Source organism: Dysidea avara, chromosome 8 (genome assembly GCF_963678975.1).
Source record: "Dysidea avara chromosome 8, odDysAvar1.4, whole genome shotgun sequence".
In the NCBI taxonomy this organism is placed as follows: domain Eukaryota; kingdom Metazoa; phylum Porifera; class Demospongiae; order Dictyoceratida; family Dysideidae; genus Dysidea; species Dysidea avara.
Window position 1 is genome coordinate 3146298 of NC_089279.1, and position 144179 is coordinate 3290476.

The window sequence follows — 144179 nt, forward strand, 5'->3', positions numbered from 1 at the left end:
AAAAAACACAAAATAAAAGCATAATGCATTTCTGAAAAGCATAAAAACAAGCATATTAGGCAGAAAATTGGGGAAATGCCAAAAAGCATAATAGGCAAATTTTGGAGCATAATAGACTCAAGCCTAGTACTTGAATGAAAGACTTTTCAATATTAAGTTTTGTAGCTACATAGTTTGTTTCATAGTTTGGCTATATGGCTTATTAATAATTCAATTGAGACTGTGGCACAGAATATTTATAATATTCTTTTGGGATATGCAGTGTGCGAGCTTTACAAGGAGAAGTTTGTTTATTTTTACATTGGAGAAACTGCACAGTAAAATACATGCATAGCATGGTATGTTGCTGATAGTACTGCCATCATGGAAAGATCCTACGTCTGATACCTCTTTAGAGAGGTGTTTTAATTCTAAAGGTCTGTAGATACGCATACCAAGAGTTAAATGAGAGTCTAACTAGACAGATTCAGCAAAATCGCTGTGTATAAAATATAGCATCACTACCTCAGTATTCAATACCCATCAACAGTTCTCCATCAGCAGAAAAGGTGTTAATATGATTAATCCATTCAACCATACCCGGTGATTCTGTACAGGCTACATTGCAGCAGTTGGACAGTTCAGCTTCAACTCATGATCAAGTGGTTGCAATTGTCTGTTGTATTGTAGTGCGTTTCTGCTAGAAGAGCAGTACCCTTCAGCTATCAGTTTTGAAGAGAGTGCTCATCCATTGTAGACAGAAATTGATAGAGTTTTGCAAGAAACACTGTACATTTGTCGCAGTTAGTAAGCCAGTTATATGATGTCCTTTTCATTAGCTCTGTAGAACATGTGATATCATTTCAAACAAACCACCAAACTGAAGGAACTGTATAGTTCCCACTCCTGAAGAAGAAGGTGTTTACTATCATTTGGTAGAACAGTTATTATTATTATTTATTATTATTACTGTGTCAACTTTGCAAGCAAAGACTTTACACGGGGGTGGGGGGGGACATTTATGCAATTACAATTGATTAATTTGATTCTTAAATTGTTCAATAGAGATAATTTCTTTGATGTGATTAGGTAAGTTATTCCAGATATTACAAGCATTAGGTCCGAACGAGTGCTGATAAGTGTCTGTTCTTGCAAATGAAGATAAAATATTATTCGCATGAGATCTTCTTGTGATGGTGGATTCTGCTGTTGTTGTGGTATTAGATGAAATGATGTCACTGTGTGGGACACATGTCAAGTTATGAATGATCTTAAAAAGGAAGCACAAACGGAAGTTAATTATGTCTATGAGTTTCTAGCTGATGCCACCCAAGTTGATATGAATCATACTTGATACACTGCTAGTACGATAAAAACTGTTTGTAACAAACCTTGCAGCTCTTCGATTAATCTTCTCTAATTTCTCTATATCTCTTCTTTGCCATGGCGACCAAATGATACTTGCATATTCTAATTGTGGTTGGACTAAGGAAAAATAGGCAGTTTCTTTAAGGTGTTGATTATTTAAGTTAAGATTTCTTCTTAGGAAGGACAAGGTACAGCTGGCTTTAACAGTGATATTGTTTTACTGCTCTAGCTACTTTATTTTTGCTGGAGAGAACTCTGAAATCATTTGCAAACTTTATCATATGTACAAATTCCTATACACTGTTGATCGCATACCTTGATCAAATTATTGCCATGTTTATTATATTTACAAACTTCTTTAAATCTGTATCTAATTTTTGTAGAAATGGCATAATTATATTATCTTGTGTAGAAAATATCATGAAATCACAGTCTTGGTATTGCAAATACCTGACTTGTCCTTTGTGTTTATGGCTTGTAACACACTATTCCATGCAAAAACAGCCAAGCTGTATAAATGGGTGCAGCCTTTAAAAATCTGGGTTGGACATCAAGTTTTTTTTTGTTTGCAGTACGTATTTGTTTGTAACGACAACATCAGAGTCATTCCTTTTACCGCATCATAGGAATACTCCCTGGGGAAATTATTGTAAGTTAGATCATCTGAGGTTATAATAGTAACTTCAGCAGTTTATGAAAACTATTTGTAATGTGCTTCATTTCACTGTTATATTAAGGTGACTGCTCTATTAGGATATCTTGATCTTGTTTGACCAGTTTCACTACTGAACACACTAGCTACACATTTTTACTGCAATTCTTATCTGTAGCATTTGCATTCTTGACCGACAGTTTGAACTATGATCAAGATACTCTAATAGAGCAGTCAGGAATAGTATTAAAACAGTCAACACTTAATCATAAAAATTATTATAATTTTGATTTTTAAAGTATAATTTTGAGTTCTGCCCATTACACAGATTTTGTAAAATTGTGGAGCTGGCATAGTTGTATCAGATTGCAAATGAACTTAAAACCTTGCAGTATCGCTGTCATTCATATGCAGAACAATTTTTTATATTCATTTATTAAGGCTTTGCAGTGCAAGTACATATACTGAAGGTCTGCAGGACTTGTGGTCCTGCAACCTGTTTTAAGATGTTTAGTATTATACTGTGTCACTACGTTTGAAAAGATGACAAGTGAAAATAATCCATGACTGCAGTCATGGATTTTTTTCTTCTTCTGTACCTGGGCAGTCTCGAACCTGCAACCATATGCATATGCATCCCTACAGGAGTCTGCCATGCGGTCAGGATACATAGAGATGATGCACAATAATAATAATAGATTTATTACATGACTCAATATCTAGTTAATGCACCAAGCCATTGATGTGCTATCCATGTATGAACATTTATGTACAATAGTTAGAGGAAAAAAAATGAGAGAAAGAAGAGTAAGATAGAAGTCTGTGATGCATGTTAAAGTAGAAGCTGTTTCACATATTTTGGACTCTGCCAATACTGCCTAGTCGTAATCTGGGAGGCTAGTTTCTAGTCAGTATCTTTACAAAAAAAAGGCAAACCTTAATTATGGCCATTACTAAGCAGTACTGTACTACCATACAAGATGATTCCTCTACACATGATTCCTACAGTGCTGAGTTCTGAGAGATGCCCCTAGTATACCCCTCTTGTGAATCATTCCATTATGAACATTTTAAATTAACAATTATACAGTGTTCTAGTCTCTTTTCCATTTCGTTTGCTGTATTAGTCTAGTTGGTGATCTGAAAATAAAGAACAGTCTTCCAACTAATATTTCTTCATCTTGGTGGTTCCCATCTTCCCTGACATAAAAGATATCATCACAAAGTTCTAATAAGCTGTCTGGGTTAGGGATCTCATCAAATGTGATCCTACTGGGTAGTCCAGCAATATAAGAACGTAAACTTCTACCAATCAACAGAACCACACCAGCATAAAGTCCAATAATTCTACACAGAAGAAATAACTGTTAAAGCAACTCAAAATAAAGCATGACTTAGTAACTCACCCTTGGCTTGCTATGAAACTGAAGATTGGCCGGTTAATACTCTCACTGTAAAATATTATCTCTACATCAGGTGAGTCATTAGGAGATGAGTCATTAGGAGACAAGGTCCACCACTCCTGAGTAATATTAACACTGTTGTCAGTGATGGTCCTGCTCTCTAAGATGATACTTACTGCCAGTCTACCACCGTCTAATAGTAGCCACACTCATGCAATATTGTATGTAGTCACACTGAGACACTTACTAAGATTAACAAAGTCAACAGAAGGTCCATTAGCAGGAGCATAGATGTACTTGGGGTAGAGGTCAGGCAAGGTCCTGTGGAGAAATGAAACCATGCAAAAACAGCCAAGCTGTTTTAAAAGGGTGTTCTTAAATGTAAGCATGTAATCTTGAAATCATGCACTGAATCATTATAAAAATCTAATAATATTTCTGAGTTGCAAACCACTTGGTGGCCATTTACAATAGGAAAGTCTCATCCATCCTATAACATCTAGCAATAAGCTGTTTTGAGATTGTCACATCTACTAGTGCAAATAGTAATATTACAGTGGCAACAATTCATAATATTCATATGGGACCCTAGTTTTTAATATATAAACTCTTGATGGAAAAGTTTTTGGGATGAGCCATATGATTACTCACAGTCACTGCTTTTATTGAATTACCTTCGAATGTCATCCAGCCAAAATCAATTTAATCACTCGCAATCTTGCGAGACGACAGTGTATTTGAGCAGTACTGCATATAGCTGTTGGTGGCCTAGCAATTACTTAAACTACTTTACCAGTACCTACATAGTACTTAAGTGTCTCTAAACTAGTTGCCGGTGCTGAAATTTGTATAATTATTTTTGTAGTTGCATTTAAAACACCTCAAATCCTTATAAAAGTCTACATACGTGGTAAGATTCAACTGTGCCTTGGTAAGAAGTTATTCCAGACACCAGTTATTGCTAGCACTTCCCACCTCCAGTCCTATTCCTACCTATATCTTAATGTAATAACTAGACGGACATAAGCAGCACGCTGGGAATCCTTACAACATGTTGTTGTAATTGGTGATACACGTATGTTTTATCCCAGACAAAAGTTGCCATACACATAATCTGTATGGTATGTGGAAGTAACATGACTGTAGTTAAATGAAATGTACATGTCCTACTAAAAGTTATGTCATTACCCACTAAACTTACACCACTCCAGAGCTCTCTGCAAGTACAGTACTAAATTGTTCTGCATCAGACAATGTCAAATTCCGTTCCAAGCGACCTGATACAGTTTCGGATGCTAAACTAGTTTTTGGTTTTAGCTCCCTAGACACATACACAGTAGTTATCTGGTCATCAACTGAGCAGTTACCTTGATACTTGCCACGAAAAGATCACTGGTATAGAATTGTTAGATGTGTTTAGTGCTGTAGCTAACACATTTCTGGAGTAAGGGCTGATGTCCCATAATGCTGTTGAGTTCCTTTGAAATGTGACTGTTGTGAAATCTATTTGTCTGAGGGCTCGTTTCTGTAATTATGCATAACCAAACATTTTTAGTGACTACACTGATGTAGTATACTGTAAAAACCAGATACTACAGTGAGACATAAGAACCAAAAGCTAATTTTTTTAATAATGAAATGGTCTTATATGGCTAATATCTCTTTAGCCCCAAAGTTAGTATTCATTAAATGCAAACACCACTATAGTGTTTACTACAACATGCATGCATTCAAAGGCATATATCACATAAGTGGAATAAATGGTTTGGACCACGTTAGTCTGTGGTTAATGGCCATCTTCTTAAGCTTCATCCAAACATTGTAGCATGACATAAAGCGAATCTATAATTATGATGATACTACCTGATAGAAGAAATAAAGAAGTGTTAGTATATGATATTGTAGATCTGTTCATTGTGAGTAGTTTAGTGCTAACCACAGAAGAATAGGTGGTCCATACACTGATTAACAGGAGCCCAACTGTTGTATGTTAAAACACGTATTTTACGTTTTGTTTTTAAGAATCAAAGCCACTATAGTGGCATTTGGGGCCAAAGGGCTATATAAGACTTCTTTTACAGCAACAGATGAAAATACTCTTGACAGATACAACTACAGTATAATCTCACATCGCTTGCACTTAAATTCAAGTTGTTATATTCTGATTGGGAGGTCAGATGCATGGAGTCATTTTCAGCACTCTTTGTCAGTAATGGCTGCATCACACATACAGATCAGTCTACAATTTATATTACACATACAACTCTATTACCTCAAAAGAACCAATCCTTAGCTGGATGGATACCTCTACTGGTGGGTTTCTGAGATTAGTAGCATTCTGTATAGCTATCGCTAGCAGTGGCCCCCAAATTAATACGATGAATAAGGCTAATAGCCCTCCTCCAAGTAATAATTTACTAGCAAGCCCTTCTAGTTGTCCTAGAACACGGGGATTATTCTATGCCCAAAAATATAAACACAGTATGGAGTAAGACATACTTCCATACCTTCTCCCGTTTACGCAAGTTCTTGATGATATACAGCTGTGCCCATATCTCCTGTACCTTTAGCCAGTGGAAGAGTTTTAGTGATGTGTCTGTAAATACCCAATCCATAACCTCCTTCAGATCTGGCAATATTGGAATGAGTCTGTAGCTGTGGACGTGATTAAAGATCAGAAATGACATGAAAACAACTCTTGGTTATACCTTAAACACACACACACACACACACGTACTATACACATCAACACACACGCACACTACATACACACACTACATTAAACATGTGTACACATACAGACATTACATACCCTTGAAAAGTTAAACTAGCAAACAAATTATAACGTTTACTGATGAAGTAGCCAAGTACTCTCTTGGGAAAACCAGACACACACTGCTGAGCTGACAAGATGAAGTACTGGCACTTGAAAAAGTAGAGTGCTTGAGCAAATCTATTATCCACGAAGGCACTAATAAAACAATATATGACAAGCAATTGTGACTACAGTTTCCAAAAGGTGTCCTTTTATACAAGAATCAATGTACATATCACAAACAGTTATGTATGCTAATGATTTTCATCTGCCATACTATAGCTCTGCTTTCTGTAGTTCCATTTCTGGGGTTTTGTAAATCCACAGATGACAATCTGCTGCCCTGAGACCACTCTACCTCCCTGGAACAGTACTTATGGACTCAACCAAAGAGCAAAGGCTGGTGTTGAATGTCACAAAAGCTTCCACCAGGTGTGGCATCTTCACCAGTCTTTTCCCTCTAGTTCTGTAGCCAACCCACCACCTTTATACATTGTCATTTAAGCCTAGACTGATATAACAACTAATCTGCCTATGTATCCAAGTTTCAGGTTTATATATGCAATACAATAGAAGTCAATGTCTGTATTTTATGTTATGGGCACAGCTTTAGCCAATGGCAGGCTACATATCAGTGATTCAGTACTGCCGTATATTGTACAATGTGCAAAAGAGTGCCTTTTACACAAAGTTTACAATTATTGTTGGTTACAGCATAATTTTATTATTGTACTCACTTATTTGTGACAGAAGGCAAAGGAAGGATGAAGAACAGCCAGAGATGCAACACCACAAGTTGGAACAAAAAGAATATCAACTTTGCTATTACAGATTTTCGCAGGTATATAGCCCTACAGAAAACCCTAGGATTAAAACTTGGAACTACAATATACATACAACTAACCTATCAATCACCATTAACATGAAGTGAGCAAATAACATGACCACAAAAGGCCAGGGAATGTTATTGTCTTCAATGTAAGTAGCAACTGTATTAATCCCCTTAACACCTTCAGCGCTGCCCAACTATGAAGGATGGATACAGAATACTAACAATACACACACTACACACATACACACTACACTACACATACAGTCCACTCAAATGCAACGTCATCTCGAACGAGTGTGAGTGGTTAAAACAGGACGCGACACCTATTTTTCTTGCAAGTATTCATCCCATTTCATTTGGGATGAATACTCGTGAGTGAAACAGGTGACACAACCTTCAATTAGCGACATTTTTAATTGTTGCATTTGAGTGATACGTATGTACGTTCATACGTACTACACGCACACCACACTACACTATACATAGCAAAGCCTACGTACGGCAGCTGTGGCTATTGTTACCCAGCGAACCAGCACTTGGATGTCTGTGCACCACTGAGGCACTTGAGTCTTGTGTAGGCAAATCCTTCTGGGAAAGGACTGGTAACCCACAGCCTCATGGAGGGAGGTTGCAGAACCTGAAGTTCCACAATGGCCCCAGCACTGTTAAACAAGATGAGGACAGTTGGGAATTTGCTTCCCTAGGTCAGGGCCGTAGCCAGACTTTTATTTGGGTAGATTCTTTTAGAAGAAAAGTGTACCTTTTTATATGACATGATTCAGATTATATTATGGTATGCGCGAAACTAGGGGGGGGTCTGGGGGCATGCCCCCCAGGAAATTTTTTGAAAATAGATGCTAAAAGGTTGAATTTAGTGGCATTCCAGTCAATAAAAACAACATTTTTTTTAGGTAAGCTGAAGACCAGCTGTATGGATGATATCTGGAAAAATATCTCTACTGTTACTGTAATTATACTATCCACACAAAAACAGCCAAGCTATGAAAAAATGGTGCGGCCTTAAAAAGCCTGGGTGAAAAAAGTTGTGAAATCAAAGGTGGCGGCCAAGAAATGGCTGCAATGATGTTAATGCTAATAAATTTTAACAATGCACACAGCCATTATTTAAAAATTTTTAGCATTAACATCATTGCAGCCATTTCTTGGCCGCCACCTTTGATTTCACAACTTTTTTCACCCAGGCTTTTTAAGGCCGCACCATTTTTTCACAGCTTGGCTGTTTTTGCGTGGATTTCACTCCTTTTTGTACTTTATAAGGCCCCAAAACCAGCCTATGGCTGACTTTGAGGTTTGTTTTTACTCACATTTCTTCTTTTCTATGTAGATACAATGATGATTATTGAAGACAGACTTATAAATGTATTTCATTGCATGATCTAATTCAATATTTGATAATATTGTAATACTCTAATAGAGTGCACATTTTTTTGAGGACTTCTAATAGAACATACACAGAATGTTCTAGAACAATCTAGTACTTCTATTGGTAGATCTATGAAATTACAAACGTTTGATTATAAGCAGATTTCAACTAGAAATTTCATTTATAAAGCAGAAATTAAGTGAGGTGATCAGTCAAGGTAGCAGTGGTTCAGTGGTTAAAGATGCAGGTGTTAGGTATGGAGGTCCCTGGTTCAAACTCTGGTAAGTTTTTTTTTGACATTTTTTACACACCTTTTTTACCCCGTGGTGACTACTCTATTAGAGTATCTCGATCCCGCAATTTTACACTTGCTTAGTTTTTGCTTTATAACTCTATTGCCATTCAAACTATCAAAAGGCACTGCTACGATGATCAGCCTATCTACACACCAATTTTCAAGTTATTTCTATACTTGGTTTACCCTGTAGCCGTGACAGAAGTTTGGTCTATTTTTACATGAATAAACGTCCATAAGTCCTTGAATATTACTCAGATTTAAAACAAACTTGGTACGTGAATCCATCGTTACACGTTCTTCATTTGTGCCAAAGATCAAGGCAATTGAGTTACACATTTGCATTTTATAGCAATTTTTGCAAAGTGTGCGAAAATAAATTGAATCTCGATCTTGCATTGCATTTAATACAAGCACTGAATTAGTTACTCGGGGCACTTAATTTAGCTTCTTATTAGTGGTATCTAGTAAACTTTAGCTAATGGACTTTTGCTCCTGAAGATTTGGACTCGTATACTAAAATTGTGGACCTTTTTGGTTAAATTATGCATGGACCTTTTTGCTAAAATTGTGGACCTTTTTACTGAAATTGTGGACATTTTTTCCAAGAGGGCGGTTCTTCAGAACCCCCCGAACCCCCCCTGGCTACGGGCCTGTAGGTACCCATCAATGTTACAGCTGGGTGGGTTGCTTTCCTATACACCAGGCCGCCAGGTCCCCATTGTACAGCTGGGTAGACTGGAGTAAAGTTTCTTGCTCAAGGAATCAATCCTGGAACCTTTCAATCACCAGGCCAATGCTCTAGCCCCTGGGCTATGCTGCTCACACTATATACACTATACACATACACACAAACTTACACACACACGATTAAACTTTACCCACACACACATACACACACACACACACAAACTTACCCCAAAGGATGAGAAACCTACAACAATAATGATAAAAGCCACAACGTCCATCAAAAAGGAGATGGTATAGTAGTCATGAGTTCCCAGGCTGATATCCTGATTGATAATTTGACGATAGAAGAACTTCACATTAACCAACATCATATTTCTATAATAATATTGATGTTATTATTGTGACATCACATTTCTCACATGATATAGGATAATACACCAGGCTCATCATCCTTCATGTCACTTTCACTGTCTGATCTTGAGTAGGAATGAGAAGTACTGAAAAAAGTCCATCACAATGTATCATGGACAATTACAATGAGAGAAGCCGTTTAATGTATACTACATGCATGCATAAGTATTGCTTTGATGTGTGTTATATCCATTTCATTAAAACCTTCCAAGTTATCAGAATCACAACAATACTAATTTGCTACGTATTTGGGGTATATTGTTTGTAAACAGATTTTATTGATATAAAAACGATAAGTTAAAACAGTTTCTGTTGTTGCCTTGTATTTTGTTGGGATTATGTAATATTTATTATTAATGCATCTTGTGATAACTGCTTACACATTTTAAAATAATATCAGAATATGAACTATAAAATGATTTAACTATAAAACCACAATACTTTGGGTTGACCTACTATGGCAAGCCATATACCTTCTGCATTTTACAGTACAGTAGTATTCAAAAGTTTACTGTTTCACGATAATACAAAATGAATTTGACATGACAACCATGATGTAATCATAATTGCCTAGATTTATAGTGATACAAATGGTATATTGTCCAACTCTCACTTTGAAGCTTCAGTCTCTGAGTTCTGCAATACACTGTTGTTATTGTCATCTAGCTTCTTGTTATCTTCTGTGTTGCTTTTTTTTAGTGATGAAGATAATATCTGATTCTTTGGCCTGAATATCAACCGAACTAAATGGTTACAATGTGTTATACTTAAAGCTTGTATGATTTTGTGCATGTGCATCCTCCATTTGAAGGGAGATATAATTAACATCAGTAGACAGCTGTACAGGTAGGTACACATCACGACACACAGTTGTGTGTTGTGTGACCAAGTACAGCTAGTGTGGACAAGTGACGGACAAGTGTGTATTTTACAGGAAAGCTGTTTTCACTTATCCATAGCTCGACAGTGTCCAAACAAAAATACCTCAGTTTGCTATGGAAACTCCCATGGGGTAGGGCTTTCTATTCCAAATTTGCTGCCAGAGATATTCACTTTTAAAGTTTGCATTTTCTTTGTATTCTTTATCTTCTTTATTCTTTTTGCACACTTTTGAAAAATCGCAATAACTCACATGTGGTTTAGTTAATTGATTTCAAATGTGGAGGGCAGCAAGAACATAATGCAGCACAGTTACAGTTATACAGATCTACAGTACCGCCCAGAGGTAATGTAACACTCGCAAGCAGTTGACACTCGTGTAGTCAATTTTCAACCCGCAATTTCTTTGGCATGTGTGTGCTAACTAACTCACCACATGTAGCCACGATACGCCAGCTCAGTTCGGTGGCTGCTCCAATAACTGCGTGCCTTCACACGTGATGTATTCCAGTCATGCGTCATGTCAAGTCGTGGCCTGGATTTGAGCACTCACGAGGGATTGTAATGTTACCTCTGGGCAGTACTGTAATAAGAACAAGGGAGTTATGCGTGATTCTGAAAACTGCAAAAGTCATTTGTTGTCACACTTACAGGGTGATCCACTTGACAGAATAACTTGAAAATCAGTCTGTACAAAGTAACTGTCATAGTGCGAACCTTTTATGGTTTGAAAGTATTGAGAGCATTAGCTGAGGAGATATAAAGCAAAAACCAAACATGTAGGATCAAGATACTTTAATAGAACAGCCACTGAGAAGTAAAAATGTGTGCAAAAATGTCGATTTTTTTCTCCAGGGTTCAAACAAGGGACCTCCAACCTACATGCCCAAACCTACATGCCCAAACCTACATGCCCAAACCTACATGCCCAAACCTACATGCCCAAACCTACATGTCCAAACCTACATGTCCAAACCTACATGCCCAAACCTATATGCCCAAACCCTTTACCACTCCACCACTGCTATTAATTGATTATTTAATCTATATATATAAAGCTGAAAAGCTGTCTGTCTGCATTCTTTCCTCGTAACGCTGCTAACTCAGCAACCAAAGCACATATCGACACGGGACTTTAATGAAATTAAGCGTTCATTATCTAGCAACTCCAAGTTGGTTGTTGCAAATCGCTACCTGCTTTCATTCACTCTCTACAGAGCATTGAATGTATTGGTGCAGAGGAAAACTTGAGCTACATTCCTGCCAAAACCATGAACAATACATTCCTGCCAAAACCATGAACAAACAGCCAAAGCATTAGTGCATGGAACTGTTAACCAAAGGTCCAGGGTTCGATTCCAGCCCATGACAACTTTTTTCTTCTCAGTGCCACCTTTTCATGACCCACTTTTTCATATGTCAGCTATTGACGGCAATCTGTGCACATATTGATACGATTCACACGCGAAATGAAACGCTCACCATTTGGCTACGCCGTAAAGTTTATTGCAAGCTTCCACATGCGTTTCTTTGTCCGCTACAGCACATTGAAGGTCATGTTGTAGAGAAAACCTCAGCTGCATTCCATTGCTAACCAGACAATAAACAGCTCAGCTGGTAAAGCACCTCCCTGAAGTTGTTGTGGCTACTGCTGTGTAGGGTGTGGGTTCGAATCCCGCCAGTGACAAAAAAAAAAATTTTTTCGTCTTATATACCTTTTTAGTGCATACTTTTTCTAACTCATTTTTTTCCCTCATATAAGTTCATAGCATACAGGTATTGCTACACTGCATATGGACTGTTGGTAAAGTATATAGTAGCACATTTGATAGGCATAGAGCAGGCATGGGCAGGCCAGTTAGGTGCATGTACGAGTGCCTTCTCTTTGTAACTCTAATTCTTTGTGATGTGATGAAGTGTGTACCTGTGTATTAAGTTAATTTTACTGCTTGCAGTATAGCTACAACTGCTGTAAATAATGTTGACCACGTTATTACAGTGCCTGCATGATAGGATAGCACCACATAAGTTGTACATGTCTTGATAATTATTGGTTTAGCTTACATGCAATTCTGTTGTTCAGTTAACTCCATGTTGGTGAAAATGTGAAATGGTCCTGCACATAGGGCAAGTACCAATGCTAGTTCTACCTTATAAATGGAAGTTCTAGTTAATACACTAGAATGATTAAGTTATATGATCTTGTATATCTATTAGTGGAAATTCTAGAACATTGTATTAGAGTGCTATAAAAAGTATTAAAATAGGCTATAATCAAGACTCACAGTAGTGTATTGTGCAGCAAGTAGAGCCACATGAAAGATTTGTTTCACGGAACCAAGCTTATGTATCCATAGCCTAATAGTGCTTGAATGGTACCTTTAAATTCATCTTATTTTCTTTATATTTTTCTAATTCTTCTACTTTTTCAATCCATGTAGAGAGTCAATTTAGCTACAAACAAATCAGCATTCAGCGTTGTAAAATCACCCTGTAGATCTTGCTGTAGATAATTCAGCTATACATAACACCCTGTACAGGGTATTTCCTGACTGCCACCTTTATCCTAACCTTTTCACCCTGGTCTTTGTGGAGGGCCACACCCTTTTTTTTACAGCTTGACTGTTTTGGTATAGATATCATTTCATTTGTAACTACAAGTCGCAAAACCAGTCTATGGTTGGCTTTGAGGCTTCCTGTTAATTTGTTTTTCTTTCTTTCTTTAGCTATTGGTGTAAATCTATGTATTTATTATAAATTTGAAACTGAATAAAAAGATTATCATATAGCCATTAGGGTGACTTGTCACACACCTGTAGCTGCAATGATGCTAATACAGATCATTTCAATGATTACTGTCATCAAATTAAAAATGATTGGTATTAGCAACATCGTGGCCACTAGGAGGGTCACACCCTTTTTTTACAGCTTGGCTGTTTTAGTTTAGATACAATACACTAAACAGTGATCAGGCATAAATACACAAAGAATGCAAACTTATAGCATACAATACATCAGAAACAGATTTAGGACTCCTCCACAAGGGTAATAACTTTCAGTAGCATATCCACACAAATAGTAGTGATAAGTTTTTGTCATGTAGTAGCTTTGTGAAGATGACAGCAAATTTCATAACTAATGGCATGCCACCTAGAAACAGTGTAGTTTGTAATACTAACAGCAGCAGTGGCAGCAGTGGCAGCAGTAGACTTTTACTTTTACAAGCATTATTGGGAGTTAGTAAAACATGGAATAACGGAATAACGGAATAAGCAAAACCCATCTTTTGCAGATTGTACAGATACTTATATACTCTATAGTAATCGTACTCTATAGTAATCGTACTTTATTTACCTTGTAACAGCTCTGCATGGCACGCCACGGCAATGGATAAACAGCAGCTGGGCAAACATTAAATAGGACGAGCACACAACCAATCATCCTAGAACGATCTACATTTGCTAAACTTACTATATATATACTTCTTAATTGATATTGCTACAAAGCACTAAAACCTAGGTCAAACTAGCTGGCCTTCACATGCATCCAACCGAATTTATTAGAGTCACACTATCGAGTTAGTGGAGTGCAGTGGTTGTGTGTTGTCTTTAAATGGATTTAAAAACTCTTCAGGTTTGAGTCAACAGTATATATAAGCAAGTTTAGCAAAGGTAGATTTTTCTACCTTCGCTAAACATTAGTTGATCATTTTGCTTATTCTGTTATTGCACAATTCCATTATTCACGTTTCAATAACTCCCATTAATATTTGTATCGTATCTTTATTTTTGTAAGGCCTCTCCAACATAATTTGATTAGTTGTTTCACAGGCAAAAAACTTAAGAGTATATAGTCAATGTTGGATTGGTCAAAATAGGTCAATAAATAATAGGTCAGTATAAATAGTAAATTAAAACAAACCCCAAAGTCAGCCATAGGCTGATTCTGGGTCCTTATAAAGTACAAAAAGAAGTGAAATCCATACAAAACAGCCAAGCTGTGAAATAATGGTGCGGCCTTAAAAAGCCTTAGTAAAAAAAGTTGTGAAATCAAAGGTGGCAACCAAGAAATGGCTGCAATAATGTTAGTGCTAATAAATTTTAATTATGCCCTTTAAGGCCATTTTAATTATTCCCTTTAAGGCCGCATCATCTTCTCACAACTTGGCTGTTTTTGTGCGGAAACAATAAACATGCTCAACTAATGGTCTTGTTAAAACTATCTCAGCTCACACATGCAGTACACACAACTTACTAGAACTAGTCCCATCAGCTTCAGTGAATGGATTGATATCAAGGTAACCTCCACTTGCAACCTTCCACCGTCCAGTGTCCTGTCAAGTTATACAAACAGTTAGTCAGTTAAAAACAGTAATAATGGGGTATATGAACCCTTACAATCAGCATGTTGCGGTGGTAGAAGATCGAGATTAACAGCAGTATGTCCCACACAATTACACCAAAAGAGAAATCATCATAAATCCAGTTTACAACATAAAATTGAACCCCATACTTCACTAGTATTACAAACATTGTATAGAACATCAAGGTGAGCCAGAATCTTCTGGTTGGCCATGGGACAGACAGTAATCCCCACAAGAACATAAGAGCAGCATAGACCAGTGATACTAGACTACCATTGTTTATTACATTCAATATAATGAAGAAATAGCAGATATATTCAGTATTAGCCACTGTAGCATAGTATAAAGCTATTAGAAACTGTATAGGACGATAAACAACTCTTCTCCAGACCCTAGCAACATCCTCACGTGTACAAAGAACACCATCTTCCTCTGTTTGTATCTCATTAACATCATTAATACCTGTAGGACTAGACAACGTTCTTTCCTTGTCTGTGTTACTAGGACTGTTACAGGGGTTGATCCTCAGTTCATTAGTGGCTTCAAGTGTAATCTCTGCTGTTGTGACTGGTCCTGTTACTCCTTGATGAATTTGAGGAATAGGGGATAGCCCTGCTTGTTTCCTTCTTGCATTTCTTTTCTTTGACAAATAACGGTAGTACAAGCTTCTGTTTCTCAGCCAGTTTATCACCAACACTAAGCCACTATCGATAAAGGAGAGACCATTTCCAACCAGTTTCCAAATACCTTGAAAGAGTGATTTCTTCTCTTCATCATTAATACCCTCAGAGTCTTCATTTGGGCTGAGCTTGGATCTTACAACATTGATATCACTGTGTTTGCTTACATCCTTAAGTGTGACCACGTCACTGTGTCTATCTAAATCTTTGTGTTCATCTGTGTCACCCAGAGGAGAAGCCCTGTCATGTCCAATAGTCGGCAGATCTTGTGTTGTTGTAGGGTGTAGTTCAATAGGGTCTTCATCATTGAACTCAATGTGATCGGGTAGCTTTACCCCAGCTCTCAGGTAGTGCTCCACTACTGAGGTATTGTATTTGGTACGTACTTCTAGCAGCCTTGTCTTGATGTTTTCCTTTATAATCTTCTCTCTTATTCTCATCTTCTCAACTTCTTCATTGATTTTTTCCAACAAGTCACTGGTAGCATGTTCCGCTTCTTTCAATCTTTCTTCAGACAAGAGATAAGCTCTCACACTCTCAAATCGATGTGTTGATAATATTACAATTTGTACAGTGACAATGACAAAGGCAAATGAGTCCAGCCATATACCAACATGATGAGGTAGTTTGTTACACAACTTAGTGGCATAGTATGACCCTGCATCACACTGAGCATTAAACAGCCGCACTACAATACAGTCATTATCAATGTTGTCCTTAAAGTACACACAAGTATAGAGCTGTAGTGATATCTTGACTAGCAGCACAAACCAGACTACAGTTAGTAGGAGAAACCACCACCTTCTCAACTTGGTTATGGGATAGTGCAGCATCCGTCCCCGCCATAACAAGGTAAACGAGGCAAACAGGTACAACAAACCTAATAAGCTAACTTGAATTGTAGCAGCTAGAAGTACAACAAACAAGGCAACCCAAAAGAAGTGCTTGTACATAATTCTCTTAATATTATCAGCTAGTTTCTTTGAAGTAGCAAAAGCAACAAAGTCAGTGAAGAGTCCAGGTGGAACATCAACCTCTTCCACTTGAGTTTTCTTAAAGTTACGCAGTTGGGCACTAACCACAACATAAATTAACATATCAGCCCACAGCCAGTTCTTGTTTAGTATAAAGTATTCATTGTTAGCAATAGGTGGTAGCCATAGCCACTTATGAAGTCCTTCAGGATTTATATTGTTCCAAAGAAGAGTATTGTTGTCACGGACATGGTCATCAATACAGGCCCCACGTGGAACATTCACCAACATGGCGTATTGCAACAGTAGTAGACAACCATGTACAATCACATAAAGTACCCACACTATTTTTAGCTTGGTCTGTGGTATCAGTAAAAACACACCTAGTGCTATGGCATACAACACACCATATACATCAGTTCTGATGGATACTGCTATAGCTATCATACACCAGCAAATTTCCAATCCGTAAAAGTCAAACATATGACTGATCAAGTAGCCAATACCCTTAATCATAGATTTGTCAGCCTCTTCAGAAGTTATACCCCAAAACAATGCTCTCTTGTCTTTCACAGGGATCTCAATGTCTTTTAAACATCTTCTCTGTCTCCTAGCAACAGTGTAATAGAATGCTAACAGCAGTAACACAATGATGTCATATTTGATGTAGTCACTAAAACCCTTGCAGTGCTGGCACTCTACCTTCTGAAAACCCAGCCACCCGGGGTCATCTCTGTCATAGTTGTAGGAGTAAATCTTGCCACTTGGTTTACTGGCATTCACAGTGTTGTTCTATAACAGACAACATGGCATAAACTACAAACCACAAAAGAAAGAAAAATTTTGTGAAGGAGAACCATTTTGTCAACCCATACCTTCAAAATCTCTCTTCCTTGACCATATTACATTAACCAGTACTAAAATACCAATCCTTTTTAAACAGTTACACAAAAACCTATAGAATATTTTTTTTTTAAATTTTTGTGTAGAACCTTTACCCAAGGAGATGGTCTAGTACAAACTACACAGTGCATGAGCTTGCACTTTACAATACAACTACTGAAAACAGAAAATGCAAAGCAGTTGTACTTCAGAGTTTTAATTCTAAATTCTGCAGTAGCTATTAGGTCAAGACATACACTTACCAAACAATTAGAAAATTTTAAATGATCTTTCTCTACTAATGGTACTTGGTAAAGCATCTTCAATAGAGCAAGGCTACTGATTAACATGGTCAATACGAGATACATGTATGAGTTTACTTCAATTGGTATGGCAACAACCAAGATGGCCAAGATCAGGAAATGTGTGGCACTAATCTCATCAAGAATTGCTGCAAATACCACAAATATTATGGCTTTTGGCAGATAGATCTCCAGCAGTCGCCAGAATACCTCAATAACAACAATGACTGTCTTTTGGGCCAAGTTCCAGTACGTTTCTATCACCTCTTGAATATGCTGACGTCTTTCCTCTTTGGGAGAATATTTTGGCTGGTCAGTGGTACCTTCATCAGTGTTGAAATCATCCTTCTCTGGTTCCATTCTTTCCCCCTTGCTGACTTCTAGAGGTGAATCAGGTGGTTGATTTACTGCTTTACTGGAAGATTGATAAAGTGGTAAATCTCCTGTGTGCAAAAAACTCAGCTGTCTATGCAGAGCAGCTCCTGTTTGTTCTCTTATTCGCTCTTCAGTACTGATGTGGGGACTGAAGTATTTCAGCTGTAACGCCATCACTGCCACAAACACTGCTGAAGGAACAATGATTGCAAACAAGTCTCTAACACTTTTCAAATTGTCTATGGATACTTCACGTTCAAATAATCCGATACTCTCAAGGCTATAATGAGAAGAAAGAGGAGCAAATTAATGCATCTGTACATAATCCAAACACAAACCTCTTATTTGAATGATTGTTCTATTAAAGTTCTATTAGAGTGTCTTAACTAGAAAGCCTCTCATTGATAGCTCCAAGGGGATGATGTGTGTAATGGTGAAATCCAAAAGTACTACTGTAGCAGCCTTGTTACTGTGAAGACCATAAATATTTTTTGTTGTGTATCTCCATAAGGTAACAAGTTGATGTTGTGCTACTTCTAAAAACCAGGTGCCATGCAGAGCTAGCTAACTCATCTGGATTTAACCAACTATGTATTACTATTTTATTATGTTGTGCAATAATGCATAATTAATTTATTGTAATTCTCGGATTTTGTAATCCATTAAATTTTCGTAATTCTTCAATTATGTTGCTGTGCACTGCTAAGGAAATGTTTGTTAAACAAACCACTTTTAAAAATATATTACGCACAGAAGTATCTTCTAAACTGTTTTATAGTTTGACTATAGTGTTTTTTCCCACAAATTCTCTCGACAAAGCCTCAAAGCTGATCTTCATTTTCATTTGCATATATTGGGGATACATAGTATCGCATGGCCAGACCACTTTTTCTCGGCATGGCACTTATCGATTGCATTATAAGCGCCTCTCGAAAAAGGGTCTGGTGACTATCAAATTTACAGCTCGTTCTGGCCTTATTTGCCTGCGCCACCTGGACTTACGTAAATCGGCATCAATGCCACCTGTGAGCTGCACAGGTGTTACAACTTTTGGAGCGGGCACACCATACAGCTGCTGTTCACAAATCGTTGTCTACAAAAACATGCAGGTAACAAGAACGAGATGCCAATTTGGTTGTCACCAGGCCCTTTATTGAGCAGGCGTTTATAATGCAATCAATAAGTGCTGTGCCGAGAAAAAGTGGTCTGGCCATGCAAGACTACGGGATACGCCCCCTTTCCAACTAAAGGGATAGGCTATTTCTGGTGGTCTACAAGGCCTGCACTGTTGTTTCTCAATTGCTAAACGCCATTAAAACCCAAAGGGAAGGTAATTCACAAAGTCTGAGGAGAGTTGCCACACTCGTATTTCAGACTACCACAAAGAAACCACCTCAGAGCAAAGTTTAGACTCTACCAGTGTGCAAGTTAATACAGACTTCATTTCGCTTTTACGTCTTCCACGTAAAAGCTGCTTTTACCCTTTAATGATTTTGCTCATGTAGTTGCGTGCGGACAAACATATATAGGTAGATAGATATGTAGATAGGTACACACACACACACACACACACACACACACACACACACACACACACACACACACACACACACACACACACACACACACACACACACACACACACACACACACACACACACACACACACACAAATTAAGTAAACCAGGCACATGCCTGGTTTTAAAATGTGTTAGGAATGTAAATTTTGTCTTTATTTGCATAGATGTGGCATGCATCTCTATGTGGAGGTGTTTCAGGTTCTTAATATGAAGGTGTCTGTGTCCTTAATATGGAGGTATCTGTAGTGCACTCGCTGCACTTGAGAACTATATACTAAGGGCCTGAGGGTTTCTAAATCCTACAGAACCCACCGGTTCTTGACGTCCAACTTATTTAGACTACAACTCATTATTGCACCCTGAGTTGATAGCTAGGCTTGAGCCAATTATGCTTTGAAAATAGCCTATTATGCTTTTGAGCAGTGTTCAAAAATCAAGCCTATTATGCTCAAATTTATGGTTTTAAAATCAAGATTATGCTCTAGAGTTGGCTGTTTTATTAGAGTATAACAGCCTTTCCTGACTGATGTATTACAGTAAGTGACTGCTCTATTAGAGTATCTCAACCTAATTCCCACAAAATGTGAATAATTAGCCAAGAAACAATGTTACACATTTTCTTGGTATGAACCACAGGGCTAACATGTAATGTGTTCATGTTTTGCAGTATTTTGGCGTACACATTACAGTTTAATTAAAATCATCCTATTTAATATGCTGACAATGTTTGATGTTTTTGCTAACCTACTATGTTCAAAATTATGCCAGCATAGTTGGCACAAGTCTATTGACAACTGCTTGTAAAAGAGAAAAGTATTGTTAATTAGTAGAAATAAGCCTTCTACACCTCCCTCTAGTTCAGCGTGGCTGTTACTGCCCATTTAAATGCCCATGCATTGCCAATGTTACAGGCTTGTGCTGTGTTTCAAAGTACAACTACAACTCATTGTTGTGCCTTGACAGCTGCTTGCATGTAAACAAGAAATGTAGTACAAACATGCCCATTACACTTCCCTCTAATTCAGTATGGATGTTGTTACTATCCATTTGAACACCCATGCATTACCAATGTTACAGGTTTGTAATTACCATGTTTTGTATCGCGTCAGAGTGTGGTCTCCATAGGACATAAGTGGCACTACGGGATTTAGAGACCACATTTTCAACCAACCAAATTTCAGTACCAAACTTGTTGTAATCTAAGTTAAGATATGACATCATTCACTGCTTCAAAATAAAATTCTCTTTCTCTATACTATGATACAGTACCAACAACAACGTACATTTCATCAGCAGACAGATGATTGTGTGACGAGTTAACAGCAGCCATCCAAGCATCTCTCACATAGCTGAACTGATAGGTGTAGATGGCAGTCAACTCAAGGAAGGCATAGAAGACAAGGATGGTCCATAACGGCTCCATAATCTTGTACCAATAGTAGGGGAAGAACTGTAATACAATGTGACAAGTAAAACTGATACACAAGGGTAGTTACCATTATACAAATACGTATGGGTACAATTGATGTGATGGAGTTTTATCCAGTCAAAGTTTGAGATTCATTAAGCAAGTGGTTACGTTAAAAATAAGTAGATTTGTATGTAACTTTATTACACAGTGATCTGGTCATATTCCTATTATCCACATCCTGAGTACAATAGTCCCACATCCTCTATGTAGTTATCACTGTGATCTATTTATTTGTAAAGCAAAAAAAGACTTGAGGGGAAATTTTTTGTAGTTTCCATGAATTGACAGCTATTGATGAAAACATTTTCTCTCGAAACATTTGCTCAATGCATCACTCAATTAAAATGGTACTGCTTAAATATTTTATAAACATGTGAAAGAAGAATTGCCACCAAACCCTAGCAATTTGTTGGCTGAAACTTGGAACAGTACCAATTTCTAGAATCATGCTAATAATGCTAATGGATACTGCATGAGGGATAACACGGTGATGAAAAAAATCAAGAGAAAACTAGGATAGTAAAGGGGAGGATTATTTTGACCATCTAACTGCCACCATGTCTTCTTTCAACATCACCAGCCACAGTATAACTATAAATGTTTTTTTTGCTGACAACCCAATCACAGCATCCCAATGGTACCCTACCCCCATAGTACAAACATATCCACTTCATATAATTATAGCCAATACACAAAAACTTTCATCTTAAAAAGCTGATAAAAATTGTGATAATTTTCCCCCAAAAATAACCTACAAATTCTTTCACCCCAAATAAAATCACTAGCATAAACTGACATCCCCAAACCCATACCCAACGTTTCATACAAGTAATTATTACTGCACAAAAGCAGCCAAGCTGTGAAAAAGGTACGGCCTTAAAAGCCTGGGTGAAAAAGTTGTGAAATCAAAAGGCTGGCGGCCAACAAATGGCTGCAGTGATGTTAATACTAATAAATTGTAACAATGCACATAGCCATTGTTAAAATCTATTAGTAGCAGTAATTTTGTGCGGATATCACTTCTGTTTGTATTTGCAAGTTCCAAAGCCAGCCTATGGTTGGCTTTGGTAATTCTTTTAAACTTTTTTTCCTTTTACTACAGAAACTGTCGGAAGACTGTGTGGCTATATGAAGAACTGAAATAAGACAAATTATGAAGAACTGAAATAAGACAAATTATGAAGGCATGTATATCCCATTGACAGCTGGGCAGATTCAACTCGAATTAGGAATGGGAGATGCTCTACCCTGAACAGAAACATAGACACTGACCTCATAAGCAAATATAAACAGCAGGAAGAAGATCATGAAGACAACTTTGAATAGAGTCACTTCTCCCACAAGGATCACTAACAAGAAGGCACCAACTGTCACAACAATCCAGTACTGCTTCAGGTACTTGTAGAAGTCAATTGGTACAGCAACATTATGTAATTCTTTAGTTAAGACACTGGTTTCCTGAGTGTCCGGCTGGTCTGAAAATAAAAGAATACAATCTTGTAGTTGAAGTCAATAGTATAATCTATAGGTAGCTGACACTGCTATTATATGCAGGCATTTTTAAGGACTTCATTATCATAACAGTTTACATCTGTGATACATCATACAATGTATGTCCAAAATTCAAGTGTATTCCAAGAGCTGGTGGAAAACTTGCAGGTGACTAGGACATTTTTGAAAATAAATGTTGTAAAGTTGCTATAGAAAAAAATATGTTTATTGGCAACAAAAAAACTACACAACCAGTAGTTAACAGGTATTAACCAGCCAGAAGTTTCCAATGTAAAAGCTTGATCTTCCATTAGCTGTATATACCTAGTGATGTGCATATGCAAGACAGAGCATATTACAGTGTAACAACTGTGTATCATCAACACGATAATACATGATACAGCACACTTTTACACAAGAACCCTAAGTGCATTTAAGTGATGCACAGGCAGTTGATTACCATGCAGCAATAACTCCATTGCACAGTCAAACTATAAGGTCTAGAAAACTGGTAAACAACCTAGCTACTTTGCTACACTGTACAAAGCCAACCATCATACTAAATGCATTAATTGCACAAAACTAGACCTTCATAACCAACAATTATATAAATGTGACCTGATTTTGGAAAATCAGTCTTAGCATCACATTTGACAACTTAAATATTTATGACCAAAATTAACCATTCCAATCAATTAATCAGCTTTACAATTGTTAATCAGCACCTTGAATTATTACAAATTCTGATAAATAATTTAACAGGTGTGAAACTATCTTAATGGTAACACAGTGATTTGTAAATTTTTAATTATTTCACACATTCTGATAATATGTATTGACACGTATCACATATCACTAGTGTACACAAAATACTCTAATAAAAGAGTCAGTTATGTTTAATTGATGTTATTAGACACGTGCCACTATTCTTGACATTATAAACTGACCAGACTGATCAAGAGAGGTCCCATCATCTGGCAGCCTAGTCATTCCAGTCTCCAAAGTGACGCCATTGCTAGACCTGCAATGGCGTTGCAGGAAGGCATACCATCGACTCTTGTGCAATGAGATGAGCTCAAACAATGAGCACAAGAACAATCCAGTACATAGTGACTACATAACAAAATCAAGAGATGTCTGTACACTAGTGACCAGAGGAAGGTGGTTAAACAACAGCACCCAAATCAAAAGCTCTACATATTATATCAACACCAGAATTAATAACCTATACGTAGGAGACATAGTAGGACCTCATATTAATTTGCTTCCTACCTCCTTCATGCACACAAAATACAACTATATCAATAATGCAAGCAATCACACATTGCCACATTTTGTACGCCCATCTCCTCTGGAGAGTAACCCATGATGAAGTAAGGTCTGGTTACTTTGAATTATTACAATGATGTACTCACAGGGAAGATACAACTGGATGCCATTATATTCACAGTCTGACTTACACAGAACACAAGTATGAAATTCAGTGTTTTATTACAACAAATCATGATCAAGTAAAATTATTCCCATATATGGTTAAAAATAAATGTATCGACTAGTATCCATAGTAGCACATTTCACATCCCATAATGTAGTGTGACCAGCTACATCTTAGATAGGTATAGTGCTATCCCACAAGGGACTAAAGTCTGTAAACATACAGGTAGTCAGGATCTTATACACTGTCGGGTGCAAAAATTCCCTGACCCAGTGGTGACTTGACCAGTTGTGCCTTGACCAGTTGTGCCAAAGGAATCACAACAACTGAGATAGATCTGACACTCCCTTTGAATCCTAAATGTAAACACATTGACTTTACAAAGGTTTTATTAAATTACATCCATCTAGGGACCTGTAAGAAGACTATATCTTCTACAAGTGATAGCCAAAGCCATCATGCAAACAGCACCTGTGTTTACAACATTGTTATACAACTTTAGTAATAGTGGGTGCATGTTTTACTTATGACAGATGGAATATCGAAAATATGCAATATCATCAATTTTTTTATAAGCAAACTTGTAATGAAAGGTATGTGAGATATTAAAACACTTGTTAGGAGGTTTAGAAACAATCAAAAATATATGATAATTATTCTAAGTGCAGGCCGTTACTATTAGTATTACATTTGTAGCCAATGCTTGGCTGCCAAGTAGAATTTTCAGGAGACAAAAACTGGCAGTGGCTGAGCATTTGGGTGTTTAGAAGTCTTTCATTTGAATTTTGGACAACTTTTTCAATTTCTGCTGCACTACTGATTGACTGTTCTATTAGAGTATTTCGCCCAAGGTAACACATCAGTTGGTTTTTGCTTTGCAACTCTATACCTATTACTTCAATTTTTTGAAAACTACTAAAGACACTTTAATGATGATTGCTCTAGCTGCAGTTCCCATCTTCTGAATTATTATTTATTCATTACAATAATCACACACCTTAACACAATTATGCAACTACCTTAACAATCACACATTATACATGTTGCATACTATTTGTGTCAAGTTGTTACACCAGACAGGAATGATGATGCCTGCAAGGGGCCTGGCAAAGTGCATTTTTGATGCACTGAAGAGGTTTTCACTCAAACACACCAAGCTACCTAAATAACTCCATTTCTTCCATTTTTCATAGACTTGAACTGGAGAAGGATCGTGCACATGAGTATGATGATTACTTAGCTATTAAGTTTGCCTTGCTCATTTCCTTGGTATTTTCTACATTTGGTGGCCTGGGCAGAAAAGCTATCATTTTCTACGGTCATCTTGCTGATTTACTTTCAGCAAAGCATACCAAGATGCTACCCTAGATGTGTTGTTCTCTGTTTCAAAAAAAATTGGGAGGAGGTTCCCTTTTTTCTACAGGGATCTAGTTACTTAAGGACATCCCACCACCTCCATTAAGTTGTGCTTGAGGTATACAGAGCAAATTTCAACCTATTCTCATTACCCTGTAACACTGAATACTGTAATTTATTGGAATTTTACAAACTTGGCATATACATTTACATCCATACGTTATGTGTACCACAGTTAAATGCATGTTTGTGACCAGATATTACAAACCAATCAAAATTACACATCAGGCAAAATCAAACTAACATCACCAGTGGATAGCTATGCTATCATACTATTGGTTTTGACCGTCAAACTACTCGAGGCTGATTTTAACAGACATCTTTTCTGGGTGGTGTGGCAAACTCAAATGGCACTTTGTGGCTTTGTGGAGGATCTGGCTTGGCAAGATCAGTGGTGTACTAGCAGATGGCCTGATATGGTTGGCCAGACATTCTCTATGTTGATTTTGCTGCATATCAGCCACTAAGAAGCCAGTACAAACTCTGTAATCACGTGTCTAATCCCCATAATGTGTATCAAAGTAATGGCTCGAACAAATTTTGGTGTGCGCCTTGCATAAAAGAACTGACATACTGTAATTTGCTTTATTTTTGTGCAAAATTTTTCGTAATAAAAATTTTCGTGTAAATATTTTTGTACGATTTACATAAATGACTGCTCTATTAGAATAGTTAGATTTGTATAAAAAATTTCATGCAAGAAATTTTCGTACAAATTTTGCATATGAATTTTTTTTTACAACGAAAAAAAGCTAATTATGGTAGAATCCTTTAATTACTGCAATTTTGCTGAAAGCAGAGCTGTATTTCCAGAAAAGATTGTCGACAAAACCCCAGAAAGTCTAAGCAAAATAGACAGCAGGCAGCATAGTATATCTGGCTGTAATCCGTACAATATCAAAGTGAACTAATGAATAACTATACATCAGCTTTCAGCATCATTGAATTTTATACCAATCGTCAACATAGCTAAAGCCTAGTGTACACATCCAGACTGCTTATCATATAACATAACACAGTACCTTTATAACAATGGCCCACACACGTGTTACATCAAGATGTGATGAATATCTAATCAGACCAGCATCAACACTACTCTCTAGTTCATCTTCAGTGAGGTCCAAGTTGTAGAGGTATTGTATGATCAACAAGGTGATGGCATAGAGTACTAACAATGGAGTAGTGCAGTACACTGTATCCTTAGCATTGAACCTCGGAGTGACCCAAACTATACAGGACCACATGAGGAGAACAAATGATGTCCAGGATGGGAATGCAATTGACCAAACCTATAACAACAAAAAAAAAAACACTAAATAGTTTGTAGTGTGCCAATTTATGATGTAATCTCAGCCCCGGGAAGTTACTCTGGTGCTGCCCACCCCTTCACTTTTAGAGTAAGGGTCTGGTGACAGTACGTTTGCAACCAAAACTGTTGTGATTGCACACGTATATGAGGTTAGTAACAAACATCATGTTGGCTTATTAATTGATCTTTGCTGGCCATCTTTCAACATTTTAAACCCAACAATCCAACTATTCTTCTAGGAAATGCACAAAATTTTGTCTTCTGACATCAACAAGTTTATTTGTGCACCCATTTTTATCTCAATAAAACATCACAGAGAGTCAAGGCGCCATAGATACATAACTCTTAAACAATACTGTAATTTGATTGGCTCTACCACTATTATGGCAGTAGCACAAGTATCATATACTATCATCACCAGACCCTTCCTCTAAAAATGAAGGGGTGGAAGGTTCCAGACTTCCTGGGAAGTAAGGAGAAATGAGCTTGACAGGTCTATTGGGTAAATTCTGAAAGAGGGTAACCATTATATAATATTGAAAATATATGCACAGATAGCATTTTGATTCTTGATGTACTGAATTCTGCAACAGAGCACGGAACATACATACATGTATCTCAGAACAGATTAACTATGCTTACATCCCCAAATAATTCTCACCATCATGGCCACAAGGGTGAAAACAAAGTTCACTCTCATAAAGGACCTTGCTAGCCATCTCAGTCCAGCATTAATTATACCAGACTTCTGTGGGTCATTGACCATCCAGAGTGTTTCCCCAACAATCATCTGATCACCATCTTCATCAGCAGATGCCACAATTTGGAGTTCCTTTGGCTAATAATAAGTGCAAAAAGGCTAGTCACATGCTAATAGTATTGCTAGCCAGCATTGTAAGTGGGCCAGGTAATCCGGATTATCCGGGTCATTTGGGTCACATTTTGTCCGGGTTAAGTGGGTCTTATCCACTTCACTGAATATCTGGGTCTGACCCGGATGAGATCACGTGTGACTATAAGTTAACTAGCTCGATTGTATTGATGGAAATGCAGTTGTAAACACTTAAGAAACTTATGTGGAGCCACACCCACCATTCAGGTATATGCTTAGCTGTCTGTGCAGGGTATGTAGAGCCACGCCCACTTATCAGAATTGTACCAGCTGTGCTTTGTGGGTATGCATGCATCACCAGATCCATGTTGCTACTTGAAATGTAGATAACTGACTTCTGGAACTTCTGTAGCTGCATGTAAACTTATGTGGAGCCACCCCCACTTGATAATATGTACGTGGAGCCACACTCACTTGATAATATGTAGCTACTCACTTTTTGCAGACAATTTTTTATAGTGTAAAAAAATGTAGGGCTGATTAGTGGAACTTGTGGACTTAATCTAGCTCTTGGGGCACGCCTCTATTTTAATTAAACTGGGTCACATGCAGGTCAGATCCGGGTCCCATCCGGATTACTATTTGGGTCAGTGGGTCAAACGGGTCAACAGCACTGACCCACATACAATGCTGTTGCTAGCAATACTGTAAGAAATACATAGTGTAATTGAGTAAATACATGCATACAGGAGCCCATAAGTGCCACAAGGTAGAAGCGCCATAAGTACCTTGTGGCACTTATAATTATGGGGTTCTGCATGAATGTGTTTTGAAATAAATGGCAGTTGCCACAAGCTACCACCCTAACAGGAAAAGTCTCTTGAACAGCAAAAACTCAATACAAATGAAATGCTGGACATAATAAGACTTAACCACACAACATATTAATTTTATATAGTTAGTTAAAAAAATAAGAGTGCTGCATGAAGGACAGGGGAAACTTCAGGAATTTTGGTGACAAGTTTCCAAAACTTTCTGGGGCATACTCCCCCTCAGGGAAAATTATGTATTCTGAAACTGAATTCAGGTAACAATTTTCACCAAAAATTTATTAAAGCTGAACATATATTAGGAATTGATTGATATAGGTTTTACTTGCTTGCTCTGCTAGTATCAGTTAAGAGGTGGGGCTATGTGAAATGTGAAGCATACAACAGGCATGATCACATGGATGTCTTTTTGGGGCCACCAGGAATAATTTCAGGTCTTAAACACTCTGAGATATTATCTTAAACTATTTTTACTATGTTGGTATAGGTAGACTATTATAATACAAAATGTGACTGCTCTATTAGAGTATTTTGATTTGAACTTTTGATACCTTTGCAAAATTGTCTGAAACCTCAGAAACACCCTTAGATCAGCCTCTGAAGGACTCTGGGAGACACTCCTGTATTCCTTATAAATCTTCCTAAATCAAAAATACAGCTTCCTACATATGTTTATTTAGTAACATGCATAACACACTGTAACTTGAGAGTGACAAAGAAGAGGAGGGCTTGCACATTTGGTCAAAATACAGATCTACTATTGGAATATTTATTGAGTGATTTAGTGCAGGTACCGGTATGGAATTCAGTAGTGGAGTCAGTGGACTACTTACAGGTAACAGTTTGTATCTTGTCTGACGATCCGATGTTTTATTCTGGCTGTGACGACTTCGTTGTGACTGTAAGCAAACCACAAACACAAAGTATGGTAATATCTAACATTGTACTGTCTTGCCTACCTTGACCCCATAGAATAGTTGATGTCGCACTGCACTTGCAGACAACCAAAACAGGATCAACAAGGATATTGGGTTGACATATATTGGCCATTTCAAGTCGTGATGAGTAAGAAGCTTGTCTGTCTGGTTCACACTACAGTTCGTCCTCACAATCCCAGCTAGCCCAAAAATCCTGTTAGACAAGACATACATCTCAGGGGGAGGTTGGTCACAAGTCATCCCTCTGTATGACATATTGGCTGTTGCATGTAAGATTGTACAACTAAACCTAGTGCATAGTGTTGGGCAAGTTACTTTCTTAAAGTAACTAGTTACATATTACATATTACTTGCAACTGAACTATTTAGTTACAGTTACATATTACCCATAAAATAAAGTAACTATAATAATATTACGTATTATATTACTTTGTGTCCACAGCCTTAAGCTGTCACGTGTGAAACTACCACCTTATCACGTGACATGATTGCGTTGTTGGACAACGTGCAAATCTTGGTTATAAGTAAGAAGCTGGTGAATAAACTTCATTCAGTAGGCTTCGTTACTTCGTTGTGGCTAGGCGTTACTCAGAGGATAACTAACGAAATTAGTAACTTTGTTACTTGTAGTAATAATATTATGTAATATTAGATTTGTTACAGTAACTATATTACTTAGGTAACGCGTTACATTTGTAAGTAAAGTAACTTGCGTTATATTACCTGTTTTTATAGCGTATTTTGTTATATTACTTAGGTACCACAAAAGTAATAATATTACGTAACGCGTTACTCCCAACACTGCTAGTGCATAGTGTAAACCCTTTTGTCAGATATCAGGTGTCCTACAGACAAAGCCTTAATAAGTACAGAATAAAATTCACAGTTGTATACATACCACACGCATTTTACCTAACAAAGCCACGAGGTGTATTGGATTGGTTGGATGTACGGATACACATACAGTCATTGCAGAGCAACACACATGAACAGACAACTATGGGACAAGCAACATACAGACACACGTACTGACAATGCAGGACAAACGCTCACACACAGACATACCTCGCTGTCAAATTTGACCTGGGAACTAGTTCCTGAGCTGACTGGAATTGATACAAGTAGAGAATGATGAGATGTATAGCTGAATATAGAGAAACTAGGACAACAATGACTCTCTGGGTGACCATAAATACCCTGATCTGGTTAAAATGTAGAGCCCAACAGAGACACAGGAAGATTGAGAAGATGAAGTAGACAGAGTTAAGTGCAGATGCTACACAAACTCCACTAAACCACAAAAATACAATGTACAATAATTTCCACACAATTGATAGCAGTAATGTAATTGGTATCTTAGGAAAGAGGTTAAGTTTTTGTTTCTGTTGTCTTTGTTGTGTTGTTTCACCAATTCTACTCCCAAACTCTGTAACAAGGTCAGGTGTACCGACAAGAGATAACTCCGTGGAGTGGAGTTGATGTAAAACATTAGTGTTTGAAGTGGTTAGGGCTTCAGATGCATTCAAAAGGGCTTTTGTGTCTGCTTCAGGGCTAACACTAGTCTCACGAGAGATGCTGCTACTTTGAAGAGATTGTTCTGAAAGTTTTTCTTCTGTCTTCTTTATTAGTTTTGCTTTCTTCTCCAAATTTACAATTATGGCCAAAAGAAGTCCAGAAATAAAGCTGAGCACAAGGACAACAACATCTGGGATGTAGTGACGAACCACATCACCTGCCCCAACGTTTTTGAACCTGATGAAAAGACACAAAAAGATTGCTAGCAAATAAATTAATACCACTAACATTATAAATCCACATTGCCGCCAAATCCTCTCTTCACGAGAACCTAAAAAAATTAATTATGTCACAGTTATAATTATATATGACTAAACAATAAAGTTATATACTAAGTTTTATTTTCAATATCAACACTATTCAGTTTTTACACTATTGTTCTCACATGAGCTGAGGTTATCATCATATCCAGTGATCAGGCTGATCTGGAACAATGGTTGTGCCAGTGTCATAAACAATGATGTCAAACCCAGAAATACTGTCAGTACTATACTAGGAACTGGTATAAATAATAGCACACAAAGATGAGTAAAATCTGTAAGAGAATTTCTGTTTATATACACTACAACCTGTGTAATATGTACACCTTAAGACTGACCAAAGTGGGCTTGAGCCTATTATGCTAGCATAATATTATAGGTCATCAATTATGTGAGAATAATTCCAAAATATTATGGATGATTACAGATATAATTTTAGAATTATCAGGCATCCACGGGAATAATTGGGGGGATTAAGGGATGTATCTCTGCTAAAAGGAAGACTTAATATGCTGCTGAAATTATTTAACTTTTAGTGTCAGCTGAAAATCCTCAATAATATAGATAGATAGATACTCTAACAGAATTGTTCAAATACTCTAATAGAGCAGTCAAATCATTTCATGTTGGTAATCATCAGGGATCACAATTACCTCTGATTCTGTAACTTCTTTATCATGTATATATTCCAATTCTCTAAATACATTAATATCACTGCATATCTATATAGCTTTTAAAGGCCCTAGCCAACTATTTGTTACACTATAGCTAACAGTATAACTAGTGTCCACAAAAACATGTTCCAATTGTGCACGCAACAATACTGTATTATGTCAGACACTGATCAGATTTTGGGAAACAGATAGACTGATTTTTAAATAAAATATATTTGAAAATTTAATGATTATAGCTAAGGAATTAAAAATCACAAGGTCTTAAAGACAGAATGAGATGATAGAAGCTCTGAGATGGGATTTTAGTTATTCATTTAAGTTGTGAAATAACAGCAGGGCATAAGGTTTCCTAAACTCTTGCAATGATTGCCCTATTAGAATATCTCTATCATTTTAGACAAGAGTTTACTTTAATGTGTGGAGGTCTCTTAAAGAAAACTGATAGCACTCATCACTAACTTGATGGTGTGTTATTGGTAAGACACCTTGTTTACAATCACAGTAGTCTCTTTTGGGCAATTAGTATTTTAACACATCAGTAAACACCAACATTTAGAAAGTGCAGCAAGATATATAATCCCTTGTGTTAGTTTCCTGAAGCTAATTAAACCATCATCGTGGCTGGTTAATTATACCAGGAGCTCATAAGCACCACAAGGCACTGGCTCTCATATATACCAGGAGCTGGCTGGCTAATACCTGCTCGCAAGTGCCACAAGGCACATCTTTGGTACTTATAAGCTCCTGCTAATACTTAAAGAAACAGAGCAGTTTGTAATTTCATCATATCATTATTATAAATTTAGGCAACCATGCTGGCATTTGTTCTTCACATTTGCTGCTATTCTTAGACATCTGTCAAGCCTCAAACACATATTCATAGAATTTACAAACATTTATTGCATGCACAGCTTGCTTTGGCCTCTCTAATCTAACATGCAGTGAAATATCCCTTGCCATATTTGCAGTATGAAGTCTCTATAACAATACTAACCCACTGGCTACTGCTTGTTTGCAAACACTTGGACACCAGTAATACATCTTCAAGGATTTAAAAACCATCGGTAACATCAATATAACTTACACTATACCTCAGAGGATATATCACCACAGGATTTTATAATAATCCTTAAAGAGAGTGTCTAACTATTACTAATGAAATTAGAGATTAAAGTACAGTGTTGCTGAGGTGTATCTATTTTATATTATATAATGAGTGTTATAGTTAAGGGCAACTGGCGTTCATACTGTAGTGGTACATAAGGTTGTTCACTAAGGTAAATTGTCAATGTACGTTGCATTAGACTTCAAACAATAACTATGCTAGCATTTTAATAAATTAGATTCCATGTAAATATACCAGTAAACATTAGGAACATACAAATAATATCTGTATTTACTGTATTTAATAGGAGTTGGGTCTCCTATACATTCATACTATAGAATGCCATGCACCTTTCTTTTTAAGGTAAATAAGCCTTGTGGGTCTTCAAAGGTAACCTGATAATATTTTAGAATGAGTTATTTATGTTGACAAATGACAATGGCTCAGTGATTAATGAAAGCAAGAATAACAAAACTAGCTTTTGAATATGGAGTCAAAAAATGGTCATGTCAACAAGTATTTTGATTGGCCTTTGTCATCAACCAATTAACTCTGTCTAAAAACATTATACCTCAACCCTGCACAAAGAACACAAACACACACTGGTGCAAACTTTTCTGTATGGACTGAAATTTGGACTGGACTCTGGACTATAGAATGGTTTGACAGGTTCTGGAACAGACCCTCTAATAAAGCAGTCGTTCTACCTTAAGTCCTTTAAACCTTGATGATGATGTATACAATCATAATTATGGTAGTGTTGAGTTTATTCTAAGAAACGGAATGAGTGTGTGCTATATCTCCAACTACTCAAACCTAAAAAGTTACGAACTCAACTTCAGTTATACATGTAACGTAAGTCGCCTAAAATCGAACGGTATGTATTATCAAACTTAACACACTAGGCGAGCTACTCAACATACCAAAACCAACAAATGTTAACTAAAGACTTTTTGAGCTGTATGGATCACCAATACAACATTTACAACAGTTTTCTTCAGTGGATTGTTTTGGTAAAGGGCTCCAGAGGCTCTAGTGGATATGCGGTGGCACGAAGCAAGCAAAATTACAATTATTTTAACAAACATCTATAACTTCTCACCACAACAACGCATGCACTTTCAGTTTGGATCACTCAATAGAGAAGTCCTTGTTCTCCATGAATACCAAATTATAAGTAAATCGATCCAGCAGGCCTCAAGTTATGAGCAAAACAGTAGCACCTATAACAACTATGGTTTCAGTGTAAGTTGAATAACTCATGAACAGCGTATTCAATCTCCGTAAAATTTCTGTCACAGATTGCTATCCGGTAGTTGGATATCCCATAGAAACCTCAAAGTAACAGGGTAATTCCCTAGTATGTTATTTTGGAATGTGCGAACTGTTCGAAAATTGGTCATTGAGTGAAGTATGGTTGATCGATAATACATACCAGTGTTTGAGGAGCGGTAAATGATATGCTCTACTGTTTCGCGCATAACTCGTAGTGTGTTGGTGTGATTTGCTTACAACTTGGTATCCAGAGAGACCAAAGGCTGCTCTGTTAAATAGTCCAAACTAAAAGTCTGTGTGTTATTGTGGTGAGGAATTATAAGTGATTACTGAAATGTGTTCGATAAATGGTGACTTACGCTATATAGATCTTCACAGGCTTTATTTAGCCTTCTCACCGGTCCCTAGTGGGATAGCATTCACAGATCATCTCAACAATATCACAATGGAGATAATGTAAAATGCATTTTCCTTTTGCCACATTTCCACCACCATTACTTACCGTTAGCGTAAACTCCAGTTATTATGCACATATGGTTATTAAGCGCATAATTATTGCTTGCTAAGCGCATATGGAAAAATTGCGCTTAACACTTCCTGTTAAGCGCATATACTTGAAATCACTCCTGCAAGCTAGTACTACGTAGAATGGTAGCAAAATACCAATAGAACAAGCCAGAAACGTCACAGTGCACTCGATACTTTGCCAGGCACACGTCTAGCAGATACCACCACCTGTATTAACGATAGCTGCACCTGACTTTTTAGGACTGTTAGTGTGTACATGGCTTGAATTTTAAAGGAAGAATACGTTTATGACGAAAGTTGATTAAACACCCCAAGCTCTATCTCAGGGTGTGAAAATGAGTTGACATATTGATTCTGGACCAGACCCTTTTTCAAGCAGACACTTCGATAAGCACCATGCCTAGAAAAAGTGGTCTGGCCATAGGATCACTGGTTATTGGTATACAGACGTCACTGCATGCACTTACATGTAGAAAGGACATCATTCTAGATGGCAAATCATATAAACATTTAAGCAAGAAAAATGGCATTTTTGCAAGCCTCTTGCGATCATGACTTTTCCTGGTTTATTAATTATTATTATTAATTCAAGGGGTAGTCACCTCCATACCACCAATTGATGCACTTGCGACTGGGATCAAGATTTAATCAAGTGATCCATAGACAGTGTTGGGTAAGTTACTTTGTAAAAGTAACTAGTTACATATTACTTGCAACTGAACTATTTAGTTACAGTTACATATTACTCATAAAATAAAGTAACTATAATAATATTACATATTATATTACTTTGTGTCCACAGCCTTAGGCTGTCACGTGTGAAACTACCCCTTTATCACGTGACATGATTAGGTTGTTGGAAAATGTGTAAATCTTGGTTTTAAGTAAGAAGCTGGTGAATAAGCATCATTCATTAAGCTTCGTTACTTCGTTGTGGCTAGGCGTTACTCAGAGGATAACTAATGAGATTAGTAACTTTGTTACTTGTAGTAATGATATTATGTAATATTAGACTCATTACAGTAACAATATTACTTAGGTAACACGTTGCATTTGTAAGCAAAGTAACTTGACTTATATTACTCGTTTTTATAGCATATTTCGTTATATTACTTAGTTACCACAAAAGTAATATTACGTAACACTGTCCATAGATAATAGAGTACATAAAAGGGATAGGAAAGGCAATAACGTGACGTCACAAAATATGTACATTTCTATTGGAATTCCGTTTATTACGTCACGAACATACCCGTTACGAAGAGAAACAAATTGTCAGTGTTGGGAGTAACGCGTTACTTATGTAACGCATTACATAATATTATTACTTTTGTGGTAACAAAGTAATATAACGAAATACGCTATAAAAACAGGTAATATAACGCAAGCTACTTTACTTACAAATGTAACGCGTTACCTAAGTAATATAGTTACTGTAACAAGTCTAATATTACGTAATATTATTACTACAAGTAACGAAGTTACTAATCTCGTTAGTTATCCACTGAGTAACGGCTAGCCACAACAAAGTAACGAGGCCTACTGAATGAAGCTTATTCACCAGCTTCTTACTTATAACCAAAATTTGCATATTGTCCAACAACGCAATCATGTCACGTGATAAGGTGGTAGTTTCATACTTAAGGCTGTGGACACAAAGTAATATAATATGTAATTTTATTACAGTTACTTTATTTTATGGGTAATATGTAACTGTAACTAAATAGTTCAGTTGCAAGTAATATGTAATATGTAACTAGTTACTTTTACAAAGTAACTTGCCCAACACTGCAAATTGTTGTAACGGCAGAATTTTGTAACCAACGACTGTGAAACTTCACTACAATGAACTCAAGTAAATAATCGAGGAAACTAGGATGGTACCAACCCTCAAAGAAGTTACATGCAAAATTGAAGGAGATTGAAAGTGAAACAAAATGGCCCAAAAATTACTTTAAACTACTTAACTTTCTTCGTAAATATATTCTATCCTTTTAACTGTAATAAACCTATTCCTTACCATTTAACAAAGAGAATCAGAGGAGATACCAGAGCAAAACAGGAACTGTTGCTTGAAGAAACGACTAAGTATCTTCCATTTTTAACCAAAAGTTTAAACCACCTTGCAACACAACGCAACATTAAAAGACTGTGTTGGTGACACGCCTAGCTTACCACAAGATTCGAAAGTGGAACCGGCTATACAAAAAGCGGTATGGACGAGGCATGAAGGTACTATGAGCAAAATTATGACGGCGTGTAACAATCACAGTTAATGTGATACACTTTGTTATAGTGTAGGAAGTCATAAACCCCATATAAATTTTCATCCATAACTTTCAAATAATTGCTCATATCAAAAAACTAAAAACAGATTTGAATTCAGCACCTAAAAATGCACAAGATGGCATGAAATAAAAGGTCATCAGGTCACAATCATAAATTACATGTATCTTAGAACATTTTCAGAAGGCAGTTAGCCTTATTGATAATGACTCCATTCTACTGTACTTGTGTTAAGAAGTCCAAAACAGACATGCTATAATTTGTTTTTGCATATGAATTGAAATAGAATATGCTATTCTATTTAGTGCTTTGCATACACTTGACAGAAGATTGAAACATAATATTTTAGGACTATGGGCTAAACATGTAGTATAATAGAAGATTCAGTGATAATGAAACAATTAAACATGGAATAATAAGCAAAGCAAATAGAATTACTGATAGCAGTTAATAACACATAGCTAGCTACTGTTAATGACGTTACCAGCTCTATTTCTGACGTTGCCAGTAGATGGTGCATATAACTAATTACCTCTAATCTCTTGATCTGATTGTTGACACAGAAGGCACATATCTTGAGTGATGCAAATATGATTTCCAAGTGGATTAACTTGGCTGCCCATATAAGGCCAAAAAGTAATAATGACTTTTCCGATACTTAAATTTCTGCCTTTTAATGACACATTTTAACATCACATAGTTGAAACTTAAACACTCTGTGATAGTCTACAGTTTCAGATAATCATCCTAAAAGATCAGAAATGTTACAAACCTTATTGGGGTAACATTTAGGTGCTAAAATACAGAAGCAGATAATAAAGATGGACTGTGTCATTTACACGCAGTTGTCCATAACAACCTAAATCCATCATTTTAATAGTATTAAAAAACTGTCTTAGGGAAGTTTTATATATTATCTAATCTCCATGTATACCAATTTGTAGAGTTATTGAAGTATCCACTGGTGAAAAGTTTAATTTTGAAGAAAACGACTCGATTTTACCAAAAATTTGAATAAATCACCAGAACAACCATAAATCAAAATTCTGTCTTAGCATTTTGTTGGGAGTATCAATACCAATGACCAGCATAATAGCTAGCAAGATCTCAGTACTCTTACATCAGAAATTTTTAAAATTGTTAAAACATGACATTGTTATTGATTTACCAGCAATAGTCTTCGATCACTTCAGAAATAAAAGCTTTTTATGTCCAAAAATGATCAATATACAATGATCAATATACAGGGATATACAGGGATTCTGCAGTCCAAATTTCAAGAGCATACTATATAGCATCAAAAGGTTATTAATCAATGAAGTCAAGATGTATTCGTGGGGGTTTATGACTTCCCGCACCGTACAAAATCTATGATCTGAATTCTCTCGCCAAAATCTCTCACAAAGGTCTAAATACTTGCTGTAGTCTATTGGATTACTATTTACGATGCTTAGAACACTAATTCCTATGCTTGAGCACAAACTGTCTTGTCCTTTCAAGTCACGCATAACGGAAATCAAACCGGAAATCGCTTGCATTTCCTATCCTTTTTACTCTATAATCTATGAGTGATCAAGGGGTATTTTTGCAGTGAATCAAGCGATAAAGGTATCTGCAAAAGTGGTGATCAAGCACCTTTGAAAGTCAAAATGAGAATTTACTAAGCTTTTACGGTTGACAATCAAGAATCAAGGCTCTTGGAAAGATAAAATCAAGTGATCAAGGCAATGTTTTGGCAATCAGACTTCTTGATCCTGGTTGCGGGCACATCAATTGGTGGTATGGAAGTGACTACCCCTTGTTAATTATTATTATTATTGTTCAACTATCCCTATAGGGTCCTGCAGGGAGGCAACATATTAGCCTGTAGTACAGGTTGTGCAAGTTAGCCCCAGGTAGCTACCAGTAGCTGGAACATTAGACAATGCATGGTAGGTCATATCCACTAGTAGAAATAGTTCCATTTTGCAGTCAAATCGTTGCAATCTGTATTAATTTTAGTAGTATTTACCACAAACTAACTATTTTTGAAGGGGCAAGACCTTTCCTGGCTGAGAGTCAAAGTCCAGTCCATGGTTCAGAGTACAGAGCAAGGGGTAGTCACTTCCATACCGCCAGTTGCTGCGCTCGCGACCGGGATCAAAAAGTTTGATCGCCAAAATATTGCCTTGATCACTTGATTTCATCTTTCCAAAAGCCTTGATTCTTGATCATCAACCGTAAAAGCTTAGTAAATTCTCGTGTTGCTCAAAGTTAGCTTTCCAAAGGTGCTTGATCGCCACTTTTCGGACGCCTTGATTGCTTGATTCACTGCAAATATACCCCTTGATCACTTGATTAAATCTTGATCCCGGTTGTAAGCGAATCAATTGGTGGTATGGAGGTGACTACCCCTTGCAGAGGGAGGTTCAGTGTTTGCTCTGGTTTGTGTAAGCATAGCTATACGCTACATTACGAAACAAAAGCTCACTTCTGTCCTTCTTCCTCACTGTGCTGGGCAGGAACACACTGGCGAGCATGCACGTGAAGTAGAGTAGCGAGACGACATTGTAACGGAACAGCGAGGCTACGAATACATCCATATTTAAGTAACTTGACTGCAAGCGAAACAGTCACGTGTCACTTACCTGCTAGCAGAACGAGCGGTAGGACGACCTTCCTAAACCCGGTGTCGATACTTAGAATAGCTACTAGTGACACAGACTTGATCATCTTCGGGTTTTGAACACCCGAGACGTTCGCATAAATTGATCACGAGGACGCGTGGGCTTTGCTGGTAAACTGGAGCCCAGCCCAGTACTTCGTCGGGGCCCGCGTTAATAGTATAATCTAAACCCACCATCGATACTACCATACATGTGACATTAACGTGTAATGATGGACTTGATCAGTACTATAGAAGATGATGATGAGATATCAGGGCAGGAGTCCGATGAATCCGACCATAACGTGAGTTTGAGAGTGTTCTACTATGTACATAGTTTGACTAGGGTAGGGTTTCCACCGTGAAAAGTCTAAGTCACCATTTCTTAGTAATCACTGTGCAAGATTACTGATAAACAAAAGACAAGTACGAATTCACGAAAAAATCAGGAGTAAAATGGTTCATAGCTACACAATGGGGCCTAATATTATAGTCGTAAAGTGACGAAATATGGTCACGTGCGTTCTTTGTTTACATGACAATGAATGAGCTGTAGTAAGCTTGTCAAGCCAGCGGTATGTCATATATGCCTGTATAAAAGTTCATAAGAATGTGTGTATGTTTATATGACGTACCTTTGGCTTCACAAGCTTACTACAGCTCATTCATTGTCATCAAAACAAAGAACGCACGTGACCATATTTCGTCACTTTACAACTGAAAATATTAGGCTTCGTTGTGTAACTATGAATCATTTTACTCCCGGTTTTTTTGTGAATTTGTACTTGCCTTTCGTTTATCAACAATCGTGTACAGTGATTACTAAGAAATGGTGACTTTGAATTTTCACAGTGGAAACCCTAACTAGGGGCTATTATCTTGTTAACATTCAATATGTACATGATGTACCCATCAATGTCATCACCTTAGGAGTATGGGACAATGCAGGGGATTCCCCAATACTGGAGCTAAAAAGTTATCCCCACTATGTCCCTACCTCCTAAAAAGGAATTTTATTGAGCATTTGATCCAACTATTATTTTTAAAATTGTCTTACCAAACTGTCTTAAATTTGTCAAAAGCTCCAGGGATGAGCTCTCCTTATGTGTGGAGACCCCTGGGGTGGGACTTGACGTTGATAGGTACATTACATTATTTACTGGAATAGCTGTGCTGCTTGCAGCAATAAACTACTACTTGTGTAATCTATATTGTAGGACTCTCAGCCAATTGGAAGGGCTAAACGAAAGACAAGGGTTAAAATTCCAGAGTTTACAGAAGGGTTTACATTCGATGTGGCCAGCCATACTGAAGAGTGGAGTAACTGGGACATGATAGAGGCCCTGGAGTCTGTGAAGAAGCCAGTAAGAAATCACATGATGTGTGGCCACATTACTATTGTAGCATAGGAGCTTATGAATTATAAGTGCCCGTACTGAAAAGAGTCTGACATGCTTCCATTAGGCCATTTGAGTGACTCAGTGGAATGCTGTCTACCAAATCCTTTTCAGCACATGCGATTGTAATCTCTAATTGATAAGCCCTGCACTGAATTAGTCTGGCAGCACCGCCCCTTCGCATAAAGAGGAAGGGTCTGGTCACTCTAGCATTACGGAGTTGTAACAATAATCAAACAAGGATGTCACAATAATGGCAGCAAGAACGGCATGTCTGACAGCCACACAAACTAAGTGGTTCACGAGAGAGATTAATGAAAGGCTGCTAACATCATTGTGACCTTAACTTTTGTTCTTGTAAAGAACATCCTATTGGCGACTACCAGCAGCCTCAATCATATCGCATCTTCACAGAACTTTGTGACAAACTCTTGTACACATTACGTAACTCTACAATATCTATGGTAACTCCAAAACAAGCGCAAATATTTAGTAATTACCAACAATGCAATCTGATTGGTGTTACCTGTTTTCAGTAACACACTACAAATTTTGAATGCTAGAGTGACCAGACCCTTACTCTATGCAAAGGGGCGGGTGCCACCAGACTAGCACTGAATAGTGGTGTAGCCACATGAGGCTACTCTGTGTTGTGTGGTCATGTGACTCATGTTGTAGTCATCAGTTACCACGTCACTGGCCACTAAGATAACTAGAACACTTGCTCAGAGGAAGAAGGCTCAGAAAGTTAGTCATTGTATACCCCATGACATGGTGACCTGAATATGATATCTTGTAGAAAGAACATCTTAGAGATCATGATGAGGAGGATGATGATGAAGCACAAACAAGTATCTTGAATTGTTGCACACACATGCGTGAAATCGGTAGTCATCTAATTGTTGCTTAGAAATAATGTCATAATTGTCCAAGTATTGGATCCTAAACAGGGACATTCGATCACTACAGTGCTCCAATGGTCCAATGTGTGAATATAGCTGTGGCTTTTGTTCACACTGGCTTTTAGACTTTGATCTTGGTCCAGTGGTATACTACTGGTGAAGCAGTAGATGTCCAGGATAAGTTTTGTATCAGAGTATAAATACTTGGTTAAATGCTGCACCATTGACAGTTGTTGCACTTGAATAATGGTCGCATTATGCCCTTACAGATACTATATTGAATAACTGCTTCACTTAAACCACTTCATAGTATTTAATACTGCAACCATTGATATTGATACTGTTTTCTTGTAACAGAAGTTTGCTATTCTGTTTTGTTTAATTTTTGCAATTATTATTTTCGCTAATATTTTTAATGTATTTGTTGTAGTGGCACATACACTAGATATTGCATACAAGGTACTTGTTGTAGGTGAAGAAGAAGAAGGCAATGGCAGTCAGTCATCAAATGAAGAGTCTAGTAGCGGGGAGGAAGATGATACTCCATTAAATGAGGATGACTACTTCCAGACACCTCCTACAATACAGTCCACTAATATTAGCTTTACTGATATGAACTTGTCAAGACCATTACTGAAGGTACTGTTACATATCTGATATTGTGTGCGTGTGTGTGTGCGTGCGTGTGTGTGGTGTTAAAGCATTTTAAGATTGTACTAGAAAATTGATTTTTTTAAATTAATCAAATTATGACGTTACAGCAAGATTTTACCAAAAAAAAATCTTTAGTTTCTAGAAATATTACTCGTTTGCTAAAGTCACTGGTATTTCCTATTCATTATACCAGTGATAGAACACTTGTAAACACTATTCAAAGTACAAAGATGCAGTCGTCTGGTATTCAAAACTCATCACATTTAATGGTGTGTGTGTGTGTGTGTTTTACTCAAAACGCTTAATGTTTTGAAGTGCTTGCATGTGCTTGTGGTGGAGCATTATCACAAGTATCTCTTGTGTGCTGTATGTACACTGTTACCATGTCCTGTAGGCAGTCAATTCACTTGGGTTTGTCAGCCCCACTCCAATACAGGCCAGAACGGTACCGATTGCTCTGTTGGGCAAAGACATTTGTGCTAGCGCAGCCACAGGAACTGGTGAGCAACCAATGACATCACAAACACTTCACATAATCCTGCACGCTTTTCACAGGCAAGACAGCTGCTTACATGTTACCAGTATTAGAGAGGTTGCTATACCAACCAGTAGCACGTACCTCTACTACACGTGTGCTAGTACTGGTCCCCACTAGAGAGTTAGCCATTCAGGTAACCATCACATTGTGAGGTGATAACTGGTGTGTGTATTGACCATTGGGTGTATAGGTACACTCTGTTGCCAAGATGTTGTCTAAACACACTAAAATTGAAATATGTTTAGCAGCCGGTAAGTACGAACAACTGTAGTATTTTTGTTGTAGTGTCTGCAACCTCATTAAAGCGACCATGTCAAGTAGGTCTCAAACATAGCTAAGGTGTACTTCATGACCTCATTAATAAGACCACCTCATTATAGTGACCAATTGGTAGCATGGTTTAATAACATTACAGAAATTATTAAGAGCCAGTTCAATGTTTTTACAGGTGGGCTGGACTTGAAGGGTCAAGAGGTAGCACTCCGTAAGTCACCTGACATCATTATAGCCACTCCTGGCAGATTGTTAGATCATCTTCACAATACTCCATCGTTCACTCTCAATGATCTTGAGATCTTGATCCTTGATGAGGCTGATAGGTGAGTAGAGAATGTGTTGCATGTGAGTGTGTGTGTGTGTGTGTAGTGTGTGCGTGTTATGTTGCACCATGCATACAGTAAATAATATGTTGACACTCATGTGGTACTGCACACAAAACACATCGTAAATATTTTGATAGTGCAGCTCATATTTGGTAGAAGAAACATGAACAAGTGTGACTCCATGCATTGTTAGCTCTGAAAGAGGACGACCTCTTCATTGTAGCAAAAATGTGCCAAAGAAATAGAGAGGCTCCACTGTATAACAAATAGACCCTGTGATATTTAATACACCACATATATACATACACCATCACTCTACTCAGTAGCCTGTGTATGTATTGGTAGAATGTTGGATGAACACTTTATGGATCAGATGAATGAGCTGATCAGGTTGTGTCCTAGAGGAAGACAGACTATGCTCTTCTCAGCCACCATGACTGATGAGGTACGTATGTGCGTAGTCATATCATATGATGTACTGGAGAAGGGTCTAGTGTGATAGTGTGCACCAATACAAAACGTGGTCATTGACAATGTCCTAATTTAGGTGTGTACTAGAGTGTCCTGATTACCTTATTAGTAAGGTGTCCTGGTTTCAGGGATCTAAATGTGTGTACACTTATACAAATGGGATCACAGATAAAAGGTGTCCACAATTTAAGGTGTTCTTTTTGGAGGCTCCACTGTATGCTACCTTAATGTACCCACTTGATGCACCTACGTACTACCTTAATGTACCTATGTACATGATGTGCTTACATGATGTATTCCCAGGTGAAGGAGCTGGTCAGACTCAGTCTCAACCAACCTGTCAAGTTGTTTGTTGACAGCAACACAGACACAGCATACAACCTACAACAAGAGTTCGTGAGGATACGTACCAAACACGAGGCCGACCGTGAAGCCATTGTAGCAGGTATTCATAACACATTTTTTTGTGTGTGTGTGTGTGTGTGTGTGTGTGTGTGTGTGTGTGTGTGTGTGTGTGTTACCAGTACTTTACCAGCTTTGTGCATCCGAACTTTCCATGACCGATGTTTACTGTTCCTAAGTACAAAGAAGGATTGTCACCGAATGTGTATCATCCTTGGATTGCTGGGCCTCAAGGCTGTGGAGCTACATGGCAACCTAACTATGTTACAGGTAGAAGGTACAGCATTGTGTGTATTGTTAGTTGAGGGTTTGAACAGCGACTGGAGGCTCTGAGACAGTTTAAAGAGCAGGAAGTGAATTATTTAGTAGCGACTGACCTTGCAGCAAGAGGGCTGGACATTGCTGGAGTGACTACAGTAAGTGTTGATTTGACTTTATGTCGTATGTGTGTGCTTGCCATTAAGGTGATAAACTATTCAATGCCTGCTACACTGAAGCAGTATATCCATCGAGTTGGTAGAACTGCCCGAGCTGGACAAGCTGGAAGGTATGTATGTGTAAAAAATTAAGACACTAAAATTTCACTCTATCAGTCATTTCAGCTTCACCTGACTGTTATCATTGGCATATTGACTGATCTATTAGAGTATCTCAATCTTTACAAGGGTTGTAACTAGCCTCCTCTGAAATGAATAGAAGAGCTCTGTTTCCCCTAGCCCCTTTGTTACTACACTTATGACTCAGCACTCAAGTGGTATTTTCTAGTTTGAATACTCAACAAGAGGCATCATATCAATAAAGCATAAAATTAATTTTTCTTGGTTTTGTCCTATATGATACTAATTTTCAACATTTCTTAACTTGGTTATTGATCAATCCCACTTAGATCTGTCACTCTGGTTGGAGAGAAAGAACGTAAAGTGCTAAAAGAGATCATCAAACAAGCTCGATACCCAGTGAAGAGTAGAGTTATTTCACAAGGTACACCTGTTCCCTGTAGTGAGATATTTATTATGTACCTACAGAAATAATCAACAAATTTAAACTGAAAATCACTAAACACGAAGAAGACATTAATGACATCCTCAAACAAGAAAAGGAAGAGAAAGAAGTGAGAATTTGTTGTGACATATTTATGCTGTCATGGCTGCTGTATTGCTACAGCTTAGGGTAGCTGAAATGGAGATAAATAAGGCTCACAATATTATTGAACATCGAGATGAAATCCTCAGCCGGCCAGCAAGGGTGTGGTTCACAGATGAATCAAAGAAGAAGCCAGCCAGTAAGATGTGTACACGTGTAGTAGTCTCCCATGGCCAGATTGCCATTTTTCTCTTGTTTGTGTGGCCACCAAACCATACTCCATCAACAAATACACCTGTTTTTTAAACAGTAATCATCAGAAGAAATGTTATAAATACATGGCTGTAGTTTATGCAATTCAGTGAGCTGATTATATGAAGAAAAAACCCTTCTTAGTTTGATAATGGCCTTGTAAATGTTTGAAGTCACAAAAAGGGGTTTAGCCCAAGAATTACCAGCATAGTATTTACTTTGTGTTATGCAGTAGTGATTCAGTGTTACAATATGTAAGCTGTTAATTGTGTTTATACTGTAATTCTCAATAATACAAAAGGATTTTACAATAAGGATTAAAGCCCTTTGATCCCATAGCCTCCATAGAATTTTGCACAATGCCACAGAAATATGGCAAATGTGTAGATTATACCAATGCAGTAAGCAGGCTGGTGATAGGAAACAAGGAATCGATCGATGTTGTAAACTTCTTGGTCCCAAAGTGACAATTGTAGAAGGTCCACTATACATCGTAATATTTTCTACAGATGAGGTGAAACAGCAAAAAACTAAACACAAAAAGAAGAAACAAGAGGTAGATAAACATTTTATAGTTGATGGCATGTTGTAGTTTGTTTATCCTAGAGTGATCCTGCCGTAGGGTTTGCAATCAGAGAAGCTAAGCGTTCCAGGAAACAGAAAAGGCTAAGAACTGTTGTAGAAGGTGCCCCTGAACCAAAGAGAAAGAAAAGTACGCCACCAGGTGTCTGTAAATGATGATTATAAAAAGTGTCTGTCTCTTTCAGTGACCAAGACTAAGCCTATTATCAACACATTTGAGAAGGAACTGACTGACACAAGCAAGAAAACAATAAAACACTTTCGGTAACTAAACAGAAATGGGTAGTTACACTTGTAAGACCTCTACTACGTGTATTTTGCCAACAAATCTTGTTACCACCTAAATACTGTAACACTAAAACCATATCATATCTACGCAATTTTCATTGCTTACAAGCACTTATCTCAAATGCTGGATAATAGCCCACCTCATGTTTGCCAAGTAACTTTCCCATAATTGTTGATCACTCAAATTTTTATTCTGATTGCAAATGAATGAACACTAGTGACTACTCCTTTAACATATTATATATATATACTGAATGTTACCTCCCATAGCTCTAAGGCCCCCAACAAGCAAAGGACTGCAACAGTGAAACAAAAAGGAAACTTCAAGTCAAAGAAAAAGTAAACATCATTGTAACACTACCAAATGTTTACCTTGTCCATCCTTTTTAGATTTAAACGGAGATGATAAACTGTCTTGTATGTACATGCATTAAAATCAAATGATAATTTCATCAGTTTGTAATAGTTCTATCACTAGTGAAGTAATGTCCATTAGGAGCAAGGAACCCATCTCCTCTGGGCGAGTTCTCAACGTCATATCTCACTATTATTGGCTGTACTTTGACCATATCTTTCACTATCCTTATGTACCCATTAATGGTTGATGTGTTCTTTTGCGGTACAGTCTGGTGTAGTCTGCTCAGTCCCAATGAGGCGAGTGCTAATTTCTCTTTCTTTGTTCTCCCGATTGGACTTCTGATAAGCGTCACCGCGTGTAGTTTGTGTACATTACGGCTGGCCATCTTTCAAATCCTAGCTCGGATATGTATTCTTTAATTTTCGAGCACGTTTTCTCACGGATACCATAATCAGAAGTTACCGATTGTTTACATAAAATTCCAAACGAGCCAATCAAATTCCGGCGCTAACCCGTGGGATCTAAATTCAAAGTTTGATTGCTGATATAGCATGTTTAGTAGTTTTGAATCTATGAAGAGATGAGCGCCCCTAGCTCGCCGTCCAACGGGTCCATGGGAGCTGTTAGCCGTCACGAGAAGTCACTAGGACTGTTGACCACCAAGTTTGTAAACTTACTGCAATCGTCTGAAGGCGGCATCTTGGATTTGAAACATGTTAGTTGTAGCCTAGCGTAGTTAGCTACGGTATTATCACGTACAATGCTAATATGGATTCCTAGGCTGTTGATTTATTGGAAGTGAAGCAAAAGAGACGTATCTATGACATTACAAACGTGCTGGAAGGGATTGGACTAATTGAAAAAGAGTCGAAGAACAGCATACGTTGGAAGTTCGTACTACCAGTTGCATCATATACACTTTTAACTATATATTATGACTAGGGGGGCCACACCGGGACCAGAGTCCAATGAAGTGTGTACTCAACTACAACAGCTCAAGAAAAAACTAGCTAACATGGAAGAGCAAGAAAGACTATTAGAAGAGCAGTGTGAGAAGATGCAAGTCTGTTTAAAAAATGCTGTGGAGTCAATTTCAGATAAACAGTATCCTTTTGTGGAGTAACTTTCAAATATAACAAAACCAAATATTTACAATGGAACTTGTTCAAATATCCACATATTGGGACTAAACAATGAAAGCAATAAAAGTGCTGATTTTCATGTACTTTAGGTAGTTTGTGGATTATGTATGGTTAATCAGGACACCTGCATAAGTGTCCCTTAACATGTAAACTGACCTGATAATCAGGACACTATAGGTTGGGCCCAAGGTACATATCCTTTATACACTGGCTTTGCTTTAGGTGAAACTGTTTTGGTGTTCTCGAGTGTCCACATTAACAGGTTTTGGTGTAATATCACTACCAATAGTGTCCTGATTTTTCAGAAAGCAAAAAAAACTGTACAGTACCATTGTGATTTATAAGAGAAATGTCATGTACTTGGTAATATCCCTAATTCCGTTTGTAGTAACCCATTTTCCTTAACCACTTTTATTCTCGCATTTGTCACTCATGATCAAATGTGTGATGTTCCCTGTTTTGCTGGTGAGAAATATATATAATTGAGGAAGCCCTTCATTAGTTATGTAATCTATTCTTGCTGTGTCAGGCAAAACTTTATTAGCGGTGCAGGCCCCACCAGACACTGAACTGCTAGTCCCACAACCAGAAGTGGATCACTCCAACACAGTTAGTTTATATAGTAATTGTGGTCAGCGATTCCTGGGCCAGTTTAAACTTGCCCAGTCAATGTTTATATTCATAATCTTTCTTCGTACACAGTGACAAGAGCACTGTATAGTTGGTTATCTTGATAGCAAATATAGGGCCTATGGCCTTATTAAGAAGTATGGTGGAACCTGTTGCCTACATAGAAAGGCCACCTCTCTAAAATGGCTAATGTTAAATTCACCTAGTGAGACATTTCTTTACTGCTGTAGCTAATAAATTATATCAATTAAGTAACCTTGTCCACCTGCATAATAGACCAGAATTTTTGGTGCTTAGGATAGATTCACTGTAGTTGAATAAGTAGCTAAAATTTTACTGTAGTTATGCATACATGCTACCTCCCCAGGATGTCACCTGTTATATAATCACATGTCTGTACATTTGTGACTTGTCATATGATTAGTGTGCTGTCTATATATGGCTATCTATCCCATGACCTTTTCCTCCTGTTTGTAGAGTAGTTTTGATATGGAGATAAGAAGTAAGGCTGGACCGATTAACGTATTTGTAATCAACCAGGACCCTGGAGGTGATGGCCTTGTACCACACATACCCCACACCACACAGGATTCCCAATCTCATCAGGTAGTTCAACCTCAGTTGGTGGACACTAGTAGAACTATGAGTGAACATTATACCAACGACTCAACTGAAGTTACTGCATCCATTACTGAATCAATAACGACACCAAAGGTGATTAAACAAGAAGCCTCTTCAGTGGCAAGCCACAACCTTTTAATGAGTGTTCAAGAAGTACTGGAAATGTCACAAGATGAAGGTGAGACATAGTGATTGATGGATTGTGACTGTTGTTTTCTTTGAGTGTTGTAGTCCAATAATAGGGCTTTTGCCAGGTATTCATAAGATTCTAGTGACTGCTACTTTTGTTTCCTTGAGCAAGAAACTTTAGTCCTGTTCCTCCAGCCTACTCAGTAGACTACTGCATGTCAGTGCACAGCTAAAGAACAGCTATTAGCTGTCAACCATCCACTATCATAAGACTAGTACTCTGTGTATTTTTTTAAAGTGACATCTCTTTGTCTCTGCAGGAATTGTTCCAGTGCTAAGAATGTCACCTCCACCTGGGGAGCAAGACTTATTTGTCAACTTGGATGACAGAGAAGGGATATGTGACCTTTACGATATCCGGTGTAACGTGGGCCAAGTAATGGAAAGCTAGTGTATTTGTTTATTTTTGTGGTAAAAGAGCAATGAATTCTTTTGTATACCATATCATGTGTTCTTTTGTAAATAACTTTCTGCTTGCTATTGAGTGAGCCTTAAATTGTAATTATGATTGTTCATTTATGTAGTTTTATTTTGTGTATTGAAGTATTTTGAAATTACAAAAAATTATTCCTAATTACTAAATTCACTGGACATGGGGAAGCTACGTGTGGCTAAAAAGTCCAGGGGACATTACGCTGCAGCAAAAGCCAAGAACTCATCTAACGAAGATTTGTCGGCAGTGAATGATTTAGAAGGAATTGTTCTTCGTAGCCAGAAACTCACAGGTGCAACGAAAACTGGACCCACAACACCGGAGCCTATTCCTGAAGAATTTCGTGAAAAAGATGTAGTCCCGCTATCCACCAAACCTACTAATAAAACGAAACAAGTGCAATCTAAAAAAGAGCGAAGGGCTGAGAAGCGCGAGAAATGGATAAAAAGTACACTATGTGGTGTGCGTTCTATTAGAGTAAATAATTTCTTTTAGAGTTGGCTAATTTCCAGCCAGTGGACAAGAAAGCGGCAAAGAACCCACCTCCTCCTCAAACCACTGACATGCAGTCACTGATTGAAGCATTACCATCACTGCCAGATCAGCTAGAGGTACAGGAGAAGAAATCTAAACACAAACGTGGAATGAAGAGCAATAAAAGAAGTTTGTAAGTCAATGATTATATGCTGGGCCAGTCCATGTACTGTTTAAAAATAGGGTTGTTGAGGTGGACCACTTCATGGAAGTCCTGGAACATCCTGCATTTAAAGACGACCCTCTGGCAACTATAAACCTCCATTTACAAAATGCGAGAAAGAGAGGTTTAATTTAATTAATAATATTTTTAATAATGTGCAAATAATAGATTTTGACAATAAAGAAAAATTCTCCCCAAATATCTATTTTCCAACCTTTCCTAGTCTTTGGTCAGTCTTGGGGTCAGCAGTTACTTGCTGTAGAGCAACAATCAACTCATTAATCCTTGTTTGTAATTCTCGTAAGTCTGATAGGTGTAGCAGTCGCAGTACCTTCGCTGCTTCGTCTAAAACTGGATCACCTGAATCAAATCCACATTCTTTGGCTGTAATCTGTGGGCTATCTTTACTGGCAGTACTTTTTTTATCTTTGCCCTTAGCTGCTTTCATTTCTGTTATTGCTGTATTTGATAATCTTTCTTCTATCAATACTCGAGCAGTCTCTAATACAACAACAGGGTCTGGGTGTATTGTAATGTTCAGTAGCTTAGCTAAAGCAGCTAATCCTCCACGGAAGTCTTGATTGGTGATGTCAATGTCTAGTGCAGATGGTCCTTCATCACTAGTGCTCGGTAATCTAGCAATTTTACTTCCCCCTGCTCCTGAGAGACCACCTTTAAGTGAAGGAGTTGCCCCGGCCTTGTCTTCAAATTCACAACGAACTGCAAACTCAAGCAACCATTCAATACAGCTTATCCCATCAGTTTTGACATCAAATGGACACTCTACAGCTTTCAGGTAGTCTTTGTATGTTTCGGTCCAGCCATCTCCAGTTTTTTTCCGTAAATCCTCACGTTCATCAATTTTGTAGTGTCTAATTTTCTGATCTTCCAACCATACAACTAAAGTCTTCAGCTCCACTGGATTTTCAAGATTGATTTCGTCTATAGTGTGATATCCTAGCGCCTTCAGCTTCCTCCGGAACATTTTCCTAGATGTGGACATGTTTCTAATTAATGCACTATGGAATACCCAACAAGCAGGCAAAAATGCACAACCAATACATTGCAAGCTTACCACTAAAGTAAAGTAGCGGGTTAGCTTACGTGAGCACAAAATATCAGGTGACCTTTGTTGGAAGATGCGATGTTAATTACAGCTTCCACTTTAATTCAAGCGCAGAGACGGAATAAAATAAAGTTACAAGGCGCTGGTAGCCGGTCGATCGAGACATAAACAGGCCGTGAAAAATATCCCTTGAAACATCCCATCAGTTGTAACGTAAAGGTAAGTCAATGTACGTTTGTGATGTGGTCTAACTTATACTTCGTTGTGCATCCATGATTTTTTTTTAAATACCACGTGCACTGTTAAAAACTGCTATATTGTAGTAGTGCACTGAGGAGCTGGTCTTATACTAATGTATTCTCACAGATGCCTTACGCCAACAACCCTTCAGTTAGCATCACAAGCCTCACTATGGAGAATGTACAGTTTGTAATGGAAGACACTGATCTCAGGTGGGGTAGTAGAGATGTATGTATGCATTCACCAACAGCCAGTAGCCATCAACTTTGCCCAACTACAAAAACAGCAACATAAAACATAAAAGCATAGTGGCAATGACATATGTAGTAGTGGGATTTACCAACTTCAAAATGTATACAATCAGGATTAACTGGACTACTAGTACTAGACTGACATATTGGTTATAGCTATATGAATGTGCAGGTGGGCCTGTACCCGTTACCAATGGATTGAATAGCAAGACAGTTTACTTAACTTTGCCAACTTGGTAATTATTTTGTGTTATATAAAATGAATGGTACTAATTTGATTAAATTTTAAGCAACTGTCACACACTGGAGATTCGCTGTCAAGGAAGTTTGACTGTAAAGGGCAGTATATGTTTTTAAACCTCAGTGATGTTGTTAACAACTTTTCTCCATACATATATTTTAATATTACTAGCAAATGATACCTGGTCAATAAATAATGACATTGTTATAATTGTAATTCTAAAAAAGTAAGAAGTGATGCAGTTGGGCAGTTCACTGCATACACAGTTACATATGTTCTTTGTGGAATTACCCTTCTTGTAGTGCTAGTAAGTGCATCAACAACACAACTATTGAAAGGCTGAGTAAGCAGAAAGGGAAGGCAGAATTACAATATTTTAATGAAAAGAAAAAATTCCAGTAGTCCAGTTCGTTATTCCCAAGCGATTGTATACAACCAGTTCTTAGTGTATGATATAACAGATTGATTCAGTGGGAATGTCGGAATGAGTTTCACATAATCAGTTTGCTCTAGAGAATGTTTATATTGTATATAAACAAATTATTACCTGTCCCATGGTATTTAAAGTGGTAACAGTTAAAAACGTGTTTTGTATTTTACTGGTTATGTAAATCGTACAGGATTGACTCCCATGTTAAGAGTCATATTTCTAGGGTGTTAGTTGTAACAATGTCTTATCTCCCTCTCCACAGTATGGCCAATGCTCTGAGGAGAATATGCATAGCTGAAGTTCCCACCATAGGTGAGGAGTACTGTATAATTGCTGTGTGTTCTAATAGAGTATTCTAATACCACTCCAATCCTACGGGAGACTTTGAAGAATTTGACGAATCTATAGAAACCCAATGAAATTGTTAAACATCTGACATATGTATTGTCCTTCTGTTTTTAAAAAAAATTGTTTATGCTCCTATTGTTTTAGATAATTGTCAAACATTATTTCATCCTAACGCTATTGCTGCGAAACCATTGGTCCAATAGTGCTGAACTAGTAAAGTTTTCCACCAAACTAAATCTGCTACTCAGCTTTTGGCACTGACAATGCAGTGGGCTTCATTCTAGGGCTGCCTTGGTGACCAAAGAATTGAGGACCTGTCATCACATGTATGTGTAGTAAGAGGGAAATATACTAGTGGCTTTTGCATGAGAATGATAGTTATGTATATATGAAGTATACTTTGGCGACGCTTGGAACCTTCTTCACGTGACCATATTAACAAGTTAGCAGCTATGTTGACTTTGGTATGATATCTGCTGATTTATAAGCATTTTTTAATAATAGCTTGATCACGAAACGATTGCCTGCGAAAAGTTTAAAAGCTGGGCAACAAGATGCCGCATAAATGCCTTGTTGCATGTATGCACTCTTGGTGGCCTCCTGCAGACACTCATACAGATATAACAGTGGTATTGTGTTGTAGCCATTGACTGGATCCATCTGATGAGTAACTCCACAGTTCTACATGATGAGTTCCTAGTACACAGGCTAGGTGAGTGTTGTGTGTAGTCATACTTGATTCTATGTACTGTGTCTGTCTGTGTGTAGGTCTTGTACCACTAACCAGTGAAGAGATTGTTGATCAGTTAGTATATACTCGTGTGAGTAGTAGTAGTGTGTGTAGTATACGTAATGTGTGTATGTATTGTGTATATGCAACATTTGTATTTGTATTGTATTGTATTGTGTTTAATATTGTGCGTGCAGTGTATGCCTGTGCGTGTATGTGCATGGCATGTGAGTGTGCAGTGTGTGTGTGTGTGTGTGTGTGTGTGTGCGTGCGTATGTGTGTGCACAAGTACATGTGAGACATCACACACAGCACATGTACAAAAAGTATACCTCATTCAGTTTTCACTACAAGACTACTGTTACCTTCACTGTAGGATTGTGAGTGTACTGAGTATTGTCCTCGTTGCTCAGTGGAGTTCACTCTGGATGTTAAGTGTAACGATGATACCACGAGAGCTGTCACTAGTCGTGACCTCATCTCTAACAATCCTAAATGTGTGCCAGTGAGTAGTTCTCTGTACTGTGTGTAGAATGTGTTAATACTACCCCTACCCCCCAATCTAGAGGGTGTAACCCTCATGTAATTCAATGGGAGAAGGCACTGAGTTTGTGTGTACCCCATAAAACAAAGTAAATATACAAAACACTTTTCAAAGATATGTGTACTCACTCTAATAGAGCCGTTATTAGCTGGAATGACCAACTGAGAATCAATGGTGCTTACTAATAGGCTGTTTAGATGGACTCTCAATATGTCACACAATGCACAGAATCCTACTGAACATTGGTTGTTTCCTGTTTGTTGCCATACCCCATTACTACCATCTTCCTCACTACTCACAGGTACCCTCCAGCATGAGAGAAGCTAGTTCAACTGATTATGGGTTTGCAGATGGTGAGGATTAAATAGAACATGTAGCTGTTAATCACATGATCTATCAATGTAGATATTCTCATAGTCAAGCTGAGAAAAGGACAGGTAGTGTACCACAATATTGATATATGTGACTGGATCTGCAATAACCTGATGCATTCTATTCTACACATTAAATATTAATAATCTCCTTATGCTCTGTACACAAATTCCCATAACTAATATGTTCCCGTGGATCTACTGCAACGAAGCAAATTCCTCTTGAGTAAGCAAGTAAGATGGTTTCCAGGTTTTTACCATTAGTCTCTTCACAAAGAACAAAGTGTTTAAATTTTTTTTAGTATGTATGTGTTTCTTCACCCATTGTAAACGATGCTTAAAATTAGCTTGTATGATTGTCGCGTTTTTGTAGATCTGGTCACATATCATACATAGTATACAAAAATACATTTTGGACACTTGGCCAAATTTGATCTTGTCTTTGTTAATTTTCAGTACCACATAACTATACAGCTACAGTGTACATTTGACCAACACCAATCACACCAAATGTATACTTTTAGCAAATTTTCAAATATCAGTTTTGCAACAAAAAAAAAATTCTTATATGAGTGTGTCTATTATTAGTAGGGATTGGGATTGAGATGACATTTTAATGTGCCAGAAATAGCTACACTTCTAATTTGAATGTTGGCTTTCATGGTTGCGTGTATACTAGTTTTCTTTCTATTTAATGAGCATTGCTAGCTTTATGATAGGGATTTGTGAGTGACATACTTGCTTTGTGTCACTGTCTAAACCTTGGAGGTTAAGTATGTTTTAGAATAGTATTACATGAATGTACCTCATATCTCAGTGACGTAAAATCATGCAACTGAATGTATGACCACATTTAAAGTCCATTTTAAAAATTGTATGTCAGTATCTATATCTTTAACTATAGGAAATGAAGTTGAGAGCATTTGCTACTAAAGTGAGTTTATGCATTAGTAAAGTACCACATGGGACCTGCTATTTCAGCATAGCATGAAATAAGTACTAGTAATAGCATGGGTAACAGTGAAATTTGGGATAAATACCACAAGTGTTGTATTGGAAATGGGAATAAATTTCACGAGGCGAAGCCGGGTGAAATTTACCATTTCCAATACAACAAGAGTGGTATTTATCCCAAATTTCACTGCTACCCATGCTATTCCCAGTTAATACGCATGCTGTGTACGCAATTTGTCGCTATGTACTAAACACACGTCAACACTAATTGGCGCTACATTGTTAACATAAATTCTAGCCAATGAAATTGCAATTACAACTTTATCACTGCTGTCAGTGAAATACAGGATAAATTTCACTGCTACTGTTGAGACTTTTGTGTGGGTAGTGAAACAGGTATGGTATTAGGATGGAAATCAATCGCATGTTTAGTAGAATGCATTTTATCACTGTTAATAGCACCAGAAATGTGTAAACATCAGGGGTGTACACAAGAGTAAGAGTTTCAACTGCAGCTAAATGACTGTTCTATTAGAGTAGTTAATATTGCCTGACTACTTTATTTGATCTCAATGGTTTTCACAACTCAAAGGATTACTCAGACACCTTAATTGGTGTTGTTATCACTGAGAAACCATGGTGAATCCATGAATTTGAAACTTGAAGTTTTCAGTGTCTCAAGTAGTGCACAGTATATCCAGAGGGCAGGGCCGCCCACGGGGGGAGGGGAAAAACTGGGGCTCTCATGAAGGGCAACTTGAATACCTGTTTAAAAGATTGATATACTCTAATAGAGCAGTCATGGTATTCTACAGAGGAGCAGTGTAGCAAGCTACGTATGTAGTTATAAATAAGGAGATATAGTTGGTGAGGGGCAGCTATTGTCATCGTCAGCACGTAATAACCTTTTTTTTGTTTGGTTTATTTATTTATTTATTTTTGGTCTTCAACTTACAGCTAGGCTGAAATTGTGATTCAGAGTGGAACCCTCTTTGCCCTGGGCCCCTTAATTTCTCTGGAGATGGAGTATTCTTGAGCATAAATATCTTAAACTACTCTAATAGAGCAGTCATCTTGATTGAAGTCCAGTAGCTGTTCAACAAGTTGTAGCTCTGTTGTAGTGTACTATCTGTAACCACTGGAAGGCTAATGACCAAACATATAGTTAGCATTAATATATTATATGTACAACTGACATCATTGTCAAATAAACATTTTTGTCCAAGTCTAGGCACCTGCACAATTCATGCATACTATAATTACAGCAGTAAATTATGTTAATAAGTATAATCATCAGCCATTTGTCACTCTGATTACTATAATTCTCTGTTTGGTTTTGTCAAGGTTAGTTAGACTGGTAGTAATATATTGTGTAGGGTTTTGGCAAAGAACATGCCAAGTGGAATCCTACAGCATCAGTGGCATTTGAATATGATCCTGACAATTCCTTAAGACATACCACCTACCCAAAACCAGAGGAATGGTATGGTACATATGTGCCCTGTAGAGCAGCTGTACATGTGTTGTATTCTGATAGGCCTAAAAGTGAATTTTCTGAAATCGATGAAGACACAGGTTTGTGTGTGTACAAGTATCCACATGCATGTGCACGCACACACACACAAACACACACACAGAGTACATTTTAGGAAATTTGAATTTTTATGTACGAGTCAAGAAGCTAAGCATCTAATCCAAAACAGCCAAGCTGTAAAAAAGTGTGCGGTCTTCCAAGATGTGATATCTTTTTCACAGCTTGGCTGTTTTGGATTAGATATCATTTTGTATTTGTGTAGCTATGCTAGCTTTTGTGTATCTTTTTTTTCCTACACAGGTAAACAGAAGAACTAGATTTTAAGAGTACTCTTGAAATTTGTTTTTTACTTCGTGATAGTTGCTGAACGTCACGTGTATATGACTGCTCTATAAAAAGATCTCGAAATGCACTTAGTATATACATGTTATGGTTTAAACAGATTTCCAGTGCATTACTGAAGGTTTGTACCTTGATAGTTGTTATCTGACAAGTGAAAGAAAATTCAACTCGTTTGCAGTTTAGCCGGTAGGCATGGCAACAAATCACAGCGAGGCCAACTGCTTTATTAGAGTATCTCAATCACGTGACTCTTGTGTATGTGTGCTATTATATATTTTCCCGTAGTACTCTAATAGAGTGAATATTTTTCTGAGCAGTTCTAATACAATGCGCATATTGTTCTAGAATTTTCATGGATAAATCTGGAAGTACAACACTACAACTCCCATTTATAAGGTAGTAAGATGAACAACTGACAGCAGTGGCAGAGTGGTAAAGGGTTTGCATGAAGGCATGGAGGTCCCTGGTTTGAACCCTGACAACATCGTTTTCGACATTTTCGTGCATATTTTTTTTTACTTCTCGGTGACTGTTCTATTAGAGTATATCAATCACACTTGTTTCACATGTTTGATTTTTGCTTTATGTCTGCGTAGCAATATTCTCAGTGTTTTCTAAGATTTGCACTACGATAGTTACTTCAGTACAGACTGATTTTCAAGTTGAAATTCAGTACAGACTGATTTTCAAGTTGAAAATGACATTTTTCAGTTCCTGTAAAATACACACTTGTCTGTCATGTGCCGGTACTGATTGTACTTGGTCACATGACACACTTTCATGTATCCTGATAGTACAAGTCTTGTCATCACCTGCCGACGTTACTCCACCCTGGTGTAGCTATAGTAGTTTTAGTCAACCTTTTCTTTTACTACAGCTCAAGCAGAATATGACTACAAGGGGAAGCCAAACAAGTTCTTCCTTAATGTTGAGGTCAGCATATTTATAAAAAGATGTGATATCATTGTTGCTATGGTTACAGGCAGCTGGGCCACTAAAACCTGAGACAATAGTGTTGAGTGGACTAAATGTGCTGAAGAACAAGCTTAGTGACCTGTTGTTACAGCATCAACAACAAATGGCTGAAGATGCTTTAATTATTTAAGACTAATACATAACATGACATACACAATATAATCAGCTACTATTGTTAATGCTAGAACAAGTACAGTGGAATCTCAGTTATCCGAACCCTTTTAGGACCAGAGGTGGTCCATAAGTCTGAAAAGTCCATGTTTCTGGAACTGGGTATAAAATAACCTAAATTTCAGTATTATCAACTACCCTAATGTAACAGTCACTACTCTAATAGAGCAATCATTTCCATAGTTTGGTTAACCAAGAATCCAGATAATTGGGGTCTGTATAATTGAGGTTCCACTGTATCAGAAAAAAATAGTACTAGAAGGAGGACAATAGTACCCCAATAAAAAGTACTGTTTTGGAGCAGTATGTAATGTTCAAACAATAAGAAGTGAATATTTATCCCTACTGTGCTGTAGAGATTTTATAAATAAATGCACATTTGCTTCTACAGTTGGACATTACGTACTACAATCCAGCTTGTTTCACTACTTTTTATTGGGGTACCATTGTCCCTAATAGTTTAAAATTCATACTTATATGTGACCTGGTTTGCAAAAGGGGGTCTTTCACACTCATCCAATTTAGCATCTTTGACGATTAATAACTTAAGTTTGAAATAAGCTGTTGACTTGAAATTTGTTCAGTTGTGAGTACAAACATAGTTTAATAGATGGAGAAATTTTCAAGTTTGTATGTTAGCCGAACACTAAGTTATCGTCTCCCAAGTTCATTGAATTGGATGTGTGTGGAAGACCCCTTTTCGCAAATCCGGTCTCATATTTGTCTGTAAACTTATTTTATGACTACTTATACTCTCACATACCACAACAATGCCACAAATAAATGGTTAGGGTTGGTCACAGCTAGAAATGCAAGTAGTCAGCAAAACTTTTCCTGTTAGCTAGCAAGTACCCTTGACATTAACAGCACATACAAATCTCTAAATTACAAGAACACATGCCTTTACCACAAGCTAGGTTGCCATGTCCTAGTTGACAAAATTCTTCATGCACATACATTACATGTACCATTCTACAAGCAGTTCATTTCCTGTTGGCAGGTGACATTTCATCTATAACAGAGAGCTAAACTTCGGCTTATTGATAAACATACTATTCGTGTGCTATTGTCTTATCTTTTATCCTTCTTTATCATACACCATAGCCATCAGTCAAGCATGGCAGGGCTCCATCTATGGGTGTACATGTTTCACAACATTATTGCACCAATATATTGGAATACTTGTGTTTTCGAAGTTGATGCAGATTTCTTCTTAAGTAAGTTCAAAGTGTTAATTTGACTGAATGCGTCAGGAAGGGGGGTTTTCTGAGGTTTCCAGAAACTGTTCAAGAAAGATCGAAAGACCCTAATAGAGCAGTCACCTGTACAACTACAATAGTTTCTAAATATACTTCTGAAATGCTACTCAGAAGGTCTAAACTTTTCTAGGGAGGTGGGTATGCCCCTGAACCTCCTAGATGATTGACATGCTTTGCATGCTAATGTCCTTTCTACTATAGTAGTGGTCATAACAATCTTTGCTGGAAATTATTATCAAAATTCCTGGACCTGCCTATGACAATTATCCCCAGCATGATTGAGTTTCACAAGATCACCCACACTTACTGGTGAGGGACAGGCTTGCTGGTTTGATCAGTGTAGCATGCAGCCCAGATTCAGGGAATTAAGGTGGAAGCAAAAAATATTTCTGCTACTTATCAGTGGGGTACCCCAGAATGTTTTGCTCCCAAAGTCAGTGACACAAACAGTCTTAAAATTGAAGTTGAAAGCATAAAGAAATGTTAGCAATATTCCAGGCCCTAAACATGGCAAATGTATGGTGTATCTCACCCATCTGCAGGTCCTGGTGTTGACTGAAACACAATAATGCTCTTTTTCAGACATCATTGCCTGGTCCACTTGCCAGCCTTGTTTAAACATTGTAAAAATGTGCAACATTTTAGTCTTAAACGTTATCACGCTAACTAGTATAGCTATATACAAAGGCCCTGAGATACGACTAAAATAGTTCATCAATACTGTGGGGTTGGTGCACAAAGTCGATCACTTTAATTTACCATATAAATATCTGGAAGTTTGCTGAATGCTGCATGAATAACACAGTAAAAATTAATAAAAATGAAGTCCAGTCCAGGACACCAGATTGTGTGTAGTATTTTAGTTACTGCATCACTGGCAGGTGTTAAAAGTTAAGCCAGCTCATGCACATGTTATATAACTTCCTACGTTACCAACCCAAGAAATCTAACTACAGTAGAACCTGTCTTAATGGCCATGCCACCTCTCTATAAAGGCCAACTCTAAATCCTCAAATGGCAAGTTTATACACCTATCTAATGCAGCCATGGCCACCTGCTTAAAATCTTAGCCCGTAGGTGACTTACTGACAGGTGCCACTATACCATAATTATACTGTTTAAATTACATTGCATGTTCATCAATTAGGAATAATTAAAATGGCTACTAAGATAAAAATGTAGTGCTGACTGTTCTTTTATTGATTTATGGATTATAAATTATGCAAGTGGACCTGAAGTTATATACCTATTACCTAAGCAAGCCTGGAATTGTATCACTAGTGTAAACAAGCCTGCATGGAATTATACACCACCATAAATAACAAAAGTTTGGCACGACTTATAATAAAGTTTGGCAAAACAGGTTGGTATAAAAGTTTGCCGAAGTCGGTATAAAAGTTTGCCGAACTCAATATAAAATATAGCTGATTGACAAAATGCACATTTCCTCAATTTGTCAAATTTGCCAAAATTTTGTCGTTTATTACTTGATGGTATATAACTATCCTGAAATTGTATAACCAGCTTAAAAGTAAGCCTAGAATTTTACAACAATCAAGCATGACATAATGTCAACCACTCTAATGGAACAATCACATTTTCTATCTTTAATGTGTGCTTGTAAGTAGCTCTGTAGCAACACAATCTAAATACTGTCTCACACTTCAGAAAATGCAATATTAGATCTCAGTCATTTTACTTAGCTAACTCCCTCAGCTGGATTGGTTGCCACAACACTAGTACTAGTGCTAAATTATGAATTAAATAGTGCTGCTGTGACCATGCAAAATTTTCAGGTGAATTCCCTCCCCATGGCATTCTCTCTGTACTCTTGCGAAGATGCTGAAAATAATGGGTGAAGCCTTATTGCAATGCTTGTGTATGTAAACTAACTAGCTGTTTGCTGCAATTGATTACAGATTTTGTCCATGCTGGCATAGGCGCATTTTATAATAACTACAGTTCCTTCATCCAGTTAATGTAGACAGTGTGATGTTCTCTTAGTTTGTCTTCATCAACACCAACACTGGATAGGCTTCGGTTATACTTTGGATCATATGTACTCTTCTTTGTTGTACGATTATGTGTGCTACTCTGTGGTGTAGTGGCTTTAGATAACATTTCAACTGGTAAGGGAATGTTTAAAAATGAGTAGATGTGTTGAAGTATACCAGTCAAGTTGTTAACGTACCTAGTAATAAAAATAGCAACATTTCCTCTCCACAATAACATATTTGTGTTTTTATCATCCGATCACATACTACCCTTCACTGCAAGTAATGGGGAATAATTAACTGCATGATGCATGCATACACTCTATTAGAATAACAATATATTATATGTTATTGTTTTTAGAGCTTTATAGTGACCAGCACTGAAGGTCTGACAGCAACATATGAGTACGCCTTAAGACAGAGAGCGGCTTGTGTTTATGTGAAATGACAATAAATAGTCCACTTCCCTAAGCCAACCCTTTCCATTCTAAATTTATCTTGAGGAGTCTGGAGACTCCTCCTATGACCCCTTATCTATCCAATGACTATACGCACACTGTGGGCCACAATAAAATACTTGTTAACACTTTCCATTTTGATTCATAAGGATGCAGTCACTCAATTTCAAATAAATAATTAAATAAATAAACCTGTGCTTGACTGTATAAAGAGGGTGAGTCAATGAAAGTATTAGTAACTGGTAACTAAAAGATCTGATAGCTGGTGTGACCAAGAACAAATGTAAATGTGGTTGCAATTTAGTATATATATTACAACTGAAATACACAAATTGAACAGTTTGTAATATCAGTGGCAGCAGCACAAACTATATAATTTTCCTAGCAAGACGCAGTTCTGCTCGCAATTTACCATCAAAGTTAGTATTGTCAGTTTTGGAACCTGTAAAGCTGACATTGTGTAAAGTAGCGACTAGTCCATAGAGCATAGAAAATGTTGTACCGTCAAGTATGCAGTCTTCAAAAATAACATCTGATTCAAAGAAACAATTCGTAAAAGAAGCATTGCTCAGATCACAATCACTAAAAGACAGTGGATAACTAAATCTCATGCTATTGAAGGACAGTCCTTTCATATTCTTTAGCTTGTATGAAATAGCTTGCTTTGAATGGTATTTTACATTAAAAGAACCTCCACTGTTTTCTGAATTATAGCGACCACTGCCAGCGACAAAGTGAAGTGCAATGCTGTCTTGGGATACGACATCAACTTCCCGCATTAAAGAATTCAGTGCAATGAGAAGACCACTAAGTTGATAATATTTTGCTTCACAAAAAATCTCTTGTAAAAGTTCAAGAGATTTAGGAAAGCTCCAGACCCTTTCTTCCCCATCCCGCAAGTAGTTGAGTATGTATCTAAAGTGTGTTCCATCTCTATCAATGAAGAAACTACCATCACTACACTTCATGGTTTCTAAATCATGTCTACCACTAAACATCACTCCTAACATTGACTCAGGATACTTGGTCAGTGTGGAACGTGAGGTTGAAAAACGTATGCCACCAACATTTAATAATATTTGCTGACCAGGTAAAGTAAATGTGTTCTTTATCTTGGGATTTTCTTCTTCCCACTTCATTTTTTCTTCTGCTTGCAGTTTGTCTTCTTCAGTTGCTGTAGCGATGTTGTTTTCAAAGGAGGACATTCTTCACTTTGTATGCCTAGAGAATATAATACATGAACTAAGTACCACTATACTTCTAAGCTGCAGGTTATAACATTCCCTTTGCCCCTTTGAATAAGTTTCCTTGGTAAAATCCAGGTGACAGAAGTATTGGCTAAAAAATGGTTCCTTGTTAAGCTCTTTCTGCAAGCAAAAGCAAGTTGGGATACGTTTGTGATATTGCAGTTACATGTGTGAATACACCATCTATAGCCTTTGTAAGACTTTTGTCTATCTTCTAGTTAGCATAAACAAGAGTTCATAATATATATATATATGAACTCTTGACTAAACCAGTGAAAACAAGTAACACAAAATTGGTAAGCACCCATAGAATGCAAGGATAATATAATTGTGGTACCTGTGCATTGTCTATGAGCTCTCAATGTATACACATCATCCCATTATAAAGTATAAAGTTAGCTATAGGACATGGGAGGGTATATACCTAACATAGTCTGTAAAAAATTACCATATATAGCTGTGGAAATACTGAGGCTGTGATAAAACTGTAATAGACCACTTTACCAGAAGCCATGGAATGTTAATTGGATAATAAATTAGCTATTGCATAATCACTGGAGTACTATCATATGGCAGATAGATTGCCTTCTTGAAAAAATGCTATTATTTGGCCTATGCTTTGCCACAAGTGGGGATGCGGCGATTATACCGGCATAATTTCGGGCATAATAGGTATGTGTGGGAATCAGGAATTATGCTGGCATTTTGAGGTGATTATAAAGCTTTAACAGTATATAGGAAAATCTGATTTCACAATTCCGTTAAAAAAGATCGAGATACTCTAATAGAACTGTCAAAAACTCTAATAGAACAGTCACTGACTATTATTTACTCTAATAAAGCAGTCACATTTAAATGAAATATTCTAATACGACAACCAACTAAAGAATTCAAGACTATTGGAAGCTTAAACATCAATGAAAATGGCCTGATACAGCAATGAACGGCATTATTAGCCAATTATGGTGGCATAATTTTGGGAATAATGGGCAATTCTCAAAAGCATAATAGGTGATTTTTTGAGCGCATGCATGGTAATAAACACTCCTTTATCACCTGTTAAAGCATTCTGAGGCATTGCAAATGCTGTTTTACATTAGTAAGGGAAACCATTAAGCACATAACAGCAGTGTAGTCATAATGCTTGCTACACTGTGATCATTTTGATATGAAAACTATAGTCATCAAATACCTGTAGTTTATGACTTTGGATAAAATTCAACCTTTATTACTACTGACACTCACATTAGCATTGCCACAGACCACACAGGATAGCAGTTTACACCAAAATCAATTGTAACAGTATGTTATAGACCCCAGCAAAGTATCTAGTAACAGAATGGGAGTAAAGTATTATTTGACCTTTACTTCACTGTCATTAAGGATTGATTATGGCTTGTAGAACTGGATACTGATACATTATAGGATTTTTCAGCAAGTGTTTCTGTCACTAATAGGCTTATTCTTCACCACAACGCATACTACATTCTTGAAGCCATATCTTCACCTATATAACATGTTATTTTCACTCTGTTTGTGCCAATTGGTAGTTCTATAGGTGGTAAACCCTGTGTCCAAGTTTCATTTCAATCCAAGGAACTTTAAGTCTGTGAGACACTTTGAAAAACATACAAATTTGTATGAGAACCAATGTGTGGTTTAGAAAATATGTACTCCAGACATTGCCAATCCTTTTAAATTCCTCATGCCTTTAAATACAGTAGTCTATTCATTATCTGACCATACAAAATTTTACAAATCAATGCAACACTAACAGAAACCTGCTAACTATGACAACTGAAGCACTGAACAGGGACAACTGAAGCTACCTAACTACAATTAGTAGGTAATAATGAATGATCTATTACATTATCTTCTCCCACATTTGTATACTGATCAATCAGTCTACATGTAGCATGTGCATAACATTTTTGCACTTTGGTGACTTGCAATGCCATCCACAGAAAGCACTTTGCTGATGGTTAGTTGGTGAAACTGTCACATTTGTGCTGATTTGTTGCTACAACTCTGATAAGCACCATTTGTATGTAAGAAAATGACAATATATTTCATACATTTTTAAAAATCTATTGCTAGTTTACCATTGTAAAGTATGCATCTATAGAATATCAAATCTACATGCTCCCACAGCATCGAATACCTGATTTAGATGAATAACAAAATTAATTTGCTTTAACCCTATACTGAGTCAGAAACCATGTAAAGTTGACCCTCGCAACAGAACTCTTGATTAAATCAGCTGCAGGTAGATAGTATTCTGCAGGCTAAAATTATCATGGATATAAGTATTCAAGCTGTATTGAGCATTCTCTATACTAGTAACTGTTAATGGGTACTCACAACGGCTACCTACTTGTACATTACGTTTGTTGTAGCCAAACCTGTGTGATGTGTTTAGTTTAATTCAAGTAATGCATGATATCCCTAACAAACAAAACACATTAAATGCTACAAACCGATTCCAAAGCATCTATGATATAATTTCTTGAAGGCAAATAAATCATGAGTGTCACTGAGTAGTAAAAGATTGGTTTGTGTGATTTACTTGCAAGATTACTGGAGCAGTGTTGTATCCAAATATCAAACTGAAATTCTTAACAAGTACCCAAACTAAGTTTTGGGAAAGTAAATAGTGATCACCAAAGAATTTTCAAAATAGCACTGAATATAAAAATCTATCAAATTTTTTTTGAGAAAGTATTATGCTCAACAGATTATTGGCTCTCAGCTTTTAGGACACGTGCATGACATTAACATATAGACAGAGAGTCAGAGATATACTTAATTTTTTAATACTTTGAGAAACAAATCACAGGGGGAAGCAGCTAGAGCCTATAGCACCCAAAGCATACAACAACACATATCTTGCATGTATAAAATAAACTGAAGTATGTATACCTAAAAAATACAGTTGAAGGACACACACTGATGCAGTACCTTATTTAAACAAGCAAGCAGAGTCTCCAGCTCCTAACACCTTAGGCGTGATTATGACAGTTTTATCCTTCAGTCTTCAAGTATTATAGCTAGTGTGGTTGTAATTGTATGTATTCATACTAATGTGTGGTTGCAGCACTGGTATGAATTCGTCATATTGTCCTTTTGCTGTTTGTAGCTATGCAGTTGATCCATACATGATGTATGCTATTGTTTGATCAATAAGTGTCTAGAAATGAGAGTTGCATATTTAGCTAGTTGTTCAGTACAAAACAACTCATGCTCTCATGACTCGAACATGCACCACAGAATTTATAATTTTCACCTATAGCTAACTACATACCATTTCCACACTCCTACAATTTGCCGCACAAAAGCGTAAAGGAGAAACAACCAAATAAATGGTCCATCATATGGATAATATAATATTGAGCTCAAATTAGTCAGTGAGTTCTCCCACAAAACTGATTGGTGAATAAGATGAAAACTATCATTGATGAAATGGTGAGAATCACTGGAGTGTACAAAATATGTGTGAGCTCTTGGCCATGGACACATACCAATATGAGAATGATCCTTAAAAGGATCTACAAGAATGTAACTTATAAAATTAAAATATCTAAGAACTAATATCCAGCCACTTCTTACGTATTCTTGCCAGTGTGAACTAGTAACAAACACAAATTAGTCTTCTCCTTAACTTCTCACGTGAAATGCACATGTGATTGTGTTTTATGTTTACATTGATGGGATAATGAACTGAAGTTCCCAGTAAGTTGCTTGTGAATACTGCAAGTAAAGTATATGCATGAAACTCCCGTTACAAGTGAAATAAGTGATATATTGTGATGACATATTATAATCAGTGCTATCTATAGTACATAGCGTATTAATTCACATATTGTCATGAGGTAGATACGTAGGTAGTAAAAAACATACTTCACTGTTTGCAGACATATCAAGTTACTACAAGCCACATTGTTGTCATAAAGGATATAAACACAGATACGTACATAGTATAGCTACATACAGCACAATGAACAATACGCAGCACTAAAGTTTAGGCATGTTGTAAGTGAAGTGAGGCATTAACTAGATCAGGGATGGATTAAGGGAAGTCTCCCCTCCCCACCTACTCTACCTTATAATAGAGCTACGTATTCATAGTACATGAAAATACCCAAAATTAATTCACAGATTATTGTCACTCCTGCTGGCATTTCAAGCTAGACCAATAGCTGCAAACTTTCATTACTTAGTTTTTCATCATGTGATACCATGCAATTGTGTAAATGTATAGTATTTCAAAATAATAAGACCAATATCATATAGCTTATAGTTAAGGCAGTTCAGCGATCTGAAGCTCTTATGCACTTTGATCATCTCTTTCCCTTTGTAAGATCAGATAGTATAATAATTTTTATAGTGATAGCAAATAATATAATTTTATATAGTCTGGCAGAGCTTCATACATTGTAAAACAAAGATAGCATTCTTATTAATTAATGAGTATGTGAGTAAATATTTGCTGTTCAGTAACTTGATTTACTCCATTTAGCTTCACATCTGATGAGTGTGTGCCATACAGGGACTTTATGATTAATACCAGACTTCCTCAAATACTTATGAAATATATCATGCATTGCCACAGTGCAGTGGTGGATACAGGAAGGGTTGCAATGGTTTCAGCTGAAACCCCCTCTGAAAATTTATAGATTCGCCACTGCAGTGTATGCTGCTTTGGCAAGGTAGTTGCCAATCGTCAAAGGGTAATTATAAATCAATCAATCAGTATTCTTTGCAAATAAATCAATTACAGTTTGAAGGAAATACAACTGTGACTGTTATATTAGAGTGATTGACTCTACCATAGATGATTATCTACGACTCTACACTACTGAAAAATGTAGGTGGTGACATCCATGTAAATGAATTTTGTCTGGCCTAAGGCTAAGTAGCTAGGGTAATAGTACATAGAAAACTTTAGCTACAATTCTCTTCGTGTTATCGTGTATAGGTATGAGACAGATAATTAAAGCCGGGAGCACGTGACACTCTGAAGAAGCGCGGCACCCGAACTAGCTAGCTAAAGAATTTGACATGCACATTCCGTTATTACAGAGTGAAGAATAGCTATCAGTCGCGGTCAGTCGTCCGCACATAGTGCAAACAACTGACTGAAGGCACCTGCCGCCGCGATTCAAGCTGGATCAGTAGTATGAACCGAACACAGTTAATCTACAAAGCTAACGTGAATGAAGGTTTACCCTTACCGTATCTGAGTGTTCCTGTAGCGATTAAGAACATCTTGTTGCAGTGTATCACGACGTTATTGTGGATTCCATCATCACTAGTTTGTGTACCATTATACCTGCCTGGTCTGATCATATGGGGACGACCCCCTACAATACCATCATGGTCTAGATTCTACAGGTATTTCACTGCTACGTGGACTGAGGGCAAACCCGAGGATAGCATTCCGGTTACTAATAGAATACTGATATTTATTATTATACTAGACACTGTGATAAAGTCACCTGTTAATGGAGTATGTTGGTTCTTGGATGAACTCCTCTATCATTCATACCACAATATTGATATCAAGGATCCTGTCTTTATCATATCAGCATGTCGCAGTGGCTCCACACAGTTAGCTAACTATCTGGAAGATGATAAAGAGAATTTTATTTGCCCAATGGTCATTGAAGGAATGTTTCCTTATATTTGGGTTTGGAAACTGATCGCACCAAGTTTGAGAATAATTGGACTACAAAAGTATTTTGAACCAGTTCCTGACAAACTAATCGGTGAAGAGTTTAAGAAACGCCATAACTTTAGCTTCTTTAAGACTGACACTTGGGAAATATTCATAGGGGCTGGACACATGATAGCACTTTCTGCACACTTAGGAGTTTCATTTTTCAAATGGGGATTTGTTGAATGCACACTTGGTGACCATCCAGTGGATCAGGACTTCTGTAAAGACTTCCTTGTACTGAATGACCATATTTTGAAGAAAGTTGTATACCACCGTGGTTCATCTAACCAACGTGTGTTGATTAAAGGACATTTTTTGTTTGCTGCTAAACCTTTGGAGCAACGTTACCATGGAGCTAAATTTATTACAATAGTACGAGACCCAGTTGAGCGTTTTTGTAGTGCAATGAATTATCTTGTTCTTGGTAGCGCTGATGGACCCTCTCGTAGGATGCTTGGGTTATCTCCTGTAGTATGGAGTGTGGTACGTGATTGGATGACAGAAACACAAATATGTTATGGTGAAGAGGAAATGTTGTTCTACAATCAATCTGAAGAGAACACAAGAAATAAACTTGCCATCTCTTTTACTAGTTATGTTAGTAACTTGGCTGGTACATTTCAACAAATCTATTCATTTTTAAACATTCCCTTACCAGCTGAAGTGTTATCTAAAGCCACTACACTACAGAGTAGCACACATAATCGTACAACAAAGAAGAGTACATATGATCCAAAGTATAACCGAAGCCTGTCCAGTGTTGGTGTTGATGAAGACAAACTAAGGGAACATCTCACTGACTACATTAACTGGAAGAAGGAACTGTAGAAAATAGTTGTAATAGCTAGTTTATACAGAGTGTAGAAATATGTATAGAAATGTAATAGATGTATCTGCAGTTTTGTTAGGATTTTTATTGCACTTCCTATCATCCTGATCCTGATAGTAGACAATCTCCTTTTCAAACATGGGTTTGAAGTTAAGTATACTAATTGGAATTTTGAGATTTGATTAAACTGATCAAAATTGCAATGTGATGGTTTATAAATTCCAGTTATCCTTACAGTAATCATTAATGAAGAGTTCAACGAGGAACAAGCTAAAGCTGTAGTGTACCATTGGACACGACTATGATTATATCTTCAGCCACATGCAATTGTTGAGAAGTATGCAACTACCACAATTTGTACATTTTTTACATGATTTACATGAAATGACTGCTCTATTACATATCTTGATCTTTTGCAAAAAAAATTGTGTAACAATAATAATTTTTGTATACAAAAACTCTTTTACAATGAAAAAAAGTAAATTGTGGTAAAGGTAGCTATAGTGCAACTTCCTAAGAGTTTAGAAATTGATTTAAATGGAATTTTACTGTTATGCCAATACCAATAGCAAATAAGCACCTTAAGTAATTGTGTTTTGCTGCACTTAGCTAATATGTGCCTATGTCAAATCTGCATTGGTAAGGATATCCAGAAAAAAGCAAAAACTGTCCATTAAATGTGCTAACTCCTTATTCAGAAGAGAGGTGTCTCTGAATACCTGAAACGATGTGCTTTTTATGGTGACAAATGCCAACATTTGCAGTGTCTTGAGATATGCAACTATGAACTGTAGCATGTCCCTAACTATAAACTCTCTGCAGATTAATTGCTATGATGTAAACTTGTTTAAACACAATGTAAAGGTATAATAAATAAAATGTGAATAAATACTATACCAAAAGCTCATCTCTTTTACATTATCAATTCATGATTCCATGCAGCTACATAGCCACACCCACTTATGTTTGATGTCTATCACAGAATGCTCTGATACGACCACAAGCTTCTCTCATCTTATTGTTCGGTAGTAGCAGGGCCAACCTGATAAAGCCAGGATATTGACAACACTACGAATATACGTTGTAAACATGAATAGTGGCATTCCATTACTTACTTCCCCGGGTAAGATGAAGACACTCTCTTCAGACATCAGTTTCTCCATAAACTCTACTGTAGTGTTGATGTGAGGAAATTTACTCAACTTTACACCGACCATCATGTAGAGAGCACCAGATGGCATCACTGGTGTTAGCCCACCTACCACTGATAATTCTCCATAAGCTATATTAGCATTAGCCTACACACAATACTACTCAACAACTGCTCTACATTTTCACAACTCACCTCCACTAAACTCATAGTGTTCTCATAATATGACTTTGGTACAGTGTCCAAGATCTTAGGTAGTGCAGCCTGTACTAATGTTGTGATACCAAGTGACTTACGAGTCACTTTTATCAGTGATGGAACTACCTGTACAAATTATTTAACCTACAATGGTGGAACTAGAAATTTACATGTATAAGGGGGTCCCACATGAAAGCCCGACTATAGACAAATACCAATTGCTATTAGCTCCTCAGGGTGTAACACAATCTATGGCAGTACCATATTCATATGCATAGAACCCTGGGAATTAATAGCCTTTAAGTGATTTAAACCAATAATGAGCCCAGTGTCTAGCCATTTGGCCTGAATGTTTCAGCGTCCAGCAGGTTGAACCATATGCTTGAAAGTAGCCAATTATGAAAACCAATTCGAGTGCTGACTTTTTTATTAGAGTGTATCAGCACTAGATGACTGTTATATTAGAGTAAGTGACTGCTCCATCTCTGTCTTCATCAACCAAGACATTAATATGACATGAAACACAGTATTGCCTTCATTATAGTTGCTATGATTCGGACAGTGCATTTTACTTTAAAAGTGTAGAAACTGTCTTACTGTGCTGCCGTAATGCTTGCTTGCTGCAGCATCATTGGTACAGACCTAACATGTGGTAACAGTTAAAGTTGTGGAGAGAGTACTTATATAATGAACTTACAGTTGGAAATGTTCAAAGAAATATAACATGAATAGATCATGGTACAACATAGAGTTATTTGACATTTCATTAGAAGCTTTTAGCACCCTGGGCCCTGGTTACACCTCCTTGAGATGAAGTACCCTAAATTGGAGCCTGGTATATACAAAGGCAATAAAAGCCAAACAGATTAAAGGTGCATTAGTAAGTACTAAAATGTTTTGGTAACAGTTACGTGAGAAATGCTGATAAAATGAACATGCTTTCCTACTAACAGTCTCTTCAGGTACAGGTAGCTATATGAACAAATAATAACAAGTATCAGCTATAGAAATTCAATTTGTTTTAGTCAAAAAGTGGTGAGGCTCTTGACAATACAGGCTTAAGTATACCATTACAAATGTAACTTCACCTCCTTCTTAAACCTGTCATGTCTGTCATGGATCAATATCCAGCCAACCCTCCAGCCAGGAACTAAGTACTTCTTTCCTATTCCTCCACAAGACAATATCGGTACGTTCTTAGACAATGTTGCTATTGGGTATGAGTGTTGTCCTTTAAACACCAGGTCATTGTATATCTCATCTGCAATTATGGGTAGGAAGTGTTTCTCTGCCACAGCCAGAATGTCAAGAAGATGTTGTTTGGAGTAAACTGAACCACAAGGGTTGGAAGGGTTTACTACAACAATAGCCACAGTGTCTTTGTCTATCAACTGATCCATTTGATCAACATCAGCCTCCCATTGTCTGTCAGGCTGCAAACACAAGAATTAACTCACATTACATGTACAGGAAACAGTATATATAACTGAAGTAATGGTAAACACACACAGTGACCATAATTGAATATATAGTAAGGTTGAAACTGGATCAGCAATGGATAGTAATCTGCCAGGTGTGAAGTAGAGGCAGACAGTAAAAACTACTTTTGGGCAATATGCATTTGTTCTGTGTTGTAACAAAGAATAAGGCTAGATATTAACAGGAGCTCATCAAATCCTATGGATTCCTACTGTCTGTAGGATTCGATGCGCTCCTGATATTAACCAAACAGTAACACAGGCATGCTTTATTCACAAGTACTCTAAAATGCTAAACTGGGAGTGGCTCCAACTTGATGACAAGTAGCATTTTTTTGTGCTTAATTGATGTTTTCCAATGAGTGATTGTTAAAATAATGAGATATCTGTGAGATAATGAGATATACACCACCAGTGGATAGCTACACTATCATACTACTAGTTTTGACCCTCAGTACTACTCAAACTACTTGAAGCTGGTTTTAACAGATGTCTTTTCTGGGTGGTGTGGAAAGTTTGAATGGCAGTTTCTGGCTTTGTGGAGGGCCTGGCTTGGCAAGAATCAGTGTTTTACTGTTGGATGGCCTGATAATGTTGGCTAGATGTTTTTTTTCTGTTGATTTTGCTACATATCAGCCAGCAAGCACAGCCCTGTAATCTCATGTCTGGACTCCAATCGTAGTCTACCTCCATTTTGACTTATTTGGCAGGAAACTCTACAAGCAGCTACAAGTACTGGAAGTGGTCTGAAAGGTAATAGATTGATGCATCTTTTGTGTGAAATTCATACGCATGCTTGCTATCCTTGGCAAATTATGCTGACTTGAATTCTTCAAAACCATTTATCTCGAAACTTCCAATGTGCAATTTGGATCATTTTCCCAAAATCCAGTCACATATTATAAGACATTTGACCAGTTAAACTAATTACCACATTTACTTGATTAAACACCACACCTTCAATAGTAGCCACACTTGAGTGGTGCCATGAGTGGTGCCACACTTAGTGGTGCCACACTTAGTGGTGCCACACTTAGTGGTGCCACAATCAATTTTGAAATTAAGTCAAGTGGTGGTCAAATTTGAATAGTCGCTACATCAATTTTATGAACTAAAGTAATAAACGCCATGGTGTAAAGACAGTATTTGAGATCCTAACCACCAAGTATATATTAGATACAGGATCCAGAGTCTCTAACAGTAAGACTCAAAACTTTAGTGAATCCCTCAGCTTACTGATGATTAATCGATTATGATTGATTATTAATTTAACGTCTCAACAATCGGCAAAGACGTTTTTCCTTGTTGGAGTAACAAAAAGACATTTACAACAGATACACATACAGTTACAGAGACAATTAAGTGACAACACAAAGCAAATACAAAAACCAGAACAACACTAAAACATATCTAAAGAATCAGTTCAGTACGAATGTTTTAGCACCGATGTAGGAATCATTATATGTGCCGATTTCCTTAAGCCCAGATAGCAAAGAATTCCACCTTTGAATGGCTGAAAAAGTTTTGAGTAAATGACAGGTGAGAACAGGTGGAATTTGCAAAATACACTGGAGTTCTGAAGTTATAAGTGGTATGATTTCAAAATATTATGGGGGGAAGAAGTGGAATACGTCTAATAAAGGTGTACTGACTGTACATAGCACAGATGTAGCGGAATTCAACTAGTTGGGAGGATTTCATCTATTGAAGATAGACATAGTACTCTAGAATATGGTCAAACTGATCATGTACACTATTATGGTATGTAGTTTATGTTCATGCACATTCATTAGACATAACCACAACCACACATAAGGTAGTAGTAGCAAGAGTTCATAATATAAAACTCTTGTTAGTAGCTAACCAGTAACTGGTAGAGACGAATGTTGACCCCTCTTGCCTTAGCAGCAATATAATTGAGCGGAGTGTTAGGTACTGGCACTAAGATATTTTGACCAGGATTACCCAGAACAGTCAGACACGAGTCAACTGCTCCAGCACAACCACAAGTGATGATGACGTCCTAACGGTAGGAACACAATTCGAGTAGATAGCTACAACACATACATTCCATGTATGCAAACACACATACAAATCAGTTACATTTTCAGTGAGCGGAGCCTCCAGAGTAGCGTGATGCTTGGCTATGGCTTGTCTAGCACACAATAGACCTATAGTATGTCAGTAATAGTAACACTTCACTAGTATACTATACACAGTAGTACCATGAGCAGGTCCATAACCATTAAAGTTGTCAGAGTCCACTACTTCTTTGACTGCTTCCTTCATCACTTGATGAACTGGGAGGTTACCAGCAAAGGTTGGGTCACCTATAGCATACGTTTTGGTTGAGTGTCCAGACACACCCCTACTATAGTATGTATGCATTGAACTGGATCCTCAATAACTCATAAATGCAATTACATACAATCTTGAAATTTGGCTCATTTGTAGTGCTGCTTGACCCACTAAAAATATTTCAAAATCTTTTTGTTCAAACACCTGACATAATATTTACAGCCAATCAAAATTTTCACCATACATTTCCTATGGGGAAGCCGTAAAACTACAGTGTCCATTACAGTCCTTTCCTGAACTTGTAATGGAGCCAAACTGTACGTGTCTGCTGTTGACACCTTTGCTGTCACCACTAATTATCTGGTTGGCTGAAATGTTAACTCTCTTGAGAAAAAATCCACTAGCTGTTTTTCAGGATCCAGCTCAACTTGTATATACTTAGTCTCGTCAACACAGACTATATTTTTTCTTGTCATTTGGTCGGGAAAAAATACAGTCTGGTAAAATAGCCAACAGCTAGTCGCGCAGCTGTCCGAGCTTTTTGATGGATGAAAACCCAGATGGTTAACCTCAAACCTTGCAAGGTCAACCTCAAACCTTACAAGCTCTACTAAGAGCTATGGAGAAGCAATCATATAAATACACTCTGAGGCTACAATAATGATATTCATGATCCATTAGCAGGTCATTTAGGCCACTCCAAGTGGTAATTTATGTTTCTGGTCCTTTGAAAATCAGTTTTAGGTGCAGGCAGAATTCAGCAACAAGCAACAATGAAGTGACTACTCAGTTAGAGTACTTTTGTGATTTCCTGACTGTTCTATTAGAGTAATCGATCTGTACTTTGCACTACGTCCATTTCTTGCAGGTTTTCACTGATAAAATACAAATTATGACACTTAGATATAGATTTAGCATACTTGTTGCAGCCCAATATTTGTTTCTGAAATCTAGGTTTTTCAAAAAGCTGATGCGAGCATTTTACCCATGTATTTCTGAAATTTCACATTCTCCAAAAAAGGATGCGGGCGGTGGACCAGAAACATAATTACCAATTGGAGTGGCCTTAATTAACAGAGGTTAAAGCTGCTGCGCGACTAGCTAGCGTAAGTGACCGATTATCGAACGGTACCTATTATCGAACATAAAAATCACGTAACGTATTCGGAAGTTTACAATTTTATTCTGCATACTCGTAAGGTGTTTATATGGAGAATTCCAATAGTGTAGCCTATTCTTAATGAGCTTTCCATCCTTTAGAGTTTATGTGTGGACATCACAGCAGTCTTGATACTCATCACCACTGACAAAGAAATGAAGAAAAAGAACACAGAAATTGCCGTGAAAGAACTACAACTCGAGCGTGACCTTGGCAGCGGAATTTGCCGACTGTTTATCTTTTTCTTGAGTAAAAGATGTATCCACGAAGATTGTACAAAAGGGGTTGCTGTAAACAAGGATGATAAGACTGTGTTATTGTTCGTAATGTGCTGATTTTTTACTGTACGCATTTAACACTAAACGATTCGCCGTTGTAACTCACAAGTGCATGCTTGTATCAAAACTATATTTCAGTTACAGTATCATGGTACTTCAGATAACACGTTGATATAATAATTAAGAGTGTGTAGGTTGCACTGAGGTCACCAGAGAAGAAAAGGTGCAAAACGTTCGATAATTGATTAACGGAAATTAATGGACGTTCGATAATAGGTATCAGTGTTCGATAATTCATATTTTACAGAATGCAGAAATCCACTCATAACACGGACACTAATCGGATACTATTGCTCAAACTTACATGAGGTATTCTACGAGAAAGTCAATACCTCCTGGTGAACATTCGAGGTTGATACTACTTTCCTGGAGATATTTATGAAGTAATGTATAAACCTTGTTCGATAATCAGTCACTTACGCTATTGGCTATGTTATCAGACTGTCCTTTTGTGTATCCCTTTAAACAATTTGATAATATATATATATATAATATACTGTCCTTTTCCCGACCAAATGACAAAAGAAAAAATACAGTCTGTGTATAGTCTTACCAACGGAAAGTTTAAGTACTTCTTTCTCCGTGTTCGTTACTCGTACCCTGTCCACAACTTCCCGTATTAAATTGGTGATCTTTTTGGACTCCACTGATGCTGTTATTTCCTCCAGATCATCCATTTTTGCAGTCAACTTTGTGTTTCATCAGATTTATCGCGCTTATGATTAAGCGCCTCATAATATTAATTTTCAGGTCAGATAGCGGCGGGCGCCCACTAGATTACCGTATAGCCTAGGTTTAGCAATGTTGCTAAAAATAAAAATTTCGCGGATTTGCAAACACTACCGAAATGTAGACTTATTACCCTATATGGGGGTCTAAATCTAAAATTTTCGCTGATAACCCCCAAAACCGCGAAATCAGCGAAAATTTTCCCCCTTAACATATTTAGGCTATACGGTAAATCAATGTATGTAGCCATATGCCGGCATATTATAAAGCATAATAGGCTAGAGTGCTATGCCAGCATAATGCTAGCATATTTAGGTGGATATTTCAAACTAGCTATGGAGCTTCAGTGCGGGAAGCTAGTACATAGCTCCTTGGATCGATACTCTCTAATAGAACAGTCACTTTGTAGTGAAAATAATAGAGCATTCACTGATTGAAATATTCCAAGATAATTGTTAGAAATGTTGCTAACCTAGGAGCATAATGCAAGCATAATGGGAACACTGAAAGAGCATAATAGGTGGAAATTTTGGGAAATTCCTGAAAGCATTTTGGGAAAAATTTTGAGCATATATAATTATAATTTTGAGCATAATTGACTCAGGCCTAGCTATCAAATTACAAGTAGCTAATCAAGGGATAGGGAGTTAGTTACAAAGACGGGTAGCTAAAGTATCCCAAACAGTGAGGAAAGTGACTCAAGAGTGAGAGAAAACCATCAATAATTATTATGAAAATTAATGATGAAAGTACACAAATTACAGAAAGTATGATAGCTAGTCCTCGGTCACATGTGACCACGTGTATGGTCCTAAGGAAGAACCTGTGTGAGCATGGCAAGGGTGTGAATATAAAAAAATAGAAAGGAAGCAATCTAGATTAGTCATTAGTCAGTCTTGTGGGCAGTCAGTTGGGGCAGCTCAGTGGCTATGAAGTAGCAGGTGGGTATATCAATAAGATTATTGAACATTTTGTACATCATTATGCTTTTCTTTCCTTGAATGAAAATAAATGAAGGCACTGTAACCAAGGTAGTAATGCTACTTGTTCTTGTTCATGAATAGTCTAGTTATTGAAATAAATCTTGCTTCAGATTTCTGAATACTAGCAGCTACTTGGACTGTTTATATTTTAAATGATGTAACGGTCCCAAACAGGTGATGTAAATTGAATAATAGGGCAGACTGTAGGTTTGTATAGGTTACATTTGACATGAGCAAGACACTGAAACGTTCTGATGCAGGAAGGCATTACACTGAAAAGGGTAAAAGCCTGTATATAGTCAGAACCTTGGCATGAAATCCATAAAATAGACAAGTATTGGATCAGAGGTCTTATTATTTTATTTAGCCACTTCAGTTACTAGCTAGATTACTTAATTTAGTCTACAAGTGAGATACATGCATTTCCAAATGTTGAGTATACAATTATTGTAACAAAATTGTAGTGGTCTAGATGCATTCCACGTAGTGTCTTCCACAGAATTCTCTAATACGATCACAAGCTAATTTCATCTTATCATTTGGTATTAATAATACCAGTCTGATGAAGCCTGGGAATCGGAAACACTATAAAAAACAAACACTATAAGGTGCATCACAGAGAGGATCACTCACTTCACCACACATAATGTAGACGCTCTCTTCAGACATCAGTTTCTTCATAAACTCCACAGTAGTGTTGATGTGAGGAAATTTACTCAATTCTACACCAACCATCATGTAGAGAGCACCAGATGGCATCACTGGTGTTAGCCCACCTACCACTGATAATTCTCCATAAGCTATATTGGCATTAGCCTACACACAATATTACTCAACAACTGCTCTACATTTTCACACTCACCTCCACTAAACTCATAATGTTCTCATAATATGACTTTGGTACAGTGTCCAAGATCTTAGGTAATGCAGCCTGTACTAATGTTGTGATGCCAAGTGACTTACGAGACACCTTTATCAGTGATGGAACTACCTGTATAATACTAACTGTTGTATATATACCATCACAAATGGTACTTTACCTCCTTCTTAAACCTGTCATGTCTATCATGGATCAATATCCAGCCAACCCTCCAGCCAGGAACTAAGTACTTCTTCGCCATTCCTCCACAAGACAATATCGGTACATTCTTAGACAATGTTGCTATTGGGTATGAGTGTTGTCCTTTAAACACCAGGTCACTGTATATCTCATCTGCAATTATGGGTAGGGAGTGTTTCTCTGCCACAGCCAGAATGTCAAGAAGATGTTGTTTAGAATAAACTGAACCACAAGGGTTGGAAGGGTTTACTACAACAATAGCCACAGTGTCTGTGTCTATCAACTGATCCATTTGATCAACATCAGCCTCCCATTGTCTGTCAGGCTGGAGATTAACACATTAACAAGAGTTTGTACAATATTAACAAATATTGACATCAGTCTAATACAAATATTTCATTTCTGACCAGCAATTGATAGAACTTCAACTTCAATCCTCTTGAAGCAGTTACACAACAATCTAGAGGATGGATTGGAGAAGGTACTAGGATATTCTGGCCGGAATTTCCAAAAACAGTAAAACAATACTCAATTGCTCCAGCACAACCACATGTAATGATGATGTCCTAATAATATTGCGATATTTTATATTATCAACACAAACACAAGACCACTCACATCCTCAGTGAGAGGAGCCTCTGGAGTAGTGTAGTGTTTGGCTACTGCTTGTCTAGCACACAATAGACCTGTAGTATGTCAGTAATAGTAACACTTCACTAGTATACTATGTACACAGTAGTACCATGAGCAGGTCCATAACCATTGAAGTTGTCAGAGTCCACTACTTCTTTGACTGCTTCCTTCATCACTTGATGAACTGGGAGGTTACCAAAGAATGTTGGGTCTCCTGTAGGACAGTGAAAGTTCTATATTCAATTCTACAAACGCCATACCAAAATGAATAATAATCATGGACTTATAATTTATAGTATTGACCCAGCAGGTTGAAAATTGTCTTAAGAGGCAATTCTATTAGATGTATTTGATCTATTAGAGTACAACTGTGTCTTGTGTATGTACAATATAACAAGTTGTCCTGTTGTACAGTGATAGTGACTACCGTATAGTGAAAAACTTTGGCGGTAAAAAACTTTGGCGAATTTGGCGAATAGCGTTCAGTTTGCCAAAGTTTTTTTCATCAATTATTTTAGATGATCACACAAACACATTGAGTAACTAGAACTTGAGATGAAGGTCAACTCGTGCCACCACGCAATAAAGATTGAGCCGACTTTGGAGATCTTCGAAATGTGTCCCACAGTTGCATGTAAGCACTCCTTGGGATAGCATTTCCAACTGGCTTCCCGTTCGCACGTCAGCTAGTTCATCGTCTCATGATGGATTTGGCCAAATACTTTGATATACGCGTGACATGATGACCTCTGCTACTCAAAAAGTAAATACGGTCGCTCCTGGCATCGCAGGAGATAGCGAAGCACGCCTTTGCTAGCACGTCATTAGATCAGTAGCTACAAAAGTACTGCTACAAAAGTACTGCTACAAAAACAACGCTAGTTACCTATATACTTACTACACTACTTAACTGATGAGTTGACACCTTGTTGTTATCCTTACGTACCGTACAGTAAAAACTTTGGCGAATATTACCTCAATCGCCAAAGATTTTCTGCCAATATTTTCAACAGAGGGGTTTCATCACACTTTTTTACCGCCAAAGTTTTTTATTTAATACAGTGCACTTTGCAGTAGGGGGATGGGGTTAGAAAAAAGAGTAATTTTTGTACATTTACACAAAGTTTGGACGACCTCTTACTGTCCTGAAATGGAAGGGAAGTATTATACTGCTGTGCCAACTGACTAGAGTATTCAGCTGAAACTTTTGATTGTTACTATATAACAAAGAGGCAATAAAATAGAATTCAAGGAATTTGTAATCACACGTACACACACACACACAAAAATAATTAAACAAACACTACTGAAACTAAGTAAAAATACCACAACTATTTTACTACAACTAACTACAAGCATAATTAAAATGAGTCAGAAAGGGGATATCAGTGTCTTCATACAATATCTTAACATCATACAGCCATTGTTTTCCCATAGAGTAACAGAAAGCTGTTGTGGTAGTAATTTCTTCTGAACTTGTTTGGTAGATGTGCTACTTCTGTGGTCATCATGTACCCAGCATGCACATGCACATGCACACACATACACAGTAATACATACACAAATTGGCAGATTTAGGAGACATTGTTGGGGGGGGGGGGGGGGGGGGGGTGGTGGTAGGGCAAGACACATCCAGAAATATGGAGACTGTTCTATTAGAACGTAATATAATTTGAAGTACAAGTACACCTTGTTATACACAGTGGTTATTCATGGTTTATGTGGATAATGAAATCCTAATCGTGTTCATATGGCTTTCATTGAACAGATGATAAATACCATTCATCCAGAAATAATTTTTAAACACATATGGTGCATTTTACAGTTTTCTAATGGACACTGGTACAGCAGACTTCTATAATATATCGATTTTAAGAAATCCATAATCAAACTCTTTAATAGAGCATTCATGAATAACTCATTTTCTGGTAATAAAGTTTTAGAATATTGAAAACAGTGATGGCCAAGAATAAAAGTTAACCTGATACAACTAACTACAATTATTAACTTGCAACACTGAATCTTAATCATTCAACTGTGTTCTATACACTCACCCTTGCTATATCCTAAATTAATTCTTTGTAACTCTAATTGGCTGGTAATTTGGCTGCCTTTTTTCTTTACTCTGACTATTGAAAAAGGTGGCCAAATTACCAGCCAATTAGAATTAATTTAGGATGTAGCAAGGGTGAATCTATAGAACATAGATGAATGATTAAGGTTCAATGTTGCAAGTTAATTAGTTGTATCAACTTAACTTTTATTCTTGGTCACTTCAGATATCTGCTGTTTTGGTTGCCAGTTAATTTTATTTGCCTGTTTTACAGCCAAGGTATTCTTGCATGGACTTGGTAAATCTTTGGTAATCATAGTTAGTTGTATAACATTGATTCTTGGCTACACCAGATATCAGCTCTTTCAGTTACCAGTTAATTTCATGGAGTATTTTTCTACAGATGAGCTGTTTTTACGTGGGGTTACAGATACTTGTAGTTTCTTGCAGCGTTGAAATCGGGTTGGGTCATCCCGGTCACATTTTCTCCGGGTCATTATTATTATTATTATTGTTAATTAGCAAAGCCCACTAGGGGCAACACGCTAATGAGCATTACAATCACACATTATATTATATTACTTACAGCGTTCTTAAATGTTTCAAGATCTATTGTGTCGATGTTAGGAATTTGAAGGGAGTTCCATTAAATAATTGTTCGAGGGAGGAAGGAGTATTTGTACACATCAACTCTTGTTTGCAATTGAGTTAGCTTGAGAGGATGTTGAGCACGGGTGGAGGACACTGGAGTTGGTGACGGTAAGCAATGATCAGGTATTGCTAGTAAGTTCCTGACAATCTTGAATAGGAAGGTGAGTCTAGCAATTGTTCTTCTGTTTTGAAGTGTAGGCCATTCAAGACTGGTTAACATGTCTGTGATGCTATCATGGTTTTGGTTGGTCATCCGGGTCTGACCCGGATTGGATCACGTGAGAAACGAAATTGTTCGTTTGACGACGTGGAACTTATAAACGCTATCGCGTAGCTCTTTCGTGAGCCACGCCCACTTATCGCATTATCAACATATGCTCAGCCATGCCCATTTGTTAGTAAGTGCAGTATGTAGCACGAAACTGAGGGTATCTATGGTGAGGGGTAGCTATTGTCAGTAGGTGAAGACCTTTTTTTTTTTGGTCTTCAACCTACAGCTAGGCTGAAGTTGCAATATTTACTCAACACGAATCGAACGCTCAAAATGTAGACTTGTTCGCTCGCTCGAGACTAGCCGAAACACGTCTCGACTTTAATTAATCCGGGTCACATCCGGGTCAGTGGGTCATCCGGGTCAGCAGTAGTGACCCGGTTTCAACGTTGGTTTCTTGGACACACCTATTTTTACAGCAAGTGTTTTTGGGGGGGTGGGGGATATCACTACTTTTTGTCAGTTATATAATTTATAGACTCAATGTTCAAGCCATTGGGGTGTATGATGAATTCTGCCTTGTAGAGATGTTGTGACTAAATACAAATCTACTGATAAGTGGTGAGCATATAACATACAATCCTATAGTAGCTGTTAATTTTTGCTAGGACAAGGGCCAGTGGAAATTACTGCAATTTACTGGTCAGGCCAAGTATAATGGCTACAGTCAGAGTTACCAAAGATGTGTGTAAAGCACTTATTTGCAAAGCATGCTTTTTCTAGGTGATCTTGGGAAATGTCACCATCTTGAAATAGCAACTCTGAGATTGCATCTGGGAGTGTTTTCAGACAGAGATGTAAATATTCAGCTATACTGTTTGATGATTGTTCTATTAGAGTATTTTATTGCCTGACTGTTCTATTAGAGTATATCAATCATTCTGAATGAATAAAACCTGCTATGGCCACTGCCATAGTGGCTTTAGTGTCTTGAGGACACTTGGTTTGCCACTTGTAGAGCAAGATGCTTTGCTGAGGGTTATGAAAGAGATCACAAACATCATACTATTATTTTTATTTCACTACAAACACACACTTACATCATATACAAGCACAAGACACACACAAAATGTGCAAATACTATACACACATGTTCACATACATACACCACATAATGGTTGCACTTGATGTAAACAAGTTAATATCCCATCCTCTTGAAATGCTCTTGTAGGTGAACTGGTAGTGCCCCTACTAGGTGTTAAAAAGTTCTTGCAGAACACAGAAAAGAAAATTGTGATGTACATTCTGTTTAGCGCTCATTTATTACACATGTCACTCCATAGTTAAGCCATGAGGATCTACCAGCCTGGCATATTGATTTTCTGTACATTCTCTTTTTAATTCAGTGCCTACTGGATTGTGTCGTCAGATATCCAAACAAGTGTCGACCGATGTTCCAGAGTTGTATGTGTGTTTAACTTATAAGGTTAAGTTCAATGCCTACTTGTTCTTTTACAGGTCTCACTTAATCTTGTGTCGTCATGCAGACATCCAATTTGAATATTGTACAAGTTGTGTGGAACAATCCCAACTCATATACACAGTCACTGGCAAACCACGAACCACATTCCAGCAATCCGTAAACTTGAAAGCCACAACAAAAGCTCATACACAGTCACCAGCAAGCCTCAAGCCACATTCCAGCAATCCATTACAAAATTTTGTTACATCATGGTATGTACATAATGATTAATGAAAGCTACAATACAAGTTCCATGGTACACACTACATAGAGGTGGTAACTCCCATAGGCTTGTTACCTTTTGTATTCACCTTACCTTTGTGGTTAACCTATTAAAAATAAATAGAGAAATTGAACATTATGCTTAAAACATCTTCCCTAGTGACTTCGTTCTTCACACCTTGTTTATAAGACATCTGGCGATTATGAACGCTCGCATGGGGCAATGGAATCTAAAAGATTTCTGCTTAAAATGCCATCCCTAGGGAACCTACGGTTCTGCACGTTTTCACAACTTGTTTATCAGATATTAGAGTTTGTGTCCACGTCGTATCTTTAAAAGTTATTGTACGGATTAGAGGTTTGATGGAAGAAAATATGCGTATGGGCAAACCAGAAATGTCAGTGCTAGATGAACTGTACAAACACGGCTATGTTGACTGGTATAATGTGATGGTAGGTGTAACATAAAGTAGAGAAATAAAGTGAAATATGTGTAAATACGCCTATTTTCTATTTTAGCGAGACCTATGTTATATTTTAACAAGGTCACAAGAAAACTATGATGATTCCTAAAGATTTTTTTATCATGTAATGCAATACAAATCTATTGAGAGATGCTGCATAATCCAGAACTAATATTGCGAAACCGACCCTACACATAAATAACTCACAGTAGTGGCTGTGCGTCTTTTATATGGGTGTGCACTTTGTAGTTTCTTGGCTGCATGACTCGCTACTGTGAGTCTTGATTTGGGAGAATTTTTGATAGCTATTTAGCTAACAAATTGTATGCCTTGCAAAGCATATAAAATTAGTAAGAAAAACCTGTTTGATGGTAAGTGTACTAAGTAATAGTTATACTATGGCTGCAAGGGGTTTTGCTGATATCAGGGGTGGAGGAAGCATCTACAAGTTGGGAAGGCAACTGTGAGATCATACTTCTATGACCACCAGCAGCATCAGTTGTGCAGCATTTGCAATTAAGCTAGCCCCAAATTTTTTTTGAAAAAATTGCTTTCTGAGATTGAATATTTGGAGACGATTTCACATCTATAAAAATAATAGAATTACTGCTAAAATATATTTTTAGTCACTGACTGCTCTATTGGGATGTCACTGACTGTTCTATTAGAGTATCTTGAGTGGAAAGTGATCCTGGAAAACCAGAACAACCAGACTGCTTTCTATGGACTTGGAACATGGCTCAATAGCTACCACTAAAAGTTGGGTAGGCATTTGCCTACCCTGCCTACCTGGTTCTGCCACTCCTGGATATACACACCCAAAGCACGAGGGTCGCAGGCCTGAGAGCCAAGGGTGTATATATCAGCAAAACTTGATGCAGTCATGGTATAAGTGATATATATCATTCTAGGCACACTCATCTGATAGGTGAAAGAACTACAGAACACTAACCCTGTTTCTTTTATGCATCAGTATATCATGACTGATAATGGTTTTAAAAGCTTGGGATAATAGCCATTAGAACATTGTTTATAATAATGTCATTATGCTTTACACAAAGCGCCAGAAAATTGTGACTGTGGGACCCAGTTTAATTTTAGTATTTTGTCCTCCATTAAGCCTACTAACTTTGCTATTGGGACAGTAAGTAAGTTATTATATAGTTAGGGCTATTACGTTATTCACCTATTTAAATCTAGCTGTCTTCTTTGTGTTGTTCTGTGGTCTCATTGCTCAATGGTTGACACGTGGTGGATATAAATATGCATTCCCAAACAATTATTTACTGATCATTCATTGTTTAACAACTGTCAACTAGTCGAAACTTATCGACTATACTTCTAACCTGTAAACCCAAACCCACAATTAAATGCTCTGTGTCACTCAATATAACGAGTCAACGCACATCATAACTTTGAACTGGTTGGGCATCAAAGCCATGAGCAAACCGCATTCCCATGATATTTCCCGGGCAATGTTAAATCCCGGGTGGTGCCTTTGAATGCCCATACTAAAGCAGTATATAGTGAAACCTCACTTAGTGGCCACCTCATTAATAAGGCCACTTTGTTATAGTGGCCAGGTCCAGAAAGTCCAGATGTATTTTCCATACTATTCCAGTGATTTAATTTTTGGTAACAGGGCCACCTCATTAATAAGGCCAGTGGCCACATATTGTACTGAAGGACCAAACTGGTAAAACTAACACAATATTCCCTTAATAAAGGGGCCAGCTGAGCAGACAGTCAACATATCACTGCAAACGTTGCTGCTCCTGAGTACCTGCCAAAAACTATGCCAATAGTTTTAGCAATGTGCTTTATACTTTTAGCAGCCATTATGCCACAAGTAGTGAATAATCCTATCTGTGCATTATCAAACCTGTAGTATACGTATATAGCTGTTACAGCAACTATAGCCGGGTGTTGATTTGTTGAAAACCTTGATGATAAGGCCACTTTGTTTATGGCCGGATTAATGAGGTTTTCATTAATAAGGCCACCTCACTAATAGGGCCACTTATTGTGGGTCCCAAAGGTGGTTCTATTAATGAGGTTTCCCTGTATATCAAAATAAAGTAGTATTGTCAAAAATTATCAAATGATGACATTAGAATTGTGACTGTTCTATTAAAGTAGTGACTGCTCTATTAGAGTATCTTGATCTAGCACAAAATTCAAATCCATTTGCCTCACCTTTTCACAGTGTACATGCATTTTATAACAGTAAAGCATTTATAACCGTTGTCTTCTATTAGCCCATTGGCTTTCTGTACTTCTGAATACAGTCTGAATGCATGATTCCTGTTTCTAGAGTCAATACCGTATAGCCTAAATTTTTCGAGGGGCAAATATTTCGAGGTTGAGCAATGTTGCTAAAAATAAAATTTTCGTGAATTTGCAAACACTCCCAAAATGTATTAGACTATATGGAGGTCTAAATATTTCAAGGCTAAAATTTTCACTGATAACCCCCAAAACTGCAAAATCAGCAAAAGTCCCCCCCCCCCCTTGAAATATTTAGGCTATATGGTAGTCCTGTAAGTCCAAGGGGGGCAAGAGAAGGGCTGGGGGAAAACTCCCCTTACCCTCCCAAGATCCACCTATGTACACACAATGAACACACAGTGCACACGTACACCACGTGCCACCAGCAAACCTGTATTTTTTCTTTTGTCATTTGATACATAACCAATAGCTAGTCAAGCAGCAGTCCAAGCTTTTTGATATACCATAACTGAGTTGGTTAATTAACCTCAAACCTTGCAAGCTCAAACCTTACAAGTTCTACCAGATGCTATGAAGAAGTAATCATATGAATACATTTTACCATAACTGGAGGTAAAACCATAGATTTATGATATTCACGATCCATTAGCAGGTCATTCTGTTTAGTTGCTGCATATAGTCTCACGCAGCCAGACCACTATTTCAGTGCTAGGGCTTATTGATTGGAGATTATAAGCGCCCACGCTTATAATCTCCTATGGACATGTTACCCTTATAGCCTAAATATTTCGAGGTTGAGCGATGTCGCTAAAAACAAAATTTTCGTGGATTTGCATACACTTCCAAAATGTATTAGACTACAGTGGAACCTCGATTATCCGAACACCAAAACGACTGCTCAATTAGGGTATTTTGTCAAAAAGTGTATGCTTTATTAGAGTAGTTGAGCAAAGTTCAGTATATAAATGTATGGATGTTCGATCTTACGTAATTTTGATTATTCAAACACCCTTCCCCCCAATTAGTTCGGATAATTGAGGTTCCACTGTATATGGAGGTCTAAATATTTCAAGTTTAAAATTTTCGCTGATAACCCTCAAAACCGCGAAATCAGCAAAAATTTTCCCCCTCGAAATATTTAAACTATACGGTACTAGTCTCACGTGGCCAGACCTCTTTTTCGAGCAGGCGCTTATAATTATAATCAATAAGCGCCGTGCCAAGAAAAAGAGGTCTGGCCACGCGGTCTGGCCGTAGTCTTGCGTGGCCAGACCCTTTCCGCGCAGCCGCTTATCAATTGGAGATTATAAGCGGTGCTCTACAAGGTCTGGAACAATTCATGAACGTAAAAATTTTCTATACGTTATTGGTGATGATTGGTTGACTGAGTAACACCTAAGATACAAAGGGACAAAACGCAACGGATCTTCCTTTGAATCTTTAGCCTGTTCTGATTGGCAAATCCATTCAATATCTTCCGCCTACTTTCCCTGTAAAGCAAGATGAACCGAGCTTGTTTGTCCATGAACTATTCAAGACCTTTGTAGCGCGCCGCTTATAATCTCCAATCGATAAGCGGCTGCGCGGAAAGGGTCTGGCCACGCGAGACTAATGTTACCAGACTGTTTTTTTCTGACAAATGACAAGAAAAAATACAGGCTGGCAAGACTGAACACACACACACACAACACTCACACTATACACACCTATTGAAATATTAAGCAAGTCTTTATTGGAATTGGTCTCCATTTCGACTTTCCCATCTACGATTTCTCGCATCTTATGGACTAGTCCTTTAGATTCATCAGATGCTGATATCGCCAAATGTGTAAAATCACTCATTGCCTGGCTTGTTGGTGAGCCTTAGCAAGCCTCCCCTGGTAGTACGGTCCGACCGTTCCCAAACAATTAACTTAGCACAGATTTTAATTATGAAAAGAAAAAAATAGATCACGTGACATCTTAAAATTAGCTGCAAAAGATCGAGACACTCTAATAGAACAGTCAGTTGGTTCAATTAATGCTAGCTATCTGTAAACGTAAATTTCCAGTACCTAACTCTGATGGGTTACCTCCTGTTGGTTCATTTGTGCATATTAAATGGTTGGAAAGCGGTAATGAGCAGCCTGGATGGTATAGAGCACAAGTTGACAAATATTTATTGAATGGTTGCTGCAAGGTAATTTACGATGATGATAGTGATTCTGTAGTCTTTAAAGAAATTGACCTTCATCAAGTGGAGTGGAAGCCCTGCAGTAGGAGGGCTAGGAAGTTTGTGCCCCTTAGTAGGTAAGCCAGCCACTGTTAAAGCTAATTGGAAACCTTTACCCAAGGTTGCTATCTCAATGGATCACTCTGTGAAGATGACGCAACGCTGATTTCTACTAATATTGACACCCATTCTTATGTGTTACAAGAAATCGATAAAAGGGCAGCAGACTTAGACCTGATGTTAAAGCCATCTAAATGTGTCTCATTTCTTTTTGATGGTGCTAAACACCTATCTCAAGGTATCCCTTTGTCCAATGGAACAGCTAGATTAATATCAGAAGGTGGGACAAACTTTCTGGGGAAACTTGTGGATGTGTCCTTGTCAGCAACTAAGGCAGTTGCAAATAGAAAGGTTTTTTCAGAATTATTATCTTCTACAGACTCTCTCCCAATTCGTGGAGAGTACAAGTTGTGGATCTATAGGAATTACATTAGTGTTGTTCCAGTACCAGCTTGTTATTTCAGTTCCAGTTCTAGAATCATAAACCTTTGGAATTACAGTTCCAGTTCCAGTTCCAGTTCTAGAACTATAACTGTTAGAATTACAGTTCCAGTTCCAGTTCTGGAACCATAACCTTTAGAATTACAGTTCCAGTTCTAGTTCTAGAACTATATACAACCTTTAAGATTACAGTTCTGTTTTTAGTTCTGCATAATTAGTTTAGTGCTCCATTTCTAAAACAATGCACAGTGTGCGCTAAACTATATATGGGTTCTGATTTGAACGTGTTATGTATCCAGGCAGAGCAACTACTACAAAACCAACTATACATGCATGGCATTGATGCTCCAAGGCTTTGATTATAAGGGATGATTTGAACCGAGGAATTATCAAACATTAAACTAGCACATTTCAGAATGACAGAAACACCTACAGTAGGTAGTAGTTTCACTTCTGAATAAGTGTTGCATTGGGTGTATACAATCACTGGACTGGATCGTGGACTAGACCAGTGGACAGACCACATGGACTGAACAAGTTTCTTTCTTTTTATTGCAACTATTTAGAAAACTAGTTGTTACTACATTAGTTTTTTCCACAGCAGCACTAAATTTAGACTATACATGTAGGTGGACCTGTCAACTTAAAGCTTGTATATGGAAAAGCAAGATCGACAGATAAACTACAGCTACTTAATTTTGCTTACTCGAATGCCCATAGCTTGTGTTAGAGGATGCATGTCGACCATCACTACTATACAGTAAATGTTAAAAACAAGAAGTATGGTGGACGCACACGCACAAACAAAGCTAAGAGTTTAACTGTAAATGGAAGCATTTAATATTTCAATTTTTAACAGCTATTTTGCACGTGTTTCAAGATTGACTAGCAAACAATTCCTGCTCAAAGCATTAACACAAGTTGTTATTTGTAAACAACCCTAGAAAAATGAACAAGCAATGCAGGTGGGCAAAGTTGATAAGTTCATTTGCACATGTGTAACAATATCATTTCTTTTATAGCAGTATAGCTAAGTTCAATATGTTCAATATCTCAAAAGCATGGAAGTTAAAAGCCAAAATTGTCCTCAGAAACAAGGAAGAATTAACTCTAACAATGTAATGGTTTCTTCAAGCCTGAATAGTTATATAATTATAAGGCATGAGTCCAGTTGTCCAGTCCTCCAGTTCACTAGCCCAGTGTTTCTAGCTATATAACCTTTTGCATCATTCTATTGAATACTTATCAGTTGTTGCTTTTATCAGCACACTAACTGTAGTCATGTAATGAGCATAGTATTTGCTATTTTTATTGATAATAACTAAATGATTATGACCAATTTCAGTTCTAGTATTAGTTCCAGTAATTGATAAATTTTCTTTTTAGTTCCAGTTCTAGTTCCAGTATTTAGGGAAATAAATTATTGTTGTAGTTCCAGTTCCAGTATTGAGAAAAGTAAAATTATTGTTCCAGTTCCAGTTCTAGTTCTAGAACTGGAACTAAAATAAAATTGCTGGTACTGGAATTACTTTTAGTTCCAGTACTGAGAACTGGAACAACACTAAATTACATCATTTCATTATTGAGGTTTCGTTTATGTGTGGATGCCATCACCAATCACACAATCAAAAAGCTTGAATCTACAGTTACACATTACCTTAAGTAGTGGTTACAGCTCCCAAGGAATGCCACTAGGGTGATTTTATATTACGCTGGTATTCGCTGCCCTAGCGTTTCCCATGTATCTAGGGAAGCAAAGCTTAGTTTACTTTCATGTGTTTCTACTTCGTCCGATTCCAGACTGCAGGAACTGGGCTTGCATCTCCATCTTGGCAATGTTCTTCTACAGTTCCAGTCACAAGACTATTCCATCCTGTCTGCTGCATGAAATCATCTCTCTTCCATGCCATTGGCTCGGTCCTTATATAAAACAGCCAAAGCTCAGTTAGCCAAGACAGTTACTTCAGATTGTGAAACTCACCTTAATCATCTCAGTGTACAATGTAAATTTCTAGATTCAGCAAGATTGGAGACTTCTTGCAGAACATGAAACAAGCTCTTAAGTGGGTTTCACCCTGGACAGCTTTCCTTTTTGTTGAGGGCTTCTTCAGACACACTGCCCACTGTAGTCAACTTACGTTGTTGGCACATACAGAGTAATGCCAAATGTACCTTGTGTGACTCGATCCGGCCAACCACAGCCCATATTCTAGGTGGCTGCCCAGTGGCACTATCTCAACAGAGGTACACTTATCATCACAATCAAGTTTTGCATATATATTTTGGTCTCCAAGTTGACAACCCTTTTGCTGATCACCAAGATGTCAGGGTGTACGCTGACTTAAACGGTTTTCACTTTAATGAATCACCACAGGAAACCATTCCTTCAACAGTATTGATCACACCTTATCATCCTGACCTCATTCTCTATAATTCCCATTCTTCTTTGATGGGTATTATTGAATTAACCTGCCCTCTTGACTCACGACAACACCTTGAGTCTGCTCACTGTCGAAAGTAACAAAAGCCCGAATATTTGCAGCTGCTTGCAGAGTTGGACCGTTATTTGAATATAGCTAATTATTACAGTACTGTGGAAGTTAGCGTCTTGGGTCACTACCTTCCTGATTCAGTCTACTTAAAGATGTAGTTTTTTCATGGATCAAGATTTATTGTTTTCAAAAGCCAGTGCTAGAGCTATTTTGAATGAAATGGCTGGGGCATCAATTTCTACATCTCAGAGGATCTTTTTTGGGAGGAACTGTGAAGAATGGACTATCGACCCAGACTGATTGAACTAGGTTTTGTAGTTACCTTATAGGGCTTTTTCTTGTTGTATGTATGTATGTATGTAATGCATGTAGTTACACTTTTTTTTCCTTGCCATGCCCACAACTGACTACTGTTAGATCAGATCTGTGGTCGCATGTTAGTCCAAGGATTCACATACTTGTCTTTTTTTTGTTGTTGTACACATTCATCATAATCATGATGGTCAAAATAAAAATAAAACCAGCGTGTTCCTCACCCCTGGTGAAGAAAATCTATGGTATCATCAGTGCAGTGCTAATTGAAGTACTAGCTATGTTTAGCTATCATCTGGAGAATTCTATCACCTCTGAGGTTCCTCACACAAAATATCTTGGGGTCACCATTGACCAGAAACTATCATGGAATGAACACATTCAAAGAGTCACTAGCAAAGCAAACCAGGTTAATGGATTTTTGCATCGTAATCTTCGCCAATGCCCTGTTTCTGTTAAGAACAATTGTTACAAGATGATAGTCCGTCCCATTGTTGAATATGCATCCTCTGTCTGGGCCCCCCACACCCACACCAATATAAACCAACTTGAATCCATCCAAAGGAGAGCAGCCAGATTTTGCTACAATAATTTTTCTAGATTTAGTAGTGTAACAAGAATGATGTCATCATTAAATTTACCTGCAACTCCTAGGCTGTCCATATATTGTGGTGGGATAAACTGTTTGTGAGGGTGCGCTGTATGTCTGACGTATACACATTCATCTCCTGTCCTATTAAAACTTTACAATGAAATGTGAACATTAAAACAAAAGTCCAACACAGCTACATGCACACTAGATGCTACACACAGACACACACTACACATAGACGTACACACATTGCACATTAACATTACACACATGCGTATAGTTATCTGTGGGCTTATATTGTTTCTTTGTGAATTCTACACAGTAAATATAGTAACATGCAACACACACAAACTACACACACACACAAACTAGACACACACACACACACACACAAACTACACGCACACACAAACTAGACACACACACACAAACTACATACACACACAAACTAGACACACACACACAAACTAGACACACACACACAAACTACACACACACACAAACTAGACACACACACACAAACTATAGACACACACACACACACACACACACACACACACAAACTAGACACACACACACAAACTAGACACACACACACAAACTAGACACACACACACACAAACTACACACACACACAAACTAGACACGCACACACAAACTAGACACACACACAAACTAGACACACACACACAAACAAACTATAGACACACACACACAAAATTTCACAGCTTATTAAGTAGGTCACTTTTTACACAAATGACTCATTTGGGGATTATTACAATGGTAAGTTTAGACACTAAGTGACCTCTTGTGTGATGATCTGAGACAGGTTTCACTGTACATTTGAAGGGTATAACAGCCTGTACGTGTTGACTGATGCTAATATTGTCAGCTAAACTACTCATGGTAACTTAGCTACTTATCAAGCCAACTGATTCTTTCCTTTCTTTTGTTTAATTTTATTAAGCATTGAAGTTTTTTCAATTATATCTTGATACAGAGTACTGCTGATTTACTACAAAACAACTGAAGAATATGTATTATATTTTATCTTTTTACTGCACAGAAACCTCCATACGGAGTATGTCTAATAATCCATATGTTCCATCTACTAAGAACTGCTGAAAGTTTACAAATAAGTGTACCTGACAGTAAACTTTTACTAAACTGAATATTTTAATGTGTTGTAAAGCATCAATTTTCAAGCAGTGTATATGAATACACTCAGAGGGTAATGTTTGCAATCCATTAGCAGGTGTTTTTGTTAAACTAAAGCTGTTGTGCAAGTATATAACTATTAAACATATTACGACATGTTACCAGGCTGTCTTTTTCCTCGGCCAAATGACAGAAGAAACAATACAGGCTAGCTGGAGAGACTAGTTAATGCAGGAGTCAGAATCTCTGCACTATATCTCCATAGAGGAGATGAGTATTTAAGGTTTTACTATTTAGCTGCTAGTTCAATTATTTAGCCACTGGCAGTCTACAGACTGGTGAGCCACTGACTTCTGACTCCATCCCAGATTTTGAGTTGGACTCCATGCATGTTAGTAACCTATTTATATGAAATTTTGAGTATATAATTATTGTAACAAGACTGTGGTCTAGATGTATTCCATGTAGTGTCTATTACAGAATTCTCTAATACGATCACAAGCTAATTTCATCTTATCATTTGGTATTAGCAATACCAGTCTGATAAAGCCTGGGAATCGGAAGCACTAAAAAAAGCAAACAATATTAGGTGCATCACAGAGAGGATCACTCACTTCACCACACAAAATGAAGACACTCTCTTCAGACATCAGTTTCTCCATAAACTCTACTGTAGTGTTGATGTGAGGAAATTTACTCAATTCTACACCAACCATCATGTAGAGGGCACCAGATGGCATCACTGGTGTTAGTCCACCCACCACTGATAATTCTCCATAAGCTATATTAGCATTAGCCTACACACAATACTACTCAACAACTGCTCTACATATCCACACTCACCTCCACTAAACTCATAGTGTTCTCATAATATGACTTTGGTACAGTGTCCAAGATCTTAGGTAGTGCAGCCTGTACTAATGTTGTGATGCCAAGTGACTTACGAGACACGTTTATCAGTGATGGAACTACCTGTATAACACTAACTGTTGTATCTATACCATCACAAATGTTACTTTACCTCCTTCTTAAACCTGTCATGTCTATCATGGATCAATATCCAGCCAACCCTCCAGCCAGGAACTAAGTATTTCTTTGCCATTCCTCCACAAGACAATATTGGTACATTCTTAGACAATGTTGCTATTGGGTATGAGTGTTGTCCTTTAAACACCAGGTCATTGTATATCTCATCTGCAATTATGGGTAGGGAGTGTTTCTCTGCCACAGCCAGAATGTCAAGAAGATGTTGTTTAGAATAAACTGAACCACAAGGGTTGGAAGGGTTTACTACAACAATAGCCACAGTGTCTGTGTCTATCAACTGATCCATTTGATCAACATCAGCCTCCCATTGTCTGTCAGGCTGGAAATTAACACAATATTTACTAATATTGACATCAGTTTATTATAAATATTTCATTTCTGACCAGCAATTGGTAGAACTTCAACTTCAATCCTCTTGAAGCAGGTACACAACAATCTAGTGGGTGGATTGGAGAAGGTACTAGGATATTCTGGCCAGAATTTCCAAGAACAGTAAAACAATACTCAATTGCTCCAGCACAACCACAAGTAATGATGACATCCTAATAATATTTCTACATTTGATATTATCAACACAAACACAAGACCACTCACATCCTCAGTGAGAGGAGCCTCTGGAGTAGTGTAGTGTTTGGCTACTGCTTGTCTAGCACACAATAGACCTGTAGTATGTCAGTAATAGTAACACTACACTAGTATACTCTGTACACAGTAGTACCATGAGCAGGTCCATAACCATTGAAGTTGTCAGAGTCCACTACTTCTTTGACTGCTTTTTTCATCACTTGATGAATTGGGAGGTTACCAAAGAATGTTGGGTCTCCTATACGACAGAGAAAACTGTATATTCAATTCTACAAAGCCATACCAATACTTTATGTTCCGTGTACTTTTTACTATAGTATTGGCCCAGCAAATCAAATGAATATTTAGGCTGTTTATATGACTACTCTATTAGAGTACCTTGATCTTTGTGCAGGACTTCTTTACTTTGCTTCTAAATTCTTGCACAATATTAGCCATATTAGCACTCTGTTTAAGAAATAATGCAATTTTCATAATTCTACCAAAACACTGACCCACCGCATTTATGAAACATAACATCTTGGCCAACCTCAACTATTAGGTATCAGCAATGAGATTTTTATTGTCATTGAATAGAGCAAATTTTCAATTCTGGACATCATATAATATACCTAGACTACATCAAATTCTAGTAAAAAGTCCATCATTCAACATTTTGGTAGCATCAGGTTGATGAGTTTTGGTAGTTGTCCAAGTATTTTACTGCCTGAATTCTGGCTCACACCATCCACCCAAAAATAACCACCCCTCCCAAATAAATCAACAAATGAAATCAGCGCACTTCTTACTTATTCTACAATTCCTTCTTATTGTTTATAATACACCACAAAGGAGTAGGCGTAGCCCACAAAATAACATCACCCAAAAAACAGCCTCAGTTTTCCCAGATGATGATGAGGCAGTATTGGTTGGGTAAAACTAAGCCCAAACAAGCTTTCAGATCGACCCGAAATGCTTTCAACAAGTTGCTATGGAATTTAAAAAAAATTTTATTCAATGGAATTTTCTACTGACTGCCTGCCTGATGCCTTCAGACAAGCGTAACTCGATAACGGCTAAGGCTACAGGCTTGATTTTTTCACTGTTTGATGTCGCTTCAGCCCGAGAGGTGCCTTTTGGCATACCGCAGTACATACAATGCATTCTTCATGGACTTACCAGTGTCCTCCTTTGTGTCCCATTCATCTTTGCTGAGAGCAAAAAGTGTCGATTTGGTGGTAGCACATGATGGCTTCCCTTTGTAACAAAAATCATCCGTATTTTTCATAGTGGCTATATTGATTGCAGAGGTGTTTTTTAAAACAGTTTTTGATTCATACTGCTGTGTAACGGATTGAACATAGCCAACAATGAAGCGCAATGGATACTTTACTTTTCAGATGATAATTTATATAACTGGGGTGCATGACACCAACCCTTTCTTTCGGTATGCGTGGATTGCAGAGATGCTTTTGAACAGTTCTTGATTCGTACTGCTGTGTAACGGGTTGAACATAGTTGACAACGATGCATAATCCACACTGAAACCGATGCACAACAACTACAATCAGATCTAGACTGCTTATCTCGATGGGCTGAAATCTGGCATATGTCTTTCAACATTACTAAATGTGCAGTCATGAAATGCAGCAAGTCACCATCTATCATTTCTTTTAATTATTCACTTAATGGGCATGTGTTAGACACAAAAACTGAACACACTTACCTGGGGATCATCTTACACAACAGTATGTCATGGGCTTCTCATATAAATAGCACTGTTAATAAAGCTACCAGGACACAAATTTTTTTAAAGCAAAACTTATCAAATTGTTCTCAAAAAGTCAAAGAATCTGCATATTTTACAATTGTTCGTCCCATTTTAGAATATGCATCTGTCGTTTGGGACCCTTACCAACAAGTACATATCAACTCATTGGAAAAAATACAGAGGAGAAGTGTAAGATGGGTATGTAACAACTATAGCACATATAGTAATGTAACTACTATGATAGAATCTCTAAATTGGGTCACTCTAAGAGAACGCTGTAAGATTGCTAGATTATCCTTCTTCCATGATATTGTACACAAAGCTAGTGTAGTAAATATACCACCACATTTTCTGAGTACAACTAGACACACTCACCACCACCATCCACTTCATTTTATCCACCCAAACGCAAACACCACAGCATATCAAAATAGCTACTTCCCAAGAACTATCATTGAATGGAACTCATTACTGACCTCATTAATTGAAATTACTGATAAGAAATTATTTCTAGATAACATTTGTAGCTAACTAATCATTTGTAAATAGCTAATTGTACATGTGTTCCCCCCTTGTAATCCCTCCCCTCCCCCCTCTGTAATTTTCCCCCCTTGGCATAATCAGTAAACACTTCCTGCCCAGTAATAATAATAAATAAATAAATGGATACTTCACTTTTCAGATGATATAGCTGGGGCATGCGGCTCCATTTAAAATGCAGTATGCGTCACCAATCATAATAATATTATTTACAAAAAAAGTTAACAAACAAGTATTTCAAAAATATAGAATTTATAGCTAGAGTAGGGACCATAGCACATCAATAAAAAGTATTGAAACAAGCTGGAGTAGTGCACGATATCAAGAGTTAATAATAATATAACTCTTGACGATATTAAATCACAGTAAAACAATAAGAAGTGTTACATATCAAGAACTTTGCATACATTTGCTAAACTTTTGTCGATGGCAAAAATTCCAGCTGGAACAGGCATGTCCAATACATTTCGATTGAAAAACCATTAAAATAATTATCATGTACCGCTTACCTCGAGTCTGTTTAGTAACTTTCCAAATTTGATACATGTAGAGCAACTCTCGGCGAGTACAATGATACCAAAAGAAGTCCAATTCACGGAAATTTAGGCACGTCAAAAATGGCCTAAACCAATTGGGTGTAGCAAATTTCCCCATACATTTTGTATTTTGGGGGCATGTAACAATAGGCATAATAACCCATGACACGTGATACATTCCTCAGATTCTGAACAATATTTGGAAAGAGCAGTGAATAATGATTAAGATGAGCTATAGCAGAAGGAAATCAGAGAAAATTTAAGTGCATAATTTAAGGTTGACAATCACTTACTTTTTCTATGACTAATCACATAGTGATTTAATTTGCCATACATTAGTCTCAATAGTAGGAGTGCAATTAATCCCAAATCGCATGGCCTTGTTTTTGTAATTGCACTGTAAAGTAGCCAATAAAATAGCAGAATAACAGAAGCCTTTTAAGTGCAACAAGAAAGTGATATAATGTATAGCCAATCAAAGAAGCTGACAATAGAAGCCTTTTAAGTGCAACATATGTAGACATTTTGAGTAGCCAACCAGAATTGCTTACACATGAAGCCTTTTAAGTGCAACAACAAATGATGTAATACAAAGAAGGATGATGCAATCACCTGGTAGAAGTTAATGGCCACATAGAACTGGATAGATGTGTACTACAAACCATGAAGGGTGGTCACTATGTGATTAGTAGGCAATCACATGCATTTTCGTGCAATTATGGAATAATTGTACTCGTAACAGCCAAAATTGCACTCAAATGTGTGTGATTACCTATACAAATTGAATGGAGGATATTTGGAAGGGAACGCTCTGAGCTATTTCGATGTCTTGACAGCCATTAACCTTTACTACATTAGTGTTACAATGAAACAAAAGCACTGTGAATTAGTTCTGCAGGTTAGTTTGCGAAAATTACAGTGTTCCATGATTAAACCAAATTATTATGTCCGTGCCATATGTGAAAACTTCTTCATATGTATCCCTACTGTGCATTTCCATTATGGTATCTTGGGGAGTACAGTAGGGATATAACATTTCTTATTGTTTTACTGTGATTTAATATTGTGCACTACTCCAGCTTGTTTCATTACTTTTTATCGATATGCTATGGTCCCTACTCTAGTTATAAATTCCAATTTTTTTGAAATACTTGTAATATAAAGCAAGTTGCCACATAGCTATGAAGAAATATCAACTTGTTCAGGAGTTGTGTGTATATCAATGGTTCAAGAACACACAAATCTGACATAGCTGGATTCTGCTCCTGTAACTTTATTACATCAGATAGTACTTTATAGCCATAACATTTGAATGTGAACTAACACAGCTGGTCCAGCAGATAAAACACTGTCCATATATGTGACCTAATTTTAGAAAACCGTCGATATCCGCACAATTTTCAAAATGCATTTTATTTGTTCTTTGTTTTCTACAGGGACAGAGGAATGGACTAGCTAAGTTTCAGCTTCATAAGTTAAGCAGCGTTGGAAATACAGCACTAGACAGCCGATAAGCAAATAAATTGATATGTACAGAACCTATCGAGAAAAGAATCTACAGGCGCTTACACAAACCATCATAACTTACTGATACAATGGCGTACGGAATTGAATCTTTGCTCATTGTGTTCGCCATGAATTTGTACATCCACCAAGGTATATATTTTTGCCCCAGGCATGCTTCAGTGTTCGAGAAGAAAGGTACATTCACTGAAAAACGATTGTCGGTAAATTCTTTCGTCACCGCAACGTAAACAAACGTCTGTAACTTTGAAATCATGTATGGAGATGAAACAAAGATGTTTGCACTCCCTATGAACAGGCGAACAAGATGATGCCCAGGATGTATCCATTGGAGGCTTAGTTCGCCCACCAGTGATGCAATACAAACTTGCATAGTTTTTTTCTGGAGCTTGCATTTTTTACCCATAATTTTTAAATGCGTTTTATTACAAAAGTACTGTTGTGCGTATATCGACGGTTTTCCATCACATATGGTGTCTGTTGAACAGTAGACAGTAACTTGCCAGTATTGCAACAGCCATACCAGAGCCACCATAGGAGTTGGGAGAGGTTCAGTCCTTCTGACATTGCAGGCAGGACAACTTGTAAATGGAAACAAACACTGTTGGCAAATGCTAGTAAGGTTCAATACAAGAATGATGCCTACACACACACACAATGCTTTGTCCTTTCCCACTAATACTGCCTGCATTACACAAAATAATGATGACATACCTTTGCTGGCAGGTTTGGTTTCAAGGTTTGCTAAACTTTGCAAACATATTATTTATCAATCTAGACTATCATTGCAAGCCATGGAGTAGCTGCAGGTTACTGCAGACACACAACACAGGTGGTTTGTGGTTATAGAGCGGTTGCATGTGATGTCAAAGGTGCGGCATTTAACTGAAATGTATGGCAAAAACATGTAGCATTTGTACAGCCAGGCGCTAGGATAATTACGTGTTTCATTGTACTGCTATTGTAGGAGTGACTGACAGCCAAGGGTGTTGAAAAGCATCTGTTATCAGGTACTAACATACTAGAGTAGAGAGAGAGAGAGAGAGAGCATAGCCTGTTCACTTTCTGGCTGCTATGTTAACATAATGTATATTTGCCCATATATTTTCGAAACAGGTCTACCTGTAAGTTCGTATGGAGAGGCTAAACTGCTTCTTTATAACTGTGTCAGAAACACTCTTTTAACACAATGGTAAACATCTGGCTTCATGAGCACTCCATAATTTCAGAAACTAGACCAGCCTATGCTCTCTTCCTTCTAGTATATTAATACCTCACAATAGGTGAATGCAATACTGTAGTGGCTAAACTATCCATACTTTCGCTGTTGTAGTAGAATCGAATATACAATTTTATGCATTGTGGCAATGGATTCTTGCCACACGTTTTTCTAAGCACGTCTGTACTATAATCATTTGTGCAACCGTTCTATGGAAACCATATTCTTATCGTCATGTCATACATTGTTTGACCATAGAGTAATTATATTCTTTTGGCCACTCCAAATAAATTCTGTTTCCTGTCCTCCTCTCAGACATACTAGCATGTGGGTGTGCGGTCAATTCCCACTATTAAACTGGTAACTTTTCAAGCCATTATTGTTTACCTAGGTACATACAGCCATAGCAAACAGCCTAATAACATTTTCAACTTGTACCTTCATTTTTTATGTTGCAGGAATAACACAAACATGAATTTGAACCGATCTGATAGCACACTGACATGTGAGTTGACAACCTCACAAGATCAATTGCATTAAGCCTGTACACACAGTATGCAAGAAAAACTGGAAAATAATGGAATAATGGAACTTTTAGAGCTGGGAGTAAACAGATGTGGGTGGTAGACAGGAAGCAGAGAAGTTATCTGGAGTGGCCTTTGAACTTGTCTAGTAGATACACCACTTCTGGCTGCGGTGCAGTCATGTCAAAGGTAATATACTTGACATGTACGTGCAGTTCAATCTTTTTGTCCAGTACTTTACCAGTCCACCTAGCAGTGGAGCGCAGGCTGGGGTGGTCGCCCCATGTAAAATTAGACAGAAAAATGAAATAAAACTTGCACGCACCATAGATTATTTATGCACGCACCATAGATTATCTATGCACGCACCATAGATTATCTATGCACGCACCATAGATTATCTATGCACACACATAAGGCCAGACAAAGTTGATTGTTAGATTCCCGTTTCAAGGTTTTCAAAATATCACGCGGGCGGACGGTCATTATTCATTATGGCTAAAACCTTGAAGAAAACACTAAAATAAATCCACTGTTACAATAATGAAATTATTGTGAATATTTGAAAATCCATGCGGTGGAAATAGCCATATAATGAAAATTTTGTGGCATTTCTATTAAGGTAGGCGGGGGTAACTTCGTGAATTTCGACTTTGATCGGCTGAAACTCTTTAATGGCTTGATCAAACGATTTGATATTTTTTGTGTATATACGCTAGGATATGGTGATTACTTTGAGTCCAAGTATGACACTCTAGCTTCTGTAGTTTTTATGAAATCGTCGTTCAATTGATGATGTGTAACAAAATTTTTGCTAAAAAAACTTTCCGGGTACTACAAAACTTGCTCTTAACCACTTAGAGGACCATGTACACTGTTCTATTCGACTCTTTTAACTTGGAGAAGTAGGTAAAGTGTCTAGTGTAACTCTTTTCTGGCAACAATCCATGTTTCAGCCATGGCTATAGGCAGTGAAACAGGAGAATTCGTAAATTCACGAAGTTACCCCCATTGCGTGTTTTTTGACACTATCGGCTATTTCCTGCCATATCTCTCTAACCGATTACTCAAATCTATTGTAACTTGGCAAACTTAGACTACATAAACACATGTTGATTGTAGCCAAGTTTCGTATTTATTGGTTTTGTATATCTAAAGTTATAAACAAAAACGCAAACTTTTCACGAAGTTACCCCCATTTACCTTAAACCATGCGGGCGGAAACGGGAAACTAACAATCAACTTTGCTTGGCCTAACACGTATTCACTACGTCGCATTAGTACACTCACCTACTGAAATATTGAACAAGTCCTTATCGGAATTGGTGGTCATTTCTTTCTCATCTACGATTTGTCGCAACTTATTGACTAATCCGTTAGATTCGTCAGACGCTGGTATCGTCAAACTTGTATAATCACCCATCGTTTTGCCGGATACAGAACTTCAATTCAAATCTCGGTCAACTCACAAACACGAGCACGAACGTCAACTCGCAACAGCACGTGCTCAACCTTATGTCCTGAGAGGTGTGTCAGGGGCGAGGTAAGTGTTCGGCAGAGTGGTGTTCTGAATCCATAAACGCCTGCGCGTCTGTCCGCTAATAGTATTTTTTATTATTTTTTTTGTATATATATGGGTCTCCTACGATGATGGACTTCGGAGAACAGACCATAATAGCGTCCAACGAATCGAAGGGAATAGTGAATGCTGTGCGGGACGTGTTCGATGGAAAGAAAATGGAAACTAATCCCACTAAAGAACTCCTTAATCTGTCCATTGGTGAGTTGTGATTAGTCTGGCGCGGCCGCCCCTTCGCATAAAGAGGAAGGGTCTGGTCACTCTAGCATACAAAATTTGTAGCCTGTTACCGAAAACAGGTAACACCAATCAGATCGCGTTGTTGGTAAGGTAAGTGCGGGTATTTCCGGACACCGCCTAATTCCGGACACTTTGGTGCATCTGTTAAGCTAGCCGAGGAACGAAGAAACGGATTACCTTGAAACTTTTATGGTGAATAGCCATGCCTATAGGGATCATAAAAATCAAAAAGTATATACTAGTTGATACATGCTTGGGTACGAGAATCCAGATTATATCGGAACGTGTGGTGTGTCAAAAACGGTTTTTTCCCTCTAAACTTCTGTAAACAGCGAGAAAAATATTAAGATTTGGCACTTTACTAGGCAACATTAGTACCCAACTTGTGGTGGAAGAAGAGCTCAATCTGCCTTGGATTTGCTGCCGTACGCGACCATTAATTCTCATTAGCTCGTCGCGCAACAGTGCCGTTGATTTTCACTACTTCCCTTACAATCTATGTGGCACTATACCATCCACCATCATACGTTATGTCTAATAACTAAAACAAAATACACAACAATCAAACTTTTGCTGGTGATGGCAGCGGATAACTTGCTAAGTTTGAATCTGCGCATGCGTAATTAGTTTGAATGAACTATGGCTTCGAAAGCTACTTGGGGAATTGAGGAAATGAAGGTATTATTATGCTACAGTAGCTATTATAATGAATAATAATGTTAATAGACGGCTGTTGATCGAGTAAAGAAGAAGGAAATTACATTGAGAGAAGCAGGAAAGTTGTATGGAATACCAAAGAGTACATTATCCGATCATGTTACTGGGAAGAGCTCAAAAGCTTATGCTGGAGCCCCAAGAGGTTTGAGTGACGAAGATGAAGTAGAGATCGTAATTACTTGCCAAGTATTAGCAGAGATGGGCTTTCCTTTGAATGTATATTATGTTGGCACTGTAATAAAAGATTACTTAGAACAACAAGGCAAGCAAAATCCATTTGGTGATACAGGAATGCCAGGCCGTGATTGGTGGTCCAGATTTCTCAGCCGTCATTCCAGCCTAGCACAAAGGAGACCACAGCACCTTTCAAAGAAGCGTGCCCAAGCAAATGATCCAATTGTATTGGACGAGTGGTTTGAGCGGGTAAGAAAGCTGTTTGCATCATCAAAACTTGATAAGTTTGAAAGCGAGGCAATTGCAGAGAGGCTGTGGAATTGTGACGAAACAGGGTTCTGCACAGCAGTAGCATCTAAACAAGTCCTGGCAAAGAAAGGATCAAAAGCTGTGTATGAAGTAGGAGGAGGTTCTGGGCGTGAGTATATTACTGTTTTAGGTAAGCCCAATTTATATACTAAACCTATTAGTTTACATAATTTTCAGGTTGTGGATCAGCATCTGGCAGAAGGTTGCCACCATTCACTGTGTATAAAGCAAAACACATGTATGATACATGGAAGCAAGGAGGTCCTCCTGGTGCAGCATACAGTGTATCTTCCTCTGGATGGATGGAGGGTGCTAACTTCCTTAGCTGGTTTATCAAAATTTTTTTGAAGGAAGTTGAGCTACTTTTGCGAAATGGTCCAGTTATTCTCTTTGTCGATGGGCATCACTCCCACATAAATCTAGAACTGATTAATGTGGCAAGAGAACATAAGGTACATATCATGTGTCTTCCACCAAACTTGACGCACATTTTGCAACCGATGGATGTTGGGGTATTTCGTCCACTGAAGCAGTGTTATTACAACATTTTGAAGGAGTACAAGATGCAGACTATGGCTGAGAATGTGACAAAAAACATTTTCCCATCACTGATCAAACAATTGTGGGACAACTCTTTCAAGGAAAGCCACATTATTTCAGGATTTAGAGCTGCTGGACTACATCCATTAAATCGAAGTGCTATCAAAGATTTAAAACTTGCAACAGGTGTTCCATTTCAACAACCTGCAAAGGAGCCGAGAACAGCCACAACCATAGTGCAGACCTCATCTCCCATTGTCTTGCGAGGTAGTTGCAAGAGTTGTGGGGCTGAGTTAACACCCATGCGTGCCCATCTTACATGGCACTTCACAAAAATTTTACAGAAAAAACACCATGAAAAGTCATCTAAACGTAAAAAGAGAGTGAAGCAAACCTGCTATGGAGAGGCTCTGACAAGTGATGAGATCGTGGCTAGGTTGGAAGGAGAATGTGCAACAACACCACCTGATAAAGAGCCAGTGTGTGATGATCATGATGAAGGTGAGTATTCAATAGTTAATAGTCACACAGACTTATTTATGTGGATGTACATGTACTTAGCTAGCATAGTTCTGTATAGTCAGGCAGGCAACTTCAATTAAATCTTTTCTTCCTCGGGCCAATATCAGCCAAGTACAAGGTTGGTAAAATTTAAATAAAAATCATATTACTTTTTGGTGGCTGTGAAGAGTAATTTTGTGAGTCAAACGGTATCTAAGCTACATTATGATTACTGTGCCACTTGTCAGTAGGCTGCCATATGATGAAATATTTACTTTGTGATAAGCTTAAAAGGTAACTTTGTGGCGTTATCTGTACAATCACGTGTGAATGTAAATATTTTTGTACAGAAAAATACATGGTTAGTCGGGCCCGAGAAAAAAAGATTTAGTTGAAATAGCCTCAACTAAATACAATCATATGTATGCACAGCAATGAATACACAGCACATGGACAGCTTTACAGCTGTATATTGCCACTAGCTTTGTACGCAGATGACAAGCTAGCCAAGTATATACCCTTGTGTAGATGAAGATTCCAATTGTCAAGAGTGTGGAAAATCCTACGACGATGATGACGAAGAGGCGCAGAAAAAGTGGATAGGATGCGATAAATGCTGGAGGTGGTTCCACTACACGTGTGCAGGATTTCGTAGAAAACCGTCCAAGAAATCGACGTTTGAGTGTCGGATCTGCAAGCTACAGGGACAAAAGAAACAATTATAATCCATTTATAACATCAATATACAGTTTTTATACGTTACATTACTTTATAACGATGAATCGATGATTTCCAATGTGTTATATGCAGTGTCCGGAATTAAGCGCATGCTTGTTTATTGCACGCCTCTAAAGTTTGAGGCGCTGCTCCTCTTGTGATCGACCGATTAACTTGAAAATTTTGGTGGGGCACTACGAAGGGTTGGAGTGTAACATCATATGGTTAGTTGCTTAGAAAAAGCTACTGTGCTTATAGTAGACGGTGAAGTTTGAAAGAGTGTCCGGAATTACCCGCATTTACCTTAATTACTGAATTTTTGTGACGTTTGTTTAGAAGTTACCATAGATACTATGGAATTATGTGATGAACGACAGAGATTATCGCGAAGTTTCATGAAGATGAGATAATAATTGAGGCTGCTGCTAGTTGTCTATACAGTGTAACTGAGATCTACTTCCTTTGTATGGTCGTCAGATGTGTTATTCTTGTTGCCATTGTTGTGATGTCATTGTTTAATTACATTCCACTGCTACAAATTTGTAATGCTAGAGTGACCAGACCCTTCCTCTTTATGTGAAGGGGCGGCCGCGCCAGACTAAGTTGTGATAGCCGTGTATGGTTACAACTTTATCAGCATCGTTCTAGTGTAGGTATGACTGTACATGAATATAGTAATTGAATTAAATGTTTTTTAATTGACAGGTTTTAGCTAGGTCCCCTAGCTAGTGGGATCATGATATAGATAAGTATGTATATTATAAGTCGGGGAACTGAGCCAGTTATGAAACATTATACACTATAAAACTATAACTACAACAAAGTGGGTAATCATTATCAATGTAGTGTGTAGGCTGCAACTGTAAGGCAGTTATGCTAAAGCAAGTTTAATAGTTATTGCCTGAAATTTAAAACAATGCCAATTGTGCAACACACTTAGCACTACCATATTTGGTGGCTAGTTAGTTTTACTTGTAGCATATAGCTATGATGTGGTAATTGTGATCAGTACACCAGTCATATAGCTACACATGACAGTGGCAGCAACTTTCTTTATTGTGAAATACATGATAACAAATAGAAATTAAATTTTAAGGAAGTCTTATAAGGTTGAAGCTATCATAGAACTACAAAGAAGATGTTGATAGTTGATATTCACACAAGAGTGTGTCTAAATGTCAAATATTATGAAAGAGTGTTGGTGCATATACAAACTTCAGTATTTAAACATTCATTATCAGGTCTACATGCCAAATGTCATATAGCTGACAAACATTTTTATTGTAAACATTTTTATTGTGTATATTACTGGTAAAAGCCCCTCAAATGTTAGGTAAGTACATGGCTACATGCTCACAATACAAAGTTACCCATTTATTAATATATTTAAACTAGGGGTGGATACAGGGGGGGTCAAGGGGGGCTCTTGACCCCCTCCAAAAATTTTTAGTATACTAAGATCGAGATACTCTAATAAAGCAGTCACAGTATTAGAGCAATGTATAGCTTTGTTTGTTTGTTTGTTTGTTTTTTTATTGTTTTTTTTTGGTCTCACCTTACCAAACCAGACAATGTAGTGGCTTAGTTCATTTTGACCCCCTCTTTCCATAAGTCTGGATCCACCCCTGATTTAAACCTCACCACAAGTAAGTTGTTAATATATAAATATACCACTTTAGTGTGGGCATTCAAAGGCGCTGCTCAGGGTTTAACTTGCACATTCACCAGGAAATATGTAGATATTACCCGGGCAATATCATGGTAACATGGTTTGTGCTCATGGCTTTGATGCCTAACCAGTTCAAAGATACGGAATGCTTTGACTCGTTTATTGAGCAACTTGGAGATTTTACTGTGGATTTTAGTTTCAATGTAATTGCTAAGTTTAGATGATTTGACAGTAACTATAGTACATTCTAAGACGAATGATCTATAAAACGATTGCTTGGGTGATGCGTGGATGCATATTTCTACCCACTGCACGAGGGGCATGGCAGCCATTGAGCAGACCATGAAACAAGAAGAATATGACAACTAGGTGAGGAGCTTATAGTCCTAAGTACTTAACTTAATGTATTACTGCCACAATAGCGAAGGATTTATTATAGTATTAAAAAATTTACACCCCAAAAATCAATCCCATATACAATTGAAAGTTCCTGGCATGTGTTGAAACATAATGACGTAGGAATAACATTCTGAGAGCTATTTGCCCACGTAATTGATCATCAGATGTTAGTGTATAAAACAAATGGGGTGAGTTATCTGTAGTTCTTTCATCTATCAGGTAAGTGTACCCTGATTGATATAGATCACTTATACCAAACTGTGTTGGGATTTTGCTGATATACACACCCTTACCCCTTGGGCCTGCGGCCCTCGGGTTTCATTTGTATATATCAGAAAGCCATAGTATAACTATTACATAGATATCCTATAAATGTAAGGGATTACTGTTTTGATGTTACTAAGGCTATAGATAAACATGTAATTTGTGTACTGTATAGCAGATTTTTCTTGAGGGCAAATTTATGTGCAAAAATAGAATCATACAATGCTTAATCTCATGAGATGACAACTTTGTGGCATTTATAATTACACAAATTTATTACTCATTCTAAAAAGTGCTCATGTACAAGTATGAAGTCTCAAATAGTTTGTATCCACAATGAATTTATGCAGGTGTCAGAAAAATAAGGCAGCTATTTTGTGCTGTTCACTGATGTGTTTAGTGAAGAAATATGTGTCAACTGTGGCTGTATAATGGGACAAGCAATTGATTGAATTGAAGTAGATATTGAACAAGTTGTTACAGTGCATGGCATAAGGAGGGGGGTTTCCAAGGATTTCAGGGCCCCCTGTAAAATTTAAACTTCTGAGTTTGCAGCAGAAACCTAAGACCATTTGGTTTAGTAGCACAAAATGAGTGAATAATGGTATATACCACAGGACAACAGTTTATAGTAACATTAATCTCTCAGGGAAGGATTTACAGAGGGAACATAAGCCTTTTGTTTAAAAGATTGGTATACTCTAATAGAGCAGTCAGGTATACTCTAATAGAACATTCATTTAAATATCATAATATGAAGCAACTTCATTGTTAGTTTTTCATGCATCTTCATTGGCTAAAGCCACATATTGTAACATTGTAATTGAAACTGGTCATGACCTTATACTGCTATATCTTTAGTCTGTGGTTTTTACAGATATAGCTAGACCTCCTGTATTTTATCACTTGGGCCTACACAATGAATCCATGCTATGCATATTTGTAGTTAGAAAGTTTTGATTTCTAACTGATTCCATTTGTATCAGTGGATTCATGGTCCCTATACTAGTGGGATAGCACTTACAGATGTCTGTGTGTCTGTATGTCTTATGATGTCTGTCTCCACTAGTCTAATTTTATAGTGATCTATTGAGTTTTGAGCCATTAAATATTTACAGTCTCTGGGTGCCTGGGGGTTGTGCCCCCAAACCCCGGTAACTCAATACTGCTGTTGGAAACCCCATTCAAAAAATCCTTGCCATGCCCCTGCGCAACCATCTAGTTTGTTGGCAAACAGTTATCCAAGTTCCCACATGGCAGTCTTACAGGTACGACAAAACAAAACCTACATGATGAAATATGTTGTGAATTTTAATATTGCGAAGTGCTCTAAACGCAAGAGTAAAATCCATTGTGATAAAAGCCACTATACAATATTTGTTATGATTGTAGTTTTAGTGTATGTATGACTTCAATTAGTTTATTTGTATTTCTTTAACTGAATGTGTAAATATATTATAAAGACTTCAGATTTTAACTTGATCGATCGGTGAATTAGAGTTGTGAATATCAGATTAGTCACGGGGCATAGCTACGTGTATTTGAAAATAAAACAATGCTTGAATGTTAAGTTAAACCATTTCTACATGCCCTAATTTCATACCAAGTGGAGTCCATTCCTAGTAGCTAATGTGTAATGTTACAATTTCCAATATAGTCTTTACCCAAACTATCGGTTTATTTTTCTAATCACACATGTGAGAGCAACTGGGGCCACTACCTAATTTTTGATGCTCTGCATAATATACTGTAGTTACTACAATAGTATCAATAGTGGATTTGGTACTGTAACTAAATTCTTGGTATTGCTACTATTGAGATACCACAGTCAAACACTCTAATAGAAAGGTCATCACATGTATAATGCTGAAGTGCAAATGTCGGACACAGCTCTGAATGTGATTGAGCAGAACATTTTTATATAGGTACAGGGTTTTAATATGAGGCATATACGTAACTACTACCCACGGAGATTTCCAGGAATCCCTCTGAATTTTACAGACTTGAGGCACTCTACTGCTTATTGCCTCCCAAATTAGGAATGTACCATAGAGTAGGACACAAGTCATAATTTCTCACTTTGATAGAGGAACTAGCTGATGCATCAATGATATAGCTAATTCTGAATAACACTTATTAACAGTGATAGATATACTCTAATAAAGCAGTCAAGCCACTCTAACTGAACATCACAAAATACAAGGAGATTTGTCTAATATCTATTACTGACTAATAGGGGTCCTCCGGGGGTCTAGCATGTACCATTAACAATGAATGCAAGGAAGTGTAGTTAGCGATGAACAACATGGCTTTAACAAAACAATAACAGTCTATTCATATTGTCCTACAGGAGACCCAACATTCTTTGGTAACCTCCCAGTTCATCAAGTGATGAAGGAAGCAGTCAAAGAAGCAGTGGACTCTGACAACTTCAATGGTTATGGACCTGCTCATGGTACTACTGTGTACATAGTATACTAGCGAAGTGTTACTATTACTGACATACTATAGGTCTATTGTGTGCTAGACAAACAGTAGCCAAACACTACACTACTCCAGAGGCTCCCCTCACTGACGATGTGAGTATATCCAGTCTTTTGGACAAGGGACTATCATGTATATGGAAAGTTTTAGTGGAGCTGTTGTATCAGTAATCCTATACTTTGAGGATATCCTAGATAATTATTTAATGTCCCAAAGTATCCCATAGTACACAAACTGACTTGGAAGAAAATCAGGACACCTTGATAATTAGAACACTATTATTGGTTTGTTCCTAGGTGTCCATAGTTCCATTGTATCCACTGCAATTGTCTATTATATATGTGTTAAATCCCTCTTTAATTTCCACAAAGTTTTGTCCCTTAAAATTTCTAACTGTGTAACTAAGTTATATCAGTATCATTAATCATTGAAGTGTCAATCTTGATAGGACATCATCATCACTTGTGGATGTTCAGGAGCACTGGATTCATGTTTTACTGTTCTGGGAGAACCCGGTCAAAATATTCTAGTGCCAGTACCAGTCTATCCTCTCGATTCTTGTGTTGCGGCATCAAGAGGATTGACTATCAAGTGTTACCAACTATCGGTAAGGCAGGTGATTTCCAAGGTGTTGCATTTAGATAGGAGAATGGCCGTGCATTATGATACATGTCAAAGAAAACCGATACCTCAGCGTTGAATAATACTCTAATGTGTGAATTGTATGTATTACACCACTCAGCACCCTTGCGACCTTATTCAGTCACCCTAAGCTTTAAACAAACACGTATATTATCCATATTTCTCATGAATACAACACAAAGATTTCTAAATGCTGTAGTACTTTAGGGGGTTATGACTAACCTCCTTAAACTGCTGAGCTAATTGGCTTGAGTAGTGCATGAGGTGAGGCCATGAAGTACACCTTAGCTATGTTTGGGACCTATTTTACATGCATGGTCACTATAATGAGGTGGCATTATTAATGAGGTCATGAAATGCACCTTAGCTATGTTTGGGATCTACCCTACAATGAGATGGTGAGGTCAGAAGTATACCTTAGTTATATGCTTGAGCTTTACTTGACATGGCCACTGTAGTTAAATCCTTTTGTTCATACTGGTCTATTGAGAAACACTAGTGAATTTTCTCTGTATATTGAACACTGGGAACTATATAGATACCTCAGGCCTCTCAGCTTTGGTGTATGCTGCCATGAAATATTTAGGATGTATAGTATAAAAACTTGACCTTAGGTTGCTAACACAGTGAATCATATTCTTGCATGATAGTACAAGTGAAAAGTATACAGATGTTCTGATAAAGTAGTCAGCCCACTATGAAAATGAAGTATTTAAATGGAACAGTTACTCAGTTTGTAAGGAGATAGTAACTTAGTTAAAGCACTCCATTTAATAGTTCTTTATCCTTCAGCCTGACAGACAATGGGAGGCTGATGTTGATAAAATGGATCAGTTGATAGACAAAGACACTGTGGCTATTGTTGTAGTAAACCCTTCCAACCCTTGTGGTTCAGTTTATTCTAAACAACATCTTCTTGACATCCTGGCTGTGGCAGAGAAACACTCCCTACCCATAATCGCAGATGAGATATACAATGACCTGGTGTATAAAGGACAACACTCATACCCAATAGCAACATTGTCTAAGAATGTACCAATATTGTCTTGTGGAGGAATAGGAAAGAAGTACTTAGTTCCTGGCTGGAGGGTTGGCTGGATACTGATCCATGATAGACATGACAGGTTTAAGAAGGAGGTAAAGTACCATTTGTGATGGTATAGATTGAACAGTTAGCATTATACAGGTAGTTCCATCACTGATAAAGGTGTCTCGTAAGTCACTTGGCATCACAACATTAGTACAGGCTGCACTACCTAAGATCTTGGACACTGTACCAAAGTCATATTATGAGAACACTATGAGTTTAGTGGAGGTGAGTGTGAAAATGTAGAGCAGTTGTTGAGTAGTATTGTGTGTAGGCTAATGCTAATATAGCTTATGGAGAATTATCAGTGGTAGGTGGGCTAACACCAGTGATGCCATCTGGTGCTCTCTACATGATGGTTGGTGTAGAATTGAGTAAATTTCCTCACATCAACACTACTGTAGAGTTTATGGAGAAACTGATGGCTGAAGAGAGTGTCTTCATTTTGTGTGGTGAAGTGAGTATCCTTTCTTTGAGAGAATATCATTATGTGTAGCCATCAATTTTCTAGTGTTTCCTTTCCCCAGGATTTATACGACTGGTATTGTTAATGCCAAGTGAAAAGATGAAAGAATCTTGTCATCGTATAAGAGAATTCTCTTACAGACACTATGAAGTATAGTAAAATACGTTCTAAGGAATATCAAACTCTCCAAACATTCATGTATCACTGGTATCCATATATTTATCAATATTTTGCCCGTCTTTATACTGTGTACTCATGAGATCCTTGGTTGGTAAAATTGTCAACTTGGTACCCCTTTGGTATGAGCAGGATGTATCAGTCTTCTTAGAGTGGCAAGTTGTTGTCTGAAAGAGGATTGCTGCAGAAAGCTGACATATAGCCATTGTAAAACAATTTAACATCCCAGCAAAGGTTTCAGATTTATGGTTAGTGGAAATTTACATGTGGTATGTACGTGTAATAGCTATAACTGCCAATGGCAGAGGAAATTGTGGATGTAAGGGCAGTCTCACCTAAGTACATAGTGCTCCTTACTACAAATGTCTGCCAATTCTATATCTCAGTGATACAAAATGCTATTTACTATAAAACTTTATTTATTAGTCCATACACAGAATCTGTATGGGGTAGAAATAAATGTTGTAATGTTTTGGAAATTCATGGTGAGGAGAACTATATATACAGAATTGCTTGCAGCAGAGGCTCCCCAGAAGCTGTATATAACCATTTTAATCATACAGTACAATAGTACTCTATAGTAGGGACCACAAAGGAGTAGGCATGGCCCATGAAATAATATCACCCAAAAACCAGCCTCAATTTTCCCAGATGACGATGAGACAGTATTGGTTAGGTAAAACTAAGCCCAAACAAGCTTTCAGATCAACCCAAAACACTCTCAATAAGTTGCTACGGAATTTAAAAAAAAAAAATTAATGGAATTTTCTGCTGACTGAGTAACTGACTGACTGACTGACTGATGCCTTCAGACAAGTGTAACTCGATAACGGCTAAGGCTACGGGCTTGATTTTTTCACTGTTCAACGTCGTTTCGGGCCGAGAGGTGCCTATTGACATACCACAGTACGTACAATGCATTCTTCATGGACTTACCAGTGTCCCCTGTGTCCCATTCATCTTTGCTGAAAGCGAAAAGCGTTGATTTGGCAGTAGCACGTGATGACTTCCCTTCGAAATGGAAATCATCAGTATTTTTCATAGTGGCTACTCTGATTGCAGAGGTGCTTTTTGAACAGTTCTTGATCCGAAATACTGTGTAACGGGTTGGAAATAGCTGACAACGAAGTGTAATGGATACTTCACTTTTCAGACGATAATTGGGGCATGCAGCGCCATTATGCGTGGGTTCACCAAGTCAGAATAATTATTTACAAAAAAGTTAACAAACAAGTACACAGAAAAATTTGGAATTTTCAACTAGAGTAGGGAGTCTAGGGACCATAGCACATCGATAAAAACAAGCTGGAGTAGTGCACGATATTAAATATTAAATTACAGTAAAACAATAAGTTATACTTATATCCCTACTGTGCATTTCCATTATGGTATCTTGAGCGCAGTAGGGATATAACACTTCTTATTGTTTTACTGTGATTTAATATCGTGCGCTACTCCAGCTTGTTTCAGTACTTTTTATCAATGAATCTTGTGCACAGTAGGGATATAACTATAACTTATTGTTTTACTGTGATTTAATATCATGCACTACTCCAGCTTGTTTCAGTACTTTTTATCGATGTGCTATGGTCCCTACTCTAGTTGAAAATTCCAAATTTTTCTGTGTACTTGTATGCTGTATGGTTCATCAGAATTGTATATAAGTTAAAGCCAAAGATTATTTTCAAAAGTAGTTTGTTTGGCTATTTTTTCCTGTTTTTGGGGCTACTTTCAGGAACACGGTGATAGTGCTGTTTGAGTGCTCTTTAACATGTATTGATACATCATGTTCATGATTTCAACCCCACTTTGTTCTTTTCCTAACTGCTACATATACATTATGGACTACCAGCACTGGTATCATACATAATAATTATACACATTACACGTTACCACCCTTTATTCACTAAGAACTGCATGCATGGTCAGACTTATTCAAAAATTTGCTTAGTACATATAGGTCATGACCCATGGATCTGGTTTATTCCCTTTAACACTCTGTTGCATGAGGACAAACAGTATATAGCAGTTAGAAATTCTTTTAACACACCATGTCACAGGGGCGGATTTAGGGTGGGAGCCAGTGTCCCCCTCCCCCTTGAGAAATATTTGATAGTGTAGCTCATTTTACATAGCTATAGGCACTTATGACATAATTCAAACATTATTTTTTTATAGTGCAGTTTTATATCTTAAATCTGTCCATGGAATTATGTTACCCATATAAGCATAGCACAAGGGGAATATGGGAAACTGGGTGGGATTAGAGCCCCTATACATTTAGAGATCAAGATACTCTATAGGCTAAATAGAGTATTCATAAACTTTAAATACTTTAATAAAACAGTCAAGAGCAGTGTAGTTTATCAACTACCTATTCTGTGAATAATAATAATATAGAGTTGCTGACTGCGTAGTCAATGTAACAAGAAATTCTCTGGAGGTTACGGTCATACTTTTGCACACCACACACCATCGATGCATGTCTATAGCTTCATACAGCTAACGAATACTTTAGTATAGCCTACATAGTATACTAGTAGTGCTGTTTGTATAGTATTTGAACTTCAATAATCTTAGGTTTATGAGTACATAATATTTATATGGGGGAGAGTATCTAACTTGAATGCATTCACCAAACACCCTGGGTAAAGTAACAGCTCAGCCTTTTGTGAGAACAGAGGCTTTTCCCTCATCAACACCAATCAACAGTTGTCTATTTCCAGTGAAGGTGATGATTTGATGAAAGGTGAACTTTGGTGGTGAACTTTACCCAGGGTGTTTTTACAGGCCATATACTCTCCCCATATAAATATTATGTGCTCTTGGTAATACTTCAAAGTGTTTCCATTATATCAAAGAAAAACAACACTTCTAGATCTGTGTCTATAGCAAATGTTCTAGTGTGCAAATTATAGACATCTCTCAAAGTAATTACAAACCTTCAATCCAACACATTGTGTGGTTTTCCCATCTTGTATAACCACTATATACATCAAGATAGTCTTTCTATTAAGAGATATTTGGTTTATTGTTTTATTAGGTTGACTACTTAATAAGGATGTCAATCTTTTTACAATAGTGTGTGAGCATCCAGTTGATCAATTGTAAATATACATCATAGGTTTAATATAGCTAAATTACACTGTTCCTTGCAAAGAAAAACGCTTCAGTTGCTGGAAGAAAACTGGTCCTATAGAAATATCCATGGCCCAAATTGAATAATGCTGCAATGAAATTCACATGTGATGTGCATGTGTAGTGGAGTATTTTAGCTACAATAATATCAACAGATCCTTACGTATATGCCTGATTGTTATACTTATGTCCTTTCCTCCTCATATACATGCAGCAACTATTGAACATTTTATTCAACTACTGTATAAACAATAAAATCTTAAAAGTGAAAATTATAAATCTGCAGTGAACTATAATAATGCTTAACTAATTATAACAGCTACAGTGGATAAACTTGTCCCAGTTCTACTGTAGTAAGACTGGATGGTAAAGCATTCTTTCCTCCTTTAGTGTACCCTCCAAAAACTATAATGGTATTATCACTGACTACTGCTATAGCTAAATGAGATCTAGCAGATGATAATGAAGCAATGTTCCTCCATGACTTGCTTGACTCATCAAACAACTTAATATCTGATGTTGTTGTTGCTATTTCATATGGATCGCGTCCACCAACTACGATTGGTGGAGACGAGTTGGGGATGAGAGTTGTATAATAATGATCAGCAGGAGTCATGGTAATCCATTTGGTGGATGTGTAACTAGTTTGCTGCTCTCCTGATCTTGTGATGTCAACTACTGGAATCTTGTAGGCATCACTGTAAACTTTGTTTTTAACACCATCATAACCCACTATAAAAAGGTGACCATCAGCAATAATGGGTCTGGAGCTGTACAATGGCACTGGAAGATAAATGGACACTTTTCTCCAATGACAGTTCTCTTTCCAATTCAAGACTTCAATATCATCTTGTAGGACTAATGTGTCATCTCCTTTCACTCCCCCAGCAACAATAACATGCTCCATGTGAGTAACTACCCCTGGTCTGCTCCTAATTGATAGAAGGTCAGGATAATAAGACACCCAAGTTTGACTACTTTGATCAAAAGTGGAAACTTTATTGGTTCTTTGTTTACTAGCAGATAGACATCCACCGATAATAGCCAACTTGCCACCAATGACCTGAGGAACACCACAATAATGACCTGGAGGAGGTAACTGACCCCACTGGTCAGTGTTGATATCATAGACATATACTTGATGGAAAGCATCATCAACTGGACTATCCCCACCAGCAACATAGACCTTCTCGTCTTGTACAGCAGTGTATGCACTAAACATTGGAGCAGGAAGATCAGCCAGCTGAGTCCATTTTATGTGGTACCTGCCACTGGTAAGTGTTGGCATTAATGGAGGTGCCTCCTATAAGTGAGTGGACCACAAGTTAATAAACCATTTTATTCACAAATAATTACACCAATTAGGCAAATTAACTTTCCACCAATCACACACTTTGAAATTGACATCCCTTACCAACAGTGGAACTTCTCTTAACAAACTCCCCAAATTAAGGAGACAACAGATGAAACCTCCATAATAAGGATCGACAAAAACTTTTGGGTCTAATTAATACATTATTTACCTCTGAAAGAGGAAAACCTCTACAATACAGTAAATATAGGCCTAAATCCTGGGTCCGTAAGTGTCCATTATAGAAAGCTAGGTTCCACTTTAACAAAAAATGTGGCTGTTATGATTTGAAAAAGTGATTTTACAAACGTAGTTAGCTAGCTAGCTAGCTAGTAAATGTCTGGCTGAATTAGTTGGTCTCTACACCATTGAGGGAGCTGTCTTAGTCTGAACTTAAATCTAGTAGAGCAGCCATGCTTAACCTACTAATTTGTTTAGAAATGCCTTTGTAGTTCACAAGCTGGGGACCCTTGCTTAAAATAGCTACACACAATACCAGAAAATTGTCTTAACAAAATGACTTGGAGCTTCAATGCAACCTAATTGATTGCTAACCTGATTAACAGTAGAATTCATCACCTCAGCTATAAAATTTGCACACCTACAATAAAATCTGCACAAAAACAGATAATGTGAAAAAATGGCACAGCCTTAAAATTAAAAGCATGGGTGAAAAAAGTTGTGAAATCAAAGGTGGCAGCCAAGAAATGGGTGCAATGATGTTAAAATAATTGCTAAAAATTTTTATGGTGTGCATGTTAAGGCCACACCATTTTTTCATAGCTTGCATGGCTGTTTTTTTTTGTGGATTTCACTTCTTTTTGTACTTTGGTCCGAACAACAGTCTATGGATGACTTTGGGGCTTATTTAAAGTCACATTTCAGACACAATTATGATCACTGAAGACAGACTGATTAGCTAATGCATTATTTTATTGCATGCTTTACTTCAATATTTGGTAATATCAGAGTACAATATAACGGTCGGCCCTCGGCCATTTTCCGACCAAGTAATGCTGTTGACCGATCAATGTAGCCGTTGGTCGGCCATTTGTGCCGATCAAATTTTTTACAACTGTAATTCTTTATTATTAGTCTTTATAACATGTAATATTATAGTTATTATTATTGTCGTATCGCTAACTTTCCTTACCAAAGCTATTTAATCACTACGTGAAGTCTCGATCCCGTCAAAACATCGACTCGATGCGCATGCGTAAGCTAGAGCACTGCACCTAGTATTTACCCAAATTATCAATTGTGGGTTACTGTCGATGTTGTGAAGAAGCGATCACTACACTGATTATGATTATGATTATGGTTAAATACGGGTAAAGGCAAAGCCTGTATACCCGATCAATGCGTTATACAAAAGTAAATCTAAAATCTAAAAAATAATTATCTAAGCGATTTAAAAGTGTTAATTGTAAAACTTTCTACAACAGAGGTAGGTAAACTGTTCCACTCATTAATCACTCTGTTAATAAAATAATTAGATCTGTATAACAATCTTGAATGTTGCTTGAACAATTTAAACTGGTGTCCCCTGGTAGTAGTAGTGGAGTAGGTGTATAGATTAGTAAAGTCAGAACGCAAGTAGTTGTTAAGAATTTTGTATAGAAAAATTAAATCACACCTCTGGCGTCTATACAACAGTGATGGTAAGGATAGTATTGACAGCCTCTCAGTATAGGATTTGTCATGTAATGATTGGAGGAGACGGGTAACTCGACGTTGTACCTTTTCAACCTTTCTCTGATCAAGGGTAAATAGTGGTCCCCAAATGGCATTACCGTATTCCAAGATGGGTCGAACTAGTGTGGTAAACAACTTAGACAACATACTCGAGTCAAGATATTCAAAAGAATTCTTGATCATGCCAAGTATTCTATTAGCTTTGGTTGTAACTTTAGCAGTATGATCATGAAACTTAAGCTTGTCATCAAAGAGAATTCCGAGATCATTGTGGGATGTAACTGTGTCAATTGGAGTTCCATTAAGATAATAGAAGCCATGATGGTGAGCTGGGCCAAAATGGAGATGTTTACATTTGGAGATGTTAAACTTCAATTGCCAAAGTTGTGACCAGCTGTAAAGGCAATTTAAGTCATTCTGTAATGTAACGTAGTCTTCTTCGTTTCTTATCACACGGAAAATCTTTGTATCACCTGCAAACATGAACACAGGGCTAGACACAATTGATGGAATATCATTAACAAACATAGTGAAAAGTAAAGGGCCTAACACAGATCCTTGAGGGACACCACTGGAGACTGGAGAGGAACGAGACTTATATCCATTCAATACAACTTGCTGTTTTCTGCTAGATAAGAAATTCTTAATCCATTCTAAGAGATTGCCATGAACACACTGACTAAAAGAGTGGCGCCTTCCAAGAGAAGAAAGAAAGTAATGTTTGCGAAGTGGGGGTACGATATTAAGTATAAGATGGCCATTTCGTGGTTATAATCTGTAGAGATGCAGTGGCTGGAGAAAGTGGAATGAAAGTCACGTGATAAAAGTGTTATGCACACAGAAAGTTCGAGAGTAAGTTTTGATCTATTGCTATTCACAAGAGAAACTTTAGCAATAGCTAGTTGATAATTCAATCTGTGCTGACTCAACACCACCTGTAACAAAGCATTCAGAGGAGCACGCTCCCACAGTGGCTGCCCGGTCAGCCATAGGGCTGCTCTGATAGAAGGTCAGGTGTCTTTCCTTTAATCCAATAAATTGTTTAGTCTTTCTTTTGGCTAGCACTTCAACATCTAGTGCTAGGGGTGGTGGCAAGGGGTGCTGGATACCCTGGGAAAAAAACAACAAAGCATTTAGCCTAGCTAAGTCTATAAACTGGCTGTACAATACATTGATTCATAGTTTTTTTGTAAAATATGTATGCAGCAACACAAATTGTGTACATGTATTACTAATAAACAATTAATTCTCTGTAAAATGCATGTGCAAAAAGTTCAGTGATAAGTAGCTGAAAGTGGTCTCAGATTCAATCTCAGTGTGATCCTTTTTCAAAACTTTCCTGGGGGGGCATGCCCACAGACCCCCCTAGAAGGCTTGTGCTTTGCACTGCGGGGTGTGCTTTGTACACCAGGATAGTACACCTCTATCTTATGGCCATGCAATTTCAGAAATGGCTAATCAAATTTACTTTTGATTGGCCATTCTGTCTGAGCAATAATTTTCCCTTATATTGTACACTGTAATATTATTGTAATACTCTATAACGCGCACATGAATTTTCTAGAAAAATATAGATCTTCCATTGGTAGATCTATTGCATTGTATATTTGTGACCCTATTTTGGAAAACCATACATTTGGGTACATACAAAATTTGTGGGAATGCTCAATTGAAAATTTTTTTCATATTCTGATAAAGCAACTATTAAGCCTTCTTGCTGTGAAATTTCACACCCATAGCTTCTTTATTCTAGGAGATATACTCAATTATATCAGGCCATGTAGTAGTTTCACAATGCGTGGGACAGCAATTAACTTACAAATTGGGTGATTTGTTCATTTCCAAAACCAAACATTTTCTTTTCTTTAGACAATAATACAAGTGATTTAATTGAGGAAAAGCACAAAGAACACATGATTAAACTCTCAAGGATCTCTTTTCATCCATTTTAGATTGTGAGAAAGGAGATCTTTGTCAACAAAGTGATTTGTCATCAATTTGTCACACCTGATCACTATACACTTCTATAAACTGATAATGAAAAGTTAGTTTGTTATGTATTAGATAGTAAATTAGCCATATCTTTGGAATGCTTCAATGTATCATCACAAAATTTTCACACAAGGTAGATAACCACTCAGTGCTTCATTGTAGCTCTAAAAAAGAAATTTGGCCTATGTGCCCAAATGTATGGTTTTCCAAAATAGGGTCACATTTGGTAATATTATTCTACTATTAATAGAATCACATTTTGAGGACTTTTATTGGGAACAGTCTAGACAATCTAGGTATAGATCTATGAAATTATAAACTTTGTTTATAAGCAGATTTACTCTAGAATTTTCATTTCTAAAGCAGAAGTTAAGCAAGGTGATCAGCTGAGTAGTAGTGATTCAGTGGTTAAGGATACAGGTATTAGGTATGCAGGTCCCTGGTTTAATCTCCAGCAAGTCTTTTTTTCAACATTTTGTGCACCTTTCTGTCAATATACTCACAGTGTGGCACACTGGCTTTCTTGGCCACATGACACACGGTAGTGTGTCTTGATTTGCTACATGAACAAAGATTATATAGCCTCAATGATGAGTATTTGAGACCTGCTATTGAGGTGGTCATATCAGAGATCACCAATCTGTAAGGTTTCTCACCATAATGTTACATTGTGTGACTCACAACATTAAACTTTGATGTTCTTGTGAATCCTTTTCCTTCTAAAGTTGCTCTGTCGACTTGACTAGCTGTTTGCTCCGCTGGTACACTCCTTGTGGAGGACTAAGGTGACAATACCACATAATACGTTATTGTTAGCAACAAAGTAGAGAGCACTTACCAGTTCTTGTTTCAACTGGTCAACTTCAGATCTCAATTGATTAATTTCTCTGTTATTCTCATCTATTATTTTATCCTTTTGCTCCAGTTGTTTATGTAAAGTGATAACATTTTGTGGAGACTCCTTTATGTAAACATCCTTGCTCACTTGGATCCTCTCACATACAGTTGTTATGGTTGGCCTCACAACAGGATCATTATCCAGACACTCCTCCACCAGTGGCTTCAATACTTCAGCCTCTCCTCTCAGCTTATCCAGGTACTGCTGACGACGGTCAACTTCAGACAAAGCCACCACCTTTCTGGTCTTGGAATCAAACTCAACTTGATCAGATGGACTAGGCCACTGTTGGTTAAATGTGTGGAGGATTATTCCAGCAAATGAGAACACATCCATGGGAGGACCGTAAACTGGACTTCTTGAAAGACTCTCAGGTGGCATGAAATCAACAGTTCCTGGAGCTTTAGTCATTGTCTTCCTACTATCAGCCATTATCACCTTGGCCACTCCAAGATCACTGATCTTTGCCACATGATGTTCCGTCAATAAGATGTTGTTCGGAGAGAGATCTCGATGAACAATGGGAGGATCCTGATTGTGAAGGTAGCACAGGCCAAGGAAGACGTCATGGATGATTGAAAATTTTATGTGGACAGGAATCTTTTCGTGCTTATCCACCAGTGAGGTCAAGCTGTCCGCCATCACCTCCATAACCATTACTGGTAGCCGCATTCTTCCCTGTACACCGCCCGCCCCCGAAGAGGGATAATAAACACCTAGGGACTGTATGATGTTTGGATGACGTAATGTACTACATTGATGACACTCTCTCATAAATGACTCCACTGTTCGTCGCATTTCCTCCTCTCCCACCTCTTCAACCAGAATGGAGTGGATCTCTTTGGCGGCACACATCGTTCCATGATAGTTGACGGTGTAAACTCTCCCGTAAGCCCCTCGTCCCAGTTCCTTACGATCTACTTTAGTAACTCCTTTTAAACTAAACCTTGAAAATCAGCATCACCGGAGCCATTTATGGTAAAGGGAAAGATTTGGGTGTGGCGGTCCGAACATGTGATAACCGTAGTCCTGGTAGCCTCATCATATCGAACCCCATTAGCCATATGGCCCCGAGGGGTAGGTAATAACCTGAAATTTGTGCAGTTTGAAAGATGAAATTTGACGATCGAAATAATGTAACGAAAATTTACGGATTTACTCATTTAAAAATGACTGAATTTACGGAGATATTTGAACTGAAATTTGTCTTGATAGATGAAATATGGGCAGTCATCTTTGAAATTTCGTAGACGATTTTGGCTCGTTACCTAGCTACCCCTCGTATGGCCCGTATATTAACTTACCTATGCTTACTTTATTTATTTATTTATTTTATTTTTATTAGTTTAACCAAAAGGTAAGGTGAATACATAAGGCAAATATGCCTATATGAGTACCACCTACAAAAACAATACAATACAAAACCAAACAACTAAGGATACATTACAAAGACAATTACATCCTCGGCTTGCATATAGCTAACCTGGTTAGTCTTATTATATATAAAAGCATGATGCTAGCAAATTAAGCAGAAATGATGGTAATTGTGAGAAAACACATGTCTTGAAAAGATCACTAATATAGAACAGTCATATTTTAACAGCAATAGAACACATGATATAATGTATAACTCATGACACATGATATGATAAAGGCTGATAGTAGGAAGACAATGACTAAAACTCCAGGAACTGTTGATTTTATGCCGCCTGCATAACAAATGAATACTATTTAAATAGTGCATGAGCACCTGTTTAAAAGTAAATACAATGAAACCTCTCTTCAAGGACCGAACGCTGCATGTATGTTTAATAACCTCTCTTTAAAGGATATCTCTTTAAAGGATCAGTATAATGGTAAACTACAAAGCAATGTTAACAACACAGCTATGTGGAACCACTCTTCAGTCTTATTATTTAATGAAGCTAAATTTGTACATGTTCGTTTTTGGGATAAACCACCCTTTGATCTGGACACCACAACTTGCACAGTTAATGGAAACCCTATAAAGCAACTCTTACAACACAAGGATCTTGGTATCATTTTCTCCTACAATCTCAACTGGACAGACCACTATAAAACTATCACTACTAAAGCATATCAGATTCTAGGCTTGATCAGATGTAAATTTAGGGTCAATTGTATAGAAGCTAAAAAGCAACTCTACATTTCCTTGGTTAGATAACAAATAATACTGCTCACAAATATGGAGACCTCAGCTAATAAGAGATATAACTACCCTGGAACGTGTGCAGCATAGAGCTACTAAATTCAAACTGAATGGCTACATCTCATCTTATAAATCAAGGCTACAACAATTAAATTTGTTACCGTTAATGTACACCTATATGAACTGAATGGTTTAATGTTTCTAATCAAATCCTTGAACACACCAACAGACAACTTTGACATCAGAAATTATATCTCTTTCAACACCAACAGCTGGAAGCCACTTGAAACTATGCCACCCTAGGACAGTATCCGCCGCTCATCATCATTTCTATTTCAATTGAATTGTAAGACTTTGGAATCATCTACCTGTTATAAACTTATCTTTACCACCTTATGTCATCAAACAAAAGCTCACAAAACACCTATGGGACCATTTTATGGTTAACTTCAACTCTGATCAATCCTATTCATTTCATTTCTTATGTACATGCCACCAATGCTTAAGACAACCAATTTTCTCCCTCTTTAATGATACTGAACTGCAAATTAGTAATAAGTACATAGTTACTCTACATAGTTAAGTAATTGTAATGTAATTAATTAATGTATAGCTCTACATTTCTGGGCTGTGGGCACAGATTTCCCACAGACCTTTGATGCAGGTTCTCTTGCTTCAAAAAGCATTATAAACAAATAAAAAATAACAAGTATAGTCGTGTACAACTCTTATTATTACTATGCAGGCAGCTCAGCTGATGTGTCCAGGAAAAGATAGCTAGCTTGCAATTGATTAATGAGTTTATAAGATTTATCAGTAAATATGTTCATGCAGATTGTCATGTTCACTTATAAGTAACTCCATTCTTTAATTATTTTTGAGTAGAAGCTCTGTTGATATGCTACAGTGGACAAATATGGTATGATAAAATGTAAGGGATGATACAATCCGGTGTGTCTTGTTTGGGGGAGATAGTAGTGTGGGATGGGATTTCAACTTGAGTGCATAGTCATGGTGTAGGATTTTAAATAACGTTTGCAGTCTTGATATTGTGCATCTTTTTTAACTGTAGCTATCCCTATGACCTAAGTGTTAAACATAGATGGCAGAATATAATTATTGAACACCCAACTTGTGGCTCCATTTTGCCTGTTCTTGGATATCCCCAGCATGGTGGAGGTCTCAGACTGCTGCTGTGTATTCGATTGAGGGACATATCATTATTGAGAGATATATGCTGCAGCTTTTACATCTGGAGAGCAAAAGCTGAACTTATGTTTTAGATTGTTAATAAGTTGGTAGTTGAATGTGAGTGGTGAACGTGTTATGAGACATTTATTTATGTTTAATTTCAATTGCCACATTTTGCCCAAATGGAAAATAGGTTGAGGTCCTGTCATAGTTGAAGGGTATTCTGTTCTGTATAATAATATTATCATATCATCATATATAGAGCATCTTAACTCAAATAACATCTTAATTAATGGTTTTAGACCTGTGTAACCCATGCAGTTAACTGCCTGGTGGAGGACCTGTTTTTGCTGTGGACCACCAGAAGCAAATTGATGTTATCCAAGGAATTTGACAGTGTAGTTCATCAAGGACTTCTCAAGAAACTTCTACACTTATCTGAACATCCAGTATAATCTGGTGTTTCACACGGAACTGCATGTGTACTTGGTCCTTTAATGTTCCTACTATTAATGATATTTCCAAAAATATTCACTCACCGTTACATCTTTTTTGCTGATGACTGTCTCCTCTACAGAATTATAAATACTCTATATAATTATTTCTTTACATACTCTTGCAAGGGCGGATTTAGGGAGGGTGCTTGGGGTGCTGAAGCACTTCCTCTCCAAAATTTTACTATGTGCAAGCTAGGAAGCTTCTAGAAGTTGCAGTACAGATACAATTGCATCTTATATGTATGCATGGGGAATGAAAAGATGGAAAGAGAAAGGTGAATGGCTAATCGTTTCTTAGAATTACTGAGAGGGGTTCAAATTATGCTTTTTACGTAAGACTTAACCTAAAAGCTGCTAAAAATCAAAATACTCTAATAAAACAGTCAACTACTCTAATAGAACATCCACCATGAGATCATACTGTTTTTTCAAAAAAGTTGCCAGTGTGTCACACAGTGGTAATTTTTTCTTGAAAACACTGTGTTCTTGACCTGTGCATTGCTATTTTACCATTGCTGCAAACATCCTGCCATATGCTAATCACCTTCTGATAACAGTTTAATATCATAGTGAGTAGTTTCAGTTGTTGCTACAAACTTGATGCTTGGGTTGGTAAAACAGTGAATTTCTTATCATGTAATACTTTCACACCTCAGATCAAAGGAACCGCCCAGGCTACATTTTGTATGTAGCCCAGCTAGCCAGGCTACATATGAAATGTAGCCGGTCTGTGATTATATAGATGTTGATGCTGAAATTGATTGTGGGGATTGATCAACACTCACGTGATTGGGATGGACGACTTGGATTTCGCTATGAAAACCCTGTTCAGGCTATCAGCCTAATAAGTGTCACATATTAGCTGTAACACAGGCATTCAGGCTTTGCCTGATATGTATGCCCTCTGCCCTCGGGCAGTCAGGCATACATATCAGGCAAAGCCCTCATGCCCATGTTACAACTATTACATGTATAAAGTTAACAAGGGTTTAACATCTAAGAAATTTTGTTTTTGTTTTATCAGTAAAGTTTCATGGCGTATTTATCTGATGTATCTCCCTATATTTTAACATCAATAAATTTTAAGAGTTTACACTCTGAGTCAATACCTGCCCTCTCTTTTCATTGTTACTGTTTGGATATGATAGTTTGAGCCAGCACACTAGCTATACTTTAAGCCAAGCAATACACTAAATTGAATTAGCAATCCTGTATATCGATGAATTAATTCGTGAACCGATGTAATCAATTAGCAAAAAACCAAAACTCTAAAATTGCCAAATTTAATGTACCACTAAATTAAGGTATTTCAAATACAAAATTAATGGCAGGTATTGATCATGTGTAGCTGATATTCATATATTTCCCCTTCCTGTTCTTTAAGATGTAAAGAACAAATTTTCAGTTACTGGCTGTATCCTTTATATGACAGCTAGTATTACAACTGTTGGGAATAATGGTGTAATTTCATCATTATTACACTTGGATAACTCATAATGCTTTGCAAGCATTGTGATTTGTGAGTCACTTAAACAAAGTGGCATCATTTTTCAGTCAAAATTTACCAAATTTAATACTGAATAAGCTAAATTTGCAAAAAAAAATTCTGTGGGGCATGCCCCCAGACCCCCCCTAGATAGAGAGCACGCTTTGCACACTGTATTACTGTAGCTAGTTGTATCAACCAGTTGTCACTTTTCTTAGCAAACCAGTCATTATAAAATCCTAGATCCGCCCTGTCTTAATGTCTTGTAGTCTTACAACAACTTGAATAAAATAATTTTAGTTTGTATATATTTTATTCATACAGAGAAGTGCTGTGTGTAATTATATCTAATCCAAAACAGCCAAGCTGTAAAAAAAGAGTGCGGCCCTGAGAAAGGCTATGGTGAAAAAAGATGTGAAATCCAAGGTGGCGGCCAAGAAATGGCTGTGATGGTAGGTTAATGGTAAAAATTTTAATAACGACAATTCAAGTGAATTTTGTGCCAAGACCAAGCGGCACCAAATTCACCTGAATTGTTGTTATTAAAATTTTTACCATTAACCTACCATCACAGCCATTTCTTGGCCGCCACCTTGGATTTCACATCTTTTTTCACCATAGCCTTTCTCAGGGCCGCACTCTTTTTTTACAGCTTGGTTGTTTTGGATTAGATTTCACTTCTTTTTGTATTTGTATACCCCAAAGCCGGCCTATGGCCGGCTTTAGGGCTTTTTAACCTGTCATTTTTTCTTTACTACAGGAAGAAGAAAAGATGAAGCAGGGTGATTTCTTTGTAGCTGACCTCTCTGCAAGGTGATCCTTCTAGCTGATCTCTCTACCAGATGACTTGTTTGTAGCTGAACTATGTACAGGGTGATTTGTTTGTAGCTGAACTCTCTACAAGGTAATTTCTTCTAGCTGATCTTTCTACAGGGTGATTTGTTTGTAGCTGAATTCTCTACAGGGCGATTTGTTTGCAGCTAAACTGCTGAACTCTCTACAATGTAACTTCTTCTAGCTGAACTCTCTACGGGTGGCTTGTTTCCAGCTGAACTCTCTACAGGGTGATTTGTTTGTAGCTGAACTCTCTACAAGGTAACTTCTCCTAGCTGATCTTTCTACAGGGTGATTTGTTTGTAGCTGAATTCTCTACAGGGCGATTTGTTTGCTGCTGAACTCTCTACATTGTAGTTTCTTTGTAGCTGAACTCTCTACAATGTAACTTCTTCTAGCTGAACTCTCTACGGGTGACTTGTTTCTAGCTGATCTCTCTACAGGGTGACTTGTTTCTAGCTGAACTCTCTACAGGGTGATTTGTTTGTAGCTGAACTCTCTACAAGGTAACGTCTTCTAGCTGATCTTTCTACAGGGTGATTTGTTTGTCTCTACAGGGCAATATGTTTGCAGCTGAACTCTCTACATGGTAGTTTCTTTGTAGCTGAACTCTCTACAATGTAACTTCTTCTAGCTGAACTCTCTACAGGGTGACTTGTTTCTAGCTGAACTCTCTACAGGGTGATTTGTTTGTAGCTGAACTCTCTACAAGGTAACTTCTTCTAGCTGATCTTTCTACAGGGTGATTTGTTTGTAGCTGAACTCTCTACAAGGTAACTTCTTCTAGCTGATCTTTCTACAGGGTGATTTGTTTGTCTCTACAGGGAAATTTGTTTGCAGCTGAACTCTCTACATGGTAGTTTCTTTGTAGCTGAACTCTCTACAATGTAACTTCTTCTAGCTGAACTCTCTACAGGGTGACTTGTTTGTAGCTGAACCCTCTACAGGGTGATTTGTTTGTAGCTGAACTATCTACAAGGTAACTTCTTCAAGCTGATCTTTCTACAGAGTGATTTGTTTGTAGCTGAATACTCTACAGGGCAATTTGTTTGCAGCTGAACTCTCTACATGGTAGTTTCTTTGTAGCTGAACTCTCTACAATGTAACTTCTTCTAGCTGAACTCTCTACAGGGTGACTTGTTTCTAGCTGATCACTGTACAGGGTGAAATGTTCCTAGCTGAACTCTCTACAGGTGATTTTTTTGCATCTGAACTCTCTTACATGGTGGTTCCTTTGTAGCTGAACTCTCTACAAAGTGACTTCTTCTAGCTGATCTATCTACCGGATGACTTGTTTCTAACTGAACTCTCTACAGTGTTATCTGTTCATAGCGGAACTTTCTACTGGGTGATTTGTTTGCAGCTAAACTCTTTGCATGATTGTTTCTTTGTAACTGAACTCTCTACAAGGTAACTTCTTCTAGCTGATCTCTCTACAGGGCAATTTGTTTGTAGCTGAATTCTCTACAGGGTGATTTATTTGAGCTGAACTCTCTACATGATGGCTTCTTTGTATCTATTAGGTACCTTCTTCTAGCTGATCTGACTACAGGGTGACTTGTTTGTAGCTGAATTCCCTACAGAATAACTTGCAATGTAATATAACTGTGTAAATTATACATGCAGCTGAATGCTTTATTAGGGTGACTGTTCTATTAGAGTATCTCGATCTCGCATTTGCTGCACGTAGTTTCCTTTCGAATCATAACTCAGTGATTTGTAATCCGATTCTTCTTTACTACTGCAAGAACTTTCTATGATGATTATTCCAGCTACATACTGATTTTCAGCTCGTTGCGCTAAGCTGTTTGCCTGGTAGACACGAAAACTAATAGTTTTTTTATTCATAAAAATCAATCGCGTAATTTTGACACAGGTTGGGTTTTGTGTCATATCTCCATGGCCTTTATCCTGATTCTTTTCAAACCACAAAAAGGCACTCCTGCGATGGTTGCTCCATCTACATATCAATTTTCAACTGATTCCTCCAAGGGGATTACCCTGTAGGCGTGACAGACCTTCGACCTTATTTCACGCAAATAATCGGTAATAACTCCGTGAATGTTCATCGGATTTCTACCAAAGTTGGTACGGAGATCCGCCTTAATGAGCCCTTTAAGTGTGCCAAATTTCAGCCCAATCCGAGTACGCATTTGTGTTTTATGGCGAATTTTGCGAAGTGTGCGAAATGAAGAAGATGAAGAAGAAAAAAACGAAGAAATTAAAACGAAAGTTTGTTCGCTCGTATCTCGGAAATGGCTGGAGCGATTTTCTTCAAATTTGGTATGTAGACTCCCCTAACTGGGCGGCACGTCTCTAGCAAGTTTGGTTCCAATCGGATAAGGGATCACAGAGCTACATAGGTGTGAAAATTGCGTTTTCTTTCTTCCTGTTAATATACTCACGGTGTGGCGCGCTGGCTTCTTGGGCCGCACGACACACTATCGTGTGTCTTGATACTGTTGCATTTAGCACACAGTTAGTCTGCAGAACTGATGCAATATATACAGTGGGATGAGATACACAATTACTCGCCATATGTATGTAGAACAACCTTTGGAGATGATCCCACCAGATGATGCTGTATGAGGTATGTTGTTGTTATAATCTCAGAATTTATTATTTCAATTTGTGCAAAGTGATTATGAGATACAACTGCATGCCTGGGGTGAATCCAGATGAGGTTGAGCTAGGTATTAACCCCAAATGCTGTTGTTGAGGAGACTCCATCAACCCCTTCACCACCATATGTTTATATAGGTATAGCACTTAAATGTGTTTAGTGGGTTGTTTTACCAATTGTGAGCTGTGATGGGTGGACCAATACAAGAATGTGAAGATGAGGAAACACAGATGATTTACTGAAATTCAGCAGTACACACTATAGTTCTGACAGGCTGGCCACCAGGTAGGTATACTTGAAGTGTACCAAATGTTAACTGCGTGATATATCTGGTGTGCAGCGAGCATAGTGTGACACCTTTAAATTCCATATGTTATCTGAAAATTCTATTATGATTTAAACCTGATTTGTCGCTAGTTTATGTGTAATGGCCAAACTATGATTTTTATGAGGTAATGTCTATAAGCTATGAAGAACTATGATTTGTGATTAACAATATATTTTGTGTGACCACATTTATCAATCACTTTGTTGATTTATGTAGGAATGAATCACTTGTGGTATTTTAATGGTGAAGGGCGTACAAAGGTATCATACCCAGGGGTGGTTTTAGGGCCGGGGTTTCTGGAGTTTCCAGAAATCCCCTCTGAAAATAGCGTGCACCCTTATGATTCGTGTGGGTGATAAACGTCACCAAGAGTTATACATACTGTATTATCAAGAGTCTATATGAACTCTTGATATTATATTAGGACTTTTTCTACTGGTACTTTTGTTTTTGAAATCACCATTATGGTGTTCAAAAGTATGTAGTGACCTTTTTTGGGTCTTCAACTTACAGCTAGGCTGAAGTTGCAATTCCAAAGTGGAAACCCCTCTGAAAATTTCTAGATCTGCCACTGATACCCATTGAGGCTACGGAGCTCCAGCAAAAGTCAGAGATAGCAATGTAATTGTGACCTCATAACTTGCATGCTTGCATTAAAGTGCCTTTAAATAAATATCTATCTCTTGTGTTCAAGCATTACAGCACTACTGTACAAATATTTGGCAGCTGGGCTGTGTGGTAAAATCTGTGACCACCACTGAACTCAGCCAAGTCTTAGCAATGCAGATTACTTTATTAACAAGTTTTTTTGTCGATTACCAATATTTTATAGCTGAAAAGTATTTGTTAAAGAATTTTAATATGATGCACCCATAACATAGAGGTAGTAAAGGGATGTTCCAAATTATTTTGAGGTGACAATCATCTACTGATATGGTACTTTTATGATTACATACAACACCAGGGGCGTAGCCAGGGGGGGTTCAAAGGGTTCGGACGAACCCCCTTTTCAGATTCAAGTTTTTTAAATCGTGATACTGGTTAACTAGAACTGAATTAACTTACACAAATCCACTGAAATGGGTAGCTACAGGTCTTCAGGCAGAGGAATTCAAGTACCTCTACTCGCTATTGCGAATGAATTTATAAGAATACACATGTTTACACGTGTACGTGTACACGTGTACACGGCCCCAGACCCCCGCTATGGAGATTCTATACTTAGGGCAGAACCCCCCTTTTGGAAATCCTGCCTACGCCCCTGAACACACCATAAATCTTAGCTTTTATACTTTCATGGCTGAGCAAAACCACTAAATTTCATTTGTGATATTTTATAAATGTGAAGCTTTTTCATGAGATGTTTTGAATTATGAGGTTTATTCACATAAAAGTTTCCAGGCTAATGGTCAGTGTTTATTCTAGGATTTCTCCTTTTGGGGTGAATCAGGAATTTAGGGAGGTGGATGAATGAAAGTCTAGCCACACCATCTATCCCATTCCAACTTGAGAGTACACAACCATATAACTAAAGCAAATGAAAGAGTTGACTGGTTAATCAAGGCTATATGTCACTAGTGTTTTTTTTTTGTGGTTGAGTGAAACCAGATTCTATGATTGATAAAGCTAGATGTATGAGTGTTGTAATGATGTCATTATGATATGATAGCATGTGTATACACGTACAATTCTATTAGTTTACTGTGTATGTTGAATGGTCGCATTGTGTGAGACATTGTATCGGCAGTAACTGTATGATACCAGGTGATTAATACAAATAATTATGTCAGACAACATAAATTGCAGCACTGACATCTTCAAACTTGTAAAGAGAGTGAGTAGTTGTCTTTGAAAACTATATGAAACAAAGCTCACACAATCACTGAACAAACCCACACTGACACCATATCTTCTTATTGTCTGTATACCTACAAGTACACAGTACATGACCTGTAGGATATTCTATAACAACCATTTCATAGTGGACTACTACAAAATTTGGGTTCAGTACTAAAAGGGAATTTATGCTAACATGGCTTCCATTTAAAGAAATATTGCTAATACATTGTGCATGGTGAAGGTAGAGCCAGGAAAGAATGATATAAGCGTAATGAGAGTTAGATTTGATAGTCATATGTGTTAGGGAATGTCAGTCTAAAAAAAAAAGACTATATAATATTGTGTTCACATGCAATTGCATATAATGCACAGAGAAGGAGATAACTTTATGCACAAAGTGACCTACCTAATGTAGTCAGCTGCTTATTTTAAGAAGCTTTAAGTGTGGACATGGCCAGGTTTAAGTCTTTTTATGCTCCAAAATCTTCCAATTATTGTTTCTGAGAATTCTTCTTGAAATTTGTGTCAAATATAAGAATATTAGTTTGTGATTTTGTATAAGTGACTGCTATATTAGAATTATGGACTCAAAGTTGGCTACTTTATTAGAGTAAGTGCTCTATTAGAGTATCTCTCTTATGTTTACTCCAAAAGATTTCTTCAACAAAACTTATAAGTATTCCTAGGAGCTCATCTGATTATTCCAGAGTATTCCCCACTACCTATTATTCCTGAAATTATTCTGGCACAATAGCCACATGCCTAGTTAGAGCACATACTGTCGTCTAAGCAGTGCTTCTTGTATTTGGTTCTTTATGAAATTGAATATTAATATAAAGATTTATTTATTAGGGCTAAAACAAACCATCCAAATAGTTCGATATTTGTTCTAAATCAAGTATTCAAATGTTGTTGGAGTAGATTCGATATTCTATAGACATACACTCACAATGGTAAAGCAATAGATTTTAAAACTTTATGAAATGTTTTGCTATTTTCTTACAAAAATGACACTTATAAGAGTTGTACCAACAGATAAGCGCAAATGTAGCAATTTCTTTTTGCATGGACACCTATGGAAACATAAGTTTAAGTATTTGTGAGCTCAGTGCATACATTTAGAAAATTTGAATATTTGTTCCTTTTAAAATTATTTGTTTCATTAGCATTTAGAATATTTGCTATGCCCTGGCAAGTATATTCATGTTTAATTAAATTAGGAGAGCCTGCAACCACCTTTGCATGTTAGTTGGCTAAAAACTATTCTTTACAACTAGCCCTAACCTGAGTCCGGGGAAGACACAATGTTTGCAGTAAGTATTTTTGTGACCAAAGAGAGGGCTTGCAATTGTGTAACAAAATGCCTACCATATGCATTTCAGCACCGGTGTTATGAATATGCATTGGAACCCCAGTCTTTTGTGTGGGTTTTATGTGTTCCCCTAGTACGACTGTTTTGAATAACTGACTCTGGAACTGTTGGATTGATCATTTCAACTAAAACATTTAGACCCCCAGTTCAAATATTTGAACCTCCTAAAATCCTACCGCCATGCAGTAATGAGGAAAACTGTAGAGATTTTCTGACTAACTAGTGGGGTATGGGGCATAAATTCTCACCCAGGAAATTTTTTGAAGCGTAAGTGTGCCAAGAAAGCTATTTTAGAAAACTTATTGAAATCTGGAAACAATTAACATGCTGAAGGGACAAAATTTAAAAATAAGATCTAAGTATATAAGTATGTACATGCAAGCCTTGATTTAGAGGATTTTAGTTTATGAAAGAAAATAAAAACTAGTTGGATTGTAAGGCAAATTTTAATCAAAGAGTATAGCCCATGAAATGGAAATTTTTTGACTATGAAACTTTTTATACTTTTCTGTAGTGCAGCCGGCTATTTTAAGTATTTACAATTAGCCCAATCACCATTTACAACTGCCAAAAGTTATTTACAGCTAACTAGCCCCTAGCCCCGGTTGCATGTGTAGTGTTGTGTGTAGTTTAGTGAGGCCTACGTTTGTGTTTCATGGATGTGACAAGACAACACAGAAAACCTTCAGGTAACTGTATATCATACAAGTAGTCAAACGCAATGAGCTAGAAACACTTCAATAATCAGGGTAGGCTTAGCCTCTACCCTTGTACAAATTGACTTGCAATCATAAAACTCGATAGCACAAACAGTCGAGTGCAGCTAAAGAGAAATCTTCCCAACTTACTGGGTTACTACTACAGCCGGTTAAAACTCTGTATGGCAGCATAGTGATACTGTATAACACATACATATATGCTAACAAATGAACAGATTAAAAAAAAATTGTTATATATATAGTGCTCAACAGAAACTGATGATTTACTAGTTGGTTTACTGCAGGTAGATCATCACTAACCAAAATGTTCCCATCTGTTAGTTTACTGCTTGATTTTTATGGTGATTTACTAACAGTAAAACATGGTAAAACTTCTTCAAGCAGTGAACATTACTTAAGGTTGGGAGTATTGGAACACCAAATACAAACTGATAAGAGCAAGTGGTAGATAAAAATGTATCCAAAATCAATCTTGTAGCTATATCATGAGATGACTTATCCATGAAAAGTCAAATCACTCTAATGGAATGTAGCAACCTTGTCATGGGATACCATATTGGTTGTTTCATGGGCTATGAAATGTTCATCAGGAATTTCATGGCACTGCAGAGATTCCATGGGTACAGTACATAATTTGTGAAAACTGAGGTAAAATTAAGAAAAACACTGTAGGAGTTTTCATAAGTATTTCGTAGCAATATTCATGGAAATTTCATATGCTGTATCTGGTAGTGGCTGATCATCCTCATGAGCATGATTGGATTTTTTGTGGATTACAGAATTTCGATATCACTACATAGACCCCTGTATGCTATTGATGCTTATATGATACAGATGGCAACAGCAACAGAATTTACAGTAGAGAGTTGATTTGTGTCGTTTAAGAAGCACATTCTTACCAGACCATTGATAGACTGTATCTAAATGTATAACCTCCTTAACAGAACAGTCAGCTCAGCAATGTGTGGGAAATAAATGTTGCAGGGGCGGATCTAGGATTTATAAAAGGGGGGGGCTAATTCAAGGTACTAATCTCTTGGGTAGAGGTGTGCAAAGCACACTTCCCAGCATGCGAAAACTAGGGGGGTCTGGGGGCATGACCCCCCAGGAAAATTTTGAAATATAGATGCAAAAATACTGCAATTTGGAGGCATTTCCACATAAAATTCATAATATTTTCTGCCTGTAGATATTTTATATACTGCCTTTAGATTACTAAGGTATGGCTCTCTGAAGCACTTTGTTAATGGAAAAGTTTGGGTAGGTACAGACAACCAAGTATATGATGCACCCTCTCACAATTGCACAACACTGAATAGGTGCATGTTAGATTAAGAATGTTGAAAGTGGAAAATTTTGAAATTTGAACAATACAAGATTGAATCTGAGAGCATTTTCAATGGAAATTGTCTACCTGGATTAAGTATTGTATTGCCATACATATTAACTACACAAGTAGATGAATGAAGCACTTTAAACAGACCAATGCACTTCATTGTATGTATAGGTGCAGGTAGATTTGGAAAAATTCCATAACAGAACCAACTATAATTATGCTTCCAGTGAATGTTCTATTAGAGTAGTTAGCTGACTGCTCTATTAGAGTATCTCGATCTTGTACACCTCCAATGCTGATCGGGGTCCTTGTTGCATAAACTTTAGCATAAATCCACTGATAATACCTTGGAAAGATGTTTATAAGGTGGTTCTATGAGTATTTGTATTATTAGTGATCATCTAATTCAGGGGCGTAGCCAGGGGGGTTCAAAGGGTTCGGACGAACCCCCTTTTCAGAGTTAAGTTTTTTAAATCGTGATACTGGTTAACTAGAACTGAATTAACTTACACAAATCCACTGAAATGGGTAGCTACAGGTCTTCAGGCAGAGGAATTCAAGTACCTCTACTCGCTATTGCGAATGAATTTATAAGAATACACATGTTTACACGTGTACACATGTGCACACCTACGAACAGCATTGCTTTTGATGTATATATTTTTATTGAAATCACCAAAAAAGTTAAAAACCGGATGATTATGCGTTGTCAGCGGCTGGGGGCTGCGGCCCCAGACCCCCGCTGTGGAGATTCTATACTTAGGGCAGAACCCCCCTTTTGGAAATCCTGCCTACGCCCCTGAATTCTAATTATGCTAAGACAAAATGTCATTATAATACTCAGTATATTGATCAAGTAAAGCCTAAAAGTGAAGGGGGGGGGGCTTCAGCCCCCAAAGCCCCCCCCCCCCCCTGGATCCGACCCCGTGTTGTGCTTGAACATTGGACCATAGCGAAAGCAAATCGTTATAATGGAGACACTGAAAAAGCAAACTGCATGACAGCAAGAGTACACAGTAATAAAAAATAGAGAGAGTGTTCAACTCTCAATACAGTCCTTACAAATGCACTGAGTCAAGTTATCCGTAAACTTTAGGATATTCTTATTTTATTTTAACACTTATAGTCAAGTGAAAGGCTTGTTGATTGGTGTCAGTGGGACAGCACATCAGTGACTTCTACTGAAGTATACTGTGTCTCTTGAGTTGTGTCCTTCATGTTGTAAATCAAAGCATTTAACATGTTGAGTATTTATACAGCTTGCTGTATCATCACTTGACACACTCTATTTTTATTATTATGTACTCTTGATGACAGGAAATTATGATGGAAGGAAAGGTGACAAACCCATATTAAATGTTAGCAAAAAATCAAGAAATCATAGATCTAAATATGCATGTACTTTGAGGTGCTTACGAATGTTTGAAGAGTTAAAAGTTACTGATTTGTCAACCCTTTCTTTTGCACTGTACTGATTTTGAATGTGGTCATCTTGTCACAGATGGTACAAGCTAGAAAACAGTTGTATTTGCATCATTCTGAAGCTATACACAAATGGAATGTATTTTTAAAAAGTTACATACACATAAGTCCTCAATTACAATGAAGTATCCAGCTTTTCCAAAATCCTATTTACAGCAAATGATTTTGAACACGTAAAATTTTAAAATTGTAATATAGTAAAGTACACTTAATCAATGGTGCTGGAATGTCTCTATTAACGTGGGTCACTCCCATAGCAAAAAATTTAAGCTGTAATTTCTTAAGGAATATAATGTTAATGTTTCTGACTGATTTGTACACGGAGTTGTCATGTCTACTAAAGTTAGATAAAAATATGCCCATTATATTTTAGATAGAGATAAATCAATTAGGAGTAGGCAATCCATAATCAAGGGAATCTATTGAAGAATTATTTATATTGTTGCTGATCCGAACATGATTCATTTTCCAACTTTTGGAAACCTAGTAGTTCCATTAGCAAAGTTTGTGACGTGGAGAGGGATATTTGAATGACTTCAGCATAAAATAACTTCATTAAAGTATACATTAGGAGTTACAAATTAATTTTTTTTGTAGTTGTAGTAATAAAAGAAGCTCTCCATTGAATCTGTTCAATAATTCTTGATGAAATTTGGTCTCCATATCAACAAACAGTATGTAACTTGTGAACTTACCAAAGACAGGTACAATTTTCTCTTGGCTGTCACTGATTAGTACTGGCTAAAGGTGTGACGAAGCAATCCCAGCATATTCTACAGACCTTAGGAACTATATTTTTGTAGTGCTGGTCTCAAGTCAATATTATAATGCCAATGTGCAACACAATATGTTCCACTTCACAAAAAAATATTTATGCTATCACTGTTTTTACCCACCTATAGCAATTATGCAAAAAAAAATGCTTTCAAAATTGATGCATCCCTATAATAAAATGCAAACGTCTAACTTGACCTTTGACACAAATATAAAGTGTATAAAATTTTCTTTGGGTTGCACTGTGTTATGAACATTTGTATAAAAAGATTGAACTTTTGTAAACCATGTATGCATGGGAATAAATTTGGCATGTAAATAGGTCAACAATCATAGCAGGGCCATTTGATAGTTTGAAACAATGGAATAGCAGCTATAGAATTATAAAACAAATCAAACAAGTGTAAAATTGTGTGGTTGAGATACTCTAGCAAAGCAGTCACTGCAGGGAAAAGTCAAAAAATTTTACTAGGGCTTGAACCAGGGACCTCCACACCTATTTAGCACCCAGATTCTTAACCACTCAGCCACTGAAATCTTGGCTTTTCATCTCACTTTATAAATGAAAATATTCTAGTTTTATAAGTCTGCTTATTAGTAAATGTTTATAAACCCACATAAAAACAGCCAAGCTGTGAAAAAAAGGTGCAGCGTACAAAGCCTAGGTGATAAAAAGTTGTAAAATCAAAGGTGGCAACCAATAAATGGCTGCAAATATGTTAATGTCAGCCATTCCTTGGCCACCACCTTTGATTTCACAACTTTTTACCAAGGCTGTACCATTTTTACAGCTTGACAGTTTTAGTTGATTTCACTTCTTTTTGTACTTTTATAAGGCACCAAAGCTAGCCTATCACTGACTTTTGGGTTTTGATATCTAACATTATAAATGTATTGCATTGCATGTTTTAATTGGATCTTTCCTGGGCTAGATGGACTGCCCTTGCCACCACCCCCAGCACTAACTGTTAAAGTGCTGGACAGCTGGAAAAACCAGCATTCACTCAGGGCCGCCAGAATCAAGGTGACCCTTGGAGCAGGACAGATCAACATGAGATGGTATTGGATGCCGAGATGAAGACTGATGACGCCATAAACATGTCACAGCAGATCTTATCAAGGAAAAACACAACCTACATACTGTAATTGATATTCTATCTTCCACTAAAAAGGTTCCTAAAGACATGTACATGCAGTAGTAGTAGCAAACACCAATGGTGAATCAAAAAGTATGCTCTCTCAATATCACAGATGCAGTCATCATAAACCTGACACTTCTCCTGTACATGAACCGAGTAGCATCTGGACAGTGGGGAACAAATATAGGAACGCACAAATTGCTGCAAAAGGGGTAAGCACCCTAACATCTAAAAACGCATGCTGCCTATTTTGACCCCAAAAGTTCCTAGCAACATCTAGTCAGATGCCATCTTCTCCATTAACAGTAGCATAACGTAGAGGTTCCCCAGCTGGTTGCTGGAGAGCAGGCTCAACACCAATATCATTGCACACCTCACTCAGTAACTTTGCGGTAAAGTCTTGAATATCTTTGTGGTGAATAGATGGAAAGCCACCACATGGACATCTCAAAGCAAACCCATGCTCAGCAATGGGGAGTGTAGTTAGCCAACTTGATGCACCTTGCTCAGAAGCAGCATCAAAGACACACTTCAAATGTGGAGACAAACAATCAGAAAGTAAATCTACCTGGGCAGACAAGTTATTGTGTATTTTAATTGAATATTTGTTACATAATTGTTATACTCTAACAGAGCACACATTTTTTTGAGACATTCTAATAGAATGTACATAATTATAAAAATCTAGAGTTTCCATTAATAGATCTATGAAATTGTAAATATTCATATATACTGGAATTTTCATTCATAAAATGAGGTGAACAGCCAACATAGCAGTGGCTAAGGTTCTGAGTGTTAGTCCCTGGTTTGAACCTTAGTAAGATTGTTGCACTTTTTTATCCCACAGTCTCAACCTTTACACTTGCTTACTTGTTTTTTTAATTATCAAAAGGCACTACTGCTATAATGACCAACCCACATATTCAAGTTATTCCCAAAATGCAGGTAACTCTGCAGCTGTGACAAAAGTTTGTAAACATTCATAACACAACGTATTTAGTTTCACCTTATATATATATATGCTCTTTATTTGTACCACAGTTTAAGGTCAAGTTATATACACGCTTAAGTTAAACAACAATTTTTGCAAAGTTTGTGAAAAAGATATCTAATCCCCTGTAGACAACTTACTGCTGAAAAATTTGAAATTTTGAGTTCCCACGCATATCTTGCGAAGGCTGGTGCGAATTGTTGTGTGGCTTATACCCTACCTGGCAGACAGCTATAATGCAAAAATGGTGTGATTTGGAGAAGGCACAATGGAGCTATGCATAGATCCACCAATGGAAATTCTAGATTATTCTAGAACATTCTGTGCGTCCTATTGAAAAGTCCTCAAAAATGTGTGCTCTATTAGGGTATAACAAAATTTGAATAAAACATGCAATTCGATACAATAATAATTGTGCCTTCAATAATTTTCATTGTGTGTGTATGTGCATGTATAAATAAGAAATGTAAGAAAATTTAAACCCAAGTCGTTGGTTTTGAGACCTTACAAAAGCAAGTAAAATCCACACAACAGCCAAGCTTTAAAAAATGATGTGCGGCTTTTGTGAAAAAATGTGAAATCAAAGTGAAATAGCCGCAATGCTTATGCTTTTGTAAAAGATAGGCCCTCCCAGAACAATAACTTTTAGATGGCAATTATTAACTGAATACCTAGTACTCTAGGTCCTGATTACAGTGCTATTCATTTTTGCTCTACTATACAAATTAAATCCACAAGTGCTATTAGTTTAATGCTAAAATAATATATTTTCTAAAACACAGAGTTTAACAAGAGCCATCAACTTGACAGTACATTGATAATGTACTAATAAAATTAATATTGATTTATATATAGCTGTCACTGATGGAACCTCTGAATAATGGACATTTTCCAACCCAGAGTGTTTGAATTCATGGTCCATTATTTCTGTTGTGATGAAGTCTCTCAGAGTATCAAGCTAGGCCTTTTGAGACCAAAATCTTTATCCTTACCTTTACAAGTTCTTCACTGGATTTTGTTAACTTTAGCTACACGCTGTCATTTTGAAATATATATATATGTAACTTGTAAACTCCACCTTTCCCTCATTATGCACTATTAATTATTAGAGGTGC

The 144179-nt window shown here is 37.4% G+C and overlaps 12 protein-coding genes across 16 annotated transcripts; 6 read left to right on the top strand and 6 right to left on the bottom strand.

Annotated features, from left to right (window-relative positions):
- Positions 1 to 3060: 3060 nt before the first annotated feature.
- LOC136263257 (piezo-type mechanosensitive ion channel component 2-like) lies at positions 3061 to 40069 on the bottom strand. The gene is made up of 29 exons (XM_066057767.1): positions 39917 to 40069; positions 39760 to 39855; positions 31547 to 31660; positions 31390 to 31432; positions 30652 to 31338; positions 29608 to 29779; positions 29482 to 29547; positions 27648 to 27824; positions 26700 to 26966; positions 23774 to 23939; positions 22608 to 22810; positions 21148 to 21314; positions 17871 to 18564; positions 15106 to 17517; positions 14963 to 15041; positions 10443 to 10572; positions 9838 to 9915; positions 9646 to 9793; positions 7122 to 7243; positions 6955 to 7068; positions 6215 to 6373; positions 5910 to 6057; positions 5675 to 5860; positions 5532 to 5618; positions 4770 to 4927; positions 4604 to 4723; positions 3650 to 3723; positions 3406 to 3595; positions 3061 to 3346 (listed from the first exon to the last, which is right to left on the bottom strand). The coding sequence occupies exons 1-29, from the start codon at positions 39999 to 40001 to the stop codon at positions 3094 to 3096; spliced, it is 7395 nt and encodes a 2464-aa protein (XP_065913839.1). The 5' UTR covers positions 40002 to 40069; the 3' UTR covers positions 3061 to 3093.
- An 8-nt stretch (positions 40070 to 40077) lies between these two features.
- LOC136263261 (probable ATP-dependent RNA helicase DDX27) lies at positions 40078 to 47586 on the top strand. The gene is made up of 22 exons (XM_066057770.1): positions 40078 to 40238; positions 41151 to 41297; positions 42009 to 42077; positions 42130 to 42181; positions 42705 to 42871; positions 43281 to 43386; positions 43442 to 43557; positions 43615 to 43675; positions 43873 to 44023; positions 44372 to 44471; positions 44801 to 44942; positions 45033 to 45169; positions 45217 to 45315; positions 45364 to 45446; positions 45786 to 45880; positions 45925 to 46010; positions 46064 to 46181; positions 46744 to 46790; positions 46841 to 46946; positions 47002 to 47080; positions 47375 to 47443; positions 47495 to 47586. The coding sequence occupies exons 1-22, from the start codon at positions 40164 to 40166 to the stop codon at positions 47508 to 47510; spliced, it is 2121 nt and encodes a 706-aa protein (XP_065913842.1). The 5' UTR covers positions 40078 to 40163; the 3' UTR covers positions 47511 to 47586.
- Positions 47587 to 47950: 364 nt separating this feature from the next.
- On the top strand, positions 47951 to 50626 carry LOC136263263 (transcription factor E2F5-like). Its single transcript, XM_066057775.1, has 7 exons — positions 47951 to 48177; positions 48243 to 48352; positions 48405 to 48566; positions 49020 to 49069; positions 49134 to 49213; positions 49712 to 50033; positions 50305 to 50626. Exons 1-7 carry the CDS (start codon positions 48043 to 48045, stop codon positions 50433 to 50435), a joined length of 990 nt encoding a protein of 329 aa, XP_065913847.1. The 5' UTR covers positions 47951 to 48042; the 3' UTR covers positions 50436 to 50626.
- Positions 50627 to 50636: 10 nt separating this feature from the next.
- On the top strand, positions 50637 to 51365 carry LOC136263266 (putative ribosome biogenesis protein slx9-like). The gene is made up of 3 exons (XM_066057779.1): positions 50637 to 50925; positions 50973 to 51144; positions 51195 to 51365. The coding sequence occupies exons 1-3, from the start codon at positions 50637 to 50639 to the stop codon at positions 51307 to 51309; spliced, it is 576 nt and encodes a 191-aa protein (XP_065913851.1). The 3' UTR covers positions 51310 to 51365.
- On the bottom strand, positions 51296 to 52490 carry LOC136263265 (RNA transcription, translation and transport factor protein-like). Of its 2 annotated transcripts, none has more exons than XM_066057778.1 (2): positions 52279 to 52490; positions 51296 to 52163 (listed from the first exon to the last, which is right to left on the bottom strand). In XM_066057778.1, the coding sequence occupies exon 2, from the start codon at positions 52157 to 52159 to the stop codon at positions 51377 to 51379; it is 783 nt and encodes a 260-aa protein (XP_065913850.1). In that variant the 5' UTR covers positions 52160 to 52163; positions 52279 to 52490; the 3' UTR covers positions 51296 to 51376. The 2 variants fall into 2 exon arrangements, with proteins under 2 accessions (XP_065913850.1, XP_065913849.1); XM_066057777.1 differs by having other exon boundaries at positions 52250 to 52484.
- On the top strand, positions 52024 to 59380 carry LOC136263264 (DNA-directed RNA polymerase II subunit RPB3-like). The gene is made up of 13 exons (XM_066057776.1): positions 52024 to 52459; positions 52607 to 52692; positions 53665 to 53714; positions 54394 to 54462; positions 54519 to 54571; positions 54857 to 54985; positions 55326 to 55377; positions 55430 to 55461; positions 56300 to 56329; positions 57726 to 57832; positions 57887 to 57924; positions 59103 to 59158; positions 59208 to 59380. The coding sequence occupies exons 2-13, from the start codon at positions 52607 to 52609 to the stop codon at positions 59328 to 59330; spliced, it is 825 nt and encodes a 274-aa protein (XP_065913848.1). The 5' UTR covers positions 52024 to 52459; the 3' UTR covers positions 59331 to 59380.
- Positions 59381 to 63450: 4070 nt separating this feature from the next.
- LOC136263803 (uncharacterized) lies at positions 63451 to 64287 on the bottom strand. Its single transcript, XM_066058428.1, has one exon. It carries the CDS (start codon positions 64285 to 64287, stop codon positions 63451 to 63453), a length of 837 nt encoding a protein of 278 aa, XP_065914500.1.
- Positions 64288 to 71697: 7410 nt separating this feature from the next.
- On the bottom strand, positions 71698 to 78234 carry LOC136263627 (tyrosine aminotransferase-like). The gene is made up of 8 exons (XM_066058259.1): positions 78049 to 78234; positions 75926 to 76030; positions 75804 to 75871; positions 75565 to 75723; positions 73311 to 73655; positions 72220 to 72348; positions 71990 to 72172; positions 71698 to 71942 (listed from the first exon to the last, which is right to left on the bottom strand). Exons 1-8 carry the CDS (start codon positions 78170 to 78172, stop codon positions 71835 to 71837), a joined length of 1221 nt encoding a protein of 406 aa, XP_065914331.1. The 5' UTR covers positions 78173 to 78234; the 3' UTR covers positions 71698 to 71834.
- Positions 78235 to 79603: 1369 nt separating this feature from the next.
- Positions 79604 to 104796, bottom strand: LOC136262996 (tyrosine aminotransferase-like). 3 transcript variants are annotated; one of them, XM_066057423.1, is made up of 8 exons: positions 104535 to 104795; positions 81010 to 81114; positions 80886 to 80953; positions 80675 to 80833; positions 80248 to 80592; positions 80070 to 80198; positions 79841 to 80023; positions 79604 to 79792 (listed from the first exon to the last, which is right to left on the bottom strand). In XM_066057423.1, exons 1-8 carry the CDS (start codon positions 104665 to 104667, stop codon positions 79676 to 79678), a joined length of 1239 nt encoding a protein of 412 aa, XP_065913495.1. In that variant the 5' UTR covers positions 104668 to 104795; the 3' UTR covers positions 79604 to 79675. The 3 variants fall into 3 exon arrangements, with proteins under 3 accessions (XP_065913495.1, XP_065913494.1, XP_065913496.1); XM_066057422.1 differs by lacking the exon at positions 104535 to 104795 and adding an exon at positions 89959 to 90193; XM_066057424.1 differs by lacking the exons at positions 79604 to 79792; positions 79841 to 80023; positions 80070 to 80198; ... (2 more) ...; positions 80886 to 80953; positions 81010 to 81114 and adding exons at positions 95895 to 96085; positions 96134 to 96316; positions 96363 to 96491; ... (2 more) ...; positions 97161 to 97228; positions 97285 to 97389 and having other exon boundaries at positions 104535 to 104796.
- Positions 104797 to 104822: 26 nt separating this feature from the next.
- LOC136262997 (tyrosine aminotransferase-like) lies at positions 104823 to 115281 on the top strand. 2 transcript variants are annotated; one of them, XM_066057425.1, is made up of 8 exons: positions 104823 to 105024; positions 112704 to 112808; positions 112865 to 112932; positions 113286 to 113453; positions 114272 to 114616; positions 114666 to 114794; positions 114841 to 115023; positions 115078 to 115281. In XM_066057425.1, the coding sequence occupies exons 1-8, from the start codon at positions 104892 to 104894 to the stop codon at positions 115186 to 115188; spliced, it is 1242 nt and encodes a 413-aa protein (XP_065913497.1). In that variant the 5' UTR covers positions 104823 to 104891; the 3' UTR covers positions 115189 to 115281. The 2 variants fall into 2 exon arrangements, with proteins under 2 accessions (XP_065913497.1, XP_065913498.1); XM_066057426.1 differs by having other exon boundaries at positions 104824 to 105024; positions 113286 to 113444.
- LOC136262995 (tigger transposable element-derived protein 2-like) lies at positions 105039 to 108098 on the top strand. Its single transcript, XM_066057421.1, has 4 exons — positions 105039 to 105741; positions 105790 to 106393; positions 106441 to 107304; positions 107833 to 108098. The coding sequence occupies exons 1-4, from the start codon at positions 105703 to 105705 to the stop codon at positions 108027 to 108029; spliced, it is 1704 nt and encodes a 567-aa protein (XP_065913493.1). The 5' UTR covers positions 105039 to 105702; the 3' UTR covers positions 108030 to 108098.
- A 3286-nt stretch (positions 115282 to 118567) lies between the features above and the next one.
- Positions 118568 to 125419, bottom strand: LOC136264562 (uncharacterized). The gene is made up of 3 exons (XM_066059328.1): positions 124224 to 125419; positions 124067 to 124165; positions 118568 to 119650 (listed from the first exon to the last, which is right to left on the bottom strand). Exons 1-3 carry the CDS (start codon positions 125136 to 125138, stop codon positions 118667 to 118669), a joined length of 1998 nt encoding a protein of 665 aa, XP_065915400.1. The 5' UTR covers positions 125139 to 125419; the 3' UTR covers positions 118568 to 118666.
- Positions 125420 to 144179: the final 18760 nt, after the last annotated feature.

What these genes read in the sequence shown, in the direction of transcription:
- LOC136263257 (XM_066057767.1), bottom strand. Translation starts at nt 40,001, where the DNA reads ATGATCAAGTCTGTGTCACTAGTAGCTATTCTAAGTATCGACACCGGG. An exon ending in TCACCCTTGTGGCCATGATG is followed by an intron (nt 26,967 to 27,647) that starts GTGAGAATTATT and finishes TTGTTGTTATAG; the next exon opens with GTTTGGTCAATTGCATTCCC. An exon ending in TGAATTTAAGTGCAAGCGAT is followed by an intron (nt 4,928 to 5,531) that starts GTGAGATTATAC and finishes GCATAATTACAG; the next exon opens with AAACGAGCCCTCAGACAAAT.
- LOC136263261 (XM_066057770.1), top strand. Translation starts at nt 40,164, where the DNA reads ATGATGGACTTGATCAGTACTATAGAAGATGATGATGAGATATCAGGG. An exon ending in TGATGATGAAGCACAAACAA is followed by an intron (nt 42,182 to 42,704) that starts GTATCTTGAATT and finishes TACTTGTTGTAG; the next exon opens with GTGAAGAAGAAGAAGGCAAT. An exon ending in TGTCAAGACCATTACTGAAG is followed by an intron (nt 42,872 to 43,280) that starts GTACTGTTACAT and finishes CATGTCCTGTAG; the next exon opens with GCAGTCAATTCACTTGGGTT.
- LOC136263263 (XM_066057775.1), top strand. Translation starts at nt 48,043, where the DNA reads ATGAGCGCCCCTAGCTCGCCGTCCAACGGGTCCATGGGAGCTGTTAGC. An exon ending in GCATCTTGGATTTGAAACAT is followed by an intron (nt 48,178 to 48,242) that starts GTTAGTTGTAGC and finishes ATGGATTCCTAG; the next exon opens with GCTGTTGATTTATTGGAAGT. An exon ending in AAGAACAGCATACGTTGGAA is followed by an intron (nt 48,353 to 48,404) that starts GTTCGTACTACC and finishes TATTATGACTAG; the next exon opens with GGGGGCCACACCGGGACCAG.
- LOC136263266 (XM_066057779.1), top strand. Translation starts at nt 50,637, where the DNA reads ATGGGGAAGCTACGTGTGGCTAAAAAGTCCAGGGGACATTACGCTGCA. An exon ending in GCGCGAGAAATGGATAAAAA is followed by an intron (nt 50,926 to 50,972) that starts GTACACTATGTG and finishes AATTTCTTTTAG; the next exon opens with AGTTGGCTAATTTCCAGCCA. An exon ending in AAGAGCAATAAAAGAAGTTT is followed by an intron (nt 51,145 to 51,194) that starts GTAAGTCAATGA and finishes GTTTAAAAATAG; the next exon opens with GGTTGTTGAGGTGGACCACT.
- LOC136263265 (XM_066057778.1), bottom strand. Translation starts at nt 52,159, where the DNA reads ATGTTCCGGAGGAAGCTGAAGGCGCTAGGATATCACACTATAGACGAA.
- LOC136263264 (XM_066057776.1), top strand. Translation starts at nt 52,607, where the DNA reads ATGCCTTACGCCAACAACCCTTCAGTTAGCATCACAAGCCTCACTATG. An exon ending in ATGGAAGACACTGATCTCAG is followed by an intron (nt 52,693 to 53,664) that starts GTGGGGTAGTAG and finishes CCCTCTCCACAG; the next exon opens with TATGGCCAATGCTCTGAGGA. An exon ending in ACAATCCTAAATGTGTGCCA is followed by an intron (nt 54,986 to 55,325) that starts GTGAGTAGTTCT and finishes CACTACTCACAG; the next exon opens with GTACCCTCCAGCATGAGAGA.
- LOC136263803 (XM_066058428.1), bottom strand. Translation starts at nt 64,287, where the DNA reads ATGTCCTCCTTTGAAAACAACATCGCTACAGCAACTGAAGAAGACAAA.
- LOC136263627 (XM_066058259.1), bottom strand. Translation starts at nt 78,172, where the DNA reads ATGGATGATCTGGAGGAAATAACAGCATCAGTGGAGTCCAAAAAGATC. An exon ending in ATGACAGGTTTAAGAAGGAG is followed by an intron (nt 72,349 to 73,310) that starts GTGAAGTTACAT and finishes TAATTTGTACAG; the next exon opens with GTAGTTCCATCACTGATAAA. An exon ending in ACACTATGAGTTTAGTGGAG is followed by an intron (nt 72,173 to 72,219) that starts GTGAGTTGTGAA and finishes TATTGTGTGTAG; the next exon opens with GCTAATGCTAATATAGCTTA.
- LOC136262996 (XM_066057422.1), bottom strand. Translation starts at nt 90,094, where the DNA reads ATGAGTGATTTTACACATTTGGCGATATCAGCATCTGATGAATCTAAA. An exon ending in AGGCTCCTCTCACTGAGGAT is followed by an intron (nt 80,834 to 80,885) that starts GTGAGTGGTCTT and finishes CAATATTATTAG; the next exon opens with GACATCATCATTACATGTGG. An exon ending in ATGACAGGTTTAAGAAGGAG is followed by an intron (nt 80,199 to 80,247) that starts GTAAAGTACCAT and finishes AGTATTATACAG; the next exon opens with GTAGTTCCATCACTGATAAA.
- LOC136262997 (XM_066057425.1), top strand. Translation starts at nt 104,892, where the DNA reads ATGATGGACTTCGGAGAACAGACCATAATAGCGTCCAACGAATCGAAG. An exon ending in AGGCTCCCCTCACTGACGAT is followed by an intron (nt 112,933 to 113,285) that starts GTGAGTATATCC and finishes CAATCTTGATAG; the next exon opens with GACATCATCATCACTTGTGG. An exon ending in TCTTCATTTTGTGTGGTGAA is followed by an intron (nt 115,024 to 115,077) that starts GTGAGTATCCTT and finishes TCAATTTTCTAG; the next exon opens with TGTTTCCTTTCCCCAGGATT.
- LOC136262995 (XM_066057421.1), top strand. Translation starts at nt 105,703, where the DNA reads ATGGCTTCGAAAGCTACTTGGGGAATTGAGGAAATGAAG. An exon ending in TGAGTATATTACTGTTTTAG is followed by an intron (nt 106,394 to 106,440) that starts GTAAGCCCAATT and finishes CATAATTTTCAG; the next exon opens with GTTGTGGATCAGCATCTGGC. An exon ending in GTGTGATGATCATGATGAAG is followed by an intron (nt 107,305 to 107,832) that starts GTGAGTATTCAA and finishes ACCCTTGTGTAG; the next exon opens with ATGAAGATTCCAATTGTCAA.
- LOC136264562 (XM_066059328.1), bottom strand. Translation starts at nt 125,138, where the DNA reads ATGTGTGCCGCCAAAGAGATCCACTCCATTCTGGTTGAAGAGGTGGGA. An exon ending in ACCAGTTGAAACAAGAACTG is followed by an intron (nt 124,166 to 124,223) that starts GTAAGTGCTCTC and finishes TTGTCACCTTAG; the next exon opens with TCCTCCACAAGGAGTGTACC. An exon ending in GAACATCAAAGTTTAATGTT is followed by an intron (nt 119,651 to 124,066) that starts GTGAGTCACACA and finishes ACTCACTTATAG; the next exon opens with GAGGCACCTCCATTAATGCC.